Raw genomic sequence first — 144,179 nt, 5'->3', positions numbered from 1 at the left:
TGAAAAGGGAATTTTGAAGGTATGACTTCTTGCCCTTGGCCTAAATTTGCAAGCATGTCTACAGTCACATGTGGAAGCTTCAAATTTAAAATATTTTAAGAGAAATCCTCTACTCTGAAGACACAGCAATGTAATGGTTTCTTTCTCTCTCTGTCTTGCAGAATCATGAGTAATTATTCCCTTAATAAAATGTATAAGCTGTTTTTCTATTGATTTCTAATATATGTCATTGTCCTAAATATGGGGCTTCATTTTTCTTTTAATAGGTTGATATACTACATAATACATTCATCTGGTTCAAAAATGAAAGATGTAAAACATGGTAACTTTCTTTCCTACTTTTGCTTCCCCAACTTTCTCTTCCCATCATGGCTAATCACTATTTTCAGTCCTTTGAATTGTTGCAGAGTTTTTAATGCGTACAAAGGCTACTACTAATGCATGTGCACACACACACGTAATCGTTAAGAACAAATAAGGCAGCATTCATTCACTCATATACCTAGTCATCCAACAAAGGGAGGCATCCTAATGTGTCTAAAAGCATGGACCTCAAGGTCAAACAGAAGACCCTGGTTTGAATTCTGGCCCCATTTCTTACTAGTCATTTAACCGATGAAGTCACGACACCTCTCAGTGCTTCCATCTCCACAGCACCACAGTGAGGACAAGAACACCTACTTACAGGTGGGTGACAATCAAATGCAAAGAAATATATAAAACAAATCTTAGTGCCCATTACATAATTATTTTCCAGTCTTATTATCATATATTGACACGTAAGATGTGTAACTCACAATCCCTCCCCTTATGGAGTTTACAAATAACAGGAAGGATGGACTTCATTCAATTTAATTTCTTTTTCGTGGAGAAAAACATCCAAAGAAACAAAAAGGCAAGCCACAGAGCAAGAGAAAATATGTGCAAAACCCATCCGACAAAGGACTTTTATCTGGAATTTATAAAGCACTCTTACAACTCAAGAACAACCCGATTTTAACACTGGGCAAAACGCTTAGGCATTTCACCCAAGAAGAGATACAGATGGCTACTAAGCACCATGAAAAGTAACTCAACACAATTAGTCATTAGGGAAGCGCAAAGGAAGAGTGTACTGAGACACCACAACAACGACTAGTATGAAAAAATTAAAGACTGACGACCAAGGGCTAATGAGGATGGGGAGCAACTGGAACTCTCATGTGACGATGGTGGGAAACAGTCTGGTGTTTTCATCCGACCCAGCAATTTTACTCCTAGGTATTTGCCAAAGTAACATGAAAACACGTCCGCACAAAGATCTGTTTGCAAATGTTCATAGCAGCACTATTCATTGGAATTAAAAATAGGAGCAATTCAAATGTCTGTCTACTAATAAATTTTGTGGTATATCTCTTTAAAAAGGAACAAAATATGTTCAAAAACAGCATGGATGAACCTCAGAAACTTTATCCTAATTGAAAGTCATATATTAAAAAAAAGACATATCCTCTATGGTTCCACTTATAGGAGAATCTAGAAAAGGCAAAACTATAATGACAAAAGGAACAGAGTTTACCCAGAGTTTGGAGGAGGGGGTCAACTTCAAAGGGGCACAAAAAACCTTTTTTGGGATTATAGAAGTGTTTTATATCTTGGTTGTGATGGTGATTATACAATTGTATGCAGCTGTCAAAATTCATCAACTCTGCACTTTAAATGGGTGGATTTTAGTATGTGTAAATTATACCTCAACAAAAAAGGAGGGGACAAAACAGTCTTAAAGGAGATATGAAAGGAATAAGTGTTATGGAAATCGAGAAGAGAAAGTTGGATCAGATGATTTAAATAGTTATTACTGAGGAAGCAGCATATGTGAGCTACCTCTGGAAGGATGAGCAGAATGTAGACAGGGTTTTGTTCTTATGGGAATATTCCATCTGATGGGAACAGTGTGAGCATGGAAGAGGAGCATGGGGAAATGTTGAGAGAGTGCCTAAGACCCCAACTTGATTCAAATTCAAATTTGTGATTGAGGAGTAGAGGAGAAAAATGAGGTTGGAGACATAGGCCGGGACCCAAAATCTTGCTGTGCTTTGAATGGAAGGTAAGGAGATTGGACTTCATTTGGCAGAAAGAACAAATAAATAAAATAAAGGCTTTTGAGCAGGGTGTCATGGGTTGTTGACAACATAATTTTATCTGTGCTTTTGATCATGAGGAAACTAATTATGGTCTGTGGGCCAAATGCAGCCCACTGCCTATTGTTGTAAATAAAGCTGTATTGGAATCCAGCCATGCTCATTCTCTTATGTAATGTCTATGGTTGCTTTTACTGTCTGGTTTTTTACAGAAAAAGTTTGCTGACCTCTACTTTGGAGGAACCAACCTGTCAGACTCTTTGGAAAGTGCAAAACTCTTTTCTCTTCAAGGCAGCTTGAATTAGCAGAGAATTAATACTTACATCTTCATGTCAAACTTCTTGTATGAATTTCTTTAAATTACACGTAGAAGCTTGTGGCCTGAAATATCGGCACAGATTGCTAATTTTAGTAGAATTATACTATATGTGTTCTTTTGTGACTGGTATTTTTTTGCCGAACAGTATGTTTATAAGATTCATTTAAGTTGGTGACTATATGTATAGTTTGTTCCTTTTCATTGCATTGCAGTATTTCACTACACAAATATGTCAGAATTTGCTTACCCCTATCACCTTTATATACCATATAAATGATATTGCTAGACATATTCTTACAGTCTGGTGCGCGTAGGGATTGTGTCGCTAAGATATATATTTAAGAATGGAATTGCTTGCTAGTCTTAGGTTATGTATGCATTCAACTCTATTAATAAATGTCGTATTATTTTTCCAAGTAATTTTTGTGGTTGGAATTTTGTCCCCCAAAGAGATATGTTGAAGTGCTAACACCTGATACCTGTGAATGTAACCATATTTGAAAATTGGGTCTTTGTAGATGTAATCAATTTAAGATAAGGTCATACTAGATTAGGATAGATACTGAATCCACTGACTAGGATCCTTATAAGGAGAGAGTGATGTGGAGACCAGGAGACATACCCAGAGGAAAGATGGCCAAGTGAAGACAGGCAGAAATTGGAGTGATGTAGCTACATTTCTGGCAACCATAAGCATAGCAAGATTCTTCTCTAGAGCCTTCAGGAACGGTCTGGCCCTGCTGAAACCTTGATCTTGGACATGTGGCCTCCAGAACTATGAAAAATAATGTTATTTCAAGTCACTCAGCTATGGTAATTTGTTATGGCAGCCTTAAGAAACAAAAACAGTGATCATACGGATTCTATTCTCAATAACATTTCTTTTCCTGTACATCCTCACTAGCAGTTGATATTATCAAACTTTTATTTGTAAACAAGAGCATATAGGATTATTTGGAATAATATTACAGGAATAAAAATTATACTAGTGGAACAGAATAGAAGGCAAGAATCAAATTCTCACATTTATAAACACTTGATTTATGATAAGAATATTCTTCATAGAAAGGGGGAAATAGAATTGACCTTTTAGAAAATAATGCTGACACAATTGGATATCCTTCTGAGGGAAAAAATGCAACTGGATTCCAATATTTCACCATAAACAAAAATCAATTCCAGGTAGATTAACTACTTAAACAGGAGAGGCCATGATATAAACCTTTTAGAAAATGATATAAAAGAATATCTTGGGATACTCAAGAAAAAAGCAACTTGGGATAAGCAAGAAAAAAATCAACAAATTGTACCATTTTAAAATTAATAGTTTCAGAATTTCACTTCTAGCTGAGATGATGTAACAGGTACTGGATTTAACCTCTCTCCTGAAACAACTTAAAATTTGGGCAAAACATATGAAATAATAGTTTTGAGATATCAGACAGAGTAGTGATCCATGAGAGAAAGAAAACAAATGTTGTTCTGGGCTAAATTGTGCCCATTCACCCCCACAAATTCATACGTGGAAGTCTTAACCTGTAGGACTGGATTTGAAGATAAGGTCTTTAAAAGGGTGATTAGGTTAAAATGAAGCAATTAGAGTAGACCCTAATTTAATCTGATTTGTCCTTATAAGAAGAGTACATTTGGACACACAGAGAGACACCAGGGTCATGCATACACACAATAGAGAGAAAAGACTATCTGAGGTCACAGTGAGAAGGCAGCCATTTGTAATTGCTCCCACATACTTCCTAGAGTTTTTAGGTCACAGCACAGGTGAGGAAGAACACAAGTGAAGTTCACCAGTCTCCCTGAGTTGAGAAGATAGAGCTGGCAGTTAAGGGGAGTTCAGATGGCTAGAGTTCACAGGACAGAATATATATACGTATGTACATGTGTATAAAGAGAGAGCTTCAGATAGAAGCTCAGGTATTTTCTCACAAATTTCTGACAGCTGACAGAAAGAACTGTCCAAAAGAAGCAGAGAGCTTCTTGGAGCTCAACACAGCCAGAAATAGTTTTTGTTTCCAGCAGCCAGACTAGAAAACCGCATAATTCATGTAGCATTGGTTAAAGTTCTCAGAAGAGCATCACCTTAGTGATGGCACAAAATCAGCTCCAGACTAATGGCTGCTTGGTGTCATCTAACAAAATTGAAAAAAGACTAGGCTTTTCCCATAAACTAACTACATCTCAGAGCAAAGCTTAAGATTATTTATAGGAACAGAAAAAACTAGTCCCTAACAAAGTATAATTTATAATGTCTGGCAAGAAAAAAAAAAAGAAAGAAAGAAAGAAAGAAAGAAAAAGAAAAAAAAGAAAAAGACAAAATGAAAAGAAAAATCAATCATTGGAGACAGACCTATAAACTATACAGATGAGAAAATTAGATATGTACACAAGAGATTAAAACCTTTATTATAGCTATATTCCACATGTTTAAGATGATAGAGGGGCGCCTGGGTGGAGCAGTCAGTTAAGTGTCCGACTTCAGCCAGGTCACAATCTCGCGGTCTGTGAGTTCGAGCCCCGCGTCAGGCTCTGGGCTGATGGCTCAGAGCCTGGAGCCTGTTTCCGATTCTGTGTCTCCCTCTCTCTCTGCCCCTCCCCCGTTCATGCTCTGTCTCTCTCTGTCCCAAAAATAAATAAACGTTGGAAAAAAAAATGAAAAAAAAAAAGATGATAGAAACAGGATTAAACATGTTATATAATGACATCAAAGATATGAAAAATACTCATATAGAACTTCCTTTTTTAAGTTTATTTATTTATTTTGAGAAAGAGTCTGTGAGCAGGGGGGAAGAGCAGAGAGAGAGAGAGAACCCCAAGAAAGCTCCATGAGGTCTGTGCAGAGCCCAATGTGGGGCTCAAATTCATGAAACAGATCATGACCTGAGCTGAAATCAAGAGTTAGATGCTTAAACCTACTGAGCCACCCAGCCGTCTCCAAACAGAATTTCTAGACATGTAAAAATACAGTGACTTAATTGAGAAAACACGGGCTGGGAGTAAGAGCAGATTAAACATTGCAGATGAAAAGATTAATAGACAAGCAATAGAAACTATTCAAAATGAGATACAGAGAAAAACTGGGAAAAACAGAATTCTACTGCACCACAGGACTGCATTAAGAGGCCTAATATACCTGTGATTCTAGTCTCTGAAGGAGAAAAGTGACAGTAGAAACAGTAAATGATGAAATAAAGACTAAAAACATTTTAAATTTGATAAAAACTATAAACCCACACACCCAAGAAGTTCAATAAACCTCTAGCACAAGAAACATGAAGAAAATGTCACCAAGGAATATAATAGATTGATCTCAACAAGTGATAAAGATGAAAATCTTAAGAGCAACTACAGAAAGAAGACACATTATATACAGAAAAAGATAAGAATGGCAGTAGATATCTCGTTTGAAGCAATGCAAACCAGGAGAGAGTGAAGCAGCATCTTTAAAACATGGAAAGAAAAACAGTAAAGCTAGAATTCTATACCCAGCAAAAATACCTTTTAAAACAAAAGCTAAATAAAGACTTGTTTCAGACATTAAATTAAAAATATCTATTTCTTTAAAAATTAAAGACAGAAGCAGAATGGTGAAAGTATTTAGAATACATATAACCAAAAACCAAACAAATAAAACAAACAAAAAAACTGGTATCCAGAATGTTAAATACTAGTACAAATCAATAAACAAAATGACCAGAAGACCTGAATAGGCACCTCACAAAAGAAGAAATCAAATGGCTGATAAAGATATGAAAAATACCAAAATCTATAAGTAGCCTGAGAATTGCAAATTACAACCATACCATTAAATGCCTATCTGATTGGAGAAAAAATTAAAAGTCCATACATTATCATTCTTTTTCTAATTCATGTGAAGAGGAAAAAAAATCTATTTTTAATACCTTTCTATTCAATAAAAATAGATTCTTGTTTTTTCCCCTGATATAGTGATAACAATGTATTGAAATGACAAAAGTGTTTACATAAAAATGCCTCTAAACTGATTTCCTTATTAGTGAGTTGTCAGATATTCTTAATTAGAACAGATGAGCTAGAACATTGGATAAATTAAGCTATATTAACTTTTATTAATATTCTTAACAATCATGAAGCTAGAATACTGAAAAAACCCTTAATCTAGTCATTAAATTCAAAAGAATTGTTAGAGAAGTGCTAATTAACTTAACAATCAATAATTAATTTTATGATTAAGTATTAATTTAATTTAAGGAGCAGAGAGAAGCAGACTATGGTTTCACTGTATGAGTGCCTCTTACCGAAGATAATTGCCTTTATGTTTAAAAAAGGGAAAAGGAAAGAAGTATTCTCTTTAGGATCAGAGGACAATCTATTATTCATTTCTTTGTCCCCTGTTGTGTTTCAGCGAGTGCTTGGGACATAGACAGTTTCTTGGATAGAATTTTGATGTGCCATGTGTTTATAGTTACTTTAGAAAAGGCAGGGCTAAAGCCCTATTAGAGAGTTAGACTGCCTACCCTTTTTCTTACAGCATCTGATAACACTTATTGACACGGACCAGCTATATAATTAAAGAATTGTCCTCAAAATTCAAAGAAAGGGAGCTATAATTAAAGTCCATCACTTGAGACTGACTTTAGAAACCCCTGATAGGCCCAGCTATACTCAGGAAGACAGACAATCAATGCCCTAGGTTATGAAACTGATTTATATACAAGAGAACCATCCATGAAATGCCAACCAGGAAGACAGGAAGAAGGTGGCCAAATGCTTTTCCACAACTTCTCAAAGAATATGTGAGTATGAGCCCAAGAAAACCAAATTCAGATTTAAATCCAGCAAACATTATTGAGCGTCTATTACGTGGTAGTTAACGTGCAAGTTATAGTCCTATGTAACATCTGGTTGGATCTTTACAATGGCAACAAAGCATCTGTCCTAAACTGAAAGAATTGAATTAGAACAGTGAATAAAATAATATATGAAGTTGAAGAGGATTTATGTGAATACAGAATGAAATAAACTGTGCAGACAAGCGGGAATATTTAGAATTCGCCACTGATTGCCCCATTAACTGGGATTTGACAACTCTCTTAAAGGCAGAGTGGATTGAATAACCACACACCTGCATATAGGCTCTAATTTTGTGCTCCTCATAGTTTAGCTGAGTCGCTCTCTCACCTCATGGCACTGGGTTGTATATACATATCTGTGTTTATATGAGTCATTTTATGGCTTATTTAAGGGAGTTTCAAGGGTAATTTTGACTACACACAATCTTGAGCTTTTCTGTTCACTTTATGTCTTTGCTGTAAGATGCAGTTCCACTGAGTAATACGGCCAGGATGAGGCAGCTGTATCAGAACTTAAGGTCAGGATCTAAGGCTGGACACCCTTTGAGGGAAAAAGCCACCCACTCTTTCCACTCCTAACGCTAGCCGTATATTTTCATTATAGCTGTCTAGCAAACCACTTCTAATGTTTGCTTTTGCTTAAAACAAACAACTCTGGCCATTTTTAACCTCAAAGATGGAGATATTTTCAGAGGTGGGCCGTAATTACTTACTTTGGCAATACTACGCTTGGCATTAGCCTTGATCAGTCAGGACTGTCATGTCCCCCCGCCCCGCCACCCCCCACCCCCACCGTAAAAAAGGTAGAGGTGAACGAGCAGGCAGTGATGCAATCACTGAGGCCCCACTTTTGTCTTGGCAGGATTCTTAATTACCATTTCAGAGTGTCAAATAGGTCATCTGGAAAATGGGATATTAATCATTCACCCACTCCCTAAGTGTCAGCCAACCTGAACTAATGCCCCGTTCTGACTCCAGACCTTTAGACATACTGTCCCTCTGCCTGGCCGACTCCTCAGCATCCTTCCAGATTGAACTCAGGAGCCCTTTCTCCAAGAAGGGAAGTCTTCCCTATTGTTCGGCAGCCCCCTCCCCACTTGGGGCCAAGAGCCACTCCTGAGGTTCCTCCAGTGCTTGGGCTTGTACCTGCCTGGTGAGCTCCACTCATCTCTTTCCTTGTCTGTGCCCCCAGCTTGGCCCTAAGCACCTTAAAGATGGAGATGATGTCTGCTTTACTTCTGTGCCCCGTTATGATGAGTAAGAGTTTGAAAATGTTATGTTGAATAGAAGCGAAACAGAACATCTCTGTAGGGCTTCAAATGAGATGGCAAATGTAAAGTAAAAAACCTAACACCTGACACACAGTAGGCACTCAGTATTAGTCTTTCTTTTCTCTCTCCCCATCCCTTGCCACTGCTTTCTTCTCAGGGGCTTTGCGTGACCCCACTCCCTGGTGTGAGAGGTGACTTCAGTGGAATGCGCTGAGTGACCTCTGCCTAAAGGAATGATGGGATTCCAATGGGAAATGTATATTTTGGGAATGGTTTCAACTTGAACTGGTTTTAGGAGGATATGGGCTCCTCAGTGAGGACATTTCATAGAGTGACAAATGATGACCTCGCTGTCTTAGAAAATTTAGAAGAAATTAGTTTTACATTAATTAGGTGATAACGGTGTTTGGGTGTGGTGTGAAACAAAATAAACACGTTATTGAAAACTGATAGCTACAAATTACAGCTCTAATAGTAGATGTTGAGATTCACCACGAATATTATGGATCGTGTTTAATACAAGCAAAGAAAAATTTGAAAGTGCCAATTCAGTTCTAGAGGAAGTTAAACTTCGCTCAGGAAAATTATTTAAATATAAAAGCGTGGGGCAGATTTGGTCAAGCGTAAAGAGTATTTTGGCCACTAGAGGGAGCTCATACTTTAAAGAATGTTTGGAGCAACCATATTTCCCCAACAACGGCCGCTGTGGGTTTTGAAATCAGTAACGGTATTGCCCTGATTTTCTTTTTTGGAGGGTGAGGGGAGAAGTGTTTTACACTACTAACGTTCCAGAGGGATGGATGAGTGACAAAAACTGTACATCAATGTAAATATATTAGAACTGGGCTGTAAGTGTTCAGACGTGTCATCTGTGATCACACATATTTTAAGTCATGGATTCAATTTACTTTTTTCTCACAGAACATAAAGTATTTTTTAAAGGTACTTTCTTTTAAAGAAAACACATTTCCTTCCAGAGTGAAAGCTGCGGGATCATTTTGTTTTCATTTATTCCAGGAATAGGGGAATTGATGTTAATAATTTTATCATTACATGTACGTGAAAAAAATAATGTTTCACAGTCATATCAACCTTTGGAATGTCTCTTAAATATATTCTCATCCCCCTGTTCTCACTACAACAGCCCTGGCTCGAGGATTCTTTGTTCTACCCTGGATTTTCATGATAGTTTCTTTACTGGTTTCTCTACCTCCATTGACCAACCCTGTCTGGTGTCTCCCAAATGCAACTGACTTCATACATCATTTTCAGACTCATTTTCATGAACCGTATTTTTGATCACATCACCTTCCTGCTCAGAAACCTTTAGTAGCTCCCTGTTTCTATAAAATAAAGCCACAAATGGCCAATTGGCCTTCAAGATCCAATTCAATATTACCTCCTCCTCAGGCCTCCCAGGTTCAGGCCGCAGTAATTCTCTCCCTCTCTTTTCTGAGCTCTCATGGCACCTTTTTTTCTGTTCCAATCTTTATTTTATAGGCACTTGTGAGTGTATCTTACCTCTAAGACCAACTCCCTTAAAATCATGAGTCCTTGCTCAGAAACCAGAAAGCAAGCTTTGCCTTAACAAATAAATGATGTTGAAGGTTCACAGAGAGAACCAGATTTGAGAGACATTCTGGGGTAGAACTGATAGAACCTGGTATTCTGGTTGTCTATTGCTACCTCAAAATTTAGTTGTTTAAAGTAATGATTTATTATTATCGCTCAACATTCTGAAGGTGGACTGGACCCATCTGGGTGGTTCTTCCTTGGCGTCCTAAATGTGAAGGCAATCAGAAGGGAGCTGGGCTGGAGTCACCTGAATGTTCAACCAGGCTGGGCATCCAGGATGGCTTCCACATTTACGTGTCTGGCCACCAGACTAGGACGGCTGAAATCACTGGAAGCTAGCCAAACTTTTGCTCTCTTTTGCTGTTCCTCCATGTGACTACATTCCTTAAAGCATGTTGGTCTTGGGTTAGATTCCTTATATGATGGCTGACTTTCCCCAGAATGAGCATTTCCAAAGACCTAGGTGGAAGCAGCCAGGCTTCTTAAGACCTAATCTTGGGGGGCACCTGGGTTGTTCAGTCGGTTAAGTGGCTGACCTGGGCTCAGGTCATGATCGCATGGTTTGTGAGTTCGAGTCCCACATCGGGCTCTGGGCTGACAGCTCAGAGCCTGGAGCCTGCTTGGGATTCTGTGCCTTCTTCTCTCTCTGCCCCTCCCCCATTCATGCTCTGTGTCTCTCTCTCTCAAAAATAAATAAACTTAAGAAAAGAAAAGAAGAAAAGAAAAGAAAAGAAGACCTAACCTTGGAAGCCATACAGGATCACTTCCTCCACAGTGCCAGCCCAGACTCAGGGTGGGAAGGGACTGCATGAGAGCACAATACTGGGAGATGTGGTTCCTCAGGCAGCCACCTCTGAAGTCTAGCTACCTCACTTACTAAAATTTTCAATGAGGAAATAGCCGTTATTTGAGGCATGGAAGTTAGAAGCTGAAGATAGACCAATCAGAAGAATTGGAAAGATCAGGGTGGGGGAAAAAAAAAACAAAACACAAAAAACAACTTCACTGCAAGACAAAGAGGTTGTCAGTCAATATCGTATAATACGTCCACAAATTTTTTCACACCCTCCTCATCAGGAGGAGCGTTTATGTTCCCTCCCCCTAAAACTGGGCAAGGTTTTCTGATTATTTGGTCTAACTGAGCATAGCAAGAATGATGCTGTGTAACTTCCAAACCAAAGTCAAAAAAAAAAAAGATGGCAACGGTATTTCCATTGCGCTTGCTAAAGTACTTGCTCTTAAAACCTTCAGGTTCTGCATTGGCAGTCTGACTTCCTTAGGCCACCATACTGTGAGGAAGCCCATAGTCTGTGAGGGAGACTGAATATACTGTCATTCATTTATGGTCATCATTTAGATGCCGTATGGAGTGAGGGGTGGGAATTACCATTCTACTTGCTCGGGAGAGATATCGGAATTCTCAGATGCCAAGGGCACTTGGGTGGCTCACTTGATTAAGCGGGGGACTCTTGATTTCTGCTCAGGTCATGACTGAACGGTTCGTGAGGTCCGGTTCTGTGCTGAACGGTGTAAAGCAAAGCCTGCTTGGGATTCTCTCACCCCTTCTTTCTGCCCCTCCCCCACTTGCGTGCCTAAGCACACAGGGATCCTCACGCGTGCATGTGTGCTCTCTAAGTAAATAAATAAATAAATAAATAAATAAAGTCTCAGAGGCTTAACACAGGGCCAACAAGAGTTGGTTGGGGGGCCTTGGAGCCCCCTAATACCCTTTTTTTTGCTTTTTTAATTTTTTAATGTGTATTTATTTCAGAGAGAGAGAGAGAGAGAGACAGAGATACAGCGTAAGCGGGGAAGGAGTAGAGAGAGAGGGAGACACAGAATCCAGAACAGTCTCCAGGCTGTGAGCTGTCAGCACAGAGCCCAATGCGGGGCTCGAACTCATGGAGATCATGACCTAAGCTGAAGTCGGAGGCTTAATTGACTGAGCCACCCAGGCACCCCCTCCCCCAATGGCCCTTTTAAAATGAGATTGAAGCTTGGCTTAAGACTTGCGGTGTGCAAGTGTAAAGTTGTAAGCACGTGAGATGCAGAACATCCATCAAATAACTACAGACCTTCTCCTTTTTCACTACCGTGGTTGGCTACGTGCTTCGTGCCCTGTTCTTTCTTTTAGTTCAGCCTTTGAGGTTTTTTATTTTTTTTCAAAGCTCACTTAAAAGTCACAGACCTGTGACAGGCCATGTAAGTGTGAAAAGCCTGGAAGGAAATCGTATTGGCGGGTTTGGGTGACGCTAAGATTGGAGGGACACAAGTGCCATGGAACGTGCAGATTCCTTTCTTCTTTCTGCCGTGCTCCCTGTGTCTCTAAGCACAGTAGAACATTCTCGGGGAAAACAACATGTACTGACCTCATTCCAAAAAAATCAGCAACAACATCCAGTTGTCTTTGAGAAGGAAAGGAGGTGGCATTGAGAGACAAGACAGTTAGAAAGAGGGAGAACCACCGGTCACTCTTTCAGACTTCCCAGTGGGGACTTGGCGCCTGGCATGAACAAAGGCTGTGGCAGGAAGGACGGGCACATCAGTGGAGAGGCTGGCAGGCTGTGGCCAAGACAGGGGTAGAGGGAGGAGAGAGCCGGCCGGGATCCCTACTTGTCTCCTCCAACAACTTTTGGGTCCCCCTTTCTGAAACAAGGCTCAAGGAGGATGCCCTCTGGCCTGGGGAATGGGGGGTGATCCTGAAGCACCTCAGAGAGCAAAGGACGCAGGTTTTGCACTTGCTGTCTGGGCGGGGAAGTGGGAGGCACTGGAAGCGATTGAGGTTGGGGGTACAGAGACCTTCTTGCCAAACCCATTCCCAGGCTTTCTGACTCTCTAGGAACGGAGGGAGAGCGAGCATGCCCTGGCCAGTTTCCTGTAATTCATTCGGTGGAGCCAGGGCCCCGCAAGGGCTCGCTCTGAGAAAACACATGCACAAGAGAAAAGGATGAGAAGGAGGAAACGGCAAGCTAGGCAACTCCAAAGGGAGCAGTGGCTAAGCTCACGGGCAAACTGCTTCCGTGCAGGAAGCAAGTAAAGCGCAAACAGGATCTGAGCGAGGTCGTTTGTTTTGGAGGCGAGAGAGGGAGGCGGGGGGAGGGGGAGCAGTGGGAATGTGCAGAATCCCGGGAGACTTCTCCCCTCCCTGGATGTCCTGCCTGCAGCACCCTGCGAGCAAACCCTCCCTGCCTGCAAGGCACCAAGCGCCTGCAGCCCTCCCTGAATTCTGCCTGGGGAATTACAAAATTAATATCCCCCCCCAGTTGCAAGACCAACACCAAGAGTCAGTCCTGGGGAACTGCCTGGGGGAGGAGCGAGTGTGAATTCCTGGGAGACCCTTTGTGATCTGCTGGGTATATTCTTGCCAGTTTTTAAATGTATTAAGTTTCCTTTTTATGAAAATGCCATTCCCTGACCAGATTGTACTGATTTTGAAGTGCCCTTCTAGTTTATGAACTTTAATAGCCAAATTTCTGTGTGATGGTATTCTGGCTGAACAATGGATAACAAGAACTTTCTCAGGGACTGTTTTGTTCAACACTCGACTTTTCTAGAGACAATTTTAGGAGCTTTAAGTGTGAAAGAGTATCAGCGTGGACCTATTACATGGTATCCAGTACCAAAGGATTAAAAAGTTTAGGTATTAGAATTAAAAGTAGCATGGACGAAGAATCCAAAGTTATGTAGCTCACTCTTTTTCAAGAAATGGGGGCTTTTTTGCTTGTGGGTCCCAGTTTCATGAAAAGCAGTACTTTTCTTTTGACTTAACTCAGTCTGTTCATTCTTTCCAGAACCCCAGTGTAAGAAGAACTCATTAACCAAAAATTGTTGAAGCGGGGCGGGGGGGGGGGGGGGGGGCGGAGTGGCATATCAAAATCAAATACACTGATTAGAAAAAAAAAAAAAAAAGGCTCTGGGGCTCCTGGCTGGCTCAGTCAGAAGAGCATGTGATTCTTGATCTCAGGGTCATGAGTTCAAGCCCCATGTTGAGTGTAGAGATTCCTTTAAAATAAAATCTTTATAAAAAAAGCTTCTTCTAAGGACTTTTTAGGCAGATCCAGCTGGTCTGTCTCAGCTGGTAACTACTACCTTCTCTAGCACATTCTACTCCATGGGCTATGACAAGTCACACTGTCCCATTTCTGCACAGATGTCTCCTGTGTGGTCTTAGGAGAGACTTGGGAACACCTTTATGCAATAAAGGACCTGGGATGGGAGAGTAAAGTGACTGGGCAGTTGGGCAAGTTAAACAGGTGATCTTGGATCCCGGGGACTACACATACAAGCTGCTTCTCGGTCTAAATAAGATGCAACACAATGATTTCCCCATAGGGTCCCTGCTCATCCCACAGAGACGGCCCAGATTGGGGCCAGCCTCTCTTGCCATTTTGCTTGACATGTGTCCCCACCCCCACCACTCGATACTCTAACCTAAGTTTCTTTTCCGGAAACAATCACCTGGCGAGAATTAGTCCCAGATATCCCTAGGGAGGGAGTCACCCTAGACACAGCTGGATTCTTATGATGGTAGAAATGTGTCTTTTTTTTTTTAATTTTTTTTTAACGTTTTATTTATTTTTGAGACAGAGAGAGACAGAGCATGAACGGGGGAGGGGCAGAGAGAGAGGGAGACACAGAATCGGAAACAGGCTCCAGGCTCTGAGCCATCAGCCCAGAGCCCGAGGCGGGGCTCGAACTCACGGACCGCGAGATTGTGACCTGAGCTGAAGTCGGACGCTTAACCGACTGAGCTACCCAGGCACCTCAGAAATGTGTCTTTTCAATGGAGTATCCTGAAATGATTCACGGGGAATTCGGTGAACTCTTTGCGGCAGAAGCCTCGGTTGCATGGCTGTTGGGCAAGGCAGTGCTTTTTCAGAGTGGTAAACGTGACAATTGACACTTGAGACAATGTAAGAGCCATCAGTGATAAGAGGGTGTCTCCATACCTGCTTGCGGCAGCTGCACAAGAGAGAAGCTGTTTTAATGCGCCAAATGTGACCGCCTTCCCTTTTTAAAACGCTGATATCCGGCTTCATTGGGATCTCCTAATACAGCTCTTCCTCCACTTACCATGAGGTTCATTCTGATAAAACCACAGTAAGTCGACACTGCTGGTAGGTCGAAAATGCATTGAATACACCTAACACCTTGAACATCAGAGCTTATAGCCCGGCAGAACTTAAACATGCACAAAACACCTAACATTTGCCTACAGTGAGGCAGAATCATCTAACACAAAATCATCTAGAATGATACTTTGGTCATAAGTTTTCTAATCTGCAAAGATGCCCTGGCAATTATGGAAAGATGTGTGCATGAGGCTCTTCATGCAACCCTGTTTGTTTGTTAGAAACAACTCAAGTGTCAGTCAAAAGGGGAGCATCAGGTAGGGTTCCATCCGCACCGTGGAATAGTACACACATGTCAAAATAAATAAAGAATAATGTCTCTAGACACTTCGTTGGGAAGATCGATGGGATACATCGCTCATGAACTAAACGTTAAAACACAATCACTAAAAGAACAAAATGAAAAACTGAACCTAACTATAGATTGAGTTGATGGCACATCCCCTCAGGGAGGAAGTATTTCAAGTGTCTTTAGAACATGGGAATTGACTGTAGATCCCAAGTGGGATATAACCTTAGAACGAAAGGAACTGACCAAAAACAAAATCTTCAAACGTTTCCAGTAATTATATTGTTGCTATTGTTATTCTGAGACTGTTGTATGTGTTCTTCGGGGTAAAAACAAACAAGTAATTATGTAGGTGTTGTTGGGAACCAGGATTTAGAGTGTGAAAGGAGATATAGATGTCAGATTGACACGATCTTACATCTTGGGTGAGTGTAATAAAAGCCATGTAGTCATGTGCTAGAATGTGCATGTAGAAACTAGTGATGCTTGCTAACTAGCTAGGTTTCCATCCATTCATCTATCTATCTATCTACCTACCTACCTACCTACCTATCATCGGTTACCCTCTATCTCTAATCCCCTAGCTTTGCTCCCTGAAGAGGCCTGGAAACAATGAGCAACCCATTAGGAATGAACATCTCTCACATACAGATTCTGATCTCCTAAGAACTGGGGCTCCGCTCTTGGTCTGGGTCAAGAAGTTCTCGAGGTGAATCTCTAAGTTCTGGTCACACCTGAAAACACTATTGACGACTACTCTGTGCCAAAAGGAGTCAGGAGCCAACTTGCAGGATCTTCCATTGGAATAGCAATAAAAATAATGCAGTGAGTTGAAGCACATCAACTCTATTTAAATCTATGAGTTTATAATGAGTTCATCAAAAAAGAAGCTCTTGGGAACTGATGTCAGAGTGGCAGTGACAAATCTCGAGGGCAGGTAAAGGATGGCCCAGGCGGGTGAGGGCGATGGGGTGACCATACCAATGACAGTCACAAGGCAGCAGAGCAGGGATCAAGGATCAGCGCCCGCACAGCAGCAGGGGCCCCCAGAGGCAAGAGGCCTTAAGGAGAATGAGTGTGCCAAGCTACGAGCTGGCCAGGGGACAGCAGGCTGAGAAGGGTGCTGTGGGATGGTGGTCCGGAGCAGACTGATGAGGACAGGAAGCCACGGGTAACTCTCACCATCACATTCGCCTCCACATTGTCTCATTCCTGACAGCAAGACCCCAGAGATTATATTTGGGAGTTGTTAACGTGTAGGAAATTGAAGTCAGTTACCCCAAGAATCTCACATTGTTGGAGAAAAATCTAAACACAGCGTTTTGTTATTAAAAATCAATCCATTTTATTAGAAATGAAAACGGGTTCTTTTGCTCTTTTATTTCAAGTAGAAAATTTGTCTGAAAACTAAGATCTTCTGCAGCCATCCTGCTGGGACTCCTATCGGAGAAGGGGTTCTTACTCTCAATTGAAACTCTCCACAGTCACCAATAATTCCTCTTTACTTCTGCTCTCCAAGAGCTAACTGACTCAGCTCAGTTTGGCTTTAAATTGTAGACACTATCAGTCTTTCTGTGGGGGCTATGTTTGAACAGAGACTGGGGCTAAACTTGTTTGGCTCACAAGGCCTGGTGCTTTTCCTGACTGAAGTGCTATGATTGAATTTATCTGTTTTTTGACTGCAGGCTTGTTTCCTGGTTGTTCAGATTTAAAGAAACTATTGGAAATAATAAACTTCCTTCTTCTCGTGATTGAATCTATGGTGGGAATAAACAACAACAACAACAACAAAGCAGCAACAAGACTCTCTCCCTCTTCCTCCTCTCTCCAGGTATACTCCCAGACTCCTAATGAAGTAAATCTTCTAATAACTGGCCTCACCTCAGACCAAGAACAGGAGAGAGTTGAACACCAACTTAAAGAAAAAGTATATAGAGTCCTTATCTTATGCAGGGGAATGTAAAGCGCATAAAAACATTCTTATTATTTGATGAAAATACTCAATTTGCCTTGCATCTGGTGGTGTGCTTTATTATTATACTTGTACCTGAGCCTTAAAAAAAAAAAACTTCTGGAATGTCATTTTGGCAAACAGGTTTGACTCCGTGAACAGTGTCTGGGAACTGAAATTCTGGCTCATTTCCCCTAAACTTGCACTGGTTATACATGGTTTTCTGAAATTGAGCAGGGCCAATTTTTGATGCCTACAAATGGCTCGTATTTACCCAGGGGCTGAGGAGATTGCTGAAATGGTTGTACTCTGGGAAAGCTTTGTAAGAAAGATGATTTACGAGAAGTGTTTGATGAAAGAGGAGGACAGACAGGTGAAGAGAAGAGGCCAGAGGGAAGTTTGGAGGAGAGCACAGGGCTAAGCATTGCAAGAATAGGTGTCCAGGGATGGAGAGGGAGGGACAAGTGGAATCGGCTAGCTCTAACGGAGACATCTAGTCCATGCAGTTAGGCAGAGGGATGTCGTTGGGAAGTGGCATTTGATAACTAGCCTTAAACTCATGATTAAAGGCTCTAATTTAAAGCAGTGGCAAATTCACAACTTGAATCTGTGGGATGATTCAGTGGTAGCTGTTGGGAAGTTTCTGAGTGAGGAATGATGTCATTAAAGAGGACATGAGAATGATGACTCTTAGCATCTATAACCTGGAAGGAAGGAGCCTAGAGGAGTTTGAAGAGTCTACAGTGGGGGACAATGGGCCATGATTTGAGTCAGGGGGTAACAAGGGAGGGGTTCAAAGCACTGTGTGTGGGGAAAGAACCATTGTGAGAGAGCAGCTCCAGGATTAGAGATGAAGCGGAGATATATTTTGGTTGAAGGGAAGCCCGAGGTAACAAGTCAGGAAAATGGGAGGAAAGTAATGGCCTCAACAACAATGGAGGCCGTGGGAAGGAAGAGGGGTTGCTGTAGTACAACGAATGATCTCTGCATGTAGAACATGGCACATGGCAACATTCCGAGAGGTAAAAGTTGGCAGAAAGTTGAATCATGTTGTTGATGTCTAGAGACCATGGTTGAATTCTATGTGGATTATTTAAAAGACTTCTCTGGACGATGTTTGTTTTGGTGTTTACTTTAGACAGTGGATTGGTCTACAAACATGTCTTTCAGCAGCTGGTGGTTTCTCCCAGAGAATCAATTCCTGGGCCCTGGGAACTCACATTTGGAGAATTGCAAGGACCACAGCATGAGGGCACAAGGGGCAAACCGTAGATGAAAGTGGAAAATCAGGGGGGGGGCGGTTAAAACAGAGGAAGTGTAGAGAGCATGTCACGAGGTTCAGTTTTACTCAGTGAGTCCTGGGGGATCAGTTATGAAGCCAGGGAATGACACGGTCAAATGTATATGTTAGAGAAACCCAACTGGTGGTGGTGAGGACAGCAGATTGAAGAGGGGGAGAAAATAGAAGCAAGACCACTGCTTAGAGAGGATTATTTAAAGAATGGCCAGAAAGCCCATCTGCTAAGAAATATTAGTTGTGAAAATGCCAAGATGGGGACAACCAAACAACATGGGCTAAATGCCCATGAGTTTTAGACTTAGTGCCATGGTATTTATGGTACAGTTTAGACCACTGAGAGTCATAAGACAGCTAGGGGTTAGTTTGCTCCAGAAATTGCAAAGAAGAAAGCAAGAAAGCATTTGAGTGACAAGAACCTTAAAGGGAGAAGGGATCGAGAGCATTCTGACTAAGACACATCTTGTGGGAACTGCCTATATTGTTCAGGGTTCAGCCAGAGAGGCAGAACCACTAAGACATGTGAATATGTGCAAAGAGAATTGGTTTCCAAAATGGTAGGAGCTGGCCAAGAAAGCCCGATGTCCACAAGACAGGCAAGGGGAAAGAGAAGGTCATGAGCCAGCTGGAAATCCATGAACCTGAGCCTGCGTGAGGCTGGGAATCTCTCAGCTTTAGGAGGGACCTCATCACTCTTTAAACGGCTTCCACTTGTCTAAGACTCGGGCAGGAAGATGTCCCTTTTTGATTAACTCAAAAGCCAGTGACTTGGGACTTTAGTTATATCTGCATAATCCCTCTGTGGCAGAACCTCGATTAGTGCTTGATTGAACAATTGGAGGATAATGTGTGCCCGCCGCAGAACAGCCCCTTTCTCCTTACTTCGTCCATCTCTCATGAGGCAAGTACCCTCGTAGCCCGCCGGAGCCAGAAACATGCTAGAGAAGGAATTCTGCGCATAGAGTTCAGACTAGCCACATTGACGGATCACAAAGCCATGAGCTGTCATTCTAAGACAACTTTTCAGGTGAAGAACACTATTCTGGAGACCATGAGAGCTGGAAATGCAAATTACATTCCCTCTGGTTTTAATAGTCATGAGGCTTAACTGTCTCCATGTAGTATTGCTGGGCTTTACGGCTATTAATGAGAATGTCTTAGTTCAGAAAAATGTTAGCGTTTTTGTTGTATTTTCTTCTGTATTAAATAATATGTACATTCAATTTAATAAAGTAGAATAAACATTTGTAATTCAAATAAGGAATAGTCATATCATAAAGCCAAACTTAAAATTGAGACACCTGATTTTCCAAGGAAAAGTCAAAAGACTTCTATTTTCTCCCATTGTTTAGCTTCTAATTAGTTTAGTCACCTTGGCCAAGTCATTTATCCCAAAGCTCACACCTGAGTTTTCTCCTGGGTGTTATGAGGTAGCTGGCTCCAGAGATTTTTAAGGTCTACAAGGCTTTTGGCAACATTCATAAAACTGTGAATTATTTCTAAACAACTATCTGTTGGATATTATTGACCAAATGACCTATAAAGTAATCAACTCAAAGAATTCAAAAATCTGGTAAATTAGCAACACTTTCTATTGTTTTTATGTCTGTAACTTTTTAGAAATCTGTATTTCGCCAGGGACTCATGAATCTCCTACACGTGAATCTCTTTAGGGCAGTTTCCGAATGCTTCAGACCTTAGAGGATGGGAGATGTGAACTGTAGTGGGTTCTGTACGTCAAGATGGGGCTGACAGACATTATGCCTCATGGAGCACTGATAGAATAAGAAAAACACACCGTGGTGGTTCCTAAGTTCTAAACTACTATACATCACAGACCGGATCATTACTTGCCAGCCAGACTTGAAGAATATTTACACTGGTTATTGTGGTGAAGTTCTGGGATGACCTTTTCCTGATTTGCTTCAGGATCGCAGCACTACAAATTAGTCAGTGTTATCTCCCTACAGAGAATGAAGGCGCCTGAAAGGAAGTTTACAGCTGTTATTTTGGTTCACGCGAATTAATTTTTTTTTTTTTTTTTTCTAGGAAGCTATCTATCCATCAGGGGGCGTGACCATCACTGTGTTCATGGGATCAGGCCCCAGGATAGGATTTCGTGAGAACAGTCAAAGATCTGAATGATCTGAGGCAAATTAAATCAAACTGTTACCCCCACTTTTGATGGGAACAAACATGAACGAGCCCCAACTAGTGTAATTTCTCATTCTTTTCAAAAGCCAGCCTTTTTTTTTTACCAAAGTACAAAATCAGGCACCCCATTAGAGACCTCAAAAGACTAAGACAATGTAAATGAGGAGACAGAAAGCATGAGAACGCTGTAGGAGGGGAGAAAAAAAGAGAAAGGAGGAAGGGAAGGAGGGGGCCTACGAAGGCGTCTGATAGGGTAGATGGCCCCTGAAACTTAGCTGTATTGCTACCCTCAAGTATAAAGGACTTCTTATTGGAGAGTTGGAAATATGATGAGCAGTACCTTGTCCCCTTACATTTCTAGAGCAATTCATTAATTCAACAAATATTCACTGGGCCTCTACTCTATGCCGGGCATGTTGGGAAACAGCCATGAACACATGAAGACATTTTGTGGTTGATTCTCCTACTGTGTCTTTTCTCAAGCCTTGCATAATCTAAGTCGGAATAGATCCTGGAAATATGAGATATTTTTGCCTCCTAGGGTAAAATCAGAAAATGAACTAAAAGAAACACAAAATATTATTTCTCAGAGGCTTTTGTATTTTGATTTTCATCGAAGGAAGTGATGGCTAATTACTTCTTCCTAGACATCTCCAGTCTGACATTATACAGTTTGTCCAAAATTATGCTTGTCAAAAAAAAAAAAAAAAGGAATCTTCATTTAGGTAACAAACAAATAAAAATCCAGCAATGGTGTGATTTTCCTGATGTCAGAATTTCACCAGCAGTAATTTCCCTTTCGCCTTCAAGAACTGAATTTGTTTAAAAGTTTATATTTACCTCAGGAGAGGCCTTGCCTTTTATGCTTTAGTTTTTTTTAAGTTTCTTTCTTTCTTTTTATTTGTGAGTCAGAGACGGCGTGAACAGGGGTGGGGCAGAGAGAGAGGGAGAGAGAGAATCGCAAGCAGACTCCTTGTACTGCCAGCACAGAGCCCAAAGCTCGAACCCACAAAACCGTGAGATCATGACCTGAGCCAAAACCAAAAGTCAGACGCTTAACTGACTAAGCCCCCCAGGTGTCCCAGAAGAGGCCTTGTCTTTTAAATATGTAGACTTAAATATTTACAGATGAAATAATGTGATGACTGGAATCTTCCTCAAAATAACCTGGGAGCAGACAAGGTATGTGAAGATATAGATGAAATAGGATTATCCAGGGGTTGATCATTTTTAAAAAAAATTTTTAATGTTTTTATTTATTTTGAGACAGAGAGAGACAGAGCATGAACAGAGGAGGGGTGGAGAGAGAGAGGGAGACACAGAATCCGAAGCAGGCTCCAGGCTCTGAGCTGTCAGCACAGAGCCCGGCGCAGGGCTCGAACTTACAAACTGTAAGATCGTGACCTGAGCTGAAGTCGGACGCTTAATCGACTGAGCCATCCAGGTGCCTCAGGAGTTGATCATTTTGAAAGCTAGGTGATGGACACATGGCATTCCTTATACTATTCTTTTTAGTTTCATGTGTTTGAAAATGTCCACAGTAAAACACTTTTTAAACTATCATATATTGTAATATGTAAATTATTATAATGCATTATTATGTGTAATAATAAATTTTATATGATATATATCTAATATGTAATATATAGAATATCGCATGAACTTCTTGATTGCTTAGAATCAGAATGTGAGTGACAGATTAATTCAATCTATGGAATGAGAATGCTCCCTGCCACAATAATCCTTCCACAGTATTTTCGACCCTCTGAATGAATATGCCAATGCAATTTTAAGAGTTAAATCGATGGTCTTTATCACAATATGTCCTGTGTGGTAGCTTTGAGGGTGATGTTCTTGAAAAAAATTAGATAGCCGAAAAAAGAGAGGAAAAGGGAAAGGAAAGAAAAACCTGTAACATTTCAGCTGTTTAACTAATTTGGGAAGAAAATAAACAAAAGTGTTTCAAGAGCCAAGTTGAACATTTGGTGTCCATGAAGAAACGAAAACACTCGGGGAATTGAGATCGTAGAGACAAGACAAACGATATTAGTTACCAAATGGAAAATCGGGACTGCATGTTTTCTGAGTGCTCTCACTTGATGAACTCACAGACCATATGTTTAATAAAAGTATTTATGGCAAGTGATTCCATAAACACAGAGTATATGAAGAAACTGTGGCTTATGAGACAGTGTCTGCACAATAACAAATATCTGATCGGAAAGTTTAAATAATAATCAATTTTGAGGTTTCAGAACATCTGGACTTCGGGTTCTTTGCATTCATTCAACAAATATTTATTGGCTCCATATAGGCTTCAGGCACTGTTTTGGGAGCCAGACAAACAGAAACAAAATAAGCAAAGTTTTTGCCCTCCTGAAGCTTATATTCTAATGGAAAAGATCAGACAGTAAACATAATAAAAGTCAGAGACGTAAGGGTTGTGGAAGGAGGAATGGGCAATAGGGAGTACAGGAGTCGGAGGGAAGGAGGTGGCCATTTTTAAAAAGGGTACTCCGAAAAGGGCTCAGGGAAGAAGAGACGTATGAAGAAGCCACACAGAGACGCGTTAGGGAAAAGGATTCCAGGTGGAGAACAGCAAGTACAAAGGCCCTGAGGCGGGAGCACATCTGGAGTGTTGGAGAAGCACCAAGGAGGCTGGCGTGTCTGGGTCAGCCTGAGCATGGGGAAGGCGTGGGAGGTGAGGGGGAGGACCGACCTTGACACAGCTCTGACAAGGTCTCTCCACCCCTACCCTATGGGGATCTCTGCAGTAAAGACTGTCCATTTATTTTTTTTATTTTTATTTATTTATTTTTTTTAACGTTTATTTATTTTTGGGACAGAGAGAGACAGAGCATGAACGGGGGAGGGGCAGAGAGAGAGGGAGACACAGAATCCGAAGCAGGCTCCAGGCTCTGAGCCATCAGCCCAGAGCCCGACGCGAGGCTTGAACCCATGGGCCGCGAGATCGTGACCTGAGCTGAAGTCGGACGCTCAACCGACTGAGCCACCCAGGCGCCCCAAGACTGTCCATTTAAGTGGTCATGGGCTGGTCGAAAATAATGAAACTTCCGTGCTACCGCCTTGGTCACTGGTGGGGGCCACTGAGCATGCTGGAAAGCTGGCGTAGACCCCACTGAACTCCACCAAAGGAGGCTGTCAGTGCAGCCCGCTCCCCTCAGCTGAGCAGCAATGACTTTCTTGAGAGATCTGAGCAGCTCACATCCTCTCAGAGGCAAGCAGAGCCTTATTTCAGCATCTCCAAATGCAAGTTACACTGAAAGCTCTACCTCTCCCTTGGCTAAGGCCTGCTTTAGGCTTAGAGGTCTTCAGGGAAGGAGATGAGCAAGCAGAGCTGGGCTCTCTCTCCCTTGCTCACCTCCTCTCCCACTTAATGAGTCCAGCCTAAGAGGAGAAGGGGTTAGAAGAAAGAAGGGGCCGTTCAAGCAGAGCGGGGGTGATCTGGGCCTAGTGAACGTTTAGCACTGATGGTCTCGGAGGTAGGGCCAGGGCTAGGTGGAGGAGAGTCAGGCATTTGCCCCCAAAAGCAATACTTGGGGCACCTGGCTCGCTGAGTCACAAGAGCAGGCGACTCTTCATCTCAGGGTCGTGAGTTCTAGCCCCACGTTGGGGGTAGAGATGACTTACGCAAGTAAATAAATCAACTTAAAAAATAAAACCTTAATAACCAAGGTAATGGTACTTTAACAAAATGTTTTTTGTTTTTTTTTTTTTTTAAATAAAAGGTAGCACAGGGGCACCTGGGCGGCTCAGTCGGTTAAGCGTCCAATTCTTGATTTCAGCTCAGGTCATGATCTCATGGTTCATGAGGTTGAGCTGCACGTCGGGCTCTGTGCCGACAGGGCAGAGCCTGCTTGGGATTCTCTCTGTCTCTCTCTCTCTCTCTCTCTCTCTCTGTCTGTCTCTCTGCCCCTCCCCCACTCACGTGCATGCTTTCTTGCTCTCTCTCAAAATAAATAAATAAACATTTAAATAAATTACTTAAAAATAATACAAAAATCCTACAGTGAACCGACAACACATTTTTTAAAAAAATTTTTTTTTAACGTTTATTTATTTTTGAGACAGAGAGAGAGACAGAGCATGAATGGGGGAGGAGCAGAGAGAGAGGGAGACACAGAATCGAAAGCAGTTTCCAGGCTCTGAACCATCAGCCCAGAGCCTGATGTGGGGCTCGAACTCACGGACCGTGAGATCATGACCTGAGCCAAAGTCGGACGCCCAACCGACCAAGCCACCCAGGCGCCCCAACAACACATTTTTCATAGGCGGTCAAGGAGCTGTTGAGGCAATGTGAAGAGTGGCATTTAACATGACGTTCTCTAGTCGAGGGCAATTATGTGCAGGTCGGCCAATCTGCCTTGCCTGCCATCCCACACCTCTGTGAGGAAGGCCTTCCTCACCTTGCCAACCCTGCAGTGCCTCTCTTCCTCAGGATCTGACTCAAGGGTCTCCTACTCCTGGAAGTCTTCCTTGACTACTTCTATAGAACATATACTTATACCCCCTAAACTCCACATGTTGAAGTTCTAACTCCCAAAGTGACAGATGGGGGGGGGGCGGCTCTTGGAAGGTAACTAGGCCGCCAGAGTGGAGCCCTCATGTGTGGATTGCTGCTTGTAGCAGAAGAGAGAGTAGAGAGCTTGCTTCTTTCTCCCCACCACGTAAGGAAACTGAGAAGAAGGCCCTCACCGGACACCAAATCTGCTGACACGGGAACTTCCCAGCCTCCAGAACTGTTGTGGCAGTCTTCAGTCTGTGGTATTTTGTTATTATAGCCAGAGCTGACTAGGACAGCCCCCCCTCCCACCCAACTTCCATTGCTCAGAAGGATCCTCAAACCTTCCACCGCACTGCCCCTGTACCCTCTTCACAACCATTTTGTATAGCCTCAGTAAATGGTGATACCCTCTAAATCACAAGCACCTTCCTTCCCTTTCTTAATACTCTGCAGAGCATCTGGCATTTCAGATACCTTAGATTTTTTTCTCAGCAATATACTTTGGGCATTGCATGTTCCTAATTCATAGAACTAATTGTTTAAACCCTGAAAGAGCTTTGATAAACACAAACGCATTGAACGTCCCCGGCATCTTCTCTTTATCCCATTTTTTGATGGGGACTCCCTGCGAGGCTCAGCCTAACAGCAGCGAAAGAAAGAAAAGAAGAGAAAACCCAAATCCCATGACTCCACGACGCCGCGGTGCCCGCTGCTGAGCCTCTCTTCCGGGAGCTTTCTCAGTGTTACTTTTCAGATTGAAGAAACCAGAAACCCACGAAAACAATAACCTAGAAACAAAAAATCAAGAAAAGTCAAAAGAATTTTGGGGATTCCAAAATGTAGCAAAGACACAAGTTTAGAAACATCTTTGAAATTCAAACTAGATTTCTTGTTATTTTGGAGTGGTTGAAAGCAAGTTGGAAGATCCACACGTGTAAGACGCCAATAAATACCCACCCGCACCCCCCCCATTCCAGTGCTGTTTTGTAAGGGAGTGTGTGTGTGTGTGTGTGTGTGTGTGTGTGTGTTTAAGAACACGGTGTTCAAGAAAAAACAAACCAACGACAAACAAAAACCAGGCCAACCATTTATGAACAACTCTTCCCAAGTTTCAAGAATTTTCTGACAAAATATCTTCTGTCATCTCAGAAATCTCAACGTCCCCAAAAGCAAACCGATTATCTGAAGGCTGACCTCAGGGGTTACTCATTCATGAGGCCAAGTGTTTTGAATGCCATTGCCAAGTGATGACAGTGGATGTTGGAACACTCATTCTGGCCTCCTCTGGGTAGTCACCTCTCAGTTGACTTGACAAATGCAGCCTTGAGGAAGCCTCACATTTGGGGATCACTTACTGATCTTTCTCCAGTCCCGGAGCATGGAAAACAAAGGGGTCAGGTGGACTGCTGGGTTTTACCTGGAAGAAAAATTTCTCTTGACAACACCACCTTCCCCTCCCCACCCCCCGCCAACCCCTCAGAAGAACATGGTCTGATGGGCTCATTCTACCCTGCTCACCTTGGACCTTTGTATGAGCCATAGCGACGTTGGGAGAGCCCCTGTGCAAGGCAGCCCAAGGCACATAGCTCCTCAGCTCGGGGTGAGGCCGGGAGCCTGTTTGCCGATGAGCACACATCATTTGCACTCCTGGACTGGGCTCCTTTCTCTGGGAAGAGGCAAAATAGGTTCCTGCCTTCTTCCTGCTTCGGCTCTCATTTCCCTGCTACTCTCCCTTTGGTTTTCTGTGACCTCTAACCCAGCCTCTCCAGTCTGATACAGTGGACCAAATATTAGCTTTGCAGCCACACAGATTAAGTCTTAATCTGGCTCTGTCACTGAAACAGTGTGCGATCTTGGGCACGCTATGTCATCGTCTAGAAGAGCTAGTTCCTATTTCTTCTCCTCTTGCCCTAAACCAAAAGAGGCCCCTCTTACCGCAAAACAAGACCCAAAGCTTGCATATTCATAAAGGTAGTTCAAAATGATATATAAGACACTCATACAGAGGGGACAGACACCAGGCAATTTGGGAACAAAAACAGGAAGGACACATACGTTTTTAAACTTCTAGCTTTTGAACCATATAAATATATTATCCATTCCACAAAGGTATGATTAAAAAATAAATCAGAGATAGATCTGTAGAAAAAAATTACTCCACGTAAATCATCTCTGACTTTCCCGCAGATAAATATTATAATAGGTTTACTTTGTTTAATTTAGATTCATTTTGACAAGTGAGCTTTTTATTAAAATGGCCATAAATATTAAATATTTTAAGTAATTATATCTGCATGATAGAATAAGGCAATAAATAAACTGTATCGTTTCTGTTCTCCATTTTTATCCCATCCACTGACTCATAAAAAAAAAAATCTCTTGAGGCGCCTGGGTGGCGCAGTCGGTTGAGCGTCCGACTTCAGCCAGGTCACGATCTCGCGGTCCGGGAGTTCGAGCCCCGCGTCGGGCTCTGGGCTGATGGCTCAGAGCCTGGAGCCTGTTTCCCATTCTGTGTCTCCCTCTCTCTCTGCCCCTCCCCCGTTCATGCTCTGTCTCTCTCTGTCCCAAAAATAAATAAACGTTGAAAAAAAAATTAAAAAAAAAAATCTCTTGAGTAAAATGTTAACATTTGTAAAGCACTTTAAAGTTTACAAAGGCCTTCATGCGCTCTGATGAAGATCTTCCAGCTCCAGAAGCAGCCAGAGCGGGCGCGACTCTTCATCTCTCAGCTGAGGAAATGCGTTCCGATTTACCCAAGGTCACAGAACAAGCAAGTGGTAGAACAGCGATTTGAACCCAGTTCTCCCGGCTCTGAATAATGCCACGGTGTTTCCTCTGATTTCAGGGCAGGATTCACACGCGAAATGTCTAAATTGATCTTGAGAGACTGGAAGAAGAAAAGCAAGACTTAAATAAACATTCTGTTGACAACATCATCATCATTCAAGCATGCCGTATTTTACGCTCCCCTGGTTCCATTTCTCTATTCTTAGATCTCCAGTGTGTTGCCCAGGAGCCCTTGACACCTGTCTCTGACTCCAAAGTGTGTGTTTGTCGTGTGTCCCTACTTCGAAAGGAGTTAGGAGCAGAGAGCTCGAGATAGTTTGTCTGGATGGGAAAAGAAAACCAAACTTTCTCTTACTCTGAAAAGCACGATGAGCTTGGATTAATACCAAAATGGCAAGACATGCTACATAGCACCCTGAGGAGCGATTATGCCTACATATTTCGTTTAATTTAAGGGAAAGTGGTAAATTGGGTTTTTATGTGTGTAACATATTATGAAAAAGTGTACTGAAAAGGAATATTTCACCGGGTTTTTTTTTTTTCACTCCTACAAGCAATTCTCTTTTTAGCCCTAACTGGAGAAAGCTAAACATTTATTTATATCTTTTAACTGTCCCATTCTGTCTTGCCATCATCTTTCGGTTGAATACAACTGAGTTTTTCCGTGAGAGGGTCCTGTTAAGTACAAATCAACTTCAGAGATTAAACACACGTACGCACGCACGCACACCCACACACAGGGACACACAGGCATGCACACGTACACACACAGGCTATTATTCCACACTGTAGTTATGTGAGGATTTCGAAATCAAAAAGCCTGGCTCAAGCCCTAACCTGGAACTTCCTACCTGTGAAACTCTGGGCGACTAACGCAAACTTCCTGAAGACTCACTTCCTGTCTTAGAATCATGGGACAGTCAAGAAAGACTTTGAAACATAGCCGTCATGTCTTCGTGCATCAATTCATTTCCTGCTTAGCACCTCTTCTGTGCAGGCCCTGAACCCGGGCCCTGGAGATAGAACAAAACAGCAATCCCAGCCCAAGGAAGCTTGCATTCTCTGCGGGGAGACAGACAATAACAGAGAAGATACATTTTTAGAGTAGCTATAAAAATAATGGGGGAGGGGCGCCTGGGTGGCGCAGCCGGTTAAGCGTCGGACTTCAGCCAGGTCACGATCTCGCGGTCCGTGAGTTCGAGCCCCGAGTCAGGCTCTGGGCTGATGGCTCAGAGCCTGGAGCCTGTTTCCCATTCTGTGTCTCCCTCTCTCTCTGCCCCTCCCCCGTTCATGCTCTGTCTCTCTCTGTCCCAAAAATAAATAAACGTTGAAAAAAAAAATTAAAAAAAAAATAATGGGGGAAAAGAAGAAACTTAGAGGTGTAGATTGAATAGGGAAGACTGCGGTAAGAAAGAATAAGTTTAAGAAATGTTAGTTGTAATTATAAAAGTTGTAACATATTATTCTACCTTCACATATCGTATTTGCAATTCTCTGTGAGTAGACTAATGAATCTAACACTATTAATAGCATAGAAGATAATCAGATGCAAACATTCATGATGGTCACACTCCTCCTGCTTCTCTGCAAATAACTTAACATCCTGGAATTGTTGTATGCCCACCCCCACCCCCCACCGTCATTATTCAACACTTGCTTAACATATAATTTTATAATACATCTGGTGTAAAAGTTGTAATAATGAGATGAGCAAAACTAGTCTGAGCCTGTCAAAATAAATATATAAAGTAGATCTACTCCTTTTGAAAAAAACATGCTTTCTGGGGCGCCTGGATGGCTCAGTCCGTTAAGCGTCCGACTTCGGCTCAGGTCATGATCTCGCGGTTTTGAGTTTGAGCCCCGCGTCAGGCTCTGTGCTGACAGCTCAGAGCCTGGAGCCTGCTTCGGATTCTGTGTCTGCCCCTCCCCCGCTCACGCTCTGTCTCCCTCTGTCTCAAAAATAAGTAAAACATTAAACAAAAAAATTTTTTTAAATGTTCTTTCTGTAGGGTGGAGTGTCCATTTTGCATTTCCTTGATGGGACGCAGTCACTTGCCCCCAGCGTGAAGTTCCCTTTGAAGCAATTGTCAAACCCAGTGAAAACAGGCCTCTGTGGCTTTCATTACTTTTCAGAAAATGGGGTCTTTATCCAGATCCCTTCTGTTATGATGACCCCACTTAGCTCTTCGTTTTATTTCTTACCTTCTGGTGTTTCTCTTTCTACCTTTCTCCCCTCTCAGATTCCTCCTTCTCGTCCCCTCCTCCTTCTTTTTCCAGCCTTCTTCTCCCTGCAAGTTACTTGGGAGAGGAGGCATTTTATCTTCAAGTGAGAACATCTCAGACTATGCAAAATAGGAATCTCTCCAATTCCTTATCCCGGGCAGCTTGAATCATCTGAAAGCTTTGCCCAAATCTCTAATGGCACAGAGAGACAAACCCTCCTAATGGCAATGGAGGAAAAAACAACTCTCCTTCTAATGGCAAAGAAGGAAAAAAAAACCAAAAAACGAAAAAACTCCACCAGCTCTGTGGCCCCAGGTTCCTCAACCTCTCTGAATCTGTTTCCTCCGTGGAGCGCAACTATATTTTTTCTGCTTAAAGCTTGTTTTATAAATTAGAAGTGATATATGAAAAGGGCTTGGCTCTTGGGCATGGCGAGGCAGCAACTGTTGAGCGATGTAAATTAATGGAGTCTTGAAGGGTTATGGTCATCGCATTTCATGTCCCGACAAATACATTAGTAACTTCTCTTTTTAAGTGTTTTGGTGTCCTGGAGGCCCTAACCATGAGTTGTCATGACCTCATTTGCCACTATTCTCAGCCATATTCTCTCTGAGCCTGACTCTTCCCTTCTGTCCTTCCTGGTGTCTGTGTCTAGAATGAGCTTTGCTTTTTCTGATTTCTTTGGGTTGTTGAAACAGCAGGGCCTTTCTTTCTGACCTAAAAACCCTCGCTTAGGTCTGGGCTTGCGTCAGCCGAACGCTGTCTTTCACGGCCAGGTGTCTTTCACGGCCAGGGAGAGAGTGTGTGCTCAAACATGGGTGCACTGCCCCCCCCACCCCCCACCCCACTACACCATATGGCCTCTGAGGACCAGCATTTGATTTTCATTTAATTGAAATTCTTGTAGAAGATCATGGACAATAGCATTAGCAGTAACCGGCTCTTTTCATTGTCCGAATAATCCTGGTCTGTTTTTGTGCAGATGTTGCCTTGCTCCCAGGGCAGCTGTGAGTGTGTGAAGTCCTCATCAGCGACGTGGACACTGCCCAAATGGTAATCATCACAGAAAGTTTAGAAAATTACCAACAGATTACAGCTTCTGTCTGCCAGCACTTTCAATGCCAGCTAGCTGGGGGCTTTTTTGTTTTGGTTGGTTTTTTGTGTGTTTTTGTGAGTTTTTTTCTTCGGTACTGGAACAGGTTGTGATTTAAAGTAAGCCTTTGTAAATGCGAATGAACATACAGGGCTCACACCCAATTAACAAGCTTGGACAAACGAGGGCATATACATGGTGTATTTGCAAGGATAAACAACAACTGAGCAAACTGAGGATGCTTTTCTCCCTGTCTCTTACCTTAATAATCCTCAATGCAACTCCGTATTACCCCGTCATAGCGCTGTATGTGGTGAGGGACACTTCCTGCCTGTCAAGGGCAAATACGACGATGTTGGATCACAATGACCATGGTATGAGCCATTTACCAGGACAGAAAAAAATAAAGCTGCAAGCTTCTACTCACATATGCTTCTATCTATTTTGAAGTCCAAAGGCTATGAGTGACATACCATCTAAGTGAGTTGCAAAAGCGAACATCTTAGTCTTACCCCTGCTTCTGCTATACATTCTCTCAGTTACCCCCAAGGGCTCCTTCAGCTGGCAATACAATAACAATAACAATGCTATTTTTTGTTTCTTTTTTCAAGTATATTTATTTATTTTGAGAGAGAGAGAGAAAGAGAGAGAACGTGAGCAGGGATGAGGCAGAGAGAGAGGGAGAATCTCAAGCAGGCTCCACGCTGTCAGAGCAGAGCCCCATGAGGGGCTCGAACCCATGAAACTGTGAGACCATGACCTGAACTGAAATCGGGAGTCAGACACTCAACTGACTGAGCCACCCAGCAGCCCCTCCCTATGCTATTTAATCAGCTATACAATCTTTTTCTCTACTTTGTCCTGTGTCCTTCCTTTGGATGCATTTTTAAACAGTTTCCAAAAAATTCAGTCTCCTGTGAAGCATGAATTTCTGTTTTTTGTATTTAATTTTTTTTCACTGTTTATTTGTTTTTGAGAGAGAGAGAGACAGAGTGCAAGTGGGGGAGGGGCAGAGAGAGAGGGTGACACAGATTCCGAAGCAGGCTCCAGGCTCTGTGCGAGGTGGGGCTCAAACTCACAGACGTGAGATCATGACCTGAGCTGAAGTCAGAGGCTTAACCGACCGAGCCACCCAGACGCTCCTAGATTGCATTATTTTTTTATTATTCAGATCAGTTTTGCTATCTCTACTGATTTTAACTGAACAATGTGTCTGGGGAATAATGTGAATTTAGATCTGACAGGTCAACTTCTATTTCGACCCTATGGGGTTGGGACAGACCCTTAGAAACCAATAAGAAACCGACCTCTCAAGAAGTCTGGCAAGTTCCTCAACTTCCATTTTCTCATCTGTCAACTTATGGCCACACAGCTTCTGTATTGCACAACATGTTCCTGTCATGGTTGAGCAAAGGCAGCCTGTCAGTAATAGAACAGAGGTGGGCAAATTAAACGATCTTCAAAAATCCCTTTGAGCTAAAATTGAATCGTTATGTCAGTGAGGTACTCCAGTTTTTTTCAAAATTTCCTCACATTTGCTTTTAAAATATCATTTTACCAATTATTTTTAATATATGTTCTGGACTAAATTTGGCTTAAAAATATTCTGAGTTTCAGTTTGTGTGCTAACTTAAAAAAATGAAATAGTAGGGGTGCCCGGGTGGCTCAGTCGGTTGAGCATCCGACTTCGGTTCCGGTCATGACCTCGCAGTTCGTGAGTTCGAGCCCCTCGTCAGGCTCTGTGCTGACAGCTCAGAGCGTGGAGCCTGCTTCCGATTCTGTGTCTCCCTCTCTCACTGCCCCTCCCCCACTCTCTTGCTCTCTTTCAAAAATAAATAAACATTTAAAAAAATGAAATAGTAAATATATATTTAAAAAAAAAAAACAATGAGTTTCCAAACTTTATGAACACCACAAAACTCAAAGTCCTGTAACTCATGTAGCATGCCATAGAGATAATCTACACACTGATTTAAACTGAGATTGCTAACAAATTTAAACGGATTGCTAAACATCAAATACTGATGCTAATTCATAGGGAAGACTCTTAGGGCTTAACCATCACCATAAATACCGTGTGCTCTGGAGTGAACTTCCCCATAAGGATCATTGGTCTTGGAACCCAACCAAGGGCGTTTAGTTACTGACTCATTAATAAGAAACCCTTGACGGAATGATTCTCCCTGTCAAGTGGCCCTGATAATGTTAGAATCTAGCTCTTCTCCTGAAGGTAGTAGCATATTTATGTCAAACAGCTATACCTCACATCCAACCAAAAGGGCACAGGGAAGCTTCAAAGTTTATTCACACCATGTTGGTTGGCTTCAAGTAACTTTTCCTTTCTTTGTAATTTCCAGATCAACACTGTTTTGCACTCCACATCCCCACTTTGAGCTTACTTGTTTGGTAGCCAACTTTCTAAGAACTGATGGTCACATACATCGAATTGCCTTCAGAACATTTTTCAGGTAAGTAGAATTATTCCAAGTCTAGGGGCACCTGGGTGACTCAGTTGGTTGAGCGTCTGTCCAATTCTTGATTTTGGTTCATGTCATGACCTCATGGTTTATGAGGTCGAGCCCCACGTGGGGCTCTGTGCTCACCGTTCAGAGCCTGGTTGGGATTCTCTCTCTCTCTGCTCCTCTCCCATTCATGTGCTCTCTCTCTCTCTCAAAATAAATAAAATAAAAACATGGAAAATTTTTTAAAAAAAGAATTATTGCAAGTCTGAAAGCTTGCTTGCCAATGGAACACATTCAAGTCATCAGAGAAAGAAATTATACTCTAAACATGAAGTCCAGGACTAGTCCATTGCTTCTAAACTAGAAGCCCAGGACCCTCCCCTCCCAGATTACTCTCACCCTGCTTTTTCCTTTGATAGTCCTTTGATAGTCAACTCCTTCTTCATGTTGAAGTCCTTTGAAAGTCAACTCCTTTCCTTTGATACCTTTGATAGTCAACTCCTTCTTCATGTTGAATACATTGAATTTCATTTTAATTACTGGACACTGTCTGTGCAGCATTTAAGCATGAATTAAAAATGTAGAGACCACATAGAAAACTACAGAAAATTTTAGACTAGTATTGGTAGTTAAAAGTTAAAAAAAAAAGATAAAATGAAAAACATAAAAATGATATATTGTTCTGAATTTCGCATAAGACAGGCTAAAAATCTTCCTTAGGAACAATTTTCTACCTGCCATATTCACATTAACTGCCACATGGTATAAATGTAGTCCTTGATCTACCAAGGAGTGCCCTTGACCTTCCAACAGATTCCGTACACACCAACGACCTCTTCGTGTCACTGCTGTGTTTTCTTCAGCTCCCTTCTACTCTGTCTCTTGACTGGGTTTCCACTCAAGTGCCATAGATGTTCTTGCAAAGGCCACTAAAGATAATGGCTTCTATCACAGCTAATCTTTTCCCAAGGCAAATAGTATTCAGGGTGAAAAGAAAGCTCCTGGCTAATTTATGTTGCTTAGAAAACCAAAATAGATAAAGGAATCGCCTTTAAAAATCACCACCACGCTATAATATAATCAGGAACTGGGTAAATTCAACAATAGAAGGAAGTCAAATAGGCTGACCTTTCCCAAGTTGTTTTAAAACTGACATGTGAGTGGAAGTTACTGGTGTGGTTTTGTTGCAGCTTCTGTTTTCCTAAGGAATTTGGAATCTAAGCAGGGAAGTAGCCTGTTCTTTAAACTAGGAGTAGAACAAGAAAGAACACACCCATCCTTGGGGGGATGGGGGGGGAGGGGGATTATTCTAGCTGGGATCCAACTCCCCAAAAGATACAACTAAAATCACCAACCAGCAACTTGAACAAGAAGTATTATTCATCTCTTACTATTGACCTGCACTGTTCCAAACATTGGTAGAACTTGAGAAGAGCAAGGATACAAAAGAAGTATTGGAATGTCCTGAGTTAAAAACTGGTCTCTTCTCTCAAGAAGTTTACAGCCTAGGGGCCCCTGAGTGGCTCAGTCAGTTAAACATATGACTTGAGCTCAGGTCATGATCTCACGGTTCGTGGGTTCGAGCCTCAAGGGAGCTCTGTGCTGACATCTCAGAGCCTGGAGCCTGCTTCAGATACTGTGTCTCCCTCTCTTTCTGCCCTTCACCCACTTTCTCTCTCTCTCTCTCAAAGTAAATAAACATTAAAAAAAATTTAAAAAAAAAGTTTACAGCCTAACTCAACATTGTATTTTAAACATGTTTGAAAGTATTTAATTTTTTGCATCATCACCTATCACTTTTGAAGTTATTTCTATAGTGTCTACATAAATTATTATTCCTGAATTTTTCTAACATGGACCAAATACTCTGTGTGTTATATATTGTGTTGTCTTTTCGTATAAATATATTAACGAATCACCAAGAAGTAGGAGCCATCGTTAAGCCATGCGGTTTTAGCTGGGTTTATAAAATATGGTTATTAGAACAATGTCCCAGTGTGGTAAGTGGATTTATCCAATTTATACTTACCAGTCAAAAAGTAATGCCCCCAAGTGAAACCTGGAGAATACATTTCTAACCGCCAATGCCAGAAGCAGAACCCCATGGTCAGTCATTCCTTGGATTATATCTTCATCCAGAATTGTGCTGTGTTTGAAATCTTCAGCTTCAAACCTGTCATCAAATTATCTTCTATTTGTTGAGCTTTACTTTCCTTGCTTCCAGTAACTACCCTTGGCGTCCTCCTGGGTTCTGCTGATTTCCCATCATCTTCCATTTCTTCTGGATTCCTCTCCCGTATTGCATGGCCCATAGCCTTAAATCTCTCACACCGCGTTCCACATTCTCTTGTCCTTCTCCTGCTCCTGTCCTGTCCATCCTTGATCTTGGGTCAGTTTATTATCTGTTTTAGCTATATCTGAACTGGCAGAGAAAAATCTTATCATTGTGTTGAGGGCGGCATTGCAAAATCATATTATTTTTTGACCGACTATTCTACTCGTTCTTAACTTCTCTTCCTCATTTCCCACAGAGATGCTGCCAAACTTTTCATTCTCCTTCAGCTTTCTTCTTATCCCCAAGAACTCACATCAAGGTATGACTTTGCCTCTTCTTTCACCTAAAAAAAATAGAAGCCATCAGGCTTGACCCCTCTCGATATCTCCTTCCAGAAGCTTACCAATATTTGCAGGCTAGCTTTTCATTAAATCTTTAAACCCCAGTGTAAAAACCACTTCTTTGCATGGCCTACCCTGAATCATTCTCTCCCAATGCAATATATATATATATATATATATATATATATACACACACACACACATATATATATTTAATTTCTATGTTTATTTATTTCTTTAAGAGAAAGAGAGAAAGCAAGTGGGGGAGGGGCAGAGAGAGAAAGAGAGAGAGAGGGAGAGAGAGAGAGAGAGAGAGAGAGAAAGAGAGTACCAAGCGGGCTCCATGCTATCAGCTCAGACCCCCAACTCCGGGACTGAACTCACTAACTGTGAGATCATGACTTGAACAGAAATCAAGAGTCTGACACTCAATTGACTGAACCACCCAGGTGCCTCTACTAGATATATTTTAATTTTTAGCTCAGAAAATGTAGCCTGTAATACTTATAATATTTATGGGTTAACTTTTTAAAATCGGTAATACATTCATACTGTATAAAATTCCAAAGGTACAAAGAGAAATCAGTACACATTCTTCTACTCCTGGAACTAGATACCCGGTTCCTTGTGTATTCTCTAAAGATATTCTTGGGCACATGTAAGCAATTAAGTATATTCTTCCCCACCCACACTTTTTGTATACACAGATACTATCCTATTATACACACTGTTATACACCCATCACTTAACAATGGCTGCCAGAAATTATTCCAAGTCAGTATATAAAGTATTACCTCTTTCTATTTTACAGATGCATGGCTTGGTAGAACACAGACGGCCACAAATTCTTTGCCACTCATCTACTTAAAGAGATGGAGTCTATTTTCCTCCCCTTGTATCTGGGCTGCCCTCATAACTTATTTTGTCAACGGAATGAGGTAGAAATGATGCCGTATAACTTCTGAGGCTGGGCCTTAAGCAATCTGCAGCCTTATGTGCTGGGAACACTCCCTCTTGGAAGCTAGCCATCACGCTGGAAGAAGACCAAGCTATGAGGAGAGGCCACATGGATGAGAGTTTATGCTAATGCACTATGTCAACAATCCCAGCTGATTTTCCTTCCAACAGCCCGTACCAACTGCCAGCCATGTAAGTGAGCCATCTTGGGCATTCCAGCCTAGCTGAATCTCCAGATAACTGCAACCCCAAGTGACATCACCTACAACAGAACTTCCTAGCTAAGCCCCGTCACCCACAGAATTTTGAGAACAGGTCAATAATGGTTATTGTTGTAAGCTACTATGTTCAGGGTAGTTTGTGAATAGCAATTAATAACCGACAGCACATAGTAGGTCCATCATATGGATGTACTCTAATTTATAGAATCCAACCTCTGTTGATGGACATTCTGGTTGTTTTTTCTTCTGCTCGTCTTTTGTTATTACAGATAATCCTGCAATTAATTATAACGTATGATGTCATTTTGCTTGCGTGAGCGTATCTGTGGGATGAGTTCTTAAAAGTAGAATTGCTCGATACAAGAGGATATGCATTTATCGTTTTGATAGCTATTGCAAAATTGTCATCCTCGAAGATTTTACTAATTTACACTTCTATCAATGATATATGAAAGTCCCTGCTCTCCCACACCCTCAGTAATACTGTGTGTTATCAGACTTTTTGATTTTTGTTAACTCTAATAGGCAGAAAGATAGAATTTCAATCTGTAGCTCCATTTTTATAAATGAAGATACTGTAATACAGTTTAGAGCCACTTGTAATTTCTCTTAAGTGACCAGTCCCTGTCCCTTGCTCAGATTCTATAGGGGTATTTCAAATAGTTTATAAAAACTCTTAAGGGAATTTAACCATGTATTTTTTATTTTAAATTCTATTATTATTATTATTTTAGAATATTTATTTATTTATTGGGGTGGGGGGCAGAGAGAAGAGAAAGAATCCCAAGCAGGCTTTGTGCTGTCAGTGCAGAACCCGAATCAGGGCTTGAACCCATGGACCATGAGCTCATGACCTGAGTTAAAATGGAAAGTCAAATGCTTAACCCACTGAGCCACCTAGACGCCCCATTAAATTTCTTTTTAAATGTTTATTTATTTATTTTGAGAGAGAGAGAGAGAGAGAGAGAGAGAGTGTGTGTGTGTGTGTGTGTGTGAGTGGGGGAGGGGCAGAGAGAGAGGAAGAGAGAGAATCTCAAACAGGCCCCACACTGTCAGTGCAGGGCCCCACGTGGGGCTTGATCTCACGAACCATGAGACCCTGATCCGAGCCAAAATCAAGAGTCAGATGCTTAACAGACTGAGCCACCCAGGAGCCCCTAATATAAGCAGTGAAGGGGCCCTGGCTGGCCCAGTTAGTAGTACATGTGACTTCTGATCTTGGGGTCATGAGTTCAAGCCTTGTGTTAGATGTAGAGCTTACTTAAAAAAAATAAACAAAATAAATATAATATAGAGATTACTTTAAAAATAAATAAAATATGTATAATATAAGGAGTAAATATTTTTTCCAGTGTGTCATTTTTCTTTTGATTTCGATTAGGATTATGTGGTCAAATTTATATTACAGTGAGGTAGGGTCTTTGCCATTCTGATACTTAGACTTTTTTTCCACATTTTTATTTTAATTGTTTTTAGCATTTAAGTCTTCTCTAAGATATGGATCTTTTTTTTTTTTTTCTTTCCAGATGGCTTTCTGTTGTATTTCACGATCCATTTACAAACCTTTCTTGTAGTCCTGTACTCCTCAAGGACAGGAAACCTGTCTCTTTAATGGCTGAACCCTGAAAACCCAGAACAGTTCATACATAAAAGACTTTCAGGGCAACTGGGTGGCTCAGTTGGTTGAGCATCTGACTCTTGATTTCGGCTCAGGTCATAATCTCACAGTTTGTGGGTTCGAGCCTGCACTGGGCTCTGCGTTGTCAGCAGGGAGCCTGTTTGGCGATTCACTCTCTTCCTCTTTCTCTGACCCTTCTCCAGGGGCATGCAGTCTCTCTCTCTCAAAAATAAATAAACAGGGGCGCCTGAGTGGCGCAGTCGGTTAAGCGTCCGACTTCAGCCAGGTCACGATCTCGTGGTCCGGGAGTTCGAGCCCCGCGTCAGGCTCTGGGCTGATGGCTCGGAGCCTGGAGCCTGTTTCCGATTCTGTGTCTCCCTCTCTCTCTGCCCCTCCCCCGTTCATGCTCTGTCTCTCTCTGTCCCAAAAATAAATAAACTTTGAAAAAAAAAATTTAAAAAAATAAATAAATAAATAAACATTTTTAAAAAGACTCTCAATAAGTATTGATAGCCGTTTGAAAAACTCTGGTTCTGCACTGAATTCTACAGATAAAATCACTCTTTCTCTCCCTTTTTAAAATTCATTTTTGAGAGAGAGAGGGAGCAAGAGAGAGCGTGTGCAAGTGAGCCAGGGACAGAGAGAGAGGGAGAGAGAGTATGGAGTCCAAAGTGGGGCTCGAGCTTACATGATACAGGGCTCGAACTCACAAACCGTGAGATCATGACTTGAGCCAAAGTCGGATGCTTAACTGACTGAGCCACCCAGGCGTCCCTAAAAGTACTCTTTCTGACATCATCAGGGAAGATTTTGTATGAGAAAGATTTTGTAAGATTTTCTTGAGAAAGAGCAAAAAGGCTTCACTTTGAACGCCCATGTTGGAAGCACTGTGACTTAAGTTTGGGTGATATAGGAATACTTTTGAGTCTCTCTTTTCTCTGGCTTTATTTACTATCCACCAGGCGTGACTGCTATTTCTTCCAATGCTAATCAATTAATACGACAGATGTCAAACACTTGATCACCCTGCACACAGAGATAGAGGTCTGGAATGTTAGTGGGTACTTTAACCGTATGTAACCTCTACACAATAATTAATTTTAATTGCTTTTCACACTGGTTACATGACCTCCTAACTTCCTGGTACTGGTTTAACTTTGTGAAGAAACTAAGAAAAGAAAACAAAAAACAAAAATTAAAAAAACCCACAAGAAAACCCTGATGTGAAACTCTTAAAAAACAGATGTGAAATATGTTTTAAATGTTCTATACACAAATATAAAACATACTGATAACAAAGGAAACATGTTGGTTTCATTGTTTGCTTTGGGTGCTGCATCTCTTCTCCCAAAGAATATCACTGCCTTAAACTCTATTCCTCAACAGACACTGCCTGCTTCTGTAAATCACCTTCAGATTTATCTAATGATCAAAAGTCTTTACCACCTGCTCACGCTCTAACTCTAGTATTCCAAGTGGCTAACATTTTTTTTTTAAGTTTATTTATTTCTGAGAGAGAGACAGATTGTGAGCAGGGAAGGGGCAGAGAGAGAGGGAGACACAGAATCCGAAGCAGGCTCCAGGCTCTGAGCTGTCAGCGTAGAGCCCGAGGCAGGGATGGAAATCAGAAACCTCCAGATCATGACCTGAGCCGAAGTGGTCGCTTAACTGACTGAGCCACTCGGGCGCCCCCCAAGTAACTAACATTTATAATGGTTCTTGGTAATCTTCCCGATAGGGGGATACATGTAGGCAAGCACATGTGCACGCAAACATTCTGTCTCGCTTCTTTTCATTCCTGTGTGCTTCAGTCAAAAGAGGAAATGTGTTAGGAATAAAGGTATCATTAGAAACTTAAGAAACCACCAAAGTATTGCTTGAGAGAGCTGTGGTTGAGAGGGACCAAAAAAGGATGATAGGAGGTCATTCTTTCTTTCCAAGAATGGCCTCTTCCCTGTAAAGATAAGTATTGCAAATAATGATTAATACACACTTATTTAACCCCCTTCAAGTGAATCAGGAACCCCTCTTCCATGGGTACACTCTACTTATATACTGCCTTTCCCTTGTGTTTCTCAAAAGACTACAGGGAAAACATTCTCCTGAGAGGTTGAGCTTTAGTTGGTATATTTCACCAACTAAAAATATTTTTTGTGGTGGCGCAGTCGGTTAAGCGTCCGACTTCAGCCAGGTCACGATCTCGCGGTCCGTGAGTTCGAGCCCCGCGTCGGGCTCTGGGCTGATGGCTCGGAGCCTGGAGCCTGTTTCCGATTCTGTGTCTCCCTCTCTCTCTGCCCCTCCCCCGTTCATGCTCTGTCTCTCTCTGTCCCAAAAATAAAAAAACGTTGAAAAAAAAAATTAAAAAAAAAATTTTTTTGTTCGGTTTTATGCTAGACGTACACATTTCACCTAGTGGTTGAACATGTAAGAAATATATATATCTTTATACTTAAATATATATGGCTAATGACTCTTCTTCAATATGCGATCTGCATAGTAGATTATATTTATTCAGAACATGTGAAACCATCTGTTTGAAATTATCTCTAGTAGGGGCGCCTGGGTGGCGCAGTCGGTTAAGCGTCGGACTTCAGCCAGGTCACGATCTCGTGGTCCGGGAGTTCGAGCCCCGCGTCAGGCTCTGGGCTGATGGCTCAGAGCCTGGAGCCAGTTTCCGATTCTGTGTCTCCCTCTCTCTCTGCCCCTCCCCCGTTCATGCTCTGTCTCTCTCTGTCCCCAAAATAAATAAAAACGTTGAAAAAAAAATTAAAAAAAAAAAAAAAGAAATTATCTCTAGTAAAGCTTGTTAAAATATAACACATCTACTTGTAGGGCTATAATCCTCCCCACCCCTTACATCCCATCCCTGCCCCAGCCAGCTTTAAGGGAAAAAAAATGGGGGCACCTGGGTTGAGCAGCTGACTTTTGATTTCAGCTCAGGTCATGATCCCAGGGTGGTGGAATCAAGCCTCACGTCAGGCTCTGCGTGGAGAGATTCTATCTCTCCCTCTGTCCCCTTCTCCACGTATAGGCTATCTGTCTTTAAAAAAAAAACAAAAAAAAAAAAGGATTTTTACAAAAGTAAATAAAGTACAAAATTTACAAAAGTAAATAAAGAAGATAACATAAATGGAATCTGATATGTACATCTCAAATGGTTTCTCAGTGGTTTTTGAATATTGATAATAATTTGTATGGCTAAAATATACCATTAAAGGATACAATATCCTATAATAAAAAACAAAAGTATTTACCATATGGCTTGATCATATGTATTTGTATCCAAATGCACCCGTTTATAATATATCAGGGCACAACAGCTCCAGGTTATTTGAAGAACATTACTTGATAAAGAGCAATAAAGGCAGAGGAGTTGATGGAAATTCTTCCGCCTCCTTCCCCTACTACTGCCCTTGTAATCCACCAAAAAATAGTTTATTCAAGTTTTCCATTTGAAGTCTTCCTTTACTCAGGAATATAGCATATCCAATAGGTATTGTCGTGATTTCAAGATGGCCAAAATTTCTTTGACACTTCTCCCACCGAGAGGTGGTGTCCATGTACTTCTGTCCTAGAGTCTGAATGGGTTCTGTGGCTATTTTGACAAATAAAGTATAGCGGAAGTGAGCTGTGCCAGTTTCTGAGACAAGGCTATGAGAGATTGGCAGCCTCTATTTCCTGTCCCTTGGAACACTGTCTTGAAACTCCACCTCTGGGAGAAGCCAGCTGCCTTGCAGCATGTCTAAGTATCCTGAAACAGCCATGAGTGTAGAGGGTGCAGAGACCTGCTAGGTCTCTCTCTGCTGTTCCAGCCATCCCAGCTCAGGAACCAAGACCAGTGTCGAGGAACCATCTGAGGCCTTCTAATCCTAGCAAACACCCATGAAGAAGAATGAAGATCCCAGACATATGGCCCCAATCTCGCTATCCCAGCAGTCTCCAGTTATTCAAGCAACACTAACTGGTGACCACAAACCTCATGTATCAGAGACAAGCTGTCCCTGCTGTGCCTGCTCTAATCCCTGACCCACAGAATCGTCATGGATATGATTGTTATCTTGATTCTGGTGATGGTTTCACAGATGTGTACACATCAAATTGTGCCCTTTAACTCTGTGAAGTTTACTGTATAGCAATTGCACATCAATAATGCTTTAACAAAAGAAAAAATAAATTGTTGTTGTTTTATACTACTGAGTTTTCAGATGGTTTATAATCTGACAGTAGATAAACTGAATATGTATCTTCCATATTTTGTGTTTTTCTGCTGTTTACTAAAACTTTATCAAATATAAACTTGACATATAAATTTAAAAGATATACCAAGTATTGTTTTGTAGAATATTTGAATTGATTTTCATCTAATGTCTGTAATCAAGGCCATACGATAGTTAACTGTGTTTGACATTAAAAAAAATCACATTATAAATTATTAGTAGTAGTATTGGTGTTATTTTTCAACGTTTATTTATTTTTGGGACAGAGAGAGACAGAGCATGAACAGGGGAGGGGCAGAGAGAGAGGGAGACACAGAATCGGAAACAGGCTCCAGGCTCTGAGCCATCGGCCCAGAGCCTGACGCGGGGCTCGAACTCACGGACCGCGAGATCGTGACCTGGCTGAAGTCAGACGCTTAACCGACTGCGCCACCCAGGCGCCCCATATTGGTGTTATTTTTAACGTGCGATTTTCCCACCAGAACAGATTCTAGATTGCAGTCCTTTCCCTAGAACCTATTATGTTTGCCAAAATGCAAAATGAAGTATGACATAGATTCTTAAGTAGAAATCTGTCTTGTAAAAAAAAAATCTTTATGTAAAACATCTTAATTAAAACATATTGCAAATGATTGCAGGGTACCAGCAGAGTCTCTAAGGTATTACTCAATGTTGAACCAAAAAATGTAAATACTATGAAATAAATAATAATAGCACACATCCATTGAATACTTCTCAACTCCTAGACACTAGACTAGGTGCACTCATTCCTAATAGCTGGCACTTTTAACTCTCAATTGGACATATAAGAACACTGAGGCTCAGATAGATGAAGTGATGTACCTAATATAAAAAGTTTCGGGGCGCCTGGGTGGCGCAGTCGGTTAAGCGTCCGACTTCAGCCAGGTCGCGATCTCGCGGTCCGTGAGTTCGAGCCCCGCGTCGGGCTCTGGGCTGATGGCTCGGAGCCTGGAGCCTGTTTCTGATTCTGTGTCTCCCTCTCTCTCTGCCCCTCCCCTGTTCATGCTCTGTCTCTCTCTGTCCCAAAAATAAATAAAAAACGTTGAAAAAAAAATTAAAAAAAAAAAAAAGTTTGCATGTGGCAGAACCAGATCTTGACTCCAGCACCTAAGTGCCTAATCATCACTTCATTCTTGTACTTTCATTAGTAAATAATATTATAATCACAAGTCTAACCAATAAGAAGGAGATGTATAGAAGAACAAAAAAGAAAGACAAGTCAGTAGCCTTTATTGTGCCTGGTTCTTCTTTACATAGGTCAGAGACCCATGATGGTTATTATTATAACCAGATGCTATGTTTTAAAAAATTAATGAGTGCTGAAACGAAATTATAGATTTTCAACTAAAGAATCTTTAGCGAATTCAACTTCTGGTCAAAATACCCTCCTTTAACCAAATCTAAAACCTCATTCAACCATTGTTACCTATAATCTTAGGGAGCATTTGGTAGATATGGCACGTTCCAAAAACTTCAAGGAACAAATAAAGGAGGTGACAAAATTTAAAAATACAGAAATTTTGTTTAAAAAAATTTTTTAAAGATTTCTTAAAAAAAAATTTTTTTTTTAATTTGAGAGAAATAAAGGGAGTGTGCATGAGCTGGGAAGAGGGACAGAGTGAGAGAAAGAGAGAGACAGAGAGAGAGAGAATCTTAAGCAGGCTCTATGCTCAGCACCAAATCCAATGCTGGGCTCAATCCCACGACCCTGGGATCATGACCTGAGCTGAAATCAAGGGTCTGATTGATGCTTGACCAACTGAGCCACGCAAGTGCCCCTAAAATTTTTATTATTAAAAATAGAGAGCACACATTCAGATTTATGCTTGATTTTATAATATATTGTAGAGGTATATTTGTATTAAATATATGTAACTATAAAATCATATTTATGTCTTTAGAAAAATATATATCACATTATGCATAAGTATGAATGTGTTTCTATTATTAATTTATTTTGTGTATAAGTTTACATATCTAAAATATGCATATATTACTTGTAAATATACTTTTGATAACAAAATTGGAATTCAGAACAGTAAGAAAGTAGGGAGGAAGCATGTTTTATGAACAACTAGTTTTAATGAGTCTTCCTGATCTAAACAAACAAAAAACCCCTGCACTTTCTCAATAAATATGCTTATTCTGTTTCAAGTCTCCAGAAGTTATGGCAGAAATACTTCACAAGAAATAATCTTCATTTGATATTACTGTATTTTTTACTGATTGTATAGTAAGTTCTTCTTTGTTCACTAAGCATTAATAAGCATGCAAAATCTTTGTGCTCTGTATAAGAATGCTAAAAAATGTAGATTTCCTCAAGCGATTTGAATAACTTTCATTCTTGTTTGGAGGAAACTCTGGTATTTGCATATTTTGGGTTTGTTTTAAATAAATTCATCATTGGAGTTCTGATAAATTTCACTTCTAGAACAGATAAAATTTTAAGTGTAGAAGCTATATACCAATAAATTTAAAAAATTTAAATTCTCATTTAAAAAATTTTTAAATTCTTTTAAAAAAATTGTTTTTTCCAATGTTTTTTATTTATTTTTGGGACAGAGAGAGACAGCATGAACGGGGGAGGGGCAGAGAGAGAGGGAGACACAGAATCGGAAACAGGCTCCAGGCTCCGAGCCATCAGCCCAGAGCCCGACGCGGGGCTCGAACTCACGGACCGCGAGATCGTGACCTGGCTGAAGTCGGACGCTTAACCGACTGCGCCACCCAGGCGCCCCCAAAATTTTTAAATTCTTAGCAATAACTTAGGCTTTTAAAATATCGGGAAGCATATGAAAAAAGGAAAGTAAGACATTCTTTGTCCTACTATAATCCAATTCATGAACTAGATAGCATTCTAAAGAAGAGAAAAATGACCCTTGTTGAGATAATTCACTTTTCTTCTTAATAATTAATATTTTATAAATTGACCTGACCAAGTCCGTAGGCCCCTTTTTCTTTACAATTCACCAAGCGTCTTCAAATCTATTAACATATTACTTATTTTAGATGACCTGTTGCCTCAGCCAATGCTTACCAGTTTTTCCAAAACATTAAAATAAGTAGCTCTAGTTGGTAGTTTGCTTAGAAAAGATTGTTACTGTATGGTCACTTAAATTCAACTTCTTCAAAACTTCTTTATGAGAGCCATTAATTAATCCTGCCACAGGAGTCTCTGGGCTATATAATAAGCATATTTTTTCTTTCAAAATTACCAATTTCACTGACCCATACCCCAGGAGAGCAGTTTTAGTATCTTGCTGGCGGAATTAGTAATGTACGTTCACAACGTGTTCTATTTGGTGTGCTGCGTTATCAAGTACCAACATGTAAGTCTCTGTGACTGGAGACTGCTGAGTCTCCTCAAACTCATACATTTCCAGACATTTTTCTTACTACATGGAATAAGGTGTTATATTGGTAGATTTTGATGACATTTAAATATGATTATACAGCAGTAATTAGAGGGTAAGAAAAAAATTGCGATGCCTCCCATTTCTTTGAAATTGTATAAACAGACGGCTTCTCAGCATGAAACCCCAACTAAAATTAGGGATGTGCCAACACTTAAATACGTAAACCCATTTCATGCGAATAAAATAAATATTGAGTTTCATTTACCTTTTAGCACATACTTGAGTAGCATCTTAATAAAATTTAAACTGATTGCATTTATTGAATTCTATAACTTCAAAGCATAATCAGCCATGAGCCAGTTTGGGCATCATTTATATTACTTACATTAGTAAGTTTAAATCTATAAATGTATAATGATACTAAACAAACAAATACCATCATTGGTCACCCTTGAAGGGTGTTAGGGAACCAACTCATTACTCTGAAAATCAGTAAATAAAGTGAGAGAATTAAACATTTATTCTGCATTTCCATTAACAAAGGACAACCGATGGGCAACCAAATGGTTGATGAGGGATAGTTTCTCTTTATAGAAATAACTGAACAAATAAATGAAAAAGGACAGACAATCGGAATAACACCATTTGGCAACTCTGTATTAATGGATTTAAGCAAAATATCAGTGGCTTTAGACATCACAAAAAGAGAAATGACCAAACACTGTGTGCCTCCTGATAGAAATACATCACCTGTGTGATACAGCCCTTTGAATCTGATCAAGCCTCTCCAGGTCTGTTGGGAATTTACAGAAAAGACAAGAAATACAGGAAAGACAAAATAATGTAGTAAATGACAGCATGAGGGCAATCAGCAAAATACTTGGATACTGGAGAACAAATAATTCAGTTTCTTGCACAAGTAATTGCAAGGGAAAATAGAGATGGTTAATTCAGACATAACATTAGTTAAGTATTCAGACAAAACATAACATAGTGTTTTTAGACAATATTTTTTACTATTTGTGTTCCAGAGATCTTTCCTATCAACTCATTGATAATTAAGATAGCAATATAATTTACCTTTCTAATTTTTAAATTATCATTTCTCTTTTAAGGTAACAAAAACAAGAATAAAATTCTCAAGCTAGAAAGCAGTTTCTTTTCCATTGAGGGAAGAGAAAAAGCAAGCCTGTAAAATTCTTTACATCCCTGGGAAGGGGCAATCTTTCCAATCTTACCTAGAAGTTCTGTATGAGTTTCTTATGGCTGCCATAACAAAGTACCACAGACTGGGAGGCTTAAACAACAGGTATTTATTTTCTCTCGATTCTGGAGGCTGCAAGTCCAAAATCAAAGTGCTGACAAGTTTGGTATCTTCTGAGGCCTCTCTCCTTGGCTTGTAGATGACCACTTTTTCATTGTGTCTTCACATGATTCTTTTCTCTCCATGCACATGCGCCCCTGGTGTCTCTCAATGTGGACAATCTATTTCTTCTTATAATAACACGAGTCATGTTGGCTTAGGGCCCGCCATAACACCTTTATTTGAACTTAATCACCTCTTTACAGACCCTGTGTCCAAATACAGTCACATTCTAAAGTACTGGGGGTTAGTGCTTCAATATGAATGGGATGGGAGGAGGGCCAAAAGTTCAGTCTATAACAAGACGATTCAGAATCTCAACATATTTATTGATAACACTAATGCCGTATTAACGGCTTAAAGTGGTTTGTACTTTAGAAATAAAAGTTCAGTGTTAGCTCCAAAGCTAAACGAAGCTCATGAAATTAATCACATAAATTACACTTCGCAAAGTCTGTACTCAACATTCCTACTTAGTCCTCGACTCTCAGATCCTGGTTCTTCAGACCTGTCCTCTCCAATGTGGTAGCCACATGTGACTAGAGTGCACCTGAAATGTGGTTGCTCCTAACTGAGGTATGTTGTTAGTATATAAATACACTGGGATTCCAAATACTTAGGAAGAAAAAAAAAAGTAATATGTCTCAATACTTTTCATGTTGATTACATGTTGAAGATTTTTTGGATTATTAATGTTTTTTTTTTAAATGTGATTATTTAAAAAGTTTAAGATTACATGTGGCTCTCGTATTTCTGTTGGATGGTGCTTTCCAAAATATGGATGTATCAAAGCCAAAGTCTTGCTTTGAAGTCTTTCTTACACTTCCGATTTATCAAGAATTCCTTCCCTTTTCTCCACCCCTCCCCCCACCCCGCTACACAAGTATTGAATTGTAGCACTATTTCCAGCCAGTCCTTAACTCACATTTCAAACCTAAGGAACAGTGTCCCACTTGCTAGGAAGACAGCTTGTAATGCTAACTTAACGAATTCAGTTGAAATGTGTTGTATTGAAATCCTAAGCAAAAAGTCACCTTTCCCAGAAAGAAGTTGTCACAGTTGTAACAATATCTTGACAAAGATACTCTCATTTTTCATTTACTAGTAGTACTTAAAAAGTCTTGTGCTCTCATTTTATCAAAACACTAAAAGCGGGGTTATCAGGATTTCTAGAAATCTTGTAGTAATTATTTTATATATTCGCAGCTGCTAAATCTTATGGGGTATTTTGTTTTGTTTCAAAGTTGCTGTTGAGGGGTGCCTGGCTGGCTCAGTTGGTTGAGCTTGACTCTAGATCTCGGGGTTGTACGTTGCTGATGAGCAGTTGACAGGAACTGTAGACAGAAGTATTTCAGGGATCAGTAATTTATTACTTTTTCAGGTACATAAAATATAGGTAACATTCACATCTTTTGTAAGTATTTATTTCCCATTTTAAAAATAGCACTTGTTGGGTGTAATTTAAAGGAGTGCTGGAACTTGAATCCCCAGCAGGGACTGGAACATTTACAGACTGAAAGCATTTTAAAATTCAAGTTTGCCACACCCTGCTTGAAGCACTTTCACATAGCTGGGAAGTGGGAAGGGGAAAAAAAATGCTTGATATTGCACAGTGAATGATTAAAGGAAAACTAAAGCTCATAGCTCTGTTACTTAACCAATTTTTTTAATTTTCAAAGCTAACTTGAATTACATTAGACTATACCCCCCCTTCCAAAATATATGAATGTAAAAAGCACCCTTTCCCTAAATTTTTAATTGCAAAATATTGTTTAGATACATGAGGGGAAAATGTAGACACACTACATTGTTTCTCAAACGTATATCAAGACCTATCATTAAAGTTTTCAGTCGACTTGTTAACAGACGAGCTAACTCACCTTCAGTGGATCTAATTTTGTATCCTAAGTCCGTCAAGCATACCTTCCAAATCCCTTAAACTGAGTAATAGTTATACTTACCATCAACACTTAAGATTTGTTTTTCTCTAAAACTTCCATTTTAAAATTAAGTTTGTAAAAAATCCTATTTTAGCAAGCTTGATTATATCAACTGGTAAAACTTTATTTTACAATAGGAATTGAATCAAATGATTATTATAATCCAGAGGAAGTATTTCATAACCATAGCAAATGCTGTTATACATACTGCCAATACAGATTTAATAGACAATACTGAACTGTACAAGAGTTATTTATTTTTCCTTAATCTCAAAGCTATTGTTAGTAATACAAAAAGCCATATTAACATTTTTCCATTAGAAAACAATGTGATGTACAAAACTTTGGATGAAAAGATATATGTCAAATTTCATTTAATCACTTGGTGGAAAATCCACCACTCCATCAATACCACCCAAAGTGTTTTAGGCAAAGATTAAAATCAAAATAATGCACCTTAATTCAAGCTGTTAAAAAAACAAGCCTAGCAATATAGTTGGCTACATAGTATTTTTGACTACTGGCGAGTTAATTTTTAACCTCCCCCCCCTTTTTTGAGTCCTACCACATACCAGGCCCTGTACTTGGCAGAGTAGGTATTTGAGAAAAAGTTGCTAAGGTTGGAAAGACCCCATATAGCAGTCCTTTGGTTACCAGATTTGACTTTTACCTTTCAAACATCCTTCAAGATCGAGAAACCCCAACTAAAAGTACATACTTTTCCGAGTGCTATTTTATTAGTGGGGAGGGTATTAGGTAAGAGAGGTCATGAACTATTATTTATGATCCATTATTCCAGTTAATAGCACATGTCAAGAGCTAATTTATTTTTCTAATGGGTTTAAGATTCCTTGTTCGGCTGTTACAAATGTGGTTCACCGACTCACTGTGAACCCTACAAGGCACACTGCTCAAAAACAGCGAAGCAGGTGTGCGTAAACTATTTTCCTTCGCATTTAATGAAGTAATGGTATTTGATACATCTTTATCTTCAAATTCAATTCAGTTTAGGGTCCAGCAAAGAAAAAAAAAATCCAGTTATGGGGTGGTAAGAGCAAAGGTGAAACTAGTAAGGATTATTAGTACATAAGGAAGTATTATTCTCTACCTTTTCTCCTTTGAGTAACAAGATACTAACACACTACTTTCATTAAAAAAAAAGAAAGTTTGCAACTATTGAATTGAGGCAAGTACTAAAAGGCCCATAAACTGACAATGTTGCCCATTCATCACCATCACTTCTTTACATAAGCCTGTTTTCCTAAGGTATAACACATAATCTAAGCAATATTTGGAAATTAGCCAAGCACTAAGCAATTACAACGGCAGGTAAAACACCATCAATTTCTGAAACACATTTGGCCACTTTTGTGGCCCATCTGCAGTTTGGATTAAATAGACTCTCACTCAGTATAAATTTAAGTTTCTGGACCTGCATGACAAAAAATGTATTTTAGGAAACTTCCATATGACATTTAAAGAGTCTTCGGGTCACATCACTTTCGTATTAAATGATTACTTTCTGACATGCTATATAACTACAATAAAAATAATTGTTGAGTTTTTAAATGAAAATTCAATGCAGGTAAATGGTTACAGACATGGAATGTTCTAAGAGCTTCCTGTATGTAATCTGACACCTCTGATTATGAATTTGTTTGAAAACTTCAGATTAAAAACCACAATAAAATTTACTCTTGATGGCATGCAAGATGTTCCTCAAAATTAACCTTAAGACCTAGAAGTCTTGGTAGAACATAAATAAACACAACAAATTTGTACATTTTATTCACATTTATTTTTCGCTTTTAGTGTGCTCACAGAAAATTAGAACACCTTAAGCAGGAGTTTAATAGCAATTTTTGTAAGCAAAGTTACATTCCATCTCTAAGTCAAATTGGTCAAAGCTTCTCCAGTATTTACAAAACATGATAGACAAGATGCTACACAAAACCATTGCATCTGAAGATTTTTTTCCTTTATTCTCAAAGACGACTGGAAAAGAAAGCATTGTCTGCTGTAATCAAAAACATACCACAGTATAAACAGTAACCATTCCACTTATCACAGCTTGGTTGAGTTTAAAATTTGTGTTTAAAAGGTCCAAGATGACTGCAGTTTTACAAAAATGGGCAGGGTGGAAAGTTGCAAACTTCATGTGCTTCTGGATATCAAGATTTGTTTTTATACAATAGTCACAGTTAAAAACACCCTGCTGGTAATACATAATTACACTTTATTAAGGTCATAAACCAGCAATAAACAATAAAGCCTATACAACTTGTAGTTCTACTTAATCACTGACTGGTACAGCTAACATGAGATAAGTGAAAAGTTCCTATGGTTTAAATGAACTCCTAAGACTATGATCTTTTTTAAAATCTGGGTATTGGTGTTTTTTTTTTTTTCTTCTCTTTCCTTCTTAGTCAAGACTTGTAGTGTTGTAAACCTGCCTCACAAAATACATCGTAATAACTTTTCTTTAAAAAAAAAAGAAAAAGACTAAGCCTTTACACCATCATTTATTTCTAGCGGTACGTTACTCTTGGCAATGTCACGCACCACTTAAACTTCCCCATCGTGGCCCCTATCACTTCATCTGATATCCCTTTTGACCCACCCATCTCCTTCATATATGGGCATGTCCATAGATTGACAAAGAAAGTTTACATTTTTGAATAAAGATGCAAAGTATGCAAAAAACATTAATACTGATGCAAAAAATAAAAACAAAAGAGAAACAAGGCAGAGGAAGGTGTTTAAGCTCTCCTCGACCTGTTGGAATGGTGGTAACAGAATGATCTGAGATGGGATCTGTGGGGGGAGGAGGGGGTGGGGGAACAAAATTTGTTGCTTAAAAAGAAAAGGAAAATAAAAAAAAGACATCTTTAAAATCAATCCCTGGTTGTAGACAAGTTCTCCAAAACCAGTACCTGGCACCACTCCAACAAACAAACGGGGGGGGGAGGGGGAGAAAAGTTCTTCGATTATCTCAAAACTCGGGCCCTTTTACTCTGCCGCCTCCGCTGGGGGGGCTTCTGGACTGCACTCGGGCTGGGCCTCCTGTGACGGGGCTGCGCAGGCTGACGAGGCTGTCGCGGCCGCCTCCTCCGCGGGCGCCGCCTCCTGCTCCGGGGGCGCACCGGGCCCGGCGGCTGAGGGCGCCTCGCAGGCAGCGGCGCTGGCCCCGGCCTCCTCGGCCTTCTCCTCGGCCTTGCTGGGCTCCTCGGGGGGCTTGGCCTCCTCGCTGGCGGCTGGCTTCTCGGGCGCGACGGCGGCCTCTTCGGACTTGGCCTCCTGCGGGTCGCCGCCCGCCGCCCCCTCCTCACCCGCCGCGGCCTCCTCGCCCGGCGCCGCGGCCGCCTGCTCCCCGGAGGCCGCGCCCGCCTCTGCGGCGGCCGCAGCGGCGCTCCCGGAGGCCTCGTCCTTGCCGCCTTCGGCGGAGGCGCCGGCTGCGCCCTCGGCCTCCCCGCCCTCTCCCGCTTCCTTCTTGTTCTTCTTGAAGGAGAAGCCGCTCAGCTTGAAAGACTTCTTGAAGGAAAAGCGCTTCTTTTTTTTTTTCGGGGTCTCGTTGCTGGGCGAGGGCGTGGCCCCGTCCTCCGCCTTAGGCGAAGACGTCGAGGAGGCGGCCGACGCGGCCTCCCCCTCCGCGGCCGAGGGCGAGCCGGGCTCGGCGGCCTCGCCCTCGGCGGGAGCCTCCTTCTCCGCGGGGCTGGCCCCGGCCTCGGGGGCGGCGGCGGCGGCCGGCTCCTCCTTCTCGGCCGCGGCGGGCGACGCCGCCCCGCTCCCGGCGCCCGCGGGCTCCTCCTTGTCGGCGGCCGGGGCACTGCCGTTGGCCTGCAGCTCCTCCTTGGCGCCCGGCTCGGCGGCCGCGGGAGAAGCGTCGCCGTTTACCTTCACGTGGCCATTTTCCTGCGGGGCAGAGAAGGCGGGATTGTCACTGAAGCGGCCCGGGCGCCGCCATCGCCGCCCCCACCCTGGGGCCGGGAGGGACAGGCTTCCCCCCTGGGCCCCTCTCGCTTTGGAGACCCCCCCACCCCCTCATGGGGAGGCAGGGTTGCCTGCCTAGACGAGCGCTCTCCGAAGAAGCGGGACAGTGCCTTTGGGGGCGCCCTAAAGACACAGCAGGAGCCTCGACCCCTCAACAAATGCCCTGCGGATTGAAGAGGGCCGAACCCCAGACGTAGAATGCAAAGGGTAACCCATTCCAGCCTTCGCCTCACGGGCTATGCAAAAAAAGCCACGTAACACACGATACACCAAGCGCCCTTTGGGAGAAGGCACAGAGCCAGAGTCGGTACACAGTCCCCCTTTCCCCTAAACCCTAAAGGGCTCTTCAAAACACCGAGAACTCCCAGGGGCATCAGCGCTCCAGCCAGAAGCGCCTGAGCTGCGCGCGCAAAGGTCCTACGCCCCCTAGGGCTTGGGGTCGCCAGGGGGCGCTGCGCCTCCACCGCGCAGAGCTGGGCGCGGGCGGGCGCGGAGGGGCGGGGCCGCGGGGCCACCCCGCCCTGCCCAGCCCGGCCCTGCCCGCCGGCCGAGGCGCCCCCGAGCCCGGATCGCGCAGCCGAGAGTCCACAAACAAAGCTCAGGTGGCTTCCCGGCATCCTGGTCCGAATAAAACCAACAAGGCAGGGGGAAACCCATTATTTCTAAGATCTTGCCTCCGCTTCCACGCCCACCTTCGCCTACGATTCTGTGTAGCCGGGGCGCGCCACGGCGGCTCATCTTACATTTTTAACGGGTTCAGAGCCTCTTGGCAGAGCTCGCCTTCCCCATTAGGTTAGAGCAGGCGAAGCTACACGGCCTCTACTCTAGGAAAAGAGGCGTGGTGGGTGCCCAGTGTTTTCAAAGCAGCCACCCATGGCCGACCTCTCGCGCCCACCCAACCGTGGCCATCTGCCTGGGTCCGGGCAGCTCCGGGGTGGCCCCCCGCAGTGGTCTAGGCGCCAAGCACACGCACAATCCCATCCGAAACACCCGAACTGTCTCTTCTTGACCATCTGGAGAGGGTCTTCAAGGACTCACCGAGTCTTCCCACCCCAGGGATACCATTTAAAAGTCAGATGGGTGTGTAATTCCACAGATAGCTAACGAATAAAGGCTTAGAACAGTGGGAAAGCCCCACCAAAAGACACTGTAACCCTTCTGCCCAGCTCCAGCCAGCCAGCCAGCAACCTTTCCAAGAACCCAGGGCTTGCCGCCTCAGCATACAATAAGACAGCTTTTCCCTCCTAGCCTTTCTCCACCACCTTCCCCATTCCCCCCACCCCCCCCCTCCAAAAATCACACCAGTTCAGAAATCTTGAAAGCGACCCAATCTCGACAGCAAACACGGAGAGCCACCCAAACACCTTTGTGCCCACCAAACACATTTGCAACCTGACTGGGGGAGGGGGGTTAGCACCTAGCTAGTCACGTTCTGCCAAGCTCCAAACACGCCATTTTAGACGATTTACCACTTCTTTCCTCGCGTCTACACAAGAATTTGCCAGGATTCTCCGGGAACACTCCTTTGGGGGTGGAGGAGAGGACCCCCCCCCCTCCTATGAGAAATTGACAATTTAGGCTATCGCTTTCCATTCAACTTTCAGACTGGAATCTGGCCACGCTCCTCTCTCCGCCGAATGCGCCTCGGGCGCGACCAGGAGGGAAAAAGAAGCGTCGGGACTAGAGAAAGACACCAAAGAAATGACCAGAAACACAGGTAGAATTTACCTGCCCGTTCGCTTTGGAAGGCGACGAGGCCACAGCCGCCTCCCCGGGCCTCTCCGCGGTGGCTTCTCCCTTCGCAGCGGTCTTGGAGAACTGGGCACCCATGCTGGCTTCTTCAACAAAGAAACTCAACAGATCCAAGGGGGGAACAAAGAGCCTCCGGTTGGTGTAACGACGGGGCGAGCGGCAGTAGCAGCGGCGGCGGCAGCAGCGGCGGCGGCAGCAGCACACACACCGGAGGGAGGGGGGAGTGGGGGTGGTGAAGAGGACAGAACAGAACCGATTAAATACACTCCGGATAAAAAAATTTAAGTCGAAGAGATAAAAAAGCAGCAGCGCAGGAGGGAGGGAAAAAGGGAGGAAAAGTCGAGCACAAAAAAAGGAGCCCAAGTGTAGTTTTTTAAAAAAAAGAAGTAATAAAAAAATCCCAGATTTGTAGCCGCAATGTAGACAAGAGGAAAATGGAGAAATCTCCCTGGTTGCTAATAAGATGCGGGGTCCAACGCCCAAGTGCACAGATGAATGGGCTCGCGGGCGCTGACGCGGCCCCCGCGCGCGCCGGCCAATCCGCGCACCGCACACAAAGCAGGGGGCGGAGCCTGCGCGCCCGGCGAACAATGGAGCCGCGCTTTGCAAATGGTTTGAAAATCAGCCTCAGACCGAGAATTAATGTCCTCCAAATAAATAAATCAATTAAAAAATACATGCCTCTCGCCTCCCTCTGCTTGAAAATAATAATGCATCACTTGATTGGCTTGCTTTGTTTGGAATTAATTAACGCGGGGGGGGGGTACTTGTGGCTGGGGGCGGAGAAAGCGTTAACTTGACTCGCTTTGACTCTTGTCGGTCTGTATCCGTGTCTGTCTCTCTCCACTCGCTCCCCTCCCCCATCTTCCCTGTGTGTTTATGTGTATGTGTGTGTGTATGCGAGTGTTAAAGACAATGGTTAGGATTTGTGTGCAGCATGTTTTCTTTCTCCGTGTTCCATATTGGTTTCACAGATATTGCACAGGGTTTGTTTCTTTAACGGTTGCAAATGTTATATCGCCCCCGAATTGAAAGGTATTTAAACCACGAAGATCGAATTTCATCAAACGACATCTCGAGTTAGAATTAGGTCTGTAGGCCAGATGTGGAAAATGCAAAAGCGGCAAGGAGCCTAAGCCACACTCCCTTCCCTGTCCCGCATTGGCATGAAATAAAATATTTCGATATTGGCCTGCGACGCTCATCGAATCCCCCCACTCCCGACTATTGCCAAATAGTGATTTTTTCCCCCACAATATAAAGTGAGGGCCATTTACAAAAGATCATAACGGTTCGCATTTTATCACTGTATGAAATGACAATTTTTCTCTATGGTGAAACGAGACACAGCCTCGAGTGTATGAATCCAAATACGCGGTTGGGAAGCAATTCACGTAGATATGAATCGTTTTCAGCCGATTGCCAGGATCGGATGGACTCTTTCTGAACATGTGTAAGTGTGCATGCAAGCGAGTGTGTTCTTTCTTGGAAGGGAGGGAGGCAGCAGCGATGAAATGCTAAACAACCGGATTGACGATTACAGTTCTAACGAGAAACTGCATGTTGAAAAATAGCAAGAAGATCCCTGAACGCTCCGGTCTAGCTTGGGTTCGAGAAAAAGCTTCTGTAAGGGGACACAGAGCACCTCCATCTGCACCCCTCGCCACCAAAGAACCAGACGCTATTTGTGTGTGAAAGACAAGGCACTGATTTAAAGAAGGGGAGGAGGCGGTCAAAAATCAAGGATACAGCCTAATAAACATTCTCCTACCGCCTACATTTTTGCTCCCAGAGTTTTCACTCGTTTCCACATCAGACCCTTTTCTCGTTTACGGTTAGTAATCCTGAAATGAATAATCTTTTGCTTATGGAGAGGAGAAGCAGTCGAGAGAATGGTTCATTTCTCCTGGTGTTGGCTCGGAATTCTCACAGTTTTATTTTCTGCTTATTGTAGGGAAATGGGTCACACTTTGAGTGAAAAAGATGGTTGGTTCAAGCCAATAACTCTTTGTTCAAGTGTTGCTTTGAAAATCACCAAGCTGTACATCGTTACACGAAGCTTCGTCTTCTCACTGCCCACTGCCTTCAGATGCATCATTCACTCACGAAGTCATATTCCCCAGAGCTGGTGGAAAGACGTTTCCGTAGAAGTGTATCCTGCCAAACATGTTATCACCCTTAAGGGAGCCCGCTGGCCTGGCCCAAGCCCCCAGCCGCCGAGGTGGACGCGAATTTCTTGTATTAGCGGAGTTCCAACTTGAAAACCCAGCTGGGCTGATCCAAAACCACCATCCAGGCGATTCCCAAAAGCTCATTTAAGATTGTTGCTAGCCCCCACCCCCAACGTGAATCGTGCCCCTTCCTCTGCATCCCCCTCCTAGTTTTAACTTGGGGGGATTGCTAGCTCGCTTTCGGATTTTCTCGCAGACGCGTCCTCAGCCCTCCATTTGGGGGCTGCTTTTATTGCTCCTTTGTTACCAGACTGCCGTGTAGCTTTCCCCCCTTTTCTTTCTCGAATGCCTATTTGCCTGGTATCGGCTTGTCTCCCTGGCAACGGCCACGAAAGATTCGGAGCCCCGGACGGGGGGAGGGGAAAGGGGCGGAGCCGGGGGGGTGGTCAGGGAGTGGTGGAGGGGAAAGAGAGGCCGAGCGAGAGACAGTCAGACAGACAGCGTAGCAGATGGCCGCGCGAGGGGGCGGGGTCCAGGCGGAGCGCGGGGGGACCCCAAGCGTCGGGGCGCGAGGGAACCAATCAATTCCCGCAGCCGCTCCGGGGCTAGAAAACAAGTGTAGACGCAGAGATTCGCGCCCCACCAGCGGTCCCTAGTTTACCGTAGAAAACACGATTTCCTTTCGATACGAAAGCGTATGTAGAGCGTAGTGCGGAGAGCCGGCGGTCCGCAGTAACTGGCTGGGGGAGGCGGTTTTGCGGCTGCCCGGGGCGCTGAGCGCTGGGGCAGTTTCTCCTGACCTCTCCCTGCGTCGGGCCAGCCAAGGGGAAAGCCTCGAATGGGAGAGAGGGGTGAAGGCAGAGGATGGGTGAGGAAGGAAAGGGCTGAGAAATGGCAAGAGCCCATCCTGCCTCGGAAACTACATAATGGCAGGCAAGGACCGCCAGCAAGACTGGAACCAGTACAAGTTGCACAGTTGTGAGTATACAGTCCCTCAGGAGTTGGGTGTTCTCGCGCCCAGAGCTAAAGGTTCCAGATCAAACGCTAAGTGTACAAATATGATTATTTATCTAAATATAATTAAAGAACCCCAGAATGCACGGTGAAAATGTAAAACAGGTAAATCCCCGTAACCAACTCACCGAGAGGAAACAGGTATTCTTTTTGGACTAGGCTCTTTATTTCTAAGATGATGGTAATCTGTATATGATCCTAGCAAAAGAAATATTTATTTAGAATACCTCAAAGTTATTTTTCCCTTAAATTGTTAGCACTGGAAGGAATGTTTAGAGATATTTACACAAATTCTTGGGGGTCTTACTCTGTGCCACACGTACCGATCTAGGCCTTGTTTTCACATCAGTGAACAAGACAGATGCGGTCCCTAGCCTCAGGGAGCTTACATTTTAGTAGATCGTCTAGTTTCATCTCCCCCACCAGGTGAAAAACCAGGCCTATGGAAGTTGCCAGATTTTGTCGGAAGGTAGAAGCAGGAATGGAGCTCACCCCCTTGATTCCAAGTCCCCAGCTTCTTCCACTGCTGCCTGGTGCTGTCTGGCCTTCACCTGATGGCACATATTCACTGGGTAGTTCCCCTCATTGGTTCCTAGTTTTATTTATTTATTCAGCTGCTGCTAAGTACCAGGAAGAGGGCTAGACATCAGCTGACACCAGAAGTACAAGGGCATGGTCTTTCCTCTCATGGAGCTCTGGCCTCATATTATTATCTCTTAAAACTTCTTAGAATGTGGAGAAAGAGAACAAAAGACAAGATTGTGTGCTAAAACAAACAAAAAATAGTAAAGAGGACCGTTGTCTAGATTCCAAATTAAATATGCCTTTTTCATTCGAAAGCTTTCATTCATTCACAGGGCATGAGATCCTACTGTGTTTATGGTGTTGTGCTCCATATTTCATCCTAGATTTTATAGTACCTGAACTTCAATTCCACTGCAATTGATTAGTTTGGAATATAGTGAGTAGCAAAACAGACATAGTCTCTCATTCACTCAACAGATATTTATTGAGTTTCTAGCATGTGCCGGACATTTGGAACGTATCAGGGAACAAAAGAGACAAGAAATCTTTACGGACCTTACGTGCCAGAGTGGAGAGAAAAACAAAACTTCATAACTATAAATAAGCAAATTATATGGAATGTTAGAAGCATGGAAGTGTTGTGAGGAGGGGGGAGCTAGAGAAAAGTAAGGGAAATGGCAGAATCGAACACTGAGATTGCAAATCAGTTTATAACTGTGAGTGGTCATATGTGCTCTGAAGGGAGATGCAGGGTGCTATAGGATAGTCTAATTTAGTTAGGAGAGTTAAAGAAGGCCCTTTTAAAACAGTGACGTTTAGGGACACTTGAGTGGTTCAGTCAGTTGAACGGCTTCGTGTTCCATGGTTTTTGCTCAGGTCATGATTCCAGGGTCCTGGAATTGAGCCTCGCATCCGGTTTGGCACTGAGCGTGGAGCCCCTTTAAGACTCTCTCTCTCTCTCTCTCTCTCTCTCTCTCTTCCTCCCCCCTCTGTCCCTCTCCCGCATGTGTGTGCTCTCTCTCTCTCTAAAATAAAACATATTAAAAAAAATTATGAAGGGGCATTTGGGTGGCTCAGTCGGTTTAGCGTCTAACTCCGGCTCAGTTCACAATCTCATGGTTTGTGAGTTTGAGCCCCATATCCAGCTTTCTGCTGTCAGTATAGAGCCTGCTTAGGATCCTCTGTCATGTCTCTCTCTGCCCCTCCCCTGCTCTCTCTCAAAAATAAATAAACATTTTTTTTAATGTAAAAAAAAAAAAAAGCAGTGACATGCAAGTGGAAACCTGAGGGAAAGTAGGCATTACTTAGGTAAAGAGTTGGAGAGTTTTGTTCAGATGGACAAAATAGCAAAGCTCCTGAGGAGGGAAGGGTTCAAATGGTTTGGGAGGAAACTCAAGTGATTAGTTTGGACATATTTTGACATGCTCGTAAAACATCTTAGTGGAAAAATTAAATGTGCAGATATAAGAATCTGGAGCTCAAAGACTGGTTTGGAATATAAATATATATAGATTTGTGGCCATTCCATATATAAATATTTTCTGAAGTCAAGTCTGAGAACATGTGAAAGGCAAGAGATTCCAGAATCACACCCTGAGTAACTTCTTTAAGAGGCTGGGTAGAGATTAGCCAGTTATATCTCAAAAGAGCTAAAAAAAAAAAAAAAAAAAAAAAAAAAAAAAAAAAGAATTTGATAGTATAACATAAAATAAAATAATAAAACAATGAATAGAAAAAAAGAGAGAGAGAGAGAGAGATTGGGTAGAAAAAGAGCCTAGCTGGCAAAGAAGACTGCGAAGGAACCCCCAAGGAGTAGACAGAAAACCAGGAAAATGTGGCGTCAGGAAAAATCAACGGAGATTGTGTTTCAAAGAGTAGTGGTTAGTTTTGTAAAATACTGGTGAGAAGTCAAATAAAATAAAGACTGAAAAGTTTCCATTGGATGTTGCTGGCTTTAGAACAGGATTCTGTATACAGAATACAGAAGTTATGAGTAACAGGCCCCAGAGAAGCTTTTACAGTATGTTGAGAATGGAATCCCGATTCAGTGTTGAAGAGTAAATGGTAGGTGAAGAAGATGACAGCATAAATGGCCCTTTCTTTATGAAATTCAATGGGGTAGAGTGTGGAGAGACAGGGTAGTAGCTAGAAAGTGATGGTATACTGCTTTTTTGTTTTGGGTTGTGTTGTCTTGAATGGAAGATATTAGAGCAAAGTTGACTGCTCTGGAAATTAATGCAGTAGACCTTTCTACTATAGGTAGATATATGCAAGATATAAGCGAGAAAAGGAGTAATGAATGGGATGAGGTTCCCTAAGAATACAGGAGGGGATGGAGATATAGGGCACATGCTGAGAAACTGGCTTTTGAGAGACCTTGTTCCTTTCCTTAAAAAGGGAAAGAAGAGGATGGCTACAGATTTACTAGAAGGAAAAACGGGAGAATTCCCTTCTGATGGTTTCTGTTTGTCCTTGGAGTCATTAGCTAAGAGTGAGGGAGAGTTCGAGTTTAATTGTGTTACAGAAGGTATGGAATGATGATTGGGAAACATAGGATTGAGATTTGGGGCACAGTAAGATTTCAGAGCAATCATGAGTGCCCATTTGAGGTTGATAAATCCTACTGATGTCTCATCAGCATATCAAGCTTTCTCATATGATGATTTAACTGAACGATAGTGTCCATTACAATCTTCTTTAAAATCACCAGCCATTCACTTTCTCAACCTATGCCCAAATTGTGTTGCACCCATACAGTCAATAGCTGCACAGAAGTAAAATATGGATTAAAATGACGCAGAGCTCATAATGCTCCATTACGGTTAATCCTATATGATTTCATGCAGATGTGTGTAAACTTAAAGAGAAAGGGAAGAGAATTTACTGTGTGCCAGGCACTGCACTGTGTGAGCCTATGCTAGGCTTGTGTTTCGCTCTAACTACAAACCCCATGGACTCATATTGTTGTTTCCATTTTACAGATTTGGAAATTGATGCTCAGCAAGTTTGAAAAGTGAAATACCGCTAGTGTGTTAGCCATTGTCTATTGAGGGGTGTCTGATTTTAGGACTCTCATAAGGTCTCAATTGGTTGTAACATTGCAGTGGGACCAAATATTTTTGTATGTAGTAGGAGCTTTATTAATTTTTTTCATTCTTACCGAATACTGAAACTTTCTTTAACTTTAGGCTTTGTTTTAGTGCTCCTTATTAACTGTCCAATACCACTCAAATAGAAAGATTCTTGCATAGTCAGGAAACATCAGTGTCACTGGTTATCTGATACGGAGACTCAAGGACTAACACCTGTACAATAGGAATGAAGTTTCTGGAATGTTGAATGCCTTCCAGATACATAAGTGATTATTACAAAACCACTATAAGTGTGAGTATATTTTTAGTCACTGCTCTTCAGGCCTCTCAGTTCAATTAGCATAAGATTTTATATTTGAAAAGGTTACCAAAGGGTGGGATACATTCTAGATTATAGAAGGGTAAACAAAAAGCAGGAAAAGTTAAAATCTTAAAGGAAAAGTTTTCTCCAGAAATTCTCAGTCAAAGCTTTTCTACAGTAGCATTTCCTAGAATTTGTAATATTTACTCTCCAGGGGTAGGCCGAAAACTTTCCATATCATCTCATGAAAGAACAGAGTTGGGAGAGGGAGATAATTACCATCTCCTCTTTGTTTCCAAAGGTAACAGACAACTAACAGAGTGCAATCAAAGTTTACATTAAAAAGATCAGGTTTCTAGTCTTACAGAATTACCTAATTAATTGTCCGACCAGAAGTGACAGTATAAAATTCATATGGAAAAAAGTTGACTTTTCAGGCGTGATAGCGTAGGAACCATGCAGAGCATAATTTTTCATTGTTATTTGAAAGCCATAAATACTTTCTGATATTAAAAAGTAGATTAACTTCCTGCCTAGAATGAGGTACTTGAACTGTGTGTTTCTTGAAATTAAAGTATAGAATTATATCAAACATTTATTTTTATTCCAAACGATAATGTCGTGTTTTTTTAAAGAAAAGGGTACGTTTAACCTTTATAAATCACTTGTTGCAATCTGTAAATGGACAAGTTTTTATTAAGCTGCTGCTAAACCAGACCTGTTAGGTCTGCTCCAGTTGGATGGATCTTTCAAGTATGTTCAGCACACTGTTAGGCTTTCGGATGGGCTGACTGAGAAGGTCACTGACACTCGTTTGTTCAACAGATAGTTATTAAGTATCTACTTTATACCAGGCACTGCCTAGTGCTTTGCCTACTCTGCCTTATTGAATCCCCAAGGTAATCTTACAAGGTAGAAACCATTATTTCCATTGTATTCCAAACCAAGTCCTCCAGGCGTTACATAACAGGCTGGAGTTTTGCTGCTCATAAGTGGTCTGGGCTGGGTTCTGTATCCAGCTCTTGGTAGTTCCAAAGCCTGTGACACTGTTTCCCTGGATACCATGCTGCCTTAGAGAGAATAAGAATTTTATGGGACGTTTCCAGTTCTCTTGGAGGCTACAAAAATGCCCGAGACACTAAAAATTAACCAAAGAATATGAAACTTTATTTATGCATCCCGAGAGAAGTAGCTAGGGCCACATCCATAAAATGAGAATTTGCATTTAAAGAAACACACGCACACACACACACACACACACACACACGCACACAGAATCTCAGGTCAGATTCTTGACCCTGGAAACATACTTGGTAACTTTATCCAGAATACAGTCACCACAAATTAGATTGTGTGTAATTGCATAAAAACATGGTTAGGTTGCACCCAGAATTTACCTCTACCTTCCCTAGGGACAAAAGTGTGTGTGCTGCTTAAGGGAGTGAAGTCACTTGGAATGTAGGTAAAAGAGTGTGTCGAACTAGAGAGGAAGTTACAGTTGGGAAGGAAATCCACATGAGATGTGTGGCTGGGACATGAGATTAGAGGTGAGAGGGTACAGACAGACCTTCACAGTGCCGCTCTGGGAAGATGGTAAGGGTGCCTGGGAAGGAAGAGAATCTCAGCAGGAAAAGCAGGGGTGATGACAATGAGGCATTCTTCCATTAAGGACACAGTTGGAATTTGATTTACATTTTGGTTGTAGGTGTAAATGTTTAAAGTTAAAGCAGTTTTGCATATATTATTTAATTTAATACCTACAATAAATTCAAATACCAATTAAGTTAATCTCCTCTTATAAAAGAGTTACATAATTTGCTTGAAGTCCTATCTATAACTGCCCAGATCAGCCAGTGCCTGTGGTCTGCAGGGACGGGTCGACTTTCTCACTGCCCCATCCTGCTGTCTCTGCCCTCGAGGGGCATATGCCTTCTACTCCTATCCCACTTTGATATTTAATAAAAAAGATAGTCACGGCATGTTTGTAATCGATTTTGAGTTTTATTCTCATTGCTTCAAATACTGCTTCTATGCCGATGAGACTACAGTCAGCATTTCCTGTCCTAACAGCTAACACAAATCCCAGATCTTCATTTTCTGCTGCCTCCTTACTGAGCTGGGCATTGCCTTGTGTATATTTCTTACCCCCGCCTCAAATTGAGGTTATCATTTTCCCATCCAAATTAGCATCATGTTCTGAAAGAATTTCGTTAGGTTTCTTGGAGGCATTTTTGAATCATTCCTCTCCCACATTTTCCAGGCAAAGAACAGAACCAGATATAAGACCTCAGAAGGGTTCAGTATGGCTAAACACTCTACCACCAATTAGAAATAAAAACTAAAACAGGGGCGCCTGGGTGGCTTAGTTGGGTTAGTGTCCGACTTTGGCTCAGGTCATGATCTCGCGGTCCGTGAGTTCGAGCCCTGCGTCGGGCTCTGGGCTGACAGCTCAGAGCCTGGATCCTGCTTCAGATTCTGTGTCTCCCTCTCTCTCTGCCCCTCCCCCACTCATGCTCTGTCTTTCTCACTCTCAAAAATGAATAAATGTTAAAAAAAAAATTAAAAAAAAGAAGTAAAAACTAAAACAAAAAATTACCTAACAAACTAAAAGCTGACATTTTTGCTTATTTGGGCAACCTGTAAACCTGTCTTTCCCCAGCCACCATCTTTCTTTCCCATCTTTTTAAACACGTGATCCCTTGTGTTGCCTTTTCTCCCACTCAAATTACCATTGATTTGACTTTGCAAAATATAAAAATAGTTAAATAGCAAAGGGAGGATTGGAATTCTCACCCTATGATTTACTGTAGCCCAGAACACCTCATGGATCATTCTTGTCAAGTTATGTTGCTTTTTTTTCTTTCAAACATCTCTGGTATTTTCTCCCTTCTCAGTTTCAAACTAAAATCAAAGCTCAAGGTTCTTGATTCTTTTGTCTGAATTACCTCGTAGATAGTCTCTGCCTGCTCCAGGGCCTTCTATGCCACAGTCATCTCCCCTGTAACTCCCTTGATCAAAAATCAGCAAGATTCTGTCCATATAATCTCTCTTTTAAAAAATTTTTTAATGTTTATTTATTTTTGAGAGAGACAGAAAGATAGAGTGTGAGTGGGGGAGAGGCAGGGAGAGAGGGAGACACAGAATCCGAAGCAGGCTCCAGGCTCCGAGCTGTCAGCACAGAGCCCGACTTGGGGCTGGAACTCACAGACCGCAAGATCATGACCTGAGCCTAAGTGGGATGCTTAGCCAACTGAGACACCCAGGTGCCCCATGTCCCTATAATCTCTAGGCAGAGGCTAGTTTGGGTCACTGAGTAGCAATATATTAAACTGTCCCTTACAACTGTTTTATCTGCCTCCTGGCAAAGAACTAGTAATTACAAGATCTTAGTATAGCCCCATTTAATGTACTTTATAGAGAGAAGATTGAAGAACTTAAGGATACTTCATAATTTCAAACAATTTAAGAAACCAGTTCTCTACCAGCTTCTTTCCTTAGGCGTTAAAAAGGAGCAGGTCTCAAGGGGAGTGTGAACTGATCTCCCTTTCTGCTGAGGAGAGAATCGTAATTTTGAACTTTCTATGTCCTTTTCCAGGTTTGTGCATTTGACTCAGCTACAGCAGTAGTTGCACCGGGAGGGGCAAAATGTCACCCAAGAGGTAGAGAAGAAAAATAGCAATTGGTAAGTAATAGACATTTCCTCCCGATTGTGTGGCTAAGACAGGTTTTTTCTTCTTGATCGAAATATTTTTTCTTTTTTTTTTTTTAATTTTTTTAACGTTTATTTATTTTTGAGACAGGGAGAGACAGCATGAATGGGGGAGGGGCAGAGAGAGAGGGAGACACAGAATCTGAAACAGGCTCCAGGCTCTGAGCTGTCAGCACAGAGCCCGACGCGGGGCTCGAACCCACATACCGCGAGATCGTGACCTGAGCCAAAGTCAGATGCCCAATCAACTGAGCCACCCAGGCGCCCCTCAAAGTATTTTTTCATGTTCTCAGCATTTCATTTTCTCATACTAACACTTTTTTTTTGGCTGGGCCTCTTGTTTTTTTCCCACTGTACTTTAAATGTCCTAAGTATTTCTAGTGAGTTTATACTATACACTGTCCATTAATTGACTAAAACAGATAGGGATTTTCTCTACATTTGTTTTATATTCTTTTCACCAGATACAAAAAATATCTGTGACTTTTGAAGTTACAAAATCTGTATTATCATCATTGTGATGTTTTGAGAGTACCCCATAATAAGCAAACAAAGAACTGTTATATTGTAGATATTGTCATTACTTTATTTTTTGATGTTTATTTATTTTTGAGGGAGAGAGAGACAGAGTGTGAGTAGGGGAGGGGCAGAGAGACAGGGAGATACAGAATTCAAAGCAGGCTCCAGGCTCTGAGCTGTCAGCCCAGAGCCTGACGCAGGGCTTAAACTCAGGAGCTGGGAAATCCAACCTGAGCTGAAGTTGGATGCTCAACTGACTGAGCCACCCAGGCACCCCTTTTTAAAAAAATTTTTTTAATGTAGACATTGTCACTACTCTTTAAAAAATAATTTGATTTTCAATTTGTCTTTTTATTGACACAATCAAAATACTCATTCAATTTAGTAAGGGAAAACAGTAAAAACTTGACACAATATAAGCAAATATCTGCCTATATTGTTTTTTCCATATTTTTTCATTTAATTCTTATGTAAGAACTTATTAAGCCCTTAATTAGTCGTCAGGACTATTTCATGAAACATATTAAAATGTAGTTAATGTCATTGTATGGTTATGTATTATATTGCATATTATATATACACATATATGTTATATAAGATACTGTTTATATAGTACATTATATATTATAATATATAATATAATTATGAGTGTATGGTTATGCATAAACAGGATAAAATATGAAGTTAAGAATATTGATTTCTAGGGGTACCTGGGTGGCTCAGTGGGTTGAGCGTCCAACTTCGACTCAGGTCATGATCTTGCAGTCCATGCATTCGAGCCTTGTGTCAGGCTCTGTGCTGACAGCTCAGAACCTGGAGCCTGCTTCGGGTTCTGTCTCCCTCTTTCTCTCCCCTCCCCCACTCCCACTCTGTCTCTCTCTCTCTCTCTCTCTCAAAAATAAACACTGAAAAAAAATTTAAAAATATTGATTTCTGTTATCATTATATTAGCACTTGTAGGAACAAGCAGTTCACTTTATCACTTTATCAGAAGCCATCAGACCAATGCCAATCTTCAAATCAGTCTGGGGAAAATTTCTCTTTGGGATGGACCTTATAAGCCACATGAGAAGCTAACTCTGTCTTAATTCTTCATAATTATACTATATGATGATGATTTTTATTACTATACTCTATCACCCACTTTGATCACTGACTTTAATAACACTAACACCTTCTAGGTACATTAAACATTTCAGTATTCAATTAAGTTTCAAAATATAGGTTTATTCACCGTGCCTTTGGCTGTTTCTAAAATTACTACTTGTCTTTAGGGAATTTACCACTCCCAGCATGAAACAGCTGTGGTGTAGTAGGACTACAGGATTTGAGGACAAGAGTTCAATTTCAGGTTCTGTTGGTAGCTATGTTGTGACCTTCCACAGTTGACTCAGTTTCCTGAACCCAGGTTTCCTCCTTTGTAAGATGTGGATCAAAATTCCTCTCTTAAAGAGTTGTTAAGATAATGTATTATTATCATCGTTGTTTTAAGGTGTGCTTTGTAAGAAGTTTTCTGTTGAGGGGCGCCTGGGTGGCGCAGTCGGTTAAGCGTCCGACTTCAGCCAGGTCACGATCTCGCGGTCCGTGAGTTCGAGCCCCGCGTCAGGCTCTGGGCTGATGGCTCGGAGCCTGGAGCCTGTTTCCGATTCTGTGTCTCCCTCTCTCTCTGCCCCTCCCCCGTTCATGCTCTGTCTCTCTCTGTCCCAAAAATAAATAAACGTTGAAAAAAAAAAATTTTTAAAAAAAGAAGTTTTCTGTTGAGATTTGAACAAAAATAGGAGAGACAATGAATATTCTGAGGTAACAGAGGTGGCACCTAGTAAGTAAGCTCTCAATAAATACTGGGTTTTCTTTTCATCTTGGAAAAAGGGGATTTGGTAAAAAAAAAACCCTGAATAGATTTGGAAGTAAAATAAATAATCAAAGCATCTATCAGCAGAACAGTTATTAAGTACTTATTTGTAAAGTAAGGATTTGCAGTGAACCCGCCATTTCTCAACCTCTCTCTTGGGCAGAATTCCCAAGGGAGAATTCCCAGAATTCCCAAAGGGAGAAGCGGACAGGAGACTGCAGAAGGCCCTAGAAGGCCTGTAGTAGAATGGGCGATTCCATGTGAGTAGTTGTCTTTTTCTTCCAGCCAGCCAACGGCTCTTATGAAGCAAGTGGGATTATATTTCTTAATTAATGTCAATTTTAATTAATGTTTAGACTTCTACATGATTAAGCAAATGCCATATCCCCACATTTTGCTTTCCTTCTATCTTTTCTTAATCTATGCTTCTCCTTAAATATCCTACAAACCAGAGTTGTTTAATATAAGTGGTTGTTTTGTCCTCTCTCCTTGGACATCTCATCCAGTCTTCGTTGGGAAAGCCAGCAGAGAGAGTCAGGGTAAAGGACAATTAGAAAAATATGCACCATTAGACTTTTTTAAATCCCACCCTCCTCATAGAAGTCCAAAAAGAATAATGAGCTTTCTTCAGGTTCTCTGTCTCGTTCCTTTTTTTTTTTTTTTTTCCCTGAGAGCCAATTAAAAATCTTGTTAGCAGCAATCTGTTAACTTTATTTGTACCCTGGATTTCTTTGGGCAATATTTTGTTATCCTTATGCAAATTTTATTTTTGCATGTTTTTTCTTCCAATCTTGAGAAAAAAAAATATTAAATAAAGAGATAATTTTCAACAATTGTAATCCTCACAGTGATTATGACTGTCATCATGATTACAAAATGTGAAATGTGTGAATATGGCCGGAGGCAGGGCTCTGTCTAGTGGAGCAGTTAAGAGTTCTGGAATCAAATACACTTAGCTTTGGGTCCAAGCTCTGTGAGGTCAGCGTTGATATCATTTCCATCATGGGAGAGATACCGAGGCCGGGGAAGGTGAAGCAATTTTCCCTAGAGTGCCCTGCAAATATGTAGCAGAAAGTGATCTCAGAGGCCTGGTAACTGGGTTTAAACATTCCCTTTCCCTTACAGAGCAACAACCTTAGAATTTCATAGAAGATTGGATGTCAGTTTCAAATCTTGTTCTCTGTATTGCAGAGGCACCAGTGTCACGTGATTCAGGGTTGATGTCCAGCCCAGAGCATGGCTGTCCCGAAGGTATCATAGCAGTAGTGGCCCTCTAGAGCTGTTGTTTCCTCTAGGAAGAAATACAGCCTTTTAGGTGAGGCCTGTACTCAGTATTATACGTTTCAGTATTAGAAGTTAAGCTTCTGTATTAGTTTAACCTTATAAAAACTAGAGCTATTCACATAAATATGAAAAATAAGGAAAAGAAATGAATGTGTCACAAAAGAGAACTCTAGACTTTGTAACTGCAGGTTTAATATATGACCAAGTAGCTCTGCATAAGGTGGGAGCTATGTTAATAAAAATACTACACTTGGTAATTCCTATTTTTCCATAAAAATTTTTTTAAATATGAAATTTATTGTCAAATTGGTTTCCATACAACACCCAGCGCTCATCCCAACAGGTGCCCTCCTCAATGCCCATCACCCACCCTCCCCTCCCTCCCACCCCCCATCAACCCTCAGTTTATTCTCAGTTTTTAAGAGTCTCTTATGGTTTGGCTCCCTCCCTCTCTTTTTTTTCCCTTCCCCTCCCCCATGGTCTTCTGTTAAGTTTCTCAGGATCCACATAAGAGTGAAAACATATGGTATCTGTCTTTCTCTGTATGACTTATGTCACTTAGCATAACATCCATAAAAATTTTTAATGAGAAAAGGTATACTTGCTTGCTATAATTTTTAACAAGCAAAAGAATATAAATATTCCCTTTCATTATTCCTTCTTTTAGAAATTCCTCTACCTTCTGTTAGCTGGTCGTGCTGTATCTTTCTGAGCTTTTTTTTCCTGTTCATTTTCATGCTCACACACAGATACATACATGAGTTTTACAAGTACCGTGAATGAAATTATTCTGTATAGTCTTTGTATTCTATTTTGTGGCTTCTTTTTAAAACTTCGTATCTTGAAGAATTCCCCTAAGAGTACAAATAGAAAAAGCTCATTTTTTTTTTTTTTTAAAGAGAGAGAGAGAGAGCAAGGGAGTGGGTGGAGGGGGAGAGAGAGAGAGAGAGAGAGAGAGAGAGAGAGAGAGAGAATCTTACGCAGGCTCTGTGCTCAGTGCAGAGCCCCACATAGGGGTAGATCCCATGACCCCGGGATCATGACCTGAGCCAAAATCAAGAGTAGATGCTCAGCCAACTGAGCCACCCAGGCGGCCCAAGAAAAAACCTCATTCTTCTTAGCCACCACATCACGTTTCAGAGTTCATATAGAACTTTTAAAATGTATTTAGTAATTCTTCCTACGGATGAATATGTAAGCTGTTTTAAAATTTTCTCTATTATATTATTAATACTCATATATACATTTGTCCAGATGTGTAGGTATTTTTGCAGGATGGATTGTCAAAGTAATATTGTTTCATCAAAGGTTATGATTTGTTATCAGAATCTATAGCATATTGATGATGTTGCTGAATTGACCTACAAAAATGTGATTGTTTATAGTCAGGTGAGCAGTGATGAAAATGCCTGGTTCCCCATTTCCTTGTGAAAACTGCGTAATATCGGTTGTTTGGTGTTTTGTAATTTGATGGGAAATAACTAGTAAGATCAGTGTTGTTTCACATTTTTTATCATTTTTTTTTCTTTTCCTCATTCTTACTCTTTTACCTAATTATATCAGACTGTCTTTTTATTTTTGAAGGAACTTTATACTCTTTACATATTATAGCAATTTACCCCCTTTCTGTTTATTTATTTTTAGCTATATAGAGAGAGAGCACATGTATGCAGTTGGGAGAAGGGCAGAGAGAGAGTCCCAAGCAGACTCCGTACAGTGAGCGCAGAGCCTGATAACAGGGCTCGAACTCATGAACCCTGGAGATCATGGCCTGAGCTGAAATCAAGCATGGGATGGTTAACTCACTGAGCCACCCAAGTGCCCCACCTCCTTACTGTTATATGTTGCAGATTATTTTCTTCCAGTCTGTCATCTCTTTTAACTTAGTGTGTGGCGTTTTGTTGTGCATAAAAGTTTAGTTTCTGTCTGTTGTTTTCCTTATGGCTTCTGGGTCTTCTGTCTTATTTAGGAATGACTTTGCTCCCTTAAAATTGCTCCCTTAAAATTACGTATATATTTTTCTCGTGTTTGTTATATTTTTAAAAATGTTGTGATTATTAATTCAATTGGAACTTATTTTGAAAGGTAGTGTGAGGCAGGGGAGGGACACAGAGAGAGAGGGAGACAGAGAATCCCAAGCAGGCTCCACAGTGTCACTGCAAAGCCCGATGTGGGGCTCGATCTCATGAACCTTTGAGATCATGACCTGAGCTGACATCAAGAGTCAGATGCTCAACTGACTGCACCACCCAGGCACCCCTATTTTTTTAATTTGTATAACTTTGTAGTGTATTTTGATATCTGGTAGGGATATTTGTTCTTTTGTTTTAAAAAGTCAGCTTTCTTAGTCATTTATTCTTCCAAATGAAATTTGGGAACAACCTTTTAATTCCAGAAACATTTTCTCTCTAAATATTTGATGGGATTACGTAAAGTTATACAAATTGAAAATCGATTTGTGTAAAATTGACATTTTTTATAATGTTGACTTTACCCTTCAGGAACATCACATGTCTCTGTTTTCAGGTCTCCTTTACATCCTTAGGTATAGAGTTAGAGATGTCTTCATTATATGTTGTGCAAATTATTCTGAGACAATCTATTGTTTTATCTTTCTCTGATTGTTTTATTTTCTATTTCTTTTTTTACTGAGGTATAACATATTAGTTTCATGTGTACAACATGATGATTCAATATTTGTATACACTACAAAATGATCACCATAATAAGTCTAGTTACCATCTGTCACCATATATGGTAATGAAATTTTTTGTGTGTGTGATGAGGCCGTTTAAGATTTAGTCTCTAAACGCGTTATTAACTATAGCTAGCATGCTGTACATTATAGTCCCTGTTGTTTGTAAATGGGTTACTATAGGATCGAAGGCCAGAAATAGTAGGTGATTTGCCTAAATTTAACTGGTTAGTAACAGAATAAAGATCAGAAACCAAGACTTCTGATTGGTCCCACTCCCCAAAAATTCAGCTTCTTCCTATAGTCTCACTCTTGTCGCTGCCTCTGTCTCTTAAAGGTGACTTCAAGTTGAATAATGAGTCTGAGTGAAAGAAATATAACATAATTCCATAAGTCTGAATCACAAGATTTTGGAAGAATAGACTCTTACAAGGTTAAAATTTCTCAAATTTAATTCATGTTCAAAGTGAGTAATATGTATGTTGACAGAATTTCAGGAGATTTATTTTGTAATGTTTATTTATTATTCACTTTTGAGAGAGAGAAAGAGCTAGTGGGAGGGGCAGAGAGAGAGAGAGAATCCCAAGCAGGCTCTGCACTGTCCCCGCACAGCCTGACGTGGGGCTCGAACCCACAAACTGTCAGATTGTGACCTGAGCTGAAATCAAGAGTCAACTGAAAGGTCAACTGCCCCTGAGAAGATTTATTTTTAACCGTTTCTTTAAAGGCTTCCCATAAGTGGGGCGCCTGGGTGGCTCCGTTGGTTAAGCATCCGACTTCAGCTCAGGTCGTGATCTTGTGGTTTGTGGGTTTGAGCCCCGCATTGGGCTCTCTGCTGAAGGCACAGAGCCTGGAGCCTGCTTCGGATTCTGTGCCTCCCTCTCTCTCTACCCCTCCCTCACTCACAGTCTGTCTCTCTCTCAAAAATAAATAAATATTAAAATTTTTTTTTCAGTTTTGTATATCCTGTTTATTTTTAAATTAGATACACGATATTCATACTTACGTATTAGCTTATTATCCACACTGATGTCTTTTTTTTTTAATTTACATCCAAATTAGTTAGCATATAATGAAACAATGATTTCAGGAGTAGATTTCTTAATGCCCCTTATCCATCCCTCCTCCCACAACCCCTCCAGTAACCCTCAGTTTGTTCTCCATATTTATGAGTCTCTTCTGTTTTGTCCCCCTCCCCATTTTTGTATTATTTTTGTTTCCCTTCCCTTATGTTCATCTGTTTTGTCTCTTAAAGTCCTCATATGAGTGACGTCATATGATTTTTGTCTTTCTCTGACTGACTAATTTCACTTAGCATAATACCCTCCAGTTCCATCCACGTAGTTGTAAATGGCAAGATTTCATTCTTTTTGATTGCTGAGTAATACTCCATTGTGTGTGTGTGTGTGTGTATGTATACACATATATGTATACACATATATGTGTATATATATATATATATATATATATATATATATACACATCTTCTTTATCCATTTATCCATCGATGGACATTTGGGCTCTTTCCATACTTTGGCTATTGTTGATAGTGCTGCTATAAACATGGGGTGCATGTGTCCCTTCCAAACAGCATACCTGTATCTCGTGGGTAAATGCCTAGTAGTGCATTTGCTGGGTCGTAGGGTAATTCTATTTTTAGTTTTTTGAGGAACCTCCATACTGTTTTCCAGAGTGTCTGCACCAGCTTGCATTCCCACTAAAAAAAAACTTTTTTAAGGCTTCCCATAAGTGAAACCTCAACAAATCTTTTTAAACACTAATTTCAAACTTCACCTACAAAATAAAGCTATACGACATCATTCCGTTCATAAAATTGAAAAGCATTATAATTATAATTAAGCCTAGCATTTGTCTTTTATTTAGTATGGTTGCAAAGCAGAGTTGTTTGATCACTGTCAACACTTGACAAACTGATGGTAGTTTTAGCAATTGTCAGGGCATTGTAAATCCATCATCAAGTACTTTAATGTCAGGGGGAATCTGCAAATTTCAGTAAATATGATATCAGCATTATTTATCAAAACTTAAAGTAAGGGCAGTAAGGGGCGCCTGGGTGGCTAAGTCGGTTGGGCGTCTGACTTCGGCTCAGGTCATGATCTCGTCATCCACGAGTTTGAGCCACGCATCAAGCTCTGTGCTGACAGCCCAGAGCCTGGAGCCTGCTTCAGATTCTGTGTCCCCCTCTCTCTCTGCCCCTCCCCACTCACGCTGTGTCTCTCTCTGTCTCTCAAAAAATGAATCAATGTTAAACAAAGTTAAAAAAAAAAAAAGTAAGATCAGTAACATGGATAGATTCTGGCTTAGTGGTGTATCCTAACAATTTCAACAGGTGGCTAGTCAGGAGGGATGCCTGATGCATTGTGTCCCTCAATTATGCAAAGGTCTTTAGACACTTTCTTTAAAGTAAGCAGATATTTATGCTAATTCCATATTGGAAAGAGAAGAACTCTGAAAGATTTAACTGCCTCTCTATCATTTTTCTCTATTTTTAAGTACAGTGCCTCAGGTAAGATGCCACTGATGCCTGTTAGATCACATCAAACGTAAAAATTTAAAAAAATGAAATGCGTAGAATAGCCCATTTAAACGTTGATCCAGTCAAAAGTAGATTTAGTAGATGATAAAAACGTGGCTCGTTCTGAACCCCAAAAAGTTAGGAAAGGCACAGACTGAAAGGACCAAAGATGAGGGGAGCCGGGTTGCACAGAATGGAGGCCAGTTGAAGAAGTAAAGGTCACAACATAAAATAGAGAGGACGTGGTTTGTCTTGCTTCAGGAGATATCTGAATTTCCAGCACTTGTGGAGATAGTCATCAAAATGTTTGAGAAAGTCTAGGTGCCATATGGAAGCAGTACGTGAGGATGAGGAATCTGACATCCTTGTTTTCAGGAGTGGCTCCTACCTCAGTAATGAGCGAGTTATGAACCTTCCATGACACCTCTTGGGTGTTCAGAAGCCAGGTGGAGCCTCCCACAAGTGAATGGCAGAACGTGGATAAGCCTTGTATTTTAATAAAATCCTTATGTCATTGTTCACAGGAGTCTCATAGAACTTCTTAGATCCTACTGTTGAAGTCTGTGGCTCCTCTCTGGTGCAATGGATCCTGGGAAGATGTGGCACAGAAGGTAATCCAGTACATTAAGTATGGTTCTTGTACTTTGTTTTGCTGTCCTTCATCCAGTTCCTCTTGACAGAAAACATATTTAAAACAATTTTTTAAAACTTATGTACTTCTTTTGAGAGAGAGCATGAGTGTGGTGGGGGCAAAGAGAGAGGGAGACAATTCCAAGCAGGCTCCTTGCTGACATAGCACAGAATCCAACTTGGGGCTTGAACTCTTGGACTGTGAGACCATGACCCAAGCCCAAGTCAAGAGTAAGATGCTTAACTGACTGAACCACCCAGGTGCCCCCAATGCGTATTGTTTTAAAAAATGAAATGTTCTTATTTTAAAGATGAAAACGTTTAAAATAATTACACGTAAACTTCAGTATCTCTGTTTGTCCCTTGTTCTCGTGGCTGCGCACACGAACCCGTAAGCTCAGTCAGGTAAGCCTCCACTCTTTCAGGTAGCAACTACACCTTCAGTGAGAATACTGGGGATCTGGTGTGCAGATGGGCTGGAAATGGCTGTCTCAGGATATCCATGTACCAGCTTTTTACTGGGGAATTGATGCTTTTTTGGCTGACCCATATCTTCCTTACTAAAGAAAATTTGGAAGGGAGCTTTGCATCATGTAGCTTGCCTGGTTGGCAATTTTGGTGTTTTCTTAGCCAAGAAGCAAGGGGTTCATCAAACCAAGTTTGAACCTTCAGCTCCACTTGGAGAATCGTGGTGGTTGGTGTAAGAATCAGCAAAGTCTTAGAAGTTCCCTGTCATGCGAGGCAAATTATAATTTGGTGCATAACTGAAATGTGAATATTTTTTGAGTTGTTTGGTATCCTGGGCACAGAGTTCCCGATAGTCCGTGGCCGGCATCATGTGTGTTTTTTGTGTTTGTGTTATAATCACACGTGACATTTCATCTTCTTCTCACTAGGTGTGTTTCATCCTTTATTTGAATAGGTAAGCCAAGATACAAATCTAGTCTTGAGCCAGATAAATTTGGGTAACACAAAAATTAAGTGATTATTGAGAAGGAAGCATTTCATTACCCTCTTACCGTGTTTTTATATCCAGTAGAACACCAGTATTGGAGATTACAAGGATCTTAAATATGATGGAAGGTACTAAAACCCTGAGTCTTCTTTAAATATTACCAGTGAATAGAAGTGGATATTCATTAATCAGTTAACACATATTTACTGAATGCCTCTGAGTTTAAAGAGTTTGAGGTACTGCTGTGAGACTCTGTAGTGATCTCAACAGCACTTCCTAGAAACTCAAATGGGGAGGTGGCATTCGTATTCAGCCAGATTCAGGTGTAGTTACAGGGGGACCGTTCCTTAGAGAGAGTCAGATAACCTCTCCCAGCCTGCTCTTGACCATTGGCCCCACATAACTAAGACACTGACTTCCTGTTACACTCACGGAAAATGGAATGGTGAGGTTCTCATGAACTTTTAAGTCAAAGTGCTGTTGTTGAAACTCATGCAGTGTGACATAACAGTGTGTGGTCAACAACTAAAATAAAGAAGTAGTATTCTTTACTTCTGTGAGTTTAAGAAAAAACTGTAAGTTAAGTATGAGCCTGTGTGGTGAGAACTGCCTTGTCCTCTATCTGCCCTGTGGTCTTTTAATTCTTTTATGCCCTTTCCAGACCCAGTATTGCCCTGGTTAAATCGGCCTAGGGTAACATCCTGTGTTGAGTTTTTTTCCAGGGCACAATTCTCTGTATTAAGAGTCAGCAATAGGGTCACCTTGGTGGCTCAGTTGGTTAAGTGTCCAGCTCTTGGTTTTTGGCCTCAGGTCATGATCTCAATTTGTGGGCTTGAGCCCCATGTCAGACTCTGCACTGACAGTGTGGAGCCTGCTTGGGATTCTCTTTCTCTCTCTGCCCCTTTTCTTCTGGCTTTCTCTGTCTCTCTCTCAAAATAAATAAATTTTTAAAAAATTAAAAAGAGTCAGCAACATTTTTATGGAAGGGGCCAGTTTCCTAGGCTGCCATAATAAAATACCACAAAAAACTGAAATTTGTTTCTTTTGGTGGTTCATATCAACAGATATTTACTCTCTTAGAGTTTTGGAGGCTCTGAACAAGAAACCATTCCATGTTTCCTTTCAAGCCTCTGATGGTTGCTGGCAATCCTTGGTGTTCCTGAACTAGTAGATGCCTCATTTCAATCTCAGCCTCTATCTCCACATAAATTCCTTCCTTCTGTGTATCTGTGTACCTTCCTGTTTTTATAAGCACTAGCCATTGAATCTAGGGCCTACCCTAACCCAACATGACCTCATCTTAATTTCATCTATAAAGACCCTATTTCCAAATAAGTTCACATTCTGAGGTTCTGGGTGGATGTGAATTTTTGGGAGATATTATTCCACCATTCCAGAGGGCCATATGGTTACTGTTGGAATGACTCAACCCTGTTGTAGCATATAAGCAGCAATAAACAATACATCAATGAATCAGTGGGCTGTGTTCCAATAAAATTTTATTTATGGACACGGAAATGTGAATTATATGTGATTTTCACATGTCATGAAACATTGTTCTTCTTCTGATTTTTATCCAGCAATGTAAAAAAACTATTCTTAGTTTGTGGATCATAGAAACAGTTAAGAGATGGGACAGGGAACAGCCAGATTTGACCCACGGGTCATAGTTGGCCAACATCTGATAGATAGTGTCGGTGGGCAGACAGAGGTAACTATCGGGTAATTTTCCTTCCTTCTGCTCATAAACCAAAGAGCCAAATTTGTGGAAAACCTGTTTGTGATTTGCATCAAGCAATTTTTGTTAGATAGCTTCATGTTTCAGCAGAGGGAAAACCAGACTGATCGGTAATGATGCTTGTTTGGCAGCATCATTCCTGATACGCTTGCCAAAATTTTGGAGAGGATTTTGTTGTCAAGATTAAGAGGTGATGCAGGCTTAAATGAAGAACATGACCTGGAGTCCTTATGCTGAAGGATTAGAACATTTCCCTCATGGGCTCGTAGTATTCCCTGTGCCAAATGTTGGAGTATACTTTGGAGGTGATTTTAAATTAAAGGCATTTTATGACTCAATACTACATGGCATCCTTTGAGATGTTGTCAATCCCTAGATACCCATTCAAGGCCAGATATTAGATAATACTCTGCACATCTGCATTATCTTCTAATGCTAAGAGTTCCCAAGTCATCTAGAGGCAAAGTAAACCTGAACTTTCTGATTTGTCGTGTGTATTCTTTTTCATCAGATGTATATGATACACTTTTTTAAACTCATTGTTAAAGACTGTGATTATATATATGCCTTTTCAAATTGCAAAACCGATGCATGATCTTTATAGGAAATTTGAATAATGCCAAAATGAGTAATATAAAGAGTGAAAGTTTCCTATAATCCCAATTCCCAGAGATAATTTCTGAGATCTTGGTATTTATTTTTCCAAAAATTTCCACCCCATGTAATTGCGAAAGCAAATGAAAAAGTACACTGAACAGATAGTTTCCATGTTTTAAGGAGATGGAGGGAAAAAGCTCATGAACGTAAAGAGCAAAACGTATGACTAGGTATACAGATAGTCCCCAACTAACAACGATTCGACTTCTGACTTTTTGTCTTTATGATGGCACAAAAGTAGTATGCATTCAGTAGAAACTGTACTTTGGCAGGGCTCTTGGGTGGCTCAGTCGGGGAAGCATCTGACTTCGGCTCAGGTCATGATATCGCGGTTCGTGACTTCGAGCCCTGTGTTGAGTGTATGGAACCTTACATAGAGGTTGCTGACAGCTCAGAGCCTGGAGCCTGCTTCTGATTCTGTTTCTCCCGTTCTCTCTACCCTCCCCCACTCACGCTCTCTGTCTCTCCCTCTCTCTCTTTCAAAAATAAATAAATGTTAAAAAAAAAAAGTAGAAACTGTACTTTGAAGTTTGAATTTTTATCTTTTCTGAGGCTAACATTATTCATATATATATATATAAATATATATATATATATATATATATATATATAAAAAACAATGATATTATATTATACCAGGCAGTGGCAACCAGCCACAGCTCCCAGGCAGCCCTGCGATCATGAGGATAAACAACTGACACACTTATAACCACTCTGTACCAGTACAGACCTTCTGTTTTTTGCTCTCAGTACAGTATTCAATAGAATATATGCGATATTCAACAGTTGTTATAAAGCAGGCTTTGTGTTAGATGATTTTGCCCCACTGTAGGCTAATACAAGTGTTCTGAGCATGTTTAAGATATTCTAGACTAAAATATGATGTTCAGTAGGTTAGGTGTATTAAATGCATTTTCTTTCTTTCTTCTTTTTTTTTTTTTTTTTTTTTTTTTTTTTTTTTTTAACAAAAGCAGACTTCATGCCCAATGCAGAGCCCAATACGGGGCTTGAATGCATGACCCTGAAATCGAGACCTGAGATGAGGTCAAGAGTCTGACATTTAACTGACTGAGACATCCGGGTGCCCCTGAATTTTCAACTAAAGATATTTTCAATTTATGATGGGCTTATCAGTGAGTAGAGGAAGATATGTAAATTGTGAGTAGAGGAAGATATGTAAATATCTAATTATGCATTGAACTCATAGTATGCTGATAACAGGATATGAAAAAGTCATATTTCCTGATCTTAAGGTATATATCTTTTGTTTTTGTTTTCATTCCAATAAGCAGAGAACGACCCACCGTAAGTAATGACATATATATATATATATATATATATATATATATATATGTATATCAAAATCTTATTATTGGGTTTGGCAATGAATCTTTTCTCTCTGCTACAAAGAAATTCTAAACAGCTATCCCTCCACCTTCTTCGAGGACATCAATATTTTAGTGAGGTTTTACATCAACACATTTTAGTAGAGGTTTTATCTACTGGGAATTGAGATATCTTATGACCTTCAGTTTGATCTAGGTAGGAGTTGATTGCCAGGATCTGAAGTGGATTTCAGTAATAACTGGTGTGGTATATGTGCTTAGTAGCCCAGAACAGAATGGCCGAATTATCACCATTCTTCGATGACATGGAATCTTGTATACAAAAGTGGATAGATAATCCTCCATTTGCACACAAAAGTGGATAATCTTAACACTTACAATATGCCTGCAAGTTGCCAACATCCTCTATTACTATTGTCTTAGGGAACAGTATGGGCTTTGGAACCAGACAGACCTGGGCACGAGTCCTAAATTTACCCTCACAATGTGTGGAGCCATAAGTTACTTTAACTCTGAATTTTCTTATCTGCAAAACAGGAATAAATAGTACCCACTTTGTACAAGTGTCATAAAGATTAGTGTTAATGTGCGTGTGAAGCACTGAGCCGGTGTCTCACATTTAGAAGGAGCTCAAAAAATGTTACTTCTTTTTTATTGTTACTATTGGAGAGATCTTTAGATGATCCAATCCAACTCTCTTATTTAACAGGAAGAAATTGGATTCAGAAGGTTTATTGCTCTTAGGTTCCTCGGGTAGTTAGCGGCAGGCCAGGAAGGGTAATTTTGACACTCTGATTCTTCCCCCATCTTTTCATTCACTGAATTCATTCATTCATTTATTCATTCTTTATTCATCATTTATTATGCAGCCATTAAATTCCAGTTATTGTGCTGAAACCTGAGAATATAAAGGAGAATAAAATGCAGACTGTCTTGAGAAACTTACAGTCTAATGGAAGACAAATGCATAAATAGATAAATTATTGTTCAGTTTGTTAGATGCTATAAGGAAGTTATTTTATACATATTTGTTAAAAATGGTCTGAATAGTGGCCTGACTTAACTGTGGGGAAACATTAAGGCTTCATAGGGCAGCATGATATTTGAATCTAGCCCTGAAGCACGTATTGAAGATTTGAAAAGCAGCTAAGTGTGTGTATGTGTTTCAGTATGTGCTTGGGAGGGCAATGGTGGTTGCAGGTGGTGGAAAAAACAGCCTGTGCAGAAGTTATGATGGTGTTAAAGAGTGTGGCATATTCAGGGCAGCTTGGATAGTTCAATGTGGTTTGGGTAGTGGGAAGAGGTGAGACCAGAGGATGCCACACAAAAGTGTCTGTAATGTAGCACCTCTTTTTCTACTGAAATGCAGTCAAGCATTTTGTGGTAGCCAGAGTCCTAATGAAAGTTAAGTGTACATAAGGGGATAAATGAGTTTTTGTGATAAAACTCATTGGGATGTTTTGGGATAAAACGTGGTCCACCTTCAAATTAACAGGGCCACGATCGAACAAAGAAATTCTGTGTAAGGGTTGACTTACAGATAGTAGGCACTGAATAAGTATTCGTTAAACATTTTTATACAGTGGTCCAGTTACTTTAAATTTACTTTTGATACAAAAATCTAGGACAATATAATAATTTACCCAATTCTGTTAAGTACAATAAAACTTTATTGACTTGTATTACAGTTCATATAATTATGTGCTTTATTGTATTATGGTTATTAATTGACCTTTACAATCTGATTAATATAAGTTGCTCATTTTTGTGGGATTTAATCCAGATAAAATTTCTTTTGATGGTTGCTAATTTGGCAAGGAGAATAGTCTGAACTGTCATAACTATATGTCCTATTTAATTACATCACATTTCCATGTTTAGTTGAAGTTCTGTCTCTTGTGCTCAGCATTTTACAGCATTTATGTATACCTTATGTGAATGAATATTTCCTGTTTTGATTTTGTTAAGGTGATTTATAGAAGTTTTTGTATGTGTATAATTAAAAAATTCCACCATGTATGTTTTTTTAGTGCAATTTAAATTATATCATCTTTGGAAAAGCGCTTTTTTCAGTATATTATTCTATGCCTCCTATCCTAACATAACCATATTTCTACATTCCTTCGTATTTTGTTGATTCAGTGATTTGCTACTTTTCTTCTCAGTTTTTCAGGAAGTTATCACTGTGACATTTATTGCACTAAATTTATTCAGCCAATCTTATAACTTTGTGATATAATTCTGAAGATGATCTGATTATAGAAACTTTAGCCTTGGTTTTGTAAAAAGGATTTCTTTTAATGGGGCACCTGGGTGGCTCAGTCAGTTAAGTGTCTAATTTCGGCTGAGGTCATGATCTCATGGTTTGTGAGATTGAGTCCCGCCTCAGGCTCTGCACTGACAGTGTGGAGCCTGCTTGGGACTCTCTCTCTCTCTCTCTCTCTCTCTCTCTCTCTGCCCCTCCCCACCCCTCTCTCTATGTCTCAAAATAAATAAACTTAAAAAAAATTAAGTTCTTAATTAGTAGGTTTATAAAAATTCAAGGATTTTTGGAACCACCCTTGGTACATTTCCTATGTCTTTAAGCTCAACCATACTCGAGAAATACCCCAAGTCTGGGAATAATCACAACTGCTCTTGACTGCATGAAGCCAAGAACTTAGCCTGGCTGTGAAATTTTATCGTTAACTTCTTATCCCCATCACTGGGCCTTACCCCAAAAGAGGATGAAGGGGGCCGAATCTCCTCAGGGGGTCTATTCAAGAGGCAATTAACATTCCTACCTAACCATTCTCTTCTTGCTCCCTTCCTAGGCTCAGTACTTAGACTCCCCCTCACCCTTGGTCTGGATTCTTTCAGTGAGTCCTAATTACATTCATGGCCTTGGCTTTTAGGCTGAGGTAGCCTTTATGATCAATTTACGGGCTATTTTCAAAGAAACTTCCCAGTGTTTTACAGGGACTTTATTTACTTTCACAAGACCTCATCAATGTATTCATTATACAGAACCACATTGGTTGGCTTTCCTACTCTTTCCTTCACGCCGCCACCGCCATCGGAAATTACATTGCAGGCAGAGGCTTCACGCAGAGAAAAGATGTCTCCTTATTCCGTGGAAGCAATGTCTGTCCTATGTGTTACTTCGGCTGTCATAACGTTCTCAGGCATGAACTTCACTCTCTTGATTAATATTTATAGCCTGCTCTTTAGGTACCTGTAATGTCGGTGTCTGTGGGAGTGGGGAGCTCAGTACGTGGCAGGCGGGAGAGTTGATACGGTCTGTTAATACATAAAGAGACCAGGGTTGTCCGAAGGTTCCACTGTCAAAGAAAGCCCTGGGACTCATTCTGGCCACTCCAAGTAGCAGGTGGCATGACCCATTGGACTTGGGGCAGAAGACCCCAGCCCCTTGATGTTGTTATAGCCGCTCGCCACCGGTTTGCTCTGTGACTTCAAGCAGTTCCTTGATGTTCGATACCTTTATTTCCCCACTCGTGATGTGGACTGAAAGACTGGCTCCGTGGAGCTTGTTACAAACAGGACAAATGGCAGGTCTGGGAGGCTGCCTTCAAGACATTCTCCTGTTCTCAGGAAGGATAAAAGTGGAGTCTTTTCCTCCCCCTGGAAAGAAGCTCCTTCCAGGAGTAGCTCACAGTTACAGGCACTGGAAAGGCCGGTCTGCGCCCTGCACTCTGCTGGCGCTCAGATCCTGCCCAGCTCTGGCTTAACACAACCATATTGCAGGTCTCCAAGTAGATCATGATACAGGATCTGCGCAGGCTTGAAGAGCAAAGAAAAAAAAAAAATGCTGGAATGTCTATCTGGATTGAGAACTGCTCAGGAGCCATTTACGTAAACGTTTCTAATCTCTGTCATTAAGTTAGCAGGTGATTTTTGACAAACTACCTTGTGCTTTGTATCAATTTTTGTGCTTTATTAACTCATTATTGTTTATTCAATTAACACATGTTCTTGGAGAATTCACTATGTCTACGATATCATAAAATGCTATCCAAATTTTAGGGTTTAGGTCGAATGCTGCCTTCTCCGTGAATGTTTTTTGAGACCTTTAGTTGCAGGTTCTCTTTCTTTGCTCTGGTTTCCTACTTTTTAAAGTTCTTATGTGATGGTAAATATTAATGCTCTTTGTGTACATGTTCTCTTCCTATACTATAATTCTTATTTATCATCGAATCCCTAACCTGTACGTCCCTTTGTACTTTACAGATAACTCAATAAATATGTAATAGAAGATATAGAAAAATAGCAGTAGTATAAGACAGTATATGATACAATGTGGGCAGATGGGTGGTACAGATAATATATGTTCAAAGAATTAGGAGAACGTGACTTGATGAGGAGGGACAGCCCCTTGGAAGTCGTCAGGGTGGTAATGAGTGGAGGGGGAGCGAAGGCATTTCAAGTAGAGAAAAAGCATTAGCAAATGGCACACGTGGAAGAGAATATATCTTTGGGGAGCCGGGAGGAGATGATAGACAGTAAGTAACCACTAGAGGAGGGGACATTGCAAATGTCAAGCTAAGGCAATTAAATTCTTCTGAAAGCCAAGGCTAGCTGCTCAAAAATGCTTGAGCAAGTGAGTGACAAGATCAAAGAGATATCTCAGGGAGATTTCTGGGGAATGGTATGCAAGGTAGTGAGAGAGCCAGGCAGCGGGGCGAGAGAGAAGAATTAGTTACTAGTGCAAGCGCGTGTGAGCACCTTGCCCCAGGTATGGAGGTGTGAGGCAGTGCGACCAGAGCAGAGGAAGGGACTCTAAAGATTACAAAATGCAAGGATCAATAGGAGGGTGTGGCTGAGTTGAGGAGTAGGAAAAGGGTGGAATGAAAACCGACTCCCAAGTTCCTGTGTTTGGACGACTTGGAAAATAGTGATATCATTTATAATAATCAGAAAATCCATCTTGGAAGGAAAATAATGCATTCAGCTTTGGACATTTCTGCTTGAGGAATGCACTGGAATGGGCGGGTACAGAGGAGACAGCTGTTCAAGTTCAGGACTGGAGGTTAGGAAGAGGGTCCTAGGTAAGGAAGTTAATGCAGATAGAGTCCAGCGACTTGCTCTTGTTATAAGCTGGCAGGACAAAATCCTATTTGGTTTTGTTATCTGCCTTTGCCTTTTGTAAAGCGCCTGGCGCATAGTAGGCATTTTGTGAATCTTTTTTTTTTTTTTTTTTGCAAGCTACCTGGAATCATAAGCAGCCCTGTGCCACCTGTGTCTAAGCTCAAGGTACAACGAAAGCACTTGAATGTGGAATTCACAAGCCCATAAAATACTTAGGTAACAGTCTTAGTCTTCTCCCTCTCCTGGGAAATATTTTATTAGTACAAGTTACCAAACTCAGTTTTATAACTTGTTTTAAATATAAAATATGTTGAAAGGCTCTAAGCCCGTTACAGGCAGGATGCCTCAGTTAATTGGTATTTTGTACTCGCTGAGTTCTCAGGACCCTTAAAATTCTAAGAAATCTATGTTTCTTGAAGTCAAGTAAAAAAAAAACAAAACAAAACCAAATAGAACTTAGCTAAACCTACCAATCATTGAAATATCGAGCGTGTGTTTTACACCACACACCCCTCCCGTTGGCCCCATGCTGCTCTGTAAAGTAATCCAGTACTGAAAATGATCACTGAGACTTGCGAACAGGACGTTTTGGTTCCACTTCTGCAGCTTTGTGGTCTGCTTCTCTCCTCCCAGCCTGGGAGTGCTGGAGCAATGCATCTTTCCACGGGTGCAGGGAAGAAGTCAGTTCTCAGAGGTGCTGGACCGTTGCCTGGTTGCTCCTGGAGAATTGTGCGGCCGCCAGCGCAGCTGCGATCCTGGTTACACGCTGACCAAGAAAAGTCCCTTTCTATGCCCTGATTTCTCGGCCCGTAGACACCGAGGCACCAGGATGTTGCAAGGAATGGGGAGGCGCTCTGCCCTATAAGTATGACCTCCCCGAGTTGCCCCCCTTCCTCCTCACTCTAGCCTAAACTACGGTTTACACTAACGCAGCACGGAGACGACACAGGGAAGTCTCTCCTCCCTTCTGAGAAAGACACGCACCCCTGCCAAGCTGCAGAGAAAGAAAGGATGGTAGGAAAGGGCCTTTTTTTGGTTTCTGCTGCAGTGACTGGAGGAGGTGTGGCATCATAGCAAAGCCCTGAATTGGGACACAGCAGGAGGGGTGCTACTCCTTAGCTGTGTGACTCTTTTCAAGTTACTCTCCCACTCTGAGCCTGCATTTCCTCTTTGCAAAGTGTGGGTCTCCAACTAGACGATCTCTAAAGCCTCTTTCCTTTCCTAATATTCTATTCTTTTTTTAATTTTATGGGGTGAAAGAAATAAACACTTTAAGTTAGTCTTGTCATAATACCACTGGATTACTAGGCCATGTCTAGGTCACAGATAAACACTTCTCTATGCTTTTTAAATACCCTGGGAAGAATAAAGAAAAAGTAAGTTCGGAGGATAAAATTGCCCTTCACCTTTCTGTTAAATTCAGGAAACCACAACCTTGATCTAGGGTTCATAAATTGGCCAGAACCTGAGTTTTGAGGTGGTAACCACTTGGAGGCTGAACTTGTAGGCTGGCCTTGAACGTGTACGCGGGGCTCCCGGTCTGAAGGGACTAAGTTACAGCATGGAGGCAAACCAGCTTCTGATTAAACCCTTCCACCTAGCTCTGCTTCTGGTTATTAGGGGGCAAGCTTTCGGTTGCCACTGTGAGTGGGAAACGGGGTTGGTGCAGACCCTTGGCGGGGGTTGGCATCTCTCTGCTCATGCGTGTTGCTCACGCTGGAATCCCATAATGTCCCCCAGGCAGCTTAATTCTGTGGTAGAACCAACTTGAATAATTAAACAAAGCAAAGATTTGACAACACTGTACTTGTGGTACAACACAGCTGTGATTCCGTGAGCTCAGCGGGGAGAAGGAGTTGGGGGCATCTGTCACAGCAAAAGCATGCTTTGGAACAAATAACAATTTAGCAGACATCCCATGTGCTCTAGAATAGAGGCTATGAAGAATATGGTCTGTCAGGAGTGAATGGGTCATGGCGTCTGGCTGGGAGATGTTCAAGGGGCAGTTCATGTCCGCTTGGCCACGGGCGTCTTATGAAACGAATCTCCGTGCCAGGGGTGGGTCACCACATGTTACTCTTCTTCCAGAAACACTTACTAATTGGTTCGTGGATGAGCGGTAAGTAAACAGCTGGAGAAAAAGATCAGTCTTTGGCACAACTAAAAATTTGATACCTTTTGTGTGTGTTGGTGGGAACCCTAAAGGTTGAAAAAGACTACAAATTCTTTGTCTATGAGATATAACAGAAGTTGGTGTGTTTGAAAGAATTTCTTCCCTGTTGCCTTCTCCTACTGGGTAAGGCTTTAAAGAAGTAAAAATGGTTCATAAGAAGTAACCAGTTTTCTGATGCGGGACTCTGATTCTCTGCATTGCAAAAGGATTCTCCTTTATTTTATCTTGAACGTGATGGCTCTTTGTGTTCCCAAGCAGGACAGGGGATGCTTTTCAATAGTTGTTTCCTCCCCAGTTCTGCAGAAGCCATTTGTGCAGGGAGCATGATCTGCTCAGCAAATGAGAACCTGAGCCTGTTAAGCATTGGGACAATTCTGCGACGCTGTATCTCTACAGAGCAGCAATGAGCTCAGATCTTAACGTTAAATACCTTTGAACTGCAGGGCTCAGCTACAGGAATAGATCAGCATTGATTCTAAAAAGCAGCAATATTAATATGTGATTTATATATCTGACTTCAGAAATCTCCAAGAAAGTTAAGTTACTGTCATGCTTCTTTGTGTGTGATTAATATAACTGCAATCATAGTTGTTTACTAAAAAAAAAAAAAAAAAAAAAAAAAGTCAGTGCCCTTCAGAATTCAACTTTTTCTCATTTTTAACATGGGCAACTTATGTAGTTTAAGATCACAGTAAAGTTCTGAAAGCACGTATTTCAAATATTATGGAAGATGTGTGAAAATATTAAACATTGATTTTTTTTAAAACTCTTTAAAATCTTTTTTCTGATCTGGGCTGTCTTGCATTGACTTTTTTTTTTTTTTTTCCTCGTTTTCATTTATTTTTCCCTTCTTCACTTCTGTCTCCGCTTTTGGAGATGTCTCCCTTCCTTGTCCACTGTGGAATCCACACGGCATTTTGTTCTTTCTCCATCAGATAATGTCTTCATCTTGGTTTGATGACCACAGCACCAACCAGTATCTGTCCATCACTCTGGTCCCACCTCTGTCAGACTTGTGGTGGGTCTGCTGCAACAATAACTGCCTGATAGATTGGTCACAAAACTCAAGTCATTTTCTATAGAAAATTCTCTTCCCTTAGGTCCTACTGTTGGCCGCCCTACTCAAAACGCTGCCCCATGTTCTCGCCTGGCCAGTCCCAGAACCTGGCATTCTTGTGCCCGTGACGGACCCTCCCATTCTTAGTTATCCCATGCCTATAACTTCACTGGGTCTCCCTACGTCAAGTTTCTCAACTTTGATCGCTACAAAATATTTCAGAACAAAAATTTCTTTACTTTCTGGTAAACCCACTTACTTTTTGGTAAACCCAAACTTTCTGTTTGCAACCCACTTGGCTTCAAATTCTTTTATCAGATTTTTCTCATGTTTAGCTTTACCTTTAATGTATCCACATGTAGCTTTTAGGGCAAAGCTCCCAGACTCCCATTACTTAAGTTTCCTCATTGCAGGCTACATATACTTTTTCTATAAAGCCTTGGCCATTGTCAGTCATATCCCTCCCACGGGTCTACTCCCAAAGGTGCTCAACGTCTTTTCCCCTGTTCTGGAATGCACTCCCTCCTTTTATTTGCCAAATCCACGTCTATATGGAGCAGTGGCTTAGAGCTTGGGTGCTAGGGGCCAGATGTCCTGGGTTCAAATTCTAGCTCTGGCATTTGCCATCTGGTTCCTGTTGTACAAGACACTTAAACTACCTGAGCCTCAATATCTTCATCTTTAATATGGAGATGATAATATGACCTTACTTGATACGGCTGTTGTAAAGACTGAATGAGTCAGTTCACATAGAGCTTAGAATGGGTCTTCACAGGGTGAACACTACTTACTCACACACATTCAACGTTTCACTGGTCTTCACTGTCTGAAGCTATGTCTCACCCCAGTCTCTTTTCTTTTCATCCTCTGAAGACTGAACACAAGATTCTGCACGTAGAAGTTGCTCAATAAATATTTGTTGAAATCATCTAGACGGTGTTGGGAGACAGCTGACTTCTGTGGGTTTGGGACTTGACTCTTGGTTGCCTGAGAAAAGAACAGGGCACTGCCATATATCCTATGTCTTATGCTGTGTCCTTGGTCCCTATAAGAGGGCCTGACATATGGTGAATGCTCAAAATTTGCTATAAATGTTTGAATAAATGAATGAATGAATGAAATTGTCAAATTTTTCAAAGTTTAATTTAGCAACCACTTGAGTCACGATGAAATAGCGTAATTTATTTTTAAATTAGAAATCATTTTTAGCGTTAGGAATAATAGTATATATAAAAAGAAAAGTTATATATAAAATACATAATATATGTGCACATGTAAAATATGCATACATAGAATATATAGTATATCTGTTAAGTATACATATTATAAAACTATATACATCTTATGTATATATATTTTTTTTGAAAAGTAAAAAAAGACAAAACATACACAACCTCATAACTGAAAATATCTATATTTTCCTCAAATGTATGTATAGATTTGTTTTAAATGTGTAGATTTAAAAATAATGAAATCGAATCATAGAGTTCTTACTATTTTATAAACTCCATCATTTTGTTTACATACACTTGTAGTGTGACCTAGATGTCTACTCTATAACAAACACTAAAAGTGGGTTAGAGAGTCCATCGATTTTTTGGTTTTTTTCTTCTTTCGACACATCTACTCGTGCAGTCCCACTTTCTTACCCCTATGGTGTCTATTTGGAAATGTTACAATTTAAAATTTCCAAGAGGGGGGACGTCTAAATTATACTAGGACGTATTAGCATTCCAGAAAATACGCTTAATAACTTTGCTTTTACTTTGATTTTCCTTTTAGTTTGATTTTATTATATTTTATTTGACATGGATTTATAGCTGAAATTCCCCATTTATTTCAGAACAAACACTGAAATTAAGGCTTTAGCAATAGAGCATACAGGTGGTGCACCCTTCGGTAGATGTTTTCAAGGAGATTAAAGCCTTTTGCTCTCTATTTAGCAAATGTACCATTCAACTGTATGTGGTGGGAGGGTCTCGCAAGTAGCTCTCTCTTTCTCTTACAGCTGTAAGAGAAAGTAAGGACACTGCTGCTTCTCCCCAATTCCATTTTTGTTTACGAAGGACTTTCAGTTTTAAAGGTCACTATAATGTCAAAATGGCTGAACAAAAGGGCACAACAATTGACCGGAGAAATGACAATGATTTAACCAAGAAGCCTTCCATTGTAAACGGGGCAAGAGTAATCGAGAAGGTGTTGGATCGAGGGAGCGGTTTGGGCCCTGCTGTTGAGAGCTTCAGGTAACTGCTGCAGGGGTTGTGCAACTCTACCTGGCCTTGTGGGTGGCTGGGACAGCCCCGTGGCTGGACTGGCCTTGAACCAGGAAGTCAGGTTGTCAGTAAGCTCACTTTGCTTTCACAAATATTTACTAACCACCACTTTCTTCTCCTCATTGCCACAGAAATGAAAAAGAAAGGGAAAAGCAATTTTAAAAAGCAACATGAGTTTCAGTTTCAGGTTTGTGAGGTATTACAGATAAAGAGTTATGCTGAAGTAGCTTTTTTTGTTTTGTTTTGCTTTAACACAAGATTTTTGTTTCTCCTGATTCACTGCAACGGCATAGCAAGTAAATGTTTAAGAGATGAATTTCAGATAGAACCTATAAGTGAAATTAATACACATATCCAGTTTACAAGTTGGGCTGAGCTTTGAGTCTAGAGGATAAGGGGATAGAATGAGGAGAAAAGGTAGTAATACTCACATACCTAATTAAGGGTTATTGGGGTAATTTAATTATGCCAAGGATAAATAATAATATTTCATGAAATGATAAAGATAACCCTGAAGAAATGGACAATTTCTATAAGGTCCCTACATACCATATCATACCTTTAACCAAAAGAAAATTATAATATATGCACCAAAGTGTCCTTGTAATAGTTTTGAATAACTGTGGCATGTTTTCTTAGTCCAATGGTTAATATCATGGACAAGTCAGAGATATTTCATTATTCCAAAGGTTCTGTGGAAGGAGTTTTTGGTAATGTCTCTATAACTACTAATAGAAAAGTACATTTTTGTGACACTGAGTTTTATTTACTTGGAGTTTGTCTCCTAAACGTGCAATGTCCAGGGACGCCTGAGTGGCTCAGTCGGTTAAGCGTCTGACTTCAGTTCAGATCATGTTCTCATGGATTGTGAGTTCAAGCCCTGCGACGGGCTCTGTGCCGACAGCTCAGAGGCTGGAGCCTGCTTCAGGTTCTGTGTCTCCCTCTCTCTGTGCCCCTCCCCCTGCTCACGCTCTCTCTGTCTCAAAAATAAATAAACATAAAATAAATAAATAAATGTGCAATGTCTAAAGAGAATGACACTCTGAAAGCACAGTACAGCTTCAGCTGGTCAGTTCCATTTCTTCCTCACTTTAAATCTGTTTTAGGCTTATGCAACACCAACAGAATGGAATGATTACTAAAGTATTTACTTTGTAAAGATACTAATTTTCCAACAGACCTTTCATACATTAGAAGGTCCTTGGGAATCAAATCTTATCTTTTTCTTTCTCCCTGCCTTCTAGCTCCCTGTCTGGTAGGACTTGTAAAGTAAATTGTTTCAATGTCCTTGAACATTTTGTTCACATACTTTGAAAAAAGGCAGGGGTGCAAAATGATGTTTTTCCAGGTACCATATTACAAAAAGAAAAAGAGTGCCTATTAGTCCAGCTTCTATATAAAACTTTTCAGTCTTCCAATTTATGAAAGCACAGCTAACTAGAATATTAGAGCTAGGTAGAAAGACTTTTTTTTTTTTTAATTTTTTTTTTCAACGTTTATTTATTTTTGGGACAGAGAGAGACAGAGCATGAACGGGGGAGGGGCAGAGAGAGAGGGAGACACAGAATCAGAAACAGGCTCCAGGCTCTGAGCCATCAGCCCAGAGCCCGACGCGGGGCTCCAACTCACGGACCGCGAGATCCTGACCTGGCTGAAGTCGGACGCTTAACCGACTGCGCCACCCAGGCGCCCCAGGTAGAAAGACTTTTAATGAACCCTTTGATTTACTAGAATTAGAAGATATTTAAGGGGCACCTGATCTGGCTGGCTCAGTTGGTAAAGCATATAACTCTTGATCTCAGGGCTGTGGGCTTGTGCCCCTGTTGAGTGTAGAAATTACTTAAAAGACTAAAGTGTTTTTTTTTTCAAGATATTTTGGGGCGCCTGGGTGGCGCAGTCGGTTAAGCGTCCGACTTCAGCCAGGTCACGATCTCGCAGTCCGTGAGTTCGAGCCCCACGTCAGGCTCTGGGCTGATGGCTCGGAGCCTGGAGCCTGTTTCCGATTCTGTGTCTCCCTCTCTCTCTGCCCCTCCCCCGTTCATGCTCTGTCTCTCTCTGTCCCAAAAATAAATAAACATTGAAAAAAAAATAAAAAAAAAAAAGATATTTAAAGGATCACTTAGGCTCTGAAGCTAAACCAAATATTATCAATTTTTTCTTCATATAAATATGATATAGAAGCTCAATGAAAACGTTTGTGAAAAATAACACATACATCTGTGTATTTATTCCAGTCACTATATAGCTTAGTTTTGTCTGTTTTTGCAACTTGATGTAGATGGGGATCATCAGTGCCGCCAACAATCAGAATTTATGTTCTGATCATTCTACCGTCCTCGCCAACACTTGATACTGATGAACTTCATTTTTCTTTTTTTATTGGAGTATAGTTGACACACAATGTTGCATTCGTTTCAGGTGTGCAACTCAGTGAGCTAACACGTTTGTACGTTCTGGTATATCCTCCACAAGTGTAGTTACCCTCTCTGCTGTTACATTGTTACATCGCTACTACACCATCGTTGACTGTATTCTTCGCGCTGTGCCTTTGATTCCCTGTTGCTTACTCATTCCATAACTGACAGCCTATACCTTTCACTCCCCTTCATTCATTTTGCCCGGCCTCCCACCCCCCGATATCAGCAAACTTGAAAATTTTGCCTTTCCGGTGTTTGGCAACGGTATCTTGCAATTTTGGTTTGCATTGCCATGATAACTGACAGGATTGGACATCTTTGGACATCTTCTAATATTGTTTTCATACATTTCTGTTTTATTTTCACTTATGCCTCTTTTTCTCTATTGGATTGTTAATATTCTTCTTCAAATATACAGAAAATTTTCATATATTTGGATGCTACTCCTTTGCAAATTATGCTTTGCAAATATATTTTCTCAGGTAAACTTACAACGTATGCGTATTTATCGTGGAGGTTTCACTTGTATTCTGCAAAGTGAATGGACTTACGTGTACAGAGCTACTGTCTCTGTGTATACCCAGGTAGCCATGACCTACATCAGGATATAAGCTATGTCCAGGACTGCAACAGAATCCCTTATGCCTCCCTTCTGTTTGAAGCTCCTGAACTGCACAAACTCAAAGTACTCTACTTTTACCACGCTGGTTTAATTTTATTTGGTGTTAACTCTTAAAGAATGGAATAACATCTACTATTTTTACCTGGGTTCTTTGACCCAACATTGTATTTGAGAGATGTGTGTAAAAATGCTCTTCTTTTTTAGTGCTGTGTAGTATTCCACGATGCAGCCATTTTGCAACTTTTCATTCTACGGTTGATGTGCACGTGGGTTCAGGTGTCAAGCGATTAAATATTCTTGCTGTAAACATTCCTGTACTTGTCTTTTGATGAACAACAGTCCTCAGTTTTCTTGGGTTTATACCCAGGAGTGGAATTGCTGGGCATCGATGTATTGCATGTTTGCCAAACTGTCTCGTTTCCTCTTTAATGTGCATTCGCCTGACGACTAACGATGTTGAACAACTTTTCATGGGCTAAATCGTCATTTGTAAATTTCTTTTATTTTCTTTTGCTCTTTTCTTTTTTTTTTTGGATTGTCAGTTTTTCTGATTTTGATCTGTATTTCTTTGTAAACTATGGATTCTAGTCCGTGGTTAGACACATGTAACACAACTATCTTCTTTCAGTTTATGACTTGCCTTTTCAGTCTCTTTGTATTGTGTTTGGATAAACAGATGTGCTTAATTTTAATGATATCTAATTTATGACTTTTATAATAATGCTTAACATTAGGTTAAACATTCATCTTTAAGAAATCTTTGCCTATGCCAAGGTTATATGTTCTCAATCTAGAAGTCTGGCTGTTTCAGCTTTCATGTTTTGGTCTATAGTACGTTTTGAAAAAAAATTTTAAGTAGTAGACACCATATGCCCGTTGTGGGGCTCAAACTCACAATCCCAAGATCAAGAGTCTCATGCTCTACCGACTGAGCCAGCCCGATGCCCAATTTTGAAACTTTTTTGGTCCTATAGTGTGAGGAAGTCAGGCTTCCTATTTTTCTTCCCATATGGATACCCAGTTGGCCCGACAATTTCAACAAATTGTTGAAACATTTTTCGTGGCATTGCGGTGACATCTTTGTTATAAATCGGATGATTGTACGCATGTGCCTCCAGTACTATTCTCTTCTATTAACGTATTTGTATCCTCTGTGCACCTTTTGATAGGTAATATTTCTAAAATATAGACAAATATATCAGTCTTTTCCTTTGTAGTTTATACACTGTTATGTCCTCCCTAACTCAAAGTAATAAAGATGTATTTCCATATTGAGTACACCTGAAAGTTTTATAGTTTTATCTTTCAAAATTTTAAAAACTTTTAGGTTATAAGTATTTAATCAACTCGCAACTGATTTTTGAGACTCGTTTGAAGAAGAAATTCAATTCTGTTTTATTCCACATATAGTTGAATCATCCCTGCATTATATTTGGAGTAGCTCCCTTTGTTTCTTCTTTGAGCTACTCCTATCCCAGCTCGGTCACAGATTAACTTTCTATATGCTCATGGGTTTGTTTCTAGACTCTGTGTTTTGTTCCATCAATCTATTTATCTGTTCTTGTATTAGGACCACACCACCCTGATTACCATATTTCCAAAGTTCCCAACACTTTACTTCTTTCAAGAGTATCTTGACAATTTGTGGCCATTTGCAGCTCCATATGAATTTAGAATAAATTTGTCAATTCCACAAAAATCCTTGTTAGGGTTTTGTTTGGGTTTGCTTTGTATCTACAAGCTAATTTAATGAGAATCGTCATCTCTGGAATATTAAATTTCCCTATAGATTATGTGGTGTATCGTTGAAGGTTTTTTTTTTTTTTTAGGATTTTCTTTAATGTCTTATATAATTCTCTCCATGAAGGTATTATACTTTATTTGTTAGATAACATATGGATCTTATATTTTTCTTATTATTACAAATAATATATTCTTTACTTTCTTAATCATGAAGTTTAATATATATAGAAAATACACATGTATTTGGAGTTTAACAAATAATTTTAATAATTTTTTTGTTGATTTATTTATTTTGAGAGAGAGAGAGAGAATACAACTGGGAGAGTGGGAGAGGGGCCAGAGAGAGAAGGAAAGAGAGAATCCCAAGCAGGCTCTGCACTGTCAGCACAGAGCCCAACTTGGGGCTCGAACTCACAAACCTTGAGATCATGACCTAAACCAAAACCAAGGGTTGGATGCTTAACCTACTGAGCGACCCAGGTGGCCCAGTTTAACAAATGATTTTAAAGTGAACAACCATGTTAACAGTACTCAGGTCAACCAATAGGGTATTTCTAGCCTTGTAGCAAATATTCCAAGTTGCAACCCCCAGTCCCTTCCAGAAGTAACTACTGTCCTGACTTTTTAAATAATCACAAATTTACTTTATTTTTCTTTTTTTAGTTTTAACACCTAGATATACCATCTTAAATAATGTAGTTTACTTTTGTCTGTTTTTGGACTTGTTATGAACGGAATCTTTATGCATTCTCTGTCGTGTTTCTTTTATTCAACATTATGTTTCTATGATTGATCCATGTTGTAATGATATGTTTTTTTAAAAACTAGATTTTTAACATTTTGCTTCTGGAGCTTAGAAATTCAGTTGATTTTGCCTACTGATTTTGTATATAAGACAGTGATTTTCAGACTTTAGACAACAGGCAGTGCAGAACTGTGGCCCTAGAGGAAGGAAAATAAATGAGGAGAGCCCTATAAATGCCTGTTTGCTACCTGGGGAGAATTCCAGGCTGAAGTACAGTGGGGGAGAACCTGAACAGCCTGGCGGCTCCTTGAATCCAGGATACTGAGCTCAAGATTCAAAGGTACCAGGGCTGCTGAATTCTCAAGGCAGAGCAACGCAGATGAAAGAGCTGAGGGGCGCCTGGGGGGCTCAGTCAGTTAAGGGTTGGACTCTTGATTTCCGCTCAGGTCATGATCCCAGGGTTGGGGGACTGAGCCCTGCATGCTCAGCATAGAGCCCTCTGAAGAGTCTCTCTCCCCCTACCCTATGACCCAGAATAGCACTGCTAGGAATTTACCCAAGGGATACAGGAGTACTGATGCATAGGGGCACTTGTACCCCAATGTTTATAGCAGCACTCTCAACAATAGCCAAGTTACGGAAAGAGCCTAAATGTCCATCAACTGATGTATGGATAAAGAAATTGTGGTTTATATACACAATGAAATACTACTTGGCAATGAAAAAGAATGAAATATGGCCTTTTGTAGCAACGTGGATGGAACTGGAGAGTGTGATGCTAAGTGAAATAAGCCATACAGAGAAAGACAAATACCATATGGTTTCACTCTTATGTGGATCCCGAGAAACTTTTTTTTTTTTTAATTTTTTTTTTTTAACGTTTTATTTATTTTTGAGACAGAGAGAGAGACAGAGCATGAACGGGGGAGGCGCAGAGAGAGAGGGAGACACAGAATCGGAAGCAGGCTCCAGGCTCTGAGCCATCAGCCCAGAGCCTGACGCGGGGCTTGAACTCACGGACCGCGAGATCGCAAGATCGTGACCTGAGCTGAAGTCGGACGCTTAACCGACTGAGCCACCCAGGCGCCCCAGGATCCCGAGAAACTTAACAGAAACCCATGAGGGGAGGGGAAGGAAAAAAAAAAGAGGTTAGAGTGGGAGACAGCCAAAGCATAAGAGAGTCTTAAAAACCGAGAACAAACTGAGGGTTGATGGGGGGTGGGAGGGAGGGGAGGGGAGGGTGGGTGATGGGTATTGAGGAGGGCACCTTTAGGGATGAGCACTGGGTGTTGTATGGAAACCAATTTGACAATAAACTTCATATATTGAAAAAAAAAAAAAAGAGTCTCTCTCCCCTCTCCCTCTGCCAATCACTGGCTTGTGTGTGTGCGCTCGTTCTGTCTCTTTCTAAAAAAAAAAAAAAAAAAAAAAAAAAAAAAAGAGAGAGAGAGAGAGAGAGCTGCAAAGAACTCTAGAATTCTGCAGAGGATTTGAGAATCTGCTGCTGGCTAAGGATCAGCACAGGTGTGCAAAGAAACTATTTAAAGTCAGGAAAAGGCCTTCACAAAAAGATCAAACAGACAGTCCCCAAACTTCACACAGGATGAAAATGGTTTGTATCCCTACCACCCAGAGTGGAAAGACCTCCTTGATATTGACACAAGGTATCAATATCAAGTAGAATCCTCACAAGGGGTACTTGGTTGGATGATTAGTCTAAATGTTCAGTCCCACCTCTAAAAGAGAACTTAAAAAGAGTCAGACTGTTTCCAAGTACCTTGACCATGTCCCAGAGCAGGATCAAGGATATTCATAAGAATACAAAAACATCCAGGACCCCACAAAATAAAATTCATAACATCTGACATCCAGTAAAAAATTAATGAGCATTCAAATAAGCAAGAAAATGCAGCTCAAGATGGGGGTGGGTGGGAAATACCGATCAATTGAAATTAATCCAGAAATGACACAGATAAAAAAATCACTCCACTGTGGTAAATATTTTCCAATTTTTAAGTTATTTCTAATAATATTTACTTTATATTTTTAATATTGTTCTTGCACTTCTATTTTTTATTTTCCCATTTGTTTTATTTCCTATTTATTTTATGTTTTAAAAGATAAGGTTTGAACTCTCTTATATTATCCCAACACAGACTTCTTTAGTCCCACTTACTTCCTATTTGTTATATTACGCGTTTTTTGTTAATATTGACATGGTTAAAAATTTTGTTCACCGCTAAGATACAAACTATACTATACTCCTGGAGCGGGGGGGCGGGGCGGGTGCCTGGGTGACTCAGTTCATTAAGCATCTGACTTCGGCTCAAGTCATGATCTCTCCCTCTCTCACTGACCCTCCCCTCCTTGCACTGTCTCTCTCTCTCTCTCTCTCTCTCTCTCTCTCTCTCTCTCTCTCACATGCATGCGCTCTCTCACTCTCCCTCTCTCAAAAACAAATAAACATTAAAAAGGGGCGCCTGGGTGGCGCAGTCGGTTAAGCGTCCGACTTCAGCCAGGTCAGGATCTCGCGGTCCGTGAGTTCGAGCCCCGCGTCGGGCTCTGGGCTGATGGCTCAGAGCCTGGAGCCTGTTTCTGATTCTGTGTCTCCCTCTCTCTCTGCCCCTTCCCCGTTCATGCTCTGTCTCTCTCTGTCCCAAAAATAAATAAAAACGTGGAAAAAAAAATTTAATAAAAAAAATAAATAAATAAACATTAAAAAAAAAAAAAACAAAACAAAAGAAAGAAAGAAAAAAAGAAAGAAAAGAAAAAGAAGAATATTTTTCCCAGTGCACTTGGATGGCTCAGTTGGTTAAATTCCAACTTTGTCTCAGGTCATGATCTCAAGGTTTGTGAGTTTGAGCCCCACATCAGGCTTTCTCTGTCAGCACAGAGCCTGCTTCTGATCCTCTGTCCCCCTCTTTCTCTGCCCCGTCTCTGCTGCTGCTTCCTCTCAAAATAAATAAATAAGCTTGAAAACAAAATGTTTTTCCCCTCAAAAATTAGAAGACGTTAATTCTTTAATTTTTCACTAAAAGTGCTATTATTTGAAATTCGATGCTATTTTTTAGTAATTTTTTTTATTTTTAATTTTTTTAATGTTTATTTATTTTTGAGAGAGAGAGACAGAGCTTGAGCAGGGGTGTGTGGGGGAGAACAGAGAGAGAGGGGAGACATAGAACTGAAGCAGGATCCAGGTTCTGAGCTGTCAGCACAGAGCCTGATGCAGGCCTTGAACTCACAAACCGTGAGATGGTGACCTGAGCTGAAGTCAGACGCTTAATCAACTGAACCACGTAGGTGCCCCAAAATTCAATGCTATTTTTATGTAACCTTCTGGAAACTTACAGAATCTTCTCTTTGTTCCAAGTGCTCTGCAGTTTCACAGTGATGTGCCTCGGTGTGCCTTTGGGCCTTGAAATTGAGTCCAGAAATCTATGCTTATTAGTTCTGGAAATTTCTTATATTATTTCTTTAATAATGTCCTGTCTGCCAATTTAGCTGAGCTTTCTTTTCAGAATTTCTGTTATTCAGATATTGATCTCCTGCATTGATCCTCTAATTATCTTATCTTTTCTCCACTATTTTCAGGGCCTTTATCTTTTCATTCTACTTTCCTGGAGATGTTCTCAACTTTATCTTCCAACCTTTTCTCTTGTTTTTGCTTTGTTTTGTTTTTCCATGTTATTTTTAAATTTCCAGAGCTCTTTTCTGAATGTATTTTTCTTTCTTTCTTCCTTTCTTTTCTATCTCCCTCCCTCTTCCCACCCTTCCTGTCTGTAGTTGTTTTTTTTTTTTTAATGTTTATTTTTGAGAGGAGAGAGAGTGAGCAGGGGAGGGGCATACAGAGGGGGACAGAGGATCCAAAGGGGGCTCTGTGCTGACAGAAGACAGCCCGATGTAGGGCTCAAACTCATGAACTGGGAGATCATGACCTGACCTAAAGTCAGACACTTAACCAACTAAGCCACCTAAGAGCCCCTGTAGTTTTTGTTTTTTAAAAAAATCTTTTATTTGCTTTTCTGCTTCCTTCATTTTCCCCCTAGGCTGTGCTGTTTTTTCCACCTATGAGCTTGTTAGAGTTTTTTTTTATTTTTTAATGTTTATTTAGTTTAAGAGTGAGAGTGGGGGAGGGGCAGAGAAAGAGGAAGAGAGAATCCTACAGAAACTCTGCACTGTCAGAGCTCAAAGCCTGACCTGGGGCTCAAAATCATGAACTGCAAGATCATGGCCTGAGCCGAAACCAAGAGACCGCTGCTTAACCGCCTGAGCCATGCAGGCGCCTCTCTTGTTAGAGGTTTTAACCAAATGTCTAAGGATCCTTGACTATTTATTCATATTATGAGTGAAGCATTAGAAAGCTAATTAGAATCTGGGAACAGGGGTTTCACCATTATGACTTCTGCACTAGATAGAATTCTAGCAGGTCCTCCGTAACAAATTTATTTCAGAAAATTTCTATTACTAGCTTGTTACGACGAAAAGAAAAAAAAAAAACCTGGGGGATGGATTTTGTATTTCAGCAGTGTTTTCTTGGCATCTACTGAAGTCATCATACACTCTTTGGCCTTTAATCTGTCGGTGTAATTTCCTAATGGTAGGGTTTCTAACAGCAGTATTTCAGAAGGGCTCTGCTGCCCTTCTCCAAGGAGAGGCTAAAATTTTCTACTTTTTAAGAAGAGGGTGGGAAGGGTGACCATGCCATTCATGCTGCCTGTGTTTAGGGCGGGCACTGCCCTCTCTCTGCTCTATGCCATGCAGAAGTTACGGTTTTCCTTTTCAAAACAAGCATTTGGCCAAGAAAAATGATGGCATACTTTAAGGAGTCGGCTAAGCTTGTGGGGATCCTGACATTTTTTTTGTGTTTAATATAGTTTGTGCTTCATACACGGCCCATATGGAATTCAGTCTTCTCATGATAAGTAAGGCATCGCATCCGACGCATTTTAAGGGGGAGAAAAGGTATTTACAAAACGTTTTTTCCGTGAGCCCCTCATCTGTGGTTTAGCTGCTTTCCTTACCACAGCATAGTTTTCCTCCTACTCTTTATCGTCACATGGCAATCAAAAGACCATGGCTTTTTTTTTTTTTTTTTTTTTTCTGCAGTACTGTGCTTCTCCACATACTTCCCTAAAGAAAAAGGAAGAGTCAGAGGGCTATTCTGATCGTTAGTAGTAGCTGGGAAAGAGTGTCTGAGTTGCATGCTATGCCAAAGGACATTCAGCTAAATAGTTACTGGTAGTGTGAAAAAAATGAGAGACAGCCTCAAGATGTGACAGAAGAGGCCTACACCTGAGAACGAAGCCGGGAGACCGGAGGCTCATTTCTGTCATCACTGGCAACTCACTGGCCCCCCAGGCCTTAGTTTCTGCGTATATTAAATAAGGACGGTTGACTTCTCTGGATGACCCCCCGTAATCTTTTTGGGCTCTGATAGTCTTTTGTGCTCAAAGCAATATCAACTCTAGAAAATATTCAGTAAGACATTTGCACTTCCTTTTCTAAATGTGACAACCTCATTAAGATGACAATATTCCAGAATTATTTTCCTCTTCACTGTGAACACTGTTTTGTTCTTAAATATATGAAATATAAGCCTTCCTGGAGAACCCAAAAATATCCTGTATAGTAGGCACAAAATGACTCCCGCCTCGCATGCCCATGTCCTAATCCCCAAATCCTGTTAATATGTTGCTTACATAGATGTGAGTAAATTAGGGATCTCCAGAAGGAGAGGGTAGCCTGGATTATCTAGGTGGGGGTCAATCTAATCACAAGGGTCCTTATATGTGGAAGAGGAGAGGAAAGAGGTCAGAGTGATGTGATGTGAGAAATGAACCTGCTACTGTTGGCTTTGAAAATGAATGAAGGGACCCATCAGCCAAGGAATGTGGGCAGCCTCTAAGAGCTGGAGAAGTCGAAGAAATGGATTCTCCCCTAGAACCTCCAGAAGGAATGCAGCCCTTTGAAACTTTGATGTTAGCCCCATGAAACACATTTTTGTTTTCTAACCTCCAGAGCTGTGAGATAATCAATCTGTTTCGTTTCAAGCCACTGTTTTTGTGATAATTTGTTGCAGCAACAATGGGAAACTAGTATAGTTCGTCAGCTCTGGCCTTTACTATATTGAGCAAATGTACCTTCATCTTTAATGTATTTCTACGCGTGTCGTTCACGTGTGTGATAGCAAATACTTCCATTCTGCCTTAATAATCAAGAATGATTTCATGTTATTGTTTATATGATAGCTAAAGGAATACCTAGCAAATTGACTAACTATGCTTCTGTGTACCCTTATATTCCTACATTTAATTATCCCCTGGGACTACATTTTATTCTTAGAGTTCCTAGAATATTGGATCTGGAGAGAACCGTGAATATGATCTAATGAAATGTAATCCTCTTTTCACAGGAGAGGAAATTGTTACCTGTTGAGCTTAAACCCGTGACTTTCCCATAATCATCCCGCAAGTTGCCTATAACACGAAGATCAAAATTGAGGGTTTCTGGCTCCCAGTCTAGGGTTTGTCTCACTACACCATAGGCTCTCCAACGGAAAGTGTTAGGACATGAAAGTATTTAAGAAATCTGGCCTCTTAATGTGAAATAGGAGGCAGTGTGAAAGCCAAATGTGTCTTGTGTAGTTCAACTCATTTTCACCTGAGAAACAGTATAACACGGTGGTTCTGACCTGGGACCCCAAAGGGTCCATACAGTACCCTCTACGCAAATCCCATCTCTGGTACTCACCAGCAAAGGGAACCTAGTTGAGTTATTTAACGTCTCCATGCCTCCATTTCTTTATCTGTGAAATGGAGATGGTAATTGTACCGAACTCATAAGGTTGTGGGAGATTTCAATACATTAATAACTGTAAAGCTCCTAGGAGAAGGCCTGGACCGTATTTACTTCCAAGTAATTAGGAGCAATTCTATTATTAGCAGTAGGCTGTGTAATAAAGGCAAACTATTTTTAGTTGAACAAAAGAACACTTTTTACGAATATTAATATTATTAATATTTATTCCTGCTGTGCTTATTAGCCACCTCCTGTGGTGAAGGCGTGAATACTTAATCCTGAAACAGGGCCCATTGTTCAGATAAATTGCCTGTAGACTGAAAATCTTGTACTCTTGCGTGCCATCAGACGTTTTGTGGACAATTAGCACATGACTATCATGAGTGCTCTTGCTAATTAAAGTCGCATTAATACCAAAGAACTGTACAATGGCGGGTTCTATACTGTCATTTCTGCAAGCTGCATTGTTTCAAGGACAAAGCGGCTGATGTACTGTTTCTTTTCTTTCATAATGCTGAGCATGGGTATCTGATAGACTTGCTTAGGCTGGCAAACTTTCGAGCAGAAGTGCTAGATTTGTATGCATCTTCGAGAATTGGGCAGTTTGAAGCTAAAGTGAGCTAGGAAAGAAATAGGAAGTGAAAAAGTAGAACGGAAAGACATAGGTAGATAGAGGAAGAAAAAAGAGGAAGGAGGAAAGAAGGAGACTTGAAAAGACATGAAAGATAAATGAAACCACTTAAATGGAGAAGAGTTTAAGAGCCAAACAGGAGACGCTCCAGGCAGAAGGGTTTTCTATTGAAGTGTTTCTGATGCCAGACCAGTGCTTCGCAGGCTGTAACGTACATCAGAATCGACCGGAGGACTTGTTAGAACAATTTCCTGAGTCCCATCTGCAGGGATCCCGATCCAATAGGTTAGAGTGGAGCCTAATGCAAACTCTAACAAGTCCAGAGGGGGACACTGAGACTGCCGGTCTGAGAACCTCTGGGTCATACTATAGTCACACAAAATAAAAATAGTAGTTCTCTGCTTTTTTTAAATTGAGCTATGTTTTTATACATAGTGAATTGCACAGTTTATAATGGTCTTGGTTTGCCAGCCTAAGCAATTCCCTCCTAAGTCATGTGAAGATTTACCTGTCTCCATCGAGGATAGCAGGAGACTTTTTTGAACACAGTCCTAGTGTCCCCGAATAATAAAATGAACTTCAGTGAGTTTTTTAGCTCTTTGAAGAAAAACATATATTCTATAACCTGGCATTGAATGCCAAAGAACTAGAAAGCACCTACATTATCTTGTTTATTCCTGGAATATTCCCAGGCTCATGTAAGCTATAGCCCATTTTTTTTTTAATATGAAATTTATTGTCAAATTGGTTTCCATACAACACCCAGTGCTCCTCCCAACAGGTGTCCTCCTCAATGCCCATCACCCACTTTCCCCTCCTTCCCACCCCCCCATCAACCCTCAGTTCTCAGTTTTTAACAGTCTCTTATGCTTGGCTCCCTCCCTCTCTCTCTCTTTTTTTTTTCTCCCCCTCCCCCATGGTCTTCTGTTAAGTTTCTCAGGATCCACATAAGAGTGAAAACATATGGTATCTGTCTTTCTCTGTATGACTTATTTCACTTGGCATAACACTCTCCAGTTCCATCCACGTTGCCACAAAAGGCCAGATTTCATTCTTTCTCATTGCCAAGTAGTATTCCATTGTGTATATAAACCACAATTTCTTTAACCATTCATCAGTTGATGGACATTTAGGCTCTTTTCTATCTCTTATTTATTATTCCATTTGAGACGAGGAAATTTGGGTGTGTTATATATTGCATTCTCTCCTGTTCTTTGAATTAGCCATTCACTGGATTTATGTAGTACATAATCTGAGACATTGGCCAAGGAAGTTGTTGAGATTGAAATCCTTCAGCAGTGCATCTGAACCCCTAGGATCTTGTTAAAGATGCAGATTTTGATTCAGTGGGCCAGGCGTGGGGTTCAAAATTCTGCCCGGGTAAGAAATCCGCCAATAATATTGATGTTGTGAGTCCACAACATTACATTTTCAGTAGTGAGGCCCTGTCTGGTGTGTGTAGGTGTGTAGGTTCTCTAACTTTAGCCAGTGCCAGAAGGGATGGAGGGCTTGTTAGAACATGGAGTTTTGGCCTCCACCCCTAAGTACCTCAATCAATGGGAATGAGGCCCCAGTGTTTGCATTTCTGAATTCTCAGATGATGCTGGGGAAAGAGCAGGGAACACACTCTGACAGCTAACGAGCTATTAACCACCCCTCTCATTTTGCTGATGCTAATGGACTTGCCAACAATTGCCACTGCTAGTGGACAACATCTACCTTCAAAGAGCTCTGACAGAATCACTAGTGGTCTCTTGATGGACAAACCCAATGGGTTCCTTTTGGTCTTCACATTTCTTGGCTTCTCAGTGGCTTCTGACTGTTGCTGCTCCCCTCTTGAACCCTCATCTGTCTTGGGTACAGTAATAGAATTTTCTCTTTTTGCCTTCTACTTTTCTAACTCTGTTCTAATTTCAGACTCTTACGTAAATTTCTCTTTTTTTCCGTCCCTGTGCTTTGGCCCCACAACTGTGCTTTAGTTCAGCCCCTTATCATCTGCCACCTAGATCATGTCACTACTTTCCTACTGGATCCTTCTGCCTTGGTTGAGTCTCCAAGCCATTCTCCCCACCTCTACCTGAGCGATCTTTATAAAATACAGGAGTGATGGTATTCTCGCCCTGCTTAAAACCCTTGGTGGCTTCCCGTTTGCCACAGGATGCCTTCCAAACTCTTCAGCTTGGCTGACGTGGCTCTCTGTAATCTGACTTGTCTCACCTTTTCTCTCACCACACCTACTTTGGAATTTTCCTTAAAAACAACCAATTCCCTTTGAGGCTACATGATTTCGTGCTCCTTTCTCTTCCCAGAATTCTTCCCTTCCCTTTTTTCCCAACCTGCTAAACTACCAAACACCTCAACTTTCATGTGTCTCTCCTCTGGACCCTTACTATGACCATCCCAGGAAGCAGTGAGTTCTTTCTTCTTGTGCCCACACATGATGATGATGATGCCAGTAATACCGGATTATAAAACTCTTGAGAACAAAACAAAATTATTTTTTCAGCCTGGTGTTCCTGGCGCGTTGCTCAGTGCCTGACACGTCGGTCACCTTGTTTTCTGAACAAATGAATGAATCAGTGATCGAGGGAGAAGCAGCTGATAAAGACCTTTGGGAACTGCATTACTCTCCCGAGTCTGCTTACAAGAACTGAAATGTATTCCCCCTGAGTCCTGGAGGCCGGAAGCCTCAAGTCAAGGTGTTGGGAGGCTGTGTACTCTCTGAAGGCTCTAAGGAGAGATTCCTTCCTTTTCTTTTCCAGACCAGCTATTCCTCGGCCTGTTGCTGTTACCACTTCAATCCCTGTCCCATTTTCTCCTCTTCTAGTCTGTCTCTTATAAGAACACTTACTGTTTTTAGGGCCCATCTGGATAGTCCAGGATGACCTCATCTTGAGATCCTGAACTTAATTTCATCTGCAAGGACCCTTTTTCCAAATAAGGCCCCATCACAGGTTCTGGTGGCTGGGACCTGGACACATCTTGCTGGGGGCCACCATTCAACCCACCGAAGGGACTGCGAGAAAAACAAAGATGGTATCTAGACGTAGAAATTGGAAAGAGACAGGTAATCCTCATCTTCCTTCTAGATCCCATGTAATAACAATGGGTAGAAGGTAGTAGACTTGCCCTCTGTTACTGTAGTTCTCCTCAATCAGTTATCATCCAAAGACAAACTCATTTTTGTTAAAAAAAAAAAAATCATTAAGTGCGTGTGTGTGCGTATGTGTGTGTATGTTGGGTGCCTTGGTTCAAGTACGAAGAATAGTCTCCTTTTTGCCTAAAACATATCAACTCCTTCCCCCTAAGCTTGAAAAATAAAACACAAGCATCGCATCTACTGGTCTTTGAAAAGTAATCCTTTCTGAACTCATTTTGGTTTTCTAACAACTTCACATTTGCCCTGGAGGAGAGGAAATGATTTCACTTCCTGGTATGGTACCTTGCCTTTGTCAGCATTAGGCACTTCACAACTACTTTTGATGAAACTGTTAATTGGTATTGGATGAGTGCAAGCAGAGACGTGGGGTTGGGAGAGGCAGTCATGGAAACTGTGAGGACAGGAGACTGGGCAAAGGCAGTGGGAAGGCGTTCCAGGTTCCGGCCCAGCCACTTGCCCTCCAGTTCGCACATGATCGCCCAGCACCAAAGCCAGGGTTTCCAGAGTGGACAGATTTCATTTCCATTAGTGCCTGACTGACAATCGCCAAGATCAAGCCTTTCCCTCTGACTCTACCGTTGAAGTGCGAAGACTTTCTCAGCTCCTCTGCGACTGTGTGTGAGCTCAGGAGAACTGGGGAAAATGAAAAAATACAGGACGAAGGATCCATAGTGTTACATTTCCCCTCAGTTTTCCACAAGACAAGAGAACAGCACAGGATACTGTAATTTGTCAAACCCCCAAACAAAACAAAACAGGTCTGTTGTTAATACAGACAAGTGGTCACAGCTGCAGAAAAGTTTCCACATGAAATCTTTCAGTCCTAACCGGTCATTTTGCAGTTTTGTGATCACTTTTCCAGGATCCTTTTTTTTTCCCACCAGCGTTCATCCGTGTTAACTATTTGTTCCACGCTGCGAGGTCCCCTCTGGTAGATGTGTTTCTCACAGTGCTGCTCTCCCACGGTTTTCTGACGTTCTATTTGGTGTCACCGGGACGTGTGTGTTAGTTCACTTGACACTGTGGCTTTAGCAGGAAAAGTAAATGGCTTGATGATGTAATCTGTTAGAAGAGCTGCTGTCAGGCTCCTGTCTGTACCCCCACTTTCAACCTCCGGGTTGAGATACAACCCACCCCTCAAAGTGTGCAGCTAATGCGTGTCCCATGGATGAACGCAGAGACGCTTGAAAGCCAGGCTGGCATACTGCTCAAACGTAGGCCAGGTGTGCTGAGAGTTTTCCAAAGGTTTGCCTGTATTTTGGTGAAGTTGAATTTTCTACGCTCCTTTGAATTGCTGCTAAAGTGAGAAAGCCACACTGAGAGAACGGGTGTTTGATCATTTAAGGCAAAAATGCAAACCTCAGGCGAACCTCAGGGAATCCAAAGGCAATTCAAAACAGAAAGAAGAGAGTTTTGTGTGACATTTCTGTGATCGAAACTGATGAGTTATAAATTTTCACTGTTGATACTTAGCCTCTCTTCCTCTTTTGCCAGTATATATTTATCTCTTCGGGCATAATACCATGTTACAGGAAAACTGCTTTCATTTTGACTGCATTTGTGATACTCAGACACATAGAAATTGATGTTTACTTTTGAACTTACAAGAAAGAGTTTCCAAAGAATGGTGTAGATTGTGACATAACTGTTTAACCTAGGCAAGGAAAAAGGGATTTCGGAGCCTTTGAAAAACACTTTGCCAGAACAGAGACAGTTAGAATATGAATAATTCCAAAACTGAAATGACACAGTGTTCATATTCGAAAGCCCTGTCCACAGCTTTCTACTTGGCAAATTGTATGGACTTTCAGAATTATTCAATGTAAAGCAAGGTCATAAAAATGGAGTTCAAATATAAAATAATTTTTACAGTACTTTTTACAATGTGTCCACTTATTCAGATGGACCGCCATTGAAATTAGTTAAGATGCTACTGTATTTGTACTTATAGAGCCATAACATAAATTTTTTGTTACATTTGTTTATGTGCATTTAAAAGCCACAATTTTACAGATTTTATGTTATAGTTCAAGAAAAGGAGGAAAAATAAGCAAGAAAAATTAAATGTTTTATACCTTTTTATTATAAAGTATTACAGGTTCATTGCTAAAAATCATGGAAATACAGAAAAATCTAAAGGCAAGAAAACCACTTACAATTTTACCACTTAATAGTAATCGTCATTAACATTTTTAGTATCACTTGTAGCCTTTTTGTCTGTATATTATTTGAAACAAACAAACAAAAAAAATCAAGATCAACTAATGTGCCGGTCCATCCAAAGGATTTAACAATGCAGCTGGGGCAACTGAATATCCATATGGAAGAAAACAAATAAACTTTGACCCATATCTCACTCCATACATAAAAAATTAATTTGAGATATGGGGCGCCTGGGTGGCTCAGTCGGTTAAGCGTCCGACTTCAGCTCAGGTCATGATCTCACAGTTCGTGAGTTCGAGCCCTGCATCGGGCTCTGCGCTGACAGCACGAAGCTTGCTTGGGATTCTCTGTCTCCTTTTCTCTTTGCCCCTCCACCATGCTCTCTCTCTCTCTCTCTCTCTAAATAAATAAATAAATAAATAAACTTAAAAAAACACATAAGGCATTAATCATCAGAGAAAGAAAAGGTTAAATTGGATCGTGCAGTTTTTTCTGCTCTATAAAAGACACCATTCAGAAATGACTAGACAAGTCATAAACTGAGAGAAAAATATTCTGAACACATATACGTGATAAAAGACTTGTATCTAGAATATATAAAGAACTCCTAAAAATCAATAATAAAAGGCCAAGTGAATTTACAAATGAGTGTATTATTTATTGCTACATAATGAGTTAGTCTACAACTTAGTTTAAAGCAACAAATATTTATTATCTCATGCTTTCTGAGGACCAGGAATTTGGGGGCAGATTAGGTGGGTGGCTATGTTTTAGTGTCACTCATGAGGTTGCATTTGAGGTACAAGCTGGGGCTGCAGTCAACTGGAGGCCTGACTGGAGCTGGAGGACTCACTTCCAAGATGACTTATTCACAGGGCCGTTGGCAGGAGGCCTCATTCTCTTGCTACGTGGGCTTCTTTCTAGACGGCTTGAATGTCCTCATGATATAGCAGCTGTCTTCCCCCAGAGCGAGCAATCCAAAAAGCAGAGCAAGGAGGAAGTCATGATATCTTTACGTTCTAATTTAGACATCCACAGCACCACTTTTCCCATAGTCTATTCATAAAAAGCAATGCACGAAGTACAGCCCATATTTAAGGTGAGGGCAACTAGGCTCCGCTTTTGGATGGAGGGATATCCAATGTTTTCTGCACATGTTTTAAAGCAACCACAAAAGATGATATATGTAAATGAACAATACGTATAGAAAGACATGTGGCCACTTCATCAGTCAATTAATACATGCAAATTAAATCCACTGTGAAGTACCATTTCAACCCATTAGGATGGCTAGAAAGAAAAAGATCGACAACACCAAATGTTGATGAGGATGTGAAGCAACTGGACCTCTCATCGCTGCTGGTGAGAATGTAAAATAGGACAAACATTTTGGTGACTTGGTTAGTGGTGTCTTATAAGGTTAACTTTAATGCTTACTCCACATCTGGTATTTTCCCAAGAGAAAGAAAAACATGTCCACAAAACTTTAGATGTGGCAATAATTTATATTAGTTTATGCATAAACATTTAAAACTGGAAACATTCTAATGTTTATTGACAGGGAGAAGGAAAAACAGACTTAGACAATGGAATACTTATAAAATGGTATGTTCACACAATCAAATATTACTGACCAATACAAAAGAGTGAGCTCCTAAAACAATCAACATCAAGAGTGAGTCTCAAAATGTAAGCATCTAATGATTCAGCAAAAGAAGCCAGACCCAAAAGAGCAAATATTGTATAATTCCATTTCTATGAAGTCCAAGAATAGGCAAAACTAGTCTATAGAGATAAAAATAAGAAAATGGTTGCCTAGTGAGGATGGGAGAAGGGAATCAATTGGAAAGAGGCAAGAGGAGACTATCTGGGGGGATTCTGAAAATATTCTAGTTCTTGTTTTGGATGATAGGTACACTAGTGTGCACAATTTCCAAAACTTATAAAACTGGACACCAAGATCTATACATTCTATTATATGTTAATAATGCTGTAATAGAAAATAAAAATGATCACAGAGTTTTATTTATTGCTTCTTTGACATAATATTATACTGTGAGTGTTTTCTGGTGCCCTTCAGTATTGTTTGAGAAAGTGTTTTGATGGCTACATAATGGTTTCACGATATAAATATATTAAAATTGAAATTATAAATGTTAAGATTAATCCTGAATTTTATAAAAAGCACGGATGAATTGTCTTTTAGGTATCTTGTTTTGTGTGCATTTGTGATTATGGGAATATTATATTTAAGGTTTTATGTCAAGGAAATCTGGTGTTCCTAATTAGGCAATGAGGATTAAAGGTCTTTCTTCATTAGGTATTTCCTGCTGGACCTTCTTTCCTTCCTTCCTTCTTTCCCTCCCTCCCTCCTTCTTCCCTCCCTCCCTTCTATCCTTTCTCCCTTCCTCTGTCCCTTCATTCCTTCCTTCATTCGCTCGTTCCTTCCTCCCTCTCTCCTTCCTTGTATCCTTTATCCCTTCCTCCCTCTTTCATTTCTTTCCTTCCTCCCCCCTTCTTCCTCTCTCTCCCTCTTCTTTTCCCTCTTTTTCTTTCTCCCTCCTCCCCACCTCCTGCCTATTGTATTTTAGCCAACTTTTTATTTTGAAAAAATTCAATCCTACAGAAAAATAAGAGTATAATTAATATCTTAAATATCCTTCACCTAGGCTCACTAATTCTTAACATTTTGCTGCATTGCATTCTGTGTGTGTGTGTGTGTGTGTGTGTGTGTGTGTTTATACACATTTTCTTAAGTTGTACATGTTACTTCAGCATGTGGAAACAAGGGTAATAACCTATGAAATTACAACAAAAATGGTTACTCTCAATAAACTTAACATTGATGCAATAATGTTGTTGTATTTAATAATGTTAAATATAGAGTGTATATTCAGGGCACCTGGGTGGCTCAGTCGGTTAAGCATCTGACTTGATCTCGGGTCATGATCTCACATTTTTGGGTTCAAGCCCTGCATCGGGCTCTGTGCTGACAGCTCAGAGCCTGGAGCCTGCTTCAGAATCTGTGACTCCCTCTCTCTATGTCCCTCCCCTGCTCACTGTCTGTCTCTCAAAAAATAAATAAATGTTAAAAAAAAAATAGAGAGTGCATATTCAAATTTACTAAATTGTCCCCAAACTGTCCTTTATACTTTTTTTGAGTCAGTATCCAAACAAAGGTAATGCATTGCATTTGGTTATTTCCTTAATCTCCTTTAACATATTCTAGAATAATCCCTCTATATTTTTTCTGTCTGACATATATTGATATTTTGAGCTGTCCAAAACAACTGTCTTGTAGAATGTTCCACAACCTGGATTTGTCTGATTATTTCCTCATGATTAAGTTCAGGTTAAATATTTTTGGCAAGAACGCCGCATGAGTGATGTGTATAGTGTGTTACATTATATAATGTCACTGTGTTATTTTACTGTTGAAATTAAGCTTGATCTCTTGGTGAGGATATTTTTACCAGATCACCATTTTTCTCTTTGGAACTAAAATATCATCTGTGGAGTGATCATATGACTCTCCTGTCTTCCAGTACCACTCACCCAATAATTTTAACTTTAACAAATGATTCTTACCTGATTCGGTTATTACAGTGACAGTTACACAATGTTTTTCTAATTCTATCCTGTTTTTCACATTTACTAGCTGGCATTCTTCTGTACAACAGTGTTTTTCCTCTTTCCTCCTTCTCTATTTTAGTGTCATGGATTCTTTTTAAAAAAAAATTTTTTTTTCCTAACACACAACCAGGTGCATCCTCTTACAAATGACTTGAATTATTTACATTATAATGAATGAAATTTTATATTTAGGCCTATGGAAATTCAGTCCTAAATATAAGAAGAATTTAGAGAACTTTATTTCCTGGATCTGTCCATATAGATGATGACATATATACCTACCTGTACCAAGAAACATGTGGGTGTTCATAAATATACGCACATGTATATATACATACAGAGACACATATTTTTCTCTGATATAAAAATAATATACGTCCATTGTAAAGATTTTAGAAAAGACAGAAAAGTACAAAGAGGAAAAGCATATACTTTATCCCAGTATTCACAGATAACGAATATTAAAATTTTGCTGTGTATTGTGGCTGGCTTCCAAGAGGCTGCCCAATGATCCTCACCTCCTAGTACTCGGGCCCTCGAGGAGCTTCCTTGTATATTGAAACAAGCTGATCTGTGTGAACATTAAAAGACTTTGAAAGGGATGATGTGTGACTTTTTAAGGCTAAGGCACTAAAGGGGTTACAACTTCTGTTTGGTCTTTGGGGTTGTTCCCGCTGAGGGACTCCAACCACCCTGCTCGAAGACAGTCAAGCGTCTCTGGAGAGGCCCACGAAGGGAGGTTCTGAAACCTCCTACCAACAGCCAGCATCAACTGACCATCCATGTGAGTGAGCCACCTTGGAATTGGGTCTCCAGTGCTGGTCACACCTTCAGATGACTACTGCCCCAGCTAACATCTGCTTGCAACCCCATGAGAGAACCGAAGCAAGAACCACCAAACGAAGCTCCCAGATTTCTGACCTATAAAAACCATGAGAGGTATTAAATGATTATTGTTGTTTGTAAACACGAATTTTGGGGTGATTCGTGATACAACAATAGATACGTAATAGAGTATTCTTCCACTTTTTTCTATTATATTTGTTTTTTCATTCAGCAAATGTTCACTGAACATTTGCTACATCAGGGAGGGTGAAACCAGAGAAACAGAACCAGAAGGGAATATAAATGGAGTATGTGTATGTGTGTATTTATTACAACGAATTGACCTACATATGCCAGCATGGGGGTGTCTAAGCAAGCCTGAAGCCCATGGGGCAGGCAGTTAGGAAGGGATGATCAGAAGTGGATTGGAACCCCATGAGCTTAGGCTGAAGTTTGTCCACAGGCAACAATCAGTCAGGAAGAAAGATCCAGAGGGAAGGGAGAACAGGTGAACATTCAGCTGCTGGTCTGTAGTCTTGTAGCTCAGAGAAGTCCTAAGCTTTCTTTTAAAGACCTTCCAACTGACTTAGGCCCACCAAAGGTAGTCTCTCCTTGGGTTAATTGGAAGCCAACTTGAGACTTCAATTACATTTGCAAAGTCCCCTCATAACAGCACCTAGCTTAGTGTTTGATTGAGAAACTGGGAGAAGTATGTATGTATGTATATATGTGTGCCCCCAAATGGCTACCGCCTCCCTTCCTTTCTCCAGATCTTATGGGTCCCTTGTAGGCCACCCTATTTGGAAACACAATAGAAAGGGAATTCTGCGGTCTGCCATTTGGCTTAACCAGGTCAACACTTTACAAAGCCAACATGGCTCGTATGCACTAGGCTTAGTTCTAGATCCTCGGGATACATTAATAAGTAAAACACACAAGATGACTGCCTAACGGAACTTGTATCTTAGTGGGAAAAGATAAGAAACCAACGTATAAAAAATAAGCCCTCTAAATAAACCTCCCAACAAATAAAAATACAGTATCAGAAAGTGAGAAGTGTTAAGAAAAGAAAATGAGATAGTGGGATATGAGATGACTAGAGAATGGGATGTGGAGAGATTAGAGGGTGGGATACAGGGAAACTCGATGATGGGATGTGGGGAGACTAGACAGTGAGATGTAGGAAAACTAGAGAGTGAGATACGGGAGACTAGATATTTGGATATGGGATGAGAGTTTACTAAGGTGGTCAGGAAAGGCTTCTTGGAAGAGATGGCATTTGAGCAGAGACCAATGAGAAATTACTATCCAGCCATTTAAAGAAGAGAGGAAGGTTCTCCCATTGGGAACAGCAAGTACAAAAGCTCTGAAGTAAAAATGAGCTAGGCTTTTTCAGAGGACAGCCAGGAGACAGTGGATGGAGCCAGTGGGAGAGAAGGGAAGGGTAAATTCAAAGAGGTAACAGAAAGTCGGGTCAGGACTTTTATTCCGAGCGCTATGGGAAACCACTGAGGGTTTAGAACAGAGGAATGACATGATCTGACCTACATTTTCAAAGGGATCAAGAGCCGAAGCAGGGAAACCAGTTAGCAGGCCATTGCTGAAATGTGGGTAAGAGATGATGGTGACTTGGACCAAGACTTCTGAAGCACAGAAGTTTCCAATGTGTTCTGTAGTCAGACAGGTTTGAAACAGCAGGAAGCTATAAAGTCAGACCTTTTCAGTCCTGACATTTTCTTTCTTCTCATGCTAGTGAAGATTCTTCAGAGAAAATAGAACCATATATATGTGTTTTTCAGCTTCCGTACTGTTTTTCATAATGGCTGATCCAATTTACATCCTCACCAACGATGCAGGAGAGTTCCCTTTTCTCCACATTCTTGCCAACACTTACCTCTTCTCTTCTTGATGATAGCCAACTAACAGGTGTGAGGATAGAGATCTCTATACAGATCTATATACAGATCTCTATAGATACTATATATGGAAGGAAGGATTTATAATGAGCAGCTGGCTGAGAAATGCCATGATTTGCTGTCTGCAAGCTAGAGACCCAGGAGAGCCAGTGGTATAATTCAGCCTGAGTCTGAAGGCCTGAGAGCCAAGAGAGCTGATGGTATAAATCTCAATCCAGGAGTCAGAAAAGATGAAATGGGATGTTCCATATCAATTGGTGAGGGAAGAGAAAAGGAACCAATTCTTCCTTCCTTTGATTTTTGTTCTTTTTGGGCCCTCAAAGGATTGGAAAAGACCCACCCACATAGGGAGGTTAATTTACTGCATCCACTGGTGAAATGCTATTCTCATCCAGAAACTACCCACACAGATACACCCAGAAATAATGTTTAATCTGTGCATCCCATAGCCAGTCAAGCTGACACATAAAATGAACCATCACAGCTGGCTTCTCCAAATTATCACCTCTTACTGGTTAACATGGTACTTGTGACTAATTTTGCTTACTCAGATTCACTTAACATGAGCCACACACACAATATTATACATCAATACTGCATCTTTCTTCTATACCATATATGATTTTTAGAAGGCTTTTAGAAATGTTCATGCTGTTTTCTATATTGATTAATATACTTAAGACATCAATAGAGAGCTAGAATAATGGACTCAAAAAATCAGCCATAAAAATTAAACACTTCAAAGAAAGCCGTTTTATTGTTTATTATCTATTCATTCATGGCTGCGTCTTGCATTTGGATTGGGGTTTTTGTCTCATTTTCAACAATTTCGTGTCCTGCATCTCCCCTGACCTCCACAACATGCCCGAAGGCAAGCAAGGCGAGATCATGCATAACAAAATGGACCAAGGTTGAAGGAAGCCTTCTGGTTCATTGTGAGTCCACTAGTTGTAAGACAGAACAGAAGGTTCAAGGGTAAGAAAGATTGTTTCCGTGTTGAGAAGTCGTCAACCTCGTAGGGAAGAACAACATGTAAACAGATAGCTGTAAGGGAAGATTATATGTGATAAGTAATATGAATAGCAGACAGGGATGGTTTGGGGAATAGGAAGGCAGAAGAATCAGATTGAGCAGAGGCAAAGAATATGCCTAAAATACCGCAGCTAGTTATTACAGTGTTCTTGGCACATATTAGCAAAGAGAAGTTGGGCCAGTGGAAAGTCAAGGGTGTAAGTAACAAAAGTAAGGTCTGAGTCTGCCTCAAATAATATTTCCCTGAAACTAAGCACAGAAGATATTATTTTACTCACGGAAAAAAAAAGAAAACTTTTTGGAAAATGTTAACCCTCGCAAGGTATTGATTAAACTGTTCATCTTCTGTGGCTGAAAATTTTCCTCAGGATTATAAATGACGTTGAATAATATTTGATTTTGGAAGAGGATATGTTTTTAATATCTAAAACATGTTTATGACTGACCCTGAGAAACTGAGTCCGTGCATAGTGGAGCAGGACAAGAGATGAAACAATGACAGGAGTGTGGGAACCCTGCTACCCAGTGATGAAGCACAGATGAGACCTGAAGTGACAGGGCACCATGGATGTGGGACCGGTGGAGCCACAGCTCCTGCCCTCCAGGGAGTTATCTTGGGTCTGGCAGGCCCTGTTGGACAAGTGTGTACATTTCTTCAGGCACGGGCCCTGCATAGGCTGATCGTGGTCATTGTGCCCCACCATCAAAGCATAGCTCTGTCCTTTCTATGTTGGGGACGATGAAACCAGCAGCCATTTAGTTTACATATTTATCTTTTTAAAAAAATTTATGTTTATTTATTTTGAGAGAGAAAGAGAGAGCGCGAGCAGGGAGGGGGCAGAAAGAGAGGGAGACACAGAATCTGAAGCAGGCTCCAGGCTCTGAGCTGTCAGCACAGAGCCCGAAGCAGGGCTCAAACCTCTGAACTGCAAGATCATGACCTGAGCCGAAGTGTCAGATGCTCAAACGACTAAGCCACCCAGGTGCCCCTACATATTTATTTTTTAAGAGGCATTTTCTTCCAACTGTAGCTAAGGAATATTGTGAATAAGTCAGGATGCTTGTGTTACAATAGGGTAGAAACCTCTCTCTTTTTTAGCATGGTGGTTCTGTTGCTATTCTAAGGTATTTTATGGGGCGGTTTGAACAATATCCTTGCTTTCTTAGAATGGTCCCCACGAGAAATCCCATTAAATCGATGTATGTATATGTGTATGTACATATATATGCCCATGTATATATGGATATTTGTGTAGAAATTCCATTGCAGTAAAACCCATTAGATTGCAGATTTCTACACGATGAAACTGTTCTCAGAGCCTGTTTATTTCAAGCACTCTTTCCTTTTAGTACTCTATGACCTCCTCCTACACATTTATACTTTCATAGATATCAAAGTGTAATACATTATTTCTAACATCTGAAAAAAAAGGCAATTATTCTCTAAGCTATTAACAGCCAAAAAAATTAAGGAAATACGCGGGACTTCAAGGGAGTGCTTTATCCTAATTTTTATACAAAGGGACTGAATAATATGTATAGGTAATTGTACAATAGGATTAATGTATTTCTTTGATCATGACTACATGTGTAATTAATTTGGGAGCAGAAAGGTAGCTTGAATTCCTTATTTATTTTCTTTTCAAACATCTATTATTTATTTTTTTATCTTTTATATTTTGAGAGACAGAGAGAATGCCAGTGGGGGCAGGGGCAGGGAGAGAGGGAGAGAGAGGATCCCAAGTAGGCTCCTTGCTATCACTGCAGAGCCCAATGCCAGGCTCCATCCCAGGAACCATGAGATCATGACCTGAGCCGAAATCAAGAGTCAGATTCTCAACCCACTGAGCCACCCAGGCGCCCCTCTTAGGATTTCTCTAAAAGAAGAAGACAACTCCCAGGAATTGGCAGGATGCACGGTGGTCTGTTTGAGGAAAGAACGGAACTGCGCCATACATCTACTAAGTTCTACTAAGTGTCCATGAGAGACACAGACACACGCACAGAAAAGCAACTCACTTCAAAGACTACAGAGCAACAAAATAACTGTGGGCTATTTCCCGGGGTCAACATAGACTCACATCAGCTTATACTTTCCCAGTCAAATTCCCAGTCAAATCTGCATCACCGTGTATTCGTAATTGTCAGCAGGCAGTAACTCTAAGGCACTGTAATGTTTCAATCATAAAAAGAGATTAAAGCCATTTGTATATACTCCGCTTACTAACGTAGGAAACCTACTGAACATTTTTAGGAAAATTACCAAGCCCTAAGTTTGAAACAAAAAGGGATTCCATTTAAATCCGTCTTAACCTTCTATTTTGTTCGGGGCTAGGTCTTGGTATTTCTAAAATGAATTTCAGTCGCTAAAAGAATAGACTATTTAGGAATTACCAGAACCGTTTCCTGAAACTCTGAAAACACTTAAAATTTCATATTAGTGTGTCGTGGAATTCAAACTACCTTTCTGCTCCCAAATGAATTATCCATGTAGTCATGATCAAATGATCGTATGCTTTGAACAATGTGTATTTGTGTGTGTGTGTGTTTAACTTTTATTGGTGCTAATTTACTCAACAAGGAAGGTCCCAAAGACCTGGGAAATTATTATTTGTATGGTTTTGTAATATCCATAACAAAGGAAATTTGGCCAACCATCTCATTCCAGATTTTGAGTGGATGACAATTTTGGCAGGAAGAAGAATATAATTTAGTAAGTCAATGAAAAAAATATTTAAAATAGGCCTCTATCTTTATAGAGAAAGATGATGCAAACATTGTATGAAAAATAGAAGCCAGCTCTTTAAATTGATTTATGTGGTCTGTTTTAACATGTCAATATTTTATGTGCTATATGTCTGTTAGTAATCTGTTTTCATGGGCAAGCTCATTATAAATGTGCACTTATTGGAGGTGAGCTTTATCTTCCTTTCACACCAGGCCTTATTTAAAACTAGACAAATACACTGGGGAGCCTGGGTGGCTCAGTTGGTTAAGTGGCTGACTTCGACTCAGGTCATGATCTGGTGGTTCAGGAGTTCAAGCCCGCTTCAGGCTTTGTGCTGACAGCTCGGAGCCTGGAGCCTGGAGCCTGCTTCATTTTTTTCCAACGTTTTTTTTTTATTTATTTTTGGGACAGAGAGAGACAGAGCATGAACGGGGGAGGGGCAGAGAGAGAGGGAGACACAGAATCGGAAACAGGCTCCAGGCTCCGAGCCATCAGCCCAGAGCCTGACGCGGGGCTGGAACTCACGGACCGCAAGATCGTGACCTGGCTGAAGTCGGACGCGGACGCTTAACCAACTGCGCCACCCAGGCGCCCCTGGAGCCTGCTTCAGATTCTGTGTCTCCCTCTCTCTCTGCCCCAGCCCTGCTCATGTTCTGTCTCTTTCAAAAAAAAATAAAAACATTACAAAAAAAAACTAAACAAATACATTCTTGATTTTAGGTATATATGCAGTGCTTTCTGTTTCTTGTTTTTGTTTTTTGTTTTTTTCCCACAAATTCATTACTTTTGTAAAGACTCTGTGAGTCTTATAAGCTTGATCGTAATTGCTAATATTAAGAAGACAGGCATGGAGCCTAGAGGTCACCCACCTAAGGAAGATGATTTTCTTCCAGTGATTCACTCAACATCACCAAGAAATACCCCTTTGAGTCTAGTTTCCTTATCTGTGAAATGAAGGTTTTGCCATGGCTAATTGCTAAGGGTCCTCTTTTTGTGATTCTATAAAAACAATTACTTTTGAGATTTCCTTTTAACATAAGATATATGGGAAGTTTGGGATCTTTTAGCATAAAAATTTAAGAAAATAGGAATCAGGAAGATATAAGCAGGAATTAGCCAGATATATACTTTCATGTAAAAAATCTCATTCAGGATTAGGTAAGATGAAAATCCCAGGATTGGTATGTGCATATATGGAATATTGTTTTGGTTTTACATTTTAATGTGCAACTGTGCCTGCCCTAACAAAATGAGTTTTCAAGCAGTAACGTTTGCCCTAAAGAAAAAAAATTAATTGTCAGTTGTGGTCTGTGTAGGCAGTGTGTAGGCAGGACTCTCGGCTTCCAGGAAAATTTCTGTCTTTACAAAAAAGAGATTTCCCAGCTACCTTTTGAATTATTTCCCTAAAAACACGACTTGCTTGACGGCAGAAGTGACCTGTGGCTGCCTCTGCCTTTACCTGAGTTGCGAACAGAAGCTGAGAGGAAAGAGAGAGGAGGTGTGGTCAGAGGTGCTGGGAGGCGGTGGGCCCAAAGCTTTTGCGGAAAATGGTCCGATTGACTGGATCTCCATGAGGGCTATCGATTGCTGACACCTGGTGTGGGTTGAACTGAGTCCCTCTCAAATTCATTTGTGGAAGTCCTATCCCCTAGGACCTCAGGATATGACTTTAAGTGGAGACAGTGGCTTTGCAGAGGTAATCCAGGTAAAAGGAGTCCATTATATAACTGATGTTTGTATTAAAAGGGGAAATATGGAAACATACATATACGGGAAGAAGGCCATGGGAGCATGAAGACAGCCTCCTATAAGGCAAGGAGTGAGTCCCAAAACAGACCCTTCCCACACAGCCCTCAGAAGGAATCAACCCAATTTAACTCTTGATTTTGGATTTCTAGCCTCCGGAACTGTGAGATACTAAGTTTCTCTTATTTAAGGAACCCATGTTGTGGTACTTTGTTCAGCAGCCCTAGAAAACTGACAACAACACTCAGCCTGAATACATTCAAGGAATAAGTAAGCGGCAAAAAATTCTGATTGTATTGGAGTCTTCCCACAGAGAAGTGAACCTTATTTGGTTTGTTTGAAATGAAACTGGGTATCTTTTTTTGTATGGTTTTATTTGTAATCAAGAGACTTCTTTTTTAACTGAAAAACAATTATACATACACACATATACCTACACATATATACACATATATGCATTCATATGCTCCCATAAGTGTTGTTAAAAAAGTTAAACTATATAGAAATATAGAATGTAAAATAAAAGCTATTTTCCAGTCCTCTTTCCTCAGTTTTAAATACCTCCCTAGCACTTTGCTGTTTGAAATCTAGCCTTGTATTTTTACAGTGCTAGATTCTTTCAATGTTTATTTATTTTTGGGACAGAGAGAGACAGAGCATGAGCGGGGGAGGGGCAGAGAGAGAGGGAGACACAGAATCGGAAACAGGCTCCAGGCTCTGAGCCATCGGCCCAGAGCCTGACGCGGGGCTCGAACTCGCGGACCGCGAGATCGTGACCTGGCTGAAGTCGGACGCTTAACCGACTGTGCCACCCAGGCGCCCCTACAGTGCTAGATTCTTACTGTTACACTGTACAAACTTTAATACAATTCCAGTCTGATACCGGAGTTCTGCTAAAACAGTACATTTAAGAGTCCATGCTATGGGACCATGTTATAAGTGGGCTTTTATATACTTCTGTTATCTCAGCACCATGGGTAAGCTATAAAATAGGCCTAGTATTTTAAGTTACATCCTATAATAGGTCACATGTTTAGAATTTAGTATAGTACCAACCAAGGAAGAATTTTTTAAAAATCAACTATCAACTTTGTTTTTTTCCTGGCTTTGTTTCCTTTACTACTTAAAATATTTTTATAGTTAAGAAAAAAACAACGGACTTCATCTTGTTAAAGCCTTTTTCTAGGAACCAATAATAAATGACCTGCCTTCTCTGAAGTTTGAGTCCGTGATAGTACAGTGATACCCCTTTTATAGAGAACTCAATAAACCAGTAGCTCACCTACCTGAAATAATAGACTAGGACTTTAGGTATAAAGGTCTCTGAATAGGCTAAATGAACATTGCAAAATCTGCACAAGAAAGCTCAGACCTTTATCAACAGACGTGTCCCATAAGTTGTTAATTGGTGTGTGTATGTTCGTGTTCAAATATAGCTCCAACAACTTATCATGAGTCCAAAGTAGAGTAGGGGCGCCTGGGTGGCTCAGTGGGTTAAGCGACCGACTTCAGCTCAAGTCATGATCTGGTGGTTCGTGCGTTCGAGCCCCATGTCAAGCTCCGTGCTGAAAGCTCAGAGCCTGGAGCTTGCTTCGGATTCTGTGTCTTCCTCTCTCTTTGCCCCTCTTCGCCTCAAAAATAAACAAACATTTAAAAATAAAAAAAAAAAACAAAGTAGAGTAAAAGTCATTAAAAAAAAGGCAATATTTTACTCCTTGTATGCACAATGACAAGGCTAAGAAGGAAAGTTTAAACTCTCAGTAGCTAGGAAGGAACCAAAAACTATAAAATGCTACAGTAAGTTGAAAACAATTGGGTGGAATAATTTAGTAACAGGGAAAACAGTGCTTTAGGTCTTGAGGTCATTCTTATATTAGAGTACTAAATAATAACTGATGCTCTAAAGTGGCCCTGAGTCATTGTGAAAAATTTTTTATTGCGATCAATATTGAAGGTGGTAGAAAATTGGGTAATATATTTAAGAATGATTTCCACCTAAAACTTTGCAAACATTAAAAGGATTTGGGGGGGGAAGATTTGGTTATCTGCAAAATTTTGCTCTATAGGTATTTGAGGTTTTCTTAGTATCCCAATTAAAGTATTGTATTTGCTTGCATAAGTATTGCATTACGTGAGTATTGTACCTTAATTTAACTGGCCCTTGGTTAAGATAGAACATTAATTCCATTGGTTGAAAGTAAATTGTGAACCAATACTTAGATGTTTGTAGTACTCTTCCTTATTTAGGCAAGTTGAGAGCTACATTGTATCAGAATGAAGGAAAGCCCACATTCTCGGCCTACAGGGGCAGTTCATAAAGAGGAATGGACTTGAAATGAAGAGACCTCATTAAAATGCATGCTTCTCATTCTTGGAGCTCTACAAATAAAGGAGAAGCAAGAGACCATCAACAAGATGGTGTTTGTTTCAAGTTTTACAGGTACCTTTTGTTCCACAGCATCATATCAAGGGGTATGTTGTTATTTAAATTATATTCAAATAGTCCAATAATGCCAATTTAGGGCTGAAAGACCAGGAGAAGCTGAGAACATATGAGATGACGCTTTCGGTCTTATAAGTAAATTAAGGCAATATTATTGGTAATATTGAACAAAGAAACGGTATAATAACACTTTCTGAGCAGTGGGCTTACTCTTGGATGCCATTTGGTGATTCCCCTATAACGTGCCCAAGTGCAACGTGAGGTGCTCTCCACTAACAAAGAACAGCTTATTTATAACAGCTTGTAAGCAGAGGTCTTTCAAAGTGCAAAGATACCCTCTTTCCTTCCCAAGGAGCAATTGCTTTGCACATATGTGCTACAAATACCAAGCACGGGGAGCTTGGTTTTTAATTACAAAGTAAAATATCATTCCAAAATTGCATAATTGGTGGTTGCCTTTTGCAATGCAATGAACATAAGGGAACCTGACATTAAATATTTGACGTGCTGCCATGACATTTTCTGAGATTTTATTTTATGCTGCTTTTAAGCTGCAGACTATGTTAAATTTGAATTCCTTGGGGGGTAATAGAGTGATACAGAATTAAAGAACCTAGCTCTCATGTTGGAATGCCTGTGTTCACAGATTGTACAGTTCAGATTTTAGGGAAAAAAAGTAATTATAGAAATGGAGACATATTGGATTCTTTATTCTCTCCTTACAGTAGTTACTTTTTTTTTTTTTTTTTTGGATCTAGAGACCATTTAGTCAGGGAGGGATGTCTCTGGTTTTCCCTTTGAGGGAAAGACAGGGGAGTGGAGGAAAATACAGTGACAGTCAGTGCCCAACATTGTGCAGGCTACTGAAATTAAGAGACCGATGTCACAGACCCCTGTAGTGTGTATATTCCCGCATGTCACAGAGTTGCTGGAAGAACAGTAGTAGAACTGATGCTGCCCTAGTTCTCTCTGTTCCGGAAAGTGCCTTTTGGAGTTTATGCTATTTGCTCAGCAGGGTTCAATGCTTCTGCAGCCGATGGCACCACCCTGATAAATTGGAGGATAATGCGCACTAACTTGCCCCTTTCCTACACCTGCGTTTCCTACACCCAGCACCCCCTTTTGTCCCTTACTCCACAAAGAGAGCACGGAGAGCCCACATCTTAAAGCCGAAAGCGACTTCAAGAGTTCATCTGTTCTGTCACTGAAAGAGCAAAGGGCAAGTAGGTGTGGAATTTTCTTCCATAATGTAATAGAAGAAAATAAATTCTTAATGGTAAAAATAAAAAAAAAAAATCTTGGGTTAACTCATTTATTCCTTCTTACTGAGGAGTATGCAATTATTCCTTCTTGCTGAGGAGTGGGTAAAAGACAACTTGACTGCTTCATTCATTCTGAAGGCCTAACGTGCATATCCAAATCAGTGTTGTCAGGGACGCTGAGAATGAATTGCAGCCTAAGGAGGAGGCTCACCACCCCGCCCAGCCAGCTTTTGCATTTTCCTACACATTAGTGCTTGTGTCATCACATTTCAGGGTCATTTCCACTGCCCCAAACTGATGTTTTTCAGGTTCGGTGTTATTATTTTGATGACCCCAGTAACAGAAGTAGGACCACTTAAACACACACACAGCCTGACCAATTCCAGCATTTTCTTTGATCTCAGAGATACTGGAAGCAGAGCATGGCTGTGACCCTCTCACTTGGTTGGCTGAGCAACGTTCAAGGCCAGCACTCAAATTCTCCCTTTTCTTTAAAGCGATCATTTAGTATTTATTTAAAATATAAAATTATTTTTGTTACTGATATTACCAATAATATTTATTGCATTTTCAAAAATTTTTATTTATTTTTTAGAGAGAGAGAGCGCACACACATGTGAGAGGGGGAGGGGGCAGACAGAGAGCGCGACAGAGGATTGAAGGGGGCTGTGATGTGAAGAGAGCCCGATGTGGGGCTCAAACTTACAAACTGTAAGATCATGACCTGAGCCGAAGTTGGACGCTTATCTGAGTGAGCCACTCAGGCCCCTCTTTATTGCATTTTTAAAGCAATATATCTATGAAATATTTGTGGAGAAGTATTTCTTTTTGCTTTTCATAGGGAGCTAAAAGGCTTTCTTGGAATCAATCAGCTCTAGGACTAGAATACAGAGATACTTTCTTTTCGGTTTTTTTTTTTTTAATGTTTATTCATTTTTGAGAGATGGAGAGAAACAGAGCATAAGTCAGGGCGGGGGGGGGGGGGGGCAGAGAGACAGGGAGACACAGACTGAAGCAGGCTCCAGGCTCTGAGCTGTCAACACAGAGTCCAGTGTGGGGCTTGAACCCATGAACCATGAGATCATGACCTGAATCCAAGTCGGTGGCTTAACTGAGCCACCTAGAGATATTTTCTATTCCAGGGTTCTTTTTGCCTGTAGCCCTGGGTACCATGGGAAAAAGAAATTAATCTGCCTCTTAACAAAAATATACCTTTTACATCTTTTCTTTAAATGTCATGTTTTGGATACAAAAGTGCATCCAAATTAAGGTTATCTATGATGTCATGCATGTAGATTGGTTTAATATGAAGGCTTCTAATTCAACCAAAGTGGTTCCACTTTTAAAAATTATGAGTGTTATTTTTATTGCGTTGAACACCAAAATAATTGATTTGATGACGTATATAAGTAGCTTTAAGTAATTTTGCAGATGGACAGTTTAAAAGCATGTAAAATTCTTTGGCCTACATACATTTTTCTTTTTTTTTTTTTTTTTTTTTTTTTTTTTCTGAAATTTATTGACAAATTGGTTTCCATACAACACCCAGTGCTCATCCCAAAAGGTGCCCTCCTCAATACCCATCACCCACCCTCTCCTCCCTCCCACCCCCCATCAACCCTCAGTTTGTTCTCAGTTTTTAACAGTCTCTTATGCTTTGGCTCTCTCCCTTTCTAACCTCTTTTTTTTTTTTTTTTCCTTCCCCTCCCCCATGGGTTCCTGTTAAGTTTCTCAGGATCCACATAAGAGTGAGACGATATGGTATCTGTCTTTCTCTGTATGGCTTATTTCACTTAGCATCACACTCTCCAGTTCCATCCACGTTGCTACAAAAGGCCATATTTCATTTTTTCTCATTGCCATGTAATATTCCATTGTGTATATAAACCACAATTTCTTTATCCATTCATCAGTTGATGGACATTTAGGCTCTTTCCATAATTTGGCTATTGTTGAGAGTGCTGCTATGAACATTGGGGTACAAGTGGCCCTATGCATCAGTGCTCCTGTATCCCTTGGATAAATTCCTAGCAGTGCTATTGCTGGGTCATAGGGTAGGTCTATTTTTAATTTTCTGAGGAACCTCCACAACAAATCAGGAGACTATAGATGCTGGAGAGGATGTGGAGAAACGGGAACCCTCTTGCACTGTTGGTGGGAATGCAAATTGGTGCAGCCGCTCTACATACATTTTTCAAGAGTGGTTGCCGAATCAATGAAACATCTATAAAAGATATAACAGAGAGTCAGAACATCAGATTAGTGAGGGGAAGAATCTGAGGTTGAAAATGAGAGTATTGGGAGATGTTATAATCCCAGTTATATTTCTTTTTTTTTTTAATTTTTAAAAATGTTTATTTATTTTTGATAGACAAAGCATGAGCAGGAGAGGGACAGACAGAGAGACAGACAGACAGAACTCCAAGTTGTGCTCCATACTCTGAGCTGTCAGCACAGATCCCGATGTGGGGCTTGAACCCATGAACCACGAGATCATGACCGGAGCCGAAGTTGGGTGCTTAACTGACTTGAGCCACCAAGGTGCCTCCTTTTTCTTTTTTCTTTTTTTAAATTTTTTAAATGTTTATTTGTTTTTGAGAGAGAGAGAAACAGCATGAGTGGGAGAGGGTAGAGAGAGAGAGGCAGTTATATTTCTTTCTGATATCCAAATGCTGAAAGGATATCTGCTTTACCAAAGGAGAAAATACAATTATCAGTAGAGAATAAATATATGTATTTGCAATCAGGATTGAAAACATCCCTTTCAATAAAGGATTGGCAGCTTTAATTCGTCTTGAAAAGCTAAATTTACCCATTAGATAGATGTAGCAACTGTATTTTACTCAATGCATTCACACTTATGTGGCTTTTTCAATAGCAATGATTTATAGTGCCTTAGCCCAACTGCAACATGTAAGCAGAGAATCTCATTTTCTGAAATCCAACCACAATCACAACAACAACAAGAAAAATCTATCTAAAAAGACAAACCAATTTAGAAAAGACTACATCAGTTCAAATGGAGTAAAAACAGCAGACCTAATCAATTTTTGGTATGCACAGTATATGGCTATAGGAACTATGAACCAATTTTATTTCCTGTTGTTCAACAGTAGATTAACGGTAGAGAAAGTCCCATAATCTTAGTTTTTAATTCCTTATTCACATTCTTGACACATATTCCAAAATATTTGTTAAACTTTTACTAAAGTAATGAATGCCACTGAATGGGCTAACAATTCAAACTAGTTTTATTGGTATATTTTCTCTATGCCACCCATTATTAGAAAATTTATCAGTATGATTATACATCATGATTATAATGTGAGTTTATATACATAAAACATACAATATCAAAAGCCAAGTCATCCTACCTGAGATAGTTTTCAAACCTTCAGAATAGGCCAAATATCTTTGATCCCTGAAGCACGCAAGACAAGTTAAAAATGATACAACTTAGTGAGTGAGTAGTAACATTTTATAGATTATCCAGAGCAGGGTTGATGCAGAGATTTAAAAAATCTATTACCTTGTTTTTAAGTTCCACACCAATAGCCCATGAATGCACTTTGACTCTGACAGACCGCTAAATATTGGGAATAAATCCTTCTTTTTTTCCTTCAGTTCCTAGAACGTTCTTGCCTTCCCCCCTGCCTGTCCACACCTTCAGAGCAAATCCAAAATGTCAACATCCATGGACCTGTCTTCATGAGATCTCTAAAATTTAGCTTCAAATATCATAATCTTCACGGAGCTTAAATATTTCTTATACCTTTCTTATACCACTTTCTGTATTCTGCTTATTTCCTGTATAATTTGTTAGACTGCTATTGGTATAAGCTTCTTGTCAACCTTGACTTATTTTCTTATAGTCCACTGTGCTGAGCACAGTGTTTTGCATATAACAATTACTTAATACATATTTGTCCACCTGAGTGAGCTGCTGTCTTCCCGGCAACCTTAAGACACAATCTAGAATTTTCTTAAGGTCAGGGGCTAAGTCATCTGCCTATTAGCCTCCTACTGCACAGTGATAACATGTCTCCTAAAATAGAAAGATTCAGCTCACCTTGACACTTTGTTAAGAGCTTTAAAAATTATATGCAATAGTTAACATTTATGTCGATTTTACTCTGTGTCAAGCGCGATGAGGTCACTGTGCTAGGACTTTTATAATCATGATCTCATTTATGTCTCATTATAATTTTGTGAAATTGGTAGTAGTCTTCCCCTCATTGAGACCTAGATTCATTAAATAATTTGCTCAGTGCTATTCAGCCCACTAATGGCAAAACAATGACTTTAACCCATACACTTAACTACTGATCCTATTGTACCTACTCAAGTGCCCAAGCAAGTCAAGAAGTGGGAACTGTTAAGTTCTAGAGGTCTCAGTGCATTGGTTGAGCAAGCAGGTCATTTTGATTACACGATGCTTTCTTTCTAACCAAATATTATAAATTCAGTAGTAGGTATGTAACACTAGGAACATAGAAGGCTTGTGGCAGCATGGGGCCAGCTTCTAAATATGGATTTATAGAAACATGATCCTTGAAATTTTCCAAGGATTGGAAAAGGATTTCCAAGGATTGGACTTCCAAAAGTCCAAGAATTATGTTTCACTTATATCAAGTGCTATAATTTACAAGTTATTTTCATATATATTTTCACATTAGATTCCTACAACCATTGAGTTCATAGGCTTTGATATAGAGGATTTGTGTTTGAGAGAGGTTAGGTAACTTCCATCAAATCACACAGCGAGTGTGTAAGAATTAGTTCTTTTTATTACACTCTTCTGATGATGGAGTATTTCGACATGTATTAGTATTTCAATGTGTATGTGCATTCATAATCAGGACTCCACTAACCTACCAGAAATACATGTGTATAATTTATCATTATTAATAATATAGCAGCTTTGCTACTTGCACATGGGTTGGGCACATGAATGATCCTCCAAACCAGGACACCTTAAGAATGACAAATGCCAAACTAATTGGGAAGCTGAGACAACAAGCATAAATTGGGACCCTCCCAGGCAAACTGGGACATGCGATCCCCCAATTTAAATAGTACCTATCTTGTGCTAGGTCTTACTGTAAACAGTTTTGCACGAATTAGCTCAATTCTCAAACTTTATGAGGTAAGAATCATACTCATTTTCCAGATGAGCATTTTGTGAATGTGTCCAAGGTCACGCAGCATTTGTGGATTATTTTCAGTGCACTGTGCTCTACCGAATCTCTTTGCTCACCTAATATAGGGGATGGGAGAGCAAAGGCCAAGAAGATAAGAACCTGAGAACAAGCAGGCAATGGTTATCAGAATTAAGTGGCGGAAGGAGATAACTAGCTCTTTTTTTTTTTTTTTTTTTTTTTTTTTTTTTTAAGTAGGCTTCACATCCTGTGCAGAGCACGATGGTCGGGGCTTGAACTCACAAGGGTGCTTGACCATGAGATCTAGAACTGAGCCAATATCAAGAGTCAGATGCTTAACCCACTGAGCCACCCAGGTGCCCCAACTATTTTCTAATGCCAATGCCAGAGTTGCACGAATAGAAGTTTATAGGAAGCAATGGCAATTCATTAAGTATAGATAATATACCCAATAAACTGGCTGGTTACCCTTTTTTCACTGTGCACTTACACACATAGGCCAATCAAGTGGTTTTTTTTTTTTTTTTAATGTTTTTGTTTTTGAGAGAGAGAGAGAGAGGGAGGGAGGGAGAGTGAGCGCAGTGAATGGGGCAGGGCTGGGAGTTGGGGGGAAGGGACAGAAAGATCCAAAGCAGACTCCACACTGACAACAGAGACCCCGATGTGCAGCTCAAACTCATGAACCATGAGACCATGACCTGAACCAAAGTCAGACGCTCAGCCATGTGAGCCACCCATGCGCCCCAATCCAGTGGTTTTGATGTACTTGGTACTTTTGGAAAATTGTTGGAATACCTATGAACAATCAACTAGGTGGAGCCTTTAGCAGATGATTTTTGTATGTGTCTAGGTGAAATGAGTAAACCAATTGGGATTAATTTGTTAGCATTACTTGGATCCAACATGGGATAAATCCCAGTTTCACATTGTGGAAAAATCTGAAGCTTGTTCTGCCCCAGCTAAAACTAAAGTTTATTTTTTTTTATTTTTTCCTAAGCATATGTCGTCTGTGAAGTCCTGGACCGTTTCTTTAAGTACATTGCTTTCCTTCTCTGCTCTATCCCCTCCTAAATTTGTTGAGAGAAGGTCATTGGCATTCCACTTCATAGGTCAGGCTGCCTATAAAAGCAAAGATTGGAGATCTACAAGTGAAAAGAAGCATTTTAACAAACAATGCCTGGCACTTTCAATCAGATCACTTTACAAACAAGTGAATGCTTTCTCTATTGTACAAATGACCTCATCAAGGAAAGTAGATTAAGCTCACTACTCAGAGCTATCTCCCAGCACTCCTCCCAGTCACATGCCTATTCTTCAGGTCTCCTCATCCCTTAAAAACAAGGGCAACTGTAAATACAATTCATTTCACCATTAAAAAAAAAAAAAGGGTAAATATTTACACCTTAAATAGTTAAATGTAAACAATGTTTTGTTAAGTGTGATGAATTACATTCACACTGACTTCAAAGCAACCTTTATTTTGGGCGGGCATTATGCTAGAACCTCTTCTATACTTTATTTTATTCTACAATATCCTAGGCAGTACTTTCCCATTTTATACACAAGATAATCAAGGGTCAGAGAATACATAACTTGCTCAAGGGCAGCAGTAATCTCTTCAAGAGATAAATATGTTACCGTGGTTTCTACCAAAAATTCCAAAAAATGCACGAGAATATTTGCATTTATTTATTTATTTATTTATTTATTTATTTATTTATTTATATTTATTAATATATCATATAATAAGATACCACTTTTGTGGATTTACTAAGTACTCATTATTATTCTAAGCACTTTCCATACCTGCTTGTATTTTAGTTTTATGAGAACGTTGGAAAAATTCATTTTGTACATAATTAAATGGCAGCTAAATAATTTATGCAAGGTAATTAATATATAGCCGAGCTGAAGTTCAAACCCAAGTTTGCATAACATGAAAGAAATCTTAGTGATACTAAATTGTTTTCAACAGAGAGTGGAGTCGTTTCATACCGCAGTGATTTTGCACTGCATTGGTAGGCTTTTGCAACTTTAAGTAACATACATTTTTTCCCCCACAAAATTAAATATAGGTGATGACGTGAAATTTTCTGAGATTCTTAAATACCTCTGCCATATGACAATTTTTCCACAGTATGTAGACTCAAAAAGATTTTAAGTGTCTGGGGTTCAATCAACTCGTTCAATTAGATAAGGAAATGACATCCGGGTGAGATATGTCGCCATCACGCAGGTTCTAGATAAAATATCTGTGTCGTAGTGCTTTTTCTATCACATCTGGGCTATGAATGGTTTCCGTAATTATTTGTTTTACGGATCTAACCATAATAGTAATGGTGGTAACAAATATTATTAGAACCACAGGCGCTTGTGGAGAGCTTAACCATATCACATGGTTCTCTATGTGTTCCTAAATTTACTACCTCATTTAAGTCTCCCAGTAACAATGTGAGGTTGGTAAACAGATCAGTCTAGGTCAGACTGGGGGTCATAACCTCCATGCTATAAATTTTCTACAGGCCACCCTCAGCTCTTAGATTTAGCTCTTCCCCCCTTTTTTGCAAGGGGCCCTTCTGCCCTCATGCTGAGTCCTGGCTCCGCCTCTAGGACTGATTCTGATGTGTAGCTGAAGAGATCTGAAATCACCTCTGCTGCTAGAATGGCTTTCATGGTATCTGCTTATTTCTGACAGCCTTCTCCCCATCTGCACCCCTCGCTTGTTCCTGTATTGCTTCAGCCCTCCTCTCCTGGCAGACACAGGCCTCTGGGGATGGACTGTGAGCTCTTGCACACTTCTAGTAGAATCTGAGCACTGACTGGTTAACTTCTGTGATAGCCACTCTCACCGTTCACTGCTGGGTGAAGATCCTATTTTTATAATTAACATTATGCATTAAAAAAAATTTTTTTTTACATTTATTTATTATTGAAAGAGAGAGTCAGAGCGTGAGCAGGGGAGGGACAGAGAGAGAGGGAGACACAGAATCAGAAGCAGGGTCCAGGCTCTGAGCTGTCAGCACAGAGCCCGATGCGGGGCTCGAACCCACGAACCGTGAGATCGTGACCTGAGCCGAAGTCGGACGCTTCACTGACTGAGCCACCCAGGCGCCCCAAACATTATGCATTTACAAACATGCATATATTATATATTTACATATAGACATATATTTGCATATACACATGTACATATGTATGTAAAATGCAGGGTATTACTCAGCAACAACCAGTTCTATGTAAAGTGCTGATTCTTAGGCTCAATTTATATATTTAATATACATTTAATATGTCTTCCATATATAAAATAGAAATCACTTTTTCTTCTTTTTTGAAAAATGACCTCTTGTATCAGGTGAGTCAGAATATGTTGTAGGAGATTACTAAATTAAAAGAGAATTTCCTCTTCAGAATCGATCTTTCGTAGGGGCATAACTTCTACAGAATGGATCTTCTGTTAACTAGAATTGCACCATTGACCTCTGCTGCCAAACTGTAATGAGGACTCTACTGGTGAAGATCTCGTGAACTTAAAATGTATTAGCAGTTTTTTAAAATTAGTAAAGATGACTATGATTTCCTAAAATTATGTTTCTAGGTGAAATCTTACCATTTGTGGAAACCCGAGAAAACAAATGTTCAGTTTTCTCAGGAAATTCAAACTAAGCTTATCTATGAAAGCATTTTAAAGGTAATTGCTATTTAAAAAAAAATGTTTATTTTGAGAGAGAGAGAGAGAGAGCAAGCGAGCAGCGGAGGTACAAGAGAGGGAGAGAGAGAGAATCCCAGGCAGACTCCACGTTATCAGAAGAGAGCCCTCTTGGGGGCTTGAACCCACAAAACCATGAGATGATGACCTAAGCTGAAACTAAGAGTCAGTCACTTAACTGACTGAGCCACCCAAGCGCCCTGGTAATTGGTATTTTTAAATTGTTTAATAAAGAAAGATCATTATTTGTCATTTCCAAATCTCTCAAAAAATCAGTTAAGTGGAAAGTAACTGAAGGCACTGACTGCTGAATCAGAATCTAGATTTGGAAATACAAAGTGATCTGAAGCTGCCTGGGGCAAAGGCGAAGAAGGGAAGAGATAGATAATACAAATCCAGCATACAATTTCTACAAGATTTTTGGTCAGTAAATCTCAACTCTTAAATCTCAGTCCTGACCTGGAAGAAGCATCCAATGAAGTGTGCCAGTGTTGTGTATTGTTGAGAAGTATGAGGTCACACACGGTTCAGAAGGAAATTGATGGAAAACCACTCAGTTCCTTTTAGTAAGGATTTCAGAGACATTTAATTAAAATGAATTCTCTTCTGTCTGGTCAACACTGATAACTTGTGAAAAGGAAAAGCCATCCATCCTGCTATTATTAAAAGCTGAGAATCTGGGAAGTGTGCCTACAGATGAGGGCACAGATGTTGGGGCATAAGGCAGTTGTACTTCTTGGTAGAATTACACCTGAGCTGACATTTTCAGTTGAGTATTTCATGTTATCAGTGTACTTATTTAATAGGGAACTCCAGTAAGATGGTCCCCAAATATGAGAAAGAGGTCAAGAGAAGTTTGTCTTCTCCATGTAGTAAAAAATCAACACAGAATGACAGAATATTCCTGTGACAAGACACCCACCTTGCTGATACACAGAGGGTGTTTCCCCAATCTTCATTCAGAGAGCGGGTGTGTTCGCAAAGAATTTCTGACTGGAACGTGATGATGTAGAAAGACTGAAGTCATTTCAGTGGGGTGGAATCTGATAGGGATGAATTAAGGGCAGGAATTGTTTGGAACCCAGACCTACCTTCCAGCTTCTCCTGCCAGGAACCAGGAATAACTTCTCCCAAATGAAGTGTTGATTCCCTTGGACTAAATTTATTCTGGAGAAATCGTATGTGACCACCAGGTTAGTGGAAATTTCCTTGGGAAACCTTCCAACTTTATTTTCTCTCATTTGTCTCTCGCCAATATTTTATCTAAACCCCAAACAGGAAGGAAACCTCAGGATATATTACAAGCTCTATTATTTTGCATCGGTTCTAGTCCTTTTAAATAAATTGATCATATAAGTCATTGTCTTAATTAACTTCTTAAGAGTTTGGAAAAGCTAGTCCATGAAGGTAGAAATGAGAAATTTCAAACTATTGCCAATATATCAATACACCTTATAGAAATCATATGCTTATTGTCAATTGGGTTATAATAGCCGATTATTCTAGCTAAAGATTCTTTGCAAGAATTCTGTCGCATCATAGGACAGCTGCATTGGTTACTGTTCAGTGGTTCTAGCAATTATGTTTTTGACTAATAGATGATTAAATGCAGTTTGTTAGACAAAGTATTCTAAAATATAAAGAGTATGGCTGGGTGTAAACAGGAAACAATGACAGCAATCCTTCTTAGAAACAGGATGGGAATCACTGAACAAACACACTGTGGTTGAATTAGTAAAGTCACATTTTTTTTTTCAATTCTTTTTTAATGCTTATTTATTTCTGAGACAGAGAGAGACAGAGAGTGAGCAAGGAGGGGCAGAGATAGAGGGAAACCCAGAATCCGAAGCAGGCTCCAGGCTCTGAGCTGTCAGCACAGAGCCTGATGCGGGGCTTGAACTCACGAACTGTGAGATCATGACCTGAGCCAAAGTTGGTCACTCAACCGACTGAGCCACCCAGGCGCCCCAGTAAAGTCAAATTTCTTGACCTATAAAGCTGAGGATTGCACTGTGTATTACTTTTTTGGTGAAGACTTTCTCATTTACTGTCCTGTCTCTTTAAACACAAGGAAGGGTAAATCCTCTAGAATTTAGAATTTGGGGGGAGGTGGGGAAAAGTCTAAATATCATAGAGTAATAAATCCCGTTTCTGAGTTAAACAGGAAGTGAAGTTGAAAGATCAGTCCATCACTGGGGAGCTAAGAAGAAACAGGGAATGAAGGCGGGGAAAAAGCACTTAGAAGCTCAGGTATGAATCGAGAACAGTCTAAAAATTTTCCTTGGCTCTTCTGTAAGAAAGTAATACTTACTTGAGGATCTTCTGTAAGAGAGTACTACTTACTTCAAGGCAGGATTTCTCAACTGTGGCCCTGTTGACACTTTGAGCTGGACAGTTTGTGGTGGGGGCTGTCCTGTGCTTCATAGGGTGCTTAAGTGGCATTCCTGGATTCTACCTACTAGCTGCCAGTAGCATTCCCCCCAGAGGTGGCAGTCAGGTGTCCCCAACATTGCCAAATGTCGAGAGGCGACAAGGTACGAAATTTCTCTTGCTGAAACCCAAGGATCTAAGGCTCTGGGAGGATTAGGGCACAATTCTTTAGTAAAATAGTTTTTCTTGGTGTGTGTTGTTTTCTTTCGATGTTTTCTTCTGCAAGTGTTGGAGAAACCAGTTAATGAAATGCATGGTTCTCAAACGTGAAGAGTCCATTTACTGCTGTCAGTTGGCTTTGACTGATGCGAACAACACAGGTTCTTGTATCACAAAGGAGCTGAAGACATCAAATGATACACAATTGTGTTTCATTATTGGTCGTTAATTCTATCCTCCTCCAGATTATCTGGCAAAATATGCCATTTAAAGGATCAGGGGCACATTTTTCCAGAGTGAGCTGCCTTTATATTTTGTTCTTACTAATTGCCTAACAAAATGAAAGAGGAAATATATCTTCTCCTACAACTTATTTTAAAGCAATATCTTATACAAATGGCTTTCAATTCAGTATATTGTTATAATTTTTAGTATAATTCTTTCCTTAGATATCCGTTAGAAAAAATCAGTATATAAAATAGATAAAACTAGGATCTTACTAATATGCGTGTTTATAAGGTGAAATTGATAGTATTTGCTTATTATAAAGTCAATCATGTTAAGAAACTGTTCCTATGAACACTGGTATTCAAAATCAAGAGTTGGAAAAGATATTGTTGAAGGGTGCCTGGGTGGCTCAGGCAGTTAAGCATCTGAGTTGATTTCAGTTTAGGTGATGGTCTCACAGTTTGTGAGTTTGAGCCCCACGTTGGGCTCTGTGATGACAGTGCAGAGCCTGCTTGGGATTCTTCTCACTCCCTCTCTCTCTGCCCCTTTCCTGCTTGTGCTCTCTCTCTCTGTCTCTCAAAATAAATAAACTTAAAAAAAAAGAAAAGATAATGAATTATATTCCATTATATACCTGAAACTACTATATACTAGTATATACTGAAGTTAATATAACATTGTATGTTAACTATACTGGAATTAAAATTAAAAACTTTGGGAAAAAAAGAAAAAGAACTTTACGAGTTAGAAAACAGAGTTGTTGGATTATATCAGTTTTACCATCAAATTAATTTATGTATTTTTATTCAAAAAATAAAATTGATTAAAGAGAAGTTATACTTCATACCAATAGTGATTAGTATCTGATTTTATAAATTTAGCTAGGCTGATAGAAGCTGTCCTGAATAAAAGGCAAAAATCAGAGCTCTATCTAATCAATAAATAACACATTTACAGTAAATTCAAATATCTAGATGGAGATGGTAAGCTAATGTATTGGTGGTTTCTTATTCAGTATAGAACATATTTTATCATAGTGTAGATGTTCTTTTAAAATTATTGTTTTTATATAGTGCTGAATGTATTTTTGTTATTTGTAAATATTTTTGTTTGTTTATTTGAAAGCATATTTTTATAATGAAATTCAAACTAAATATCTATGGAACACTTGAGTCACGTCCTTGAAATTCGGGGAAAGACAGTTTGAAAACCATGAACTTTCCTTCCCTTCCCTTCCCTTCCCTTCCCTTCCCTTTTTTTTTTTTTTACTTATTTAAATGCCAATGATACCAGTGAGTCAAAACTGCAAGTATTTTATCATCTGTACTTGATGGTTTTCAGAGTCTGATACATTTAAAATGGTCTGTAACATTTCTTTTTTTAAGATTGTATTTTTAAGTAATCTCTACAACCAATGTAGAACTCAACTTTACAATCCTGAGATCAAGAATCGCATGAGCCAGCCAGGAGCCCCTCACTTTTTTTTTTTTTTTTAATAATGAATTAAAAGCCTCGTGTTCTACCTCCTGTTATGAAGGAAAATTCTAGCATCTGTACTTTATTTCTTTTTTCATATGTGTTGCAAATTTCTTTTTTTTTTTAAACTTTTCTTTAAGGTTTTTTTAAAAAAATATTTCAAACTTACGGAAAAGTTGAAAGAACTGTTCACAATGCTTTCATATCTCATGTATTCATGTAGACACGATGCCTGAAACTCCCGTATACATTTCTCAAAAAAAAAAGACACTCTCTTCTTGATGCCAAGTAATCTTCCAAATTAGGAAATTGATACAATGCTACCTTCCACTCCACAACCCCCATTCAAATTTTGACAGTTATTCCAAGAGTGTCTTTTTCCTTGTTTGTTTGTGTTTTTGTTTATACCACTTTGTAGTCCTCTTTAATCTGGAGTATTTCCTTAGTCTTTCCCTGTGATTCATGACCTTGAGAGATTAAAGAAGATAGATGTTTCATTTGGTAGGATGCCCCTCAACCTGGGTCTTTATGAAGTTTTCTTATGACCAGACTCAGATCACCCATTCCTGGCAGGAAGACCTGGAAATGATGCTGTCTTCTTCCCCAGTTGATTGCATGATGGAAGGCACAAAGCGACCAGCCATCCCACACCTGCAGATGCCAACTTTGATAACCTGGTTAAGTGGCCAGTCTTCTTCACCTTAAAATTCCCATCTTCTCCTTTTGTAATTGATAAAGATTTTGCGTTGAGATATTTCAGAATTATGCCAATAGCCTCAAACTCATTAAGCCTGCACTGACCACCCTTAGCATTCTTCCCTGATTCCTGCCTAAATTAATGACCATTATATGGCTATCAAATGGTGATTTTTCTATTTCCATTGTTTATTAGTTGGTTTTCTACTACTGGATCTTTTTCACCTCCTTAATTTATTAATTCATTCAATCATTTTTATCAGTATAGATTTATGGATTCCTAATTTATTCAATAGATTGTGATCTATTACTATCATTCTTTATTCTGATTCTCAAAGTGTTCCAGATTTGGCCAGTAAGAACCCTTGTAAGTTGACTCTTAGGTCATTTTGACATTGTTTACATCATTCTTTGAGCACTTCCTTACTTGCTGGTACAAGATAATCCAAACTGATTTTGTATCTTCCCTACCCAAAGGCTGAAATCAATTGTTTATCTAAGGAGTTCCTTTTAGTTAGAGACTGTTATTTGGAAACCAAAATGTGTTCTCAAAGTGCTCATTGCCACTGGAGTGTCACTGCTTCTAGACCTTCTTGGGAAACAGAGCTAAAATTTTACATATATATATATATATATATATACACACACACACACACACACACACACACACAGATACATATATGGATGTACATATATTTATACACATAAATCTATATCTATTTTTTCCATATGGCAATGTATTTAACTATCATCCATCTATCTAAAACTGACTTTATGCCAATATTTCCATCTCCAATTCATAATCTGAAAGTTATTTCTAGCTTTCCTCTTTCATGTTCTTTAAGAGTGAGGAACCTGACTCTCATAATTGAACCATATAGTTCTATTTTCTCAAAATTATTGTCTATAATTAACCTTCCTAACATGCTTTGTTCCTCTTTCACCATCTCAAAGGAAAGGGAAGAGAAAGAAAGAGAAAGGGAAGGACAAAGAGAAGAGGGAAGAGAAGAGGGAAGGAAAAAGAAAGGGAGGGAAGAGAAGGGAATGACAGGTACCGCTGCACCTTTCTATTTACTGGGCAGGTATGGTCCTGAGCTCTCACTACAGTGCATTCACTAATCCTTTTACCTGTCTTTGAGTTTCTCTCTGGCTCCAGATTTGGTGGAGTGGTCAGTAACATTCAACAATTTTCTCTGTGTAGCTGCTATTTCCAGATTTTACCCCCCTTTCTCCTGTTCTGCCACTGCCATTGTTTTGCTTGAACTGTTTTTTTTTTTTTTTAAGTTTATTGATTTACTTTAAGAGAGAGAGAAAGAATGTGCACAAACCTGCAAGTGGGGGAGGGGCAGAGAGAGAGGGCGAGAAAGAGAGAATCTCAAGCAGGCTCCGCACAGTCAGCACGGGGCCCGATGTGGGGCTTGAAGCCATGAACTGTGGGATCAAGACCTGAGTTGAAACCAAGAATCCAAGGCTTAACTGACTGAGCCACCCAGGCGACCCATGAATTGCTTTAACAGGCTCCTCAATTGTTCTCCATCGTGTTCCCCTCAAGATCTTCTACATAAACCCCAGAGCGATCCCTTTAAACCACAAAGCTGAGTGCAACACTCAACTGCTTTACAATTTTTCAGTGCTGTGCTATTGCTCCAAACACCATGACACGATTTATGAGGACTTCTGTCACTGGATGGATTCTTGTTTTCTTTCTAAAACCATCTCTAATCATTTCACTGAACTTTCTATGTCAGTTACCACAGGTGCTTATAGGTGTACAAAAAAAGTCATGTTGTTTGGGAAGCAACAATTAAAAGGGAATTAATTGTTGAATCATTGTGTTGTAAAAAAAAAAATAATAAAAATAAGTGTTTTTTAAAAAAATTCCAGGCTTTTTGGATTTGAATTCTGTTTCTTGTGATCCGGTTACTATAGCTGTACCAAAACTTATTAGTACAAAATGATATCCATTTTAAGACTACAGATTCTGTGGGTCTGGATTCTGAAAAAGGGCCAGTGTGGACAGCTCTTTCACTTCTTTGGAGGATCCACTTTTTTTTTTAATGTTTATTTATTTTTGAGGGGGGGGGGGGTGCTGGGCAGGGAGAGAGGGAGACACAGAATCTGAAGCAGGCTCCAGGCTCTGAGCTGTCAGCACAGAGCCCGATGCGGGGCTCAAACCCACGAGCCGAGCCATGAGATCGTGACCTGAGCCGAAGTTGGACACTTAACCGACCGAGCCACCCAGGGGCCCCTGGAGGATCCATTTTTAAGATGACTTCTTACATGTCTATCTGGTGTTTGGGCTGGGACTTAAGGATATACTCAGCCGGTCTGGTCTGCCAGAATGACTCTGTGTGGCCACTTCCGCATGGCAATCTCCGGGTTGTGGGATATTTTATTAGCTGCTCAGGGATCCAACACATGTGTGCCAATAAATCAGGTGATAGTCACTCGACTGCTTAACGCCTGGCCTCAAAAGTCACATCGCACTGTACTCTATTGGTCAGAACGAGATTCATGGGAAGGGGAGCTAGGTTCTTTCACTCTTTTAAAACGGTCATACCTTGAAAATTACTATTTCTGTGTTCATTTTTCTCATCTGTAAAACGGAGATGCTAGAAGTGTGGGTTCGATGAGATGTGGTATAGAGAGGGGCCAATATATAGTAAATGATCGATAAATATAAAATATTCCTGGTTTTCGATGACACTTCAGCCTGGAATTTGGTTACTGTTACTCATTGTCTGATGAAGGTGAAGGTAGGTCAGCACCTCTTTTAGGAAGTCTTTTCTCACTCTTCAGGCTGCGTTAGGTACTCCCCAGGTTCCTTGACCTCTACGGTGCTTTATAAATGGGTATTTATGTGTTTCTCTCCCCTACCAGCCTGAGACCTCTAGGGCAAAAGCAGTTAATATATTATTTCTAGCATACATCATAGTGACTGCTACATAGTATTTGTTTAATAAATGCTTGACACATGAATATATTCATTCTTAGAAGATAGGGCCCCAAAACCTTGAGACAAGATGATCATATATCCTGATTTGCCTGGGACATTCCTGATTTATGTCTGCTCTTGTGGTATAATTATTAATAGTACCACGTATTATTTTCCAAAGGTTTCCAGTGTGGATAACAAATTATAAAGTGTCTAGTCAGAGAACATTCTAGAATCTCCACAATGTTGATAAAGAAAACACTGCCCTAGACCCTCTGATATGCTTTCCTATCATAGCAGGGGTGCTTATGGGAAATACTACAGTCTGGGAAACTCATCTCTTACCAAGGAGGTGGGAAGGCTGTTGAGGGATATATCCCTTATGATGTCTTAGTGATCCAGCCTGTAGTGCTGAATCACTGGAAACATTTCCCAAAAGTGAGTTAAGAAACTATTTCCCACTGACTCAAAGGGTGTGGGGCTGTCACTGGTCCATCCTTACTAGAAAGGAATCACCTGGTTAGCTTTGACTTATGTTGAAAATGTTAACTTAGGCCCACTCTGAAATCCCATTCTCTGTTGTTTCCCAAGGGTCTTTGGGTAATACCCCATACATATCCCAGGAGTACTGGCTGATGAGTGCTCTTGGGATGTGCTACAGAGTTTGAAATGGGACCAAAATGGACTAGGACTACATTGTAAATGAACTAATGCTCTGATGTTCGCCCTTACCTGGAAAAACAGGTTTAAAAGATACGGGAAATCAGGCCACAGGATCATTCAAGAAAAAAGTTTGAAAGAATGTGTCATCAACTTGGATAGTCCTGCCAATTGCCATTTTGGGAAGTGAACAGGGACTTTTTTTTTGTCTTTTGGCTGGTCTTCCTCATTTTTCAAGGCCCAGTGTAAGTCCTGCTTTGTCCAAGAAACTTTCCCGGGTTGCCACAGACTGCCTCACCTCTCCTTGACCTCTGCTTCTCCCCAACTTCCCAGCTCCCCTTTATTTTAAAAATGTACTTATCTGGCAATTTTCTGATAGAGCACTTACGTGTGCCAAGCACTGTGCTGAGTGCTTTGTAATAATCATTCTTTCCAGTTACTACCACCAGGTAAGTTTTATAGGTAAGGAAATGCAGGTAACATTGAATAGGTACTTATGTTATTAGCATTACATCACCCCTTCCCCCCTAACTTGTAAGCTTCTCAAGAAATTCAAACAGGTTTCTTACTTCTTGGTATCTCAATTCCCCCACATGTAGTGGGAACTCGAAGGAGCAAATTGTTGATGTTAGTGACTGATACTGTTTTCTATCTACTCCCTGAAGACAGGACTTTATTTTATTTTATTTTTTTATTTTATTTTTTTAAGTTTATTTATTTTTGAGACAGAGAGAGAGCATGAACGGGGGAGGGGCAGAGAGAGAGGGAGACACAGAATCCGAAGCAGGCTCCAGGCTCTGAGCCGTCAGCCCAGAGCCCGACGCGGGGCTCGAACTCACGGACCGCGAGATAGTGACCTGGCTGAAGTCGGACGCTTAACCGACTGAGCCACCCGCCCCTGAAGACAGGACTTTAAACAGAAATGCACAGAAGTGCTCTCCAGGCCATCCCTAAAGTCCTGGAAATCTCATACAAAGCCAGGGAAATTAAGTGTGAGGAGAAGGAGTCATAACTCTGTGGGACTTGCCATTTTGAGAGTCCATTGATTTTGCTTTGGAAACACAGGAAGCCTTGCTCAGCATTTGTTTAAAAGAGGAAGAAAATGTTTAAAATGTTAAGCACATTGTGACTATTTGAATATTCCCTGGTTGATTTCCT

At 40.5% G+C, this 144,179-nt stretch overlaps 1 protein-coding gene and 1 long non-coding RNA gene across 2 annotated transcripts; one reads left to right on the top strand and one right to left on the bottom strand.

The window, feature by feature from the left end:
- Positions 1-52,133: 52,133 nt before the first annotated feature.
- On the bottom strand, positions 52,134-58,407 carry MARCKS (myristoylated alanine rich protein kinase C substrate). The gene is made up of 2 exons (XM_047859290.1): positions 56,073-58,407; positions 52,134-54,266 (listed from the first exon to the last, which is right to left on the bottom strand). The coding sequence occupies exons 1-2, from the start codon at positions 56,172-56,174 to the stop codon at positions 53,364-53,366; spliced, it is 1,005 nt and encodes a 334-aa protein (XP_047715246.1). The 5' UTR covers positions 56,175-58,407; the 3' UTR covers positions 52,134-53,363.
- A 445-nt stretch (positions 58,408-58,852) lies between these two features.
- Positions 58,853-81,075, top strand: LOC125165862 (uncharacterized). The gene is made up of 4 exons (XR_007152250.1): positions 58,853-59,245; positions 66,795-66,881; positions 76,319-76,405; positions 80,746-81,075. It is a non-coding gene; the product is annotated as an uncharacterized LOC125165862 (long non-coding RNA).
- The last annotated feature ends 63,104 nt before the right edge of the window (positions 81,076-144,179 follow it).

This window comes from Prionailurus viverrinus, chromosome B2, assembly GCF_022837055.1.
Source record: "Prionailurus viverrinus isolate Anna chromosome B2, UM_Priviv_1.0, whole genome shotgun sequence".
Lineage (NCBI taxonomy): Eukaryota > Metazoa > Chordata > Mammalia > Carnivora > Felidae > Prionailurus > Prionailurus viverrinus.
Note: the sequence above shows the minus strand (reverse complement) of the source record. Positions and strands in the feature narration are given on the sequence as shown.

Bases quoted from the DNA above. Each gene is read 5' to 3' on its own strand.
- MARCKS (XM_047859290.1), bottom strand. From the start codon at position 56,174: ATGGGTGCCCAGTTCTCCAAGACCGCTGCGAAGGGAGAAGCCACCGCG. The intron at 54,267-56,072 runs GTAAATTCTACC...TCTGCCCCGCAG, and splicing joins CTTCCAAAGCGAACGGGCAG to GAAAATGGCCACGTGAAGGT.